The sequence below is a fragment of the Hypanus sabinus genome, chromosome 10, assembly GCF_030144855.1.
Source record: "Hypanus sabinus isolate sHypSab1 chromosome 10, sHypSab1.hap1, whole genome shotgun sequence".
Lineage (NCBI taxonomy): Eukaryota > Metazoa > Chordata > Chondrichthyes > Myliobatiformes > Dasyatidae > Hypanus > Hypanus sabinus.
The window spans coordinates 56,113,875-56,256,680 of NC_082715.1; the positions used below are offsets into that span (position 1 = coordinate 56,113,875).

General features: G+C 41.6%; 1 protein-coding gene across 3 annotated transcripts; it reads right to left on the reverse strand.

The window, feature by feature from the left end:
• Positions 1–30,731: 30,731 nt before the first annotated feature.
• On the reverse strand, positions 30,732–107,129 carry LOC132400663 (phosphatidate phosphatase LPIN1-like). 3 transcript variants are annotated; one of them, XR_009514328.1, is made up of 21 exons: positions 106,999–107,128; positions 104,098–104,298; positions 102,664–102,759; positions 96,438–96,769; positions 90,341–90,451; positions 85,350–85,479; positions 83,571–83,889; positions 82,488–82,581; positions 82,217–82,404; positions 73,254–73,347; positions 72,626–72,695; positions 66,245–66,337; positions 62,296–62,363; positions 61,024–61,165; positions 60,240–60,388; positions 60,069–60,155; positions 55,433–55,585; positions 54,785–54,899; positions 49,620–49,803; positions 45,628–45,731; positions 33,672–33,702 (listed from the first exon to the last, which is right to left on the reverse strand). XR_009514328.1 is itself a non-coding variant. In XM_059981876.1 (20 exons), the coding sequence occupies exons 2-20, from the start codon at positions 104,287–104,289 to the stop codon at positions 33,552–33,554; spliced, it is 2,688 nt and encodes an 895-aa protein (XP_059837859.1). In that variant the 5' UTR covers positions 104,290–104,298; positions 107,001–107,129; the 3' UTR covers positions 30,732–33,551. The 3 variants fall into 3 exon arrangements, 2 of the variants coding, with proteins under 2 accessions (XP_059837859.1, XP_059837860.1); XM_059981876.1 differs by lacking the exon at positions 49,620–49,803 and having other exon boundaries at positions 30,732–33,702; positions 107,001–107,129; XM_059981877.1 differs by lacking the exons at positions 33,672–33,702; positions 49,620–49,803 and having other exon boundaries at positions 45,624–45,731.
• Between the last annotated feature and the right edge of the window lie 35,677 nt (positions 107,130–142,806).

Genomic DNA, 142,806 nt, shown 5'->3' on the forward strand with positions numbered 1-142,806 from the left:
CAGCATATAAAATAACTTCAGCAAAATAATATTAACTAATAATAAAACACATTATGTAGGGTTACAAGTTGACTTCAACTGCAGACAGTTAAATACAAAACAGTATAATGGTACTGGCACTGTCATAAATAATACATACTGGGTGGTAACAGGGTGTTCAAAGTCTCACAGTCTGGGGGAAGCTGTTACCCAGCCTTGTTCTTATACTGCAATACCTTCTGCATGATGGTCAGAGATCAAAGAGATTGTGCGGCAGATGGGAAGAGTTCCTGATAATGTTGAGGGCTCTGCAAACACAATGCCTCTGGTATATGTCCTGGATGTGAGGGGGTGGCACAAACCCAGATGCTTCTCTCACCAGGCCTCACAATCCATTTGCAAGGTCTTGCAGTCAGATGCCCTGAAATTCCAATCCCAATCATTGATATAGCTGGTTCGGACACTTTTGATGGTGCTCCTGTAAAATGTGGTTAGAGTGGGTGTGGGGAGACTCAGTCTCTTTGGGAAAGAGAGGCACTGCTGTGCTTTCTTCACTAAAAGAGGTGGTGTTGAGAGACCAGGTGAGATCGACTGTGAGCGCACTCCATGAAAACAGGCATTCCTGACTCTCTCCAAGGAGGAGCCATTGATGTGCAGTAGGGAGTGGTCATCCTGCAGCATTCTGAAGTCCACAATTTACTCTTTAGTCTTGTCCACGTTGAGACTCAAGTTGTTGTGTTTACACCAGTCAAAAGCCACAATCTTTGTATTGTTTGCAAACTTAGCCACAAAGTCTTCAATTCCATCTTCTAAATCATTGACATATAACCTGAAAAAAAGAGGTCCCAACACCAGCCTCTGCAGAACATCACCAGTCACCAGCACCCAAACAAAAAATAACCCTTTTTGAAAATCCAACCAAACAACATCCACTGGCTCTCCTCTGTTTATCCTGCCTGTTATTTCCTCAAAGAGTGGCAGTGTGGAGGATCAGAGGGATCTTGGGGTCCAAATGCATAGGGCACTCAAAGCTGCAGGTTGACTCTGTGATTAAGAAAGCATACACTGCATTGGCCTTCATCATTCATGGGTTTGAGTTTAGGAGCCGGGAGATAATATAGGACCCTGGTCAGACCCCACTTGGAGTAATGTGCTCAGTTCTGGTCACCTCACTATAGGAAGGATGTGGAAACCATAGAAAGGGTGTAGAGGAGATTTACAAGGATGTTGCCTGGATTGGAGAGTATGCCTTATGAGAATAGGTTGAGTGAACTCGGCTTTTTCTCCTTAGACCAATGAGAGGTGACCTGATAGAGGTGTATAAGATGATGAGAGGCATTGATCATGTGGATAGTCAGAGGCTTTTCCCCATGGCTGAAAAGGCTAGCATGAGAGGGCACAGTTTTAAGGTGCTTGGAAGTAGGTACAGAGATGTCAAGGGTAAGTTTTTTTTTTTACACAGAGAGTGGTGAGTGCATGGAATGGGCTGCCAGCGATGGTGGTGGAAGCGGATACGATAGGGTCTTTTAAGAGATTCACGGACAGGTACATGAAGCTCAGAAAAATAGAGGGTTATGGGTAACCCTAGGTAATATCTCAGGTAAGGACATGTTCGGCACAGCTTTGAGGGCTGAAGGGCCTCTATTGTGCTGTAGGTTTTCTGTGTTTCTATTGTAATCAGCCTCGGCCAGCTTGTGTTCGGCTAGGGGAAAACAACTTCTGGCCCTGCCAGACTGAGAAATCTCAATTGTGTGGATGCGGCATGATGTGTTGCCCGGTTACAAATCCACACCACAAAATATCAGACAGTACACAATATGTAATTAAATGCAACACGAGTGAATCTGCAGATGCTGGAAATAAATAAAAAGCGCAAAATGCTGGCAGAACTCAGCAGGCCAGACAGCATCTATGGGAGGAGGTAATAATGATGTTTCGGGCCGAAACCCTTCATCAGGAGTGAAGTAACATGAGATGGTCGAGGGGGGATAAGAAGTGGGGGGAGGGATGAAGTAGGGAGCTGGGAAGTGATAGGCTGGAGGGAAATGGGCTGGGGGAAGGCGGAGAATTATGGGAAATAAAAGAGAAAGAAAGGTAGGGCTGGGGGGATTATAGATTATAGTGAGGGGGGAAAAAAGAGAGAGAAAGAGAACCAGACTAAAATAATAGATAGGGATGGGTGGCAGGGATATCAACGGAGGTCAGTGAGTTGGATGTTCATGCCGGCAGGAAGAAGGCTACCCAGGTGGAAGATAAGGTATTGCTCCATCGACCTGTGTGTGGCCTCATCTTGACGGTCTGGGGCCTGGGATGGTGGTGAGGGAAGAAGTGTGAGGGCAGGTGTAGCACTTCTTCCGTTTGCAGGGATGAGTGCTTGGAGGGAGGTCCGTGGGGAGGGATGGGGAGGATGAGTGGACAAGGGAGTCGCCTAGGGAGCGATCCCTGCGGAAAGCTGAGAGTGGGGGGGAGGGGAAGATGTGGTTGGTGGTGGGATCACGTAGGAGGTGGTGGAAGTTACGGAGGATTATGCGTTGGATCTGTAGGCTGGTAGGGTATCAACCTCCGTTGGTACCCCTGCCACCACCCTTACCCCCATCCCTATCTATTATTTTAGTCTGGTTCTCTTTCTCCCCCCCCCCCTCACTATAATCTCTACCCCCAGCCCTACCTTTCTTTCTCTTTTATTTCCCATAATTCTCCACCTTCCCCCAGCCCATTTCCCTCCAGCCTATCACTTCCCAGCTCTCTACTTTATCCCTCCCTCCCCCACTTCTTATCCCCCTCAACCATCCCATGTTACTTCACTCCTGATGAATGGTTTCGGCCCAAAACGTCATTATTACTTCCTCCCATAGATGCTGTCTGGCCTGCTGAGTTCTGCCAGCATTTTGTGCTTTTTATGTGATTAAATGATTGATCTATATAATTCTTAATTTGGCTACAGGTTTCCCCCGCTATCCAAAGGTAGAGCATTCCTATGAAGCCATTTGTAAGCCAAAATGTCGTAAAGTGAAGAGGCAATTACCATTAATTTATATGGGAAAAATTTTTGAGCATTCCCAGACACAAAAAATAACCCACCAAATCATACCAAATAACACATAAAACCTAAAATAACATTAACATATAGTAAAAGCAGGAATTACATGATAAATATACAGCCTATATAAAATAGAAATATTGTATTCTCGGTGTAGTTTCACTTATCAAAATTGGGAAGACAGCAAGCCAAAATCGATGTGGAGAAAAAAAGTCGGCACATACACGCCTGCGTACGTACACGCATACGCACATACATGCACGACTGCCTGCACAAGGCTTCACGATCATGGTAGTCTTTCTCGGCATAACACACATATAAAACAGGCGTCTTTTTCTCGTAAAAGTGAAAATCCTCTTTGGTTAGCGAAAACAGGAACTAATGTAGGTCTTTCGTAACAGCAAGCTGTCGTTAAGCGAACATTTGAGAAATGGGGGCCACCTGTATATGGTTAGTAAAGAAACAAAAAAAGAAAAGGGCACATTCTCATGAAACAGTCTATTGCATATCGCTGGAGCTCACTATTCGTTCATTTGTTCCCATCTACCTCCAAGCATAGCCAGCCCTCGGACCCTCACTCCACTCCATCCTGTGGTCTTCCGACTCTCTCCATCTGCACCCTCTCTCTCCATCACTCCCCGACGAAAGACCGCGAAAAACCTGGTTCCCAGACACACAAGAACAACATTTCTTCCATTGGATAGCCTCTGCATTCCAAACCCCATTATCTCCAGCCGTAACCCAAACATTGCTGCTACAGAGAAACCATTACCTTAGCCTTAGCAGTGAAACCTTTCAGCGTGTTACACTATGTTTCTATAGAATTTCAATAGGTACTTCAGGCAAGAATTCCCTCAAGGAAACTATGCTGACTTTGGCCTATTTTATCATGTGCCTCCAAGTAACCTGAAATCTCATCTTTAATGGTGGACTCCAACATCTTACCAATCATTGAAGTCAGGCTAACTGACTTACAATTTCCTGTCTTTGGTCTCCTTCCCTTCATAAAGAGTGAAGTGACATTCACAATTTTCCATTCCTCCAGAACTCTTCCAAAATCTCGTGTTTCTTTCAAGATCAGTACTAATGCCTCCACAAACTCTTCAGCAACCCATTTCAGAATGCTAAGATGCAGTCCATTTTGTCCAAGTGAGTTATCTACCTCAAGGCTTTTCAGTTTCTCCATAACCTTCTCCTTAGTAATAGCAACTACACTGATTTCTTCTCCCCAGTCAATCTTGAATTTCTGGCATACTGTTGGTGTCTTCCACAGTGAAGATTAATGCAAAATACTTATTAAGTTCATTAGGCATTTCTTGTCCCCCTATTGCTATTTTTTCCAGCAACTTTTACCAGTGGTCTAAGATCCACTCTCACCTCTCTTTAACTCTTTATGAATCTGGAAGAATTTTTGGTATCTTCTTTGACCTTATTGGCTAACTTAACGTTATACTTCATCTTTTCTCCCCGTATTGATTTTTTAATTGCCTTCTGTTAGCTTTCTAAAAGCTTCCCAATTCTTTAGCTTCCCACTAACACAACCTATATTGTACACCCTCTCTTTTGCTTATATGCTGTATTTGATTTCTCTTGTCAAACATCATTACCCCAACCTCTTTTTGAAATACCTCTGTCTTTGGCATGTATCTATCCTGTACTTTTCAAGTTGCTCACAGAATCTGTGGCCATTCCTGTTCTGCCATCAACCCAAATTCATATCAGCTTCCAATCAACTTCGGCCAATTCTTCTCGTGTCTCTGTAGTTCTTTTTACCCTATTATAATATTCCCTTTCCTTCTCCTGACTATCACCCAGGGCTCTGGCATTGCCCTACTATGCTATTCAAGTCATGTAATGGATTTAGTGCTGTTGTTCAGTTGGATTGTATCAGAGCTCTTTCTTAACTCTACTAACGTAGAAATGAGCCTTATTTTCTGGAGCCAATGCAGAATAGTAATAAACACTATACTGAGCAAGTTAGGTAGCATCTTTGAGAAAAAAGCAAAACAAGAATAAGACTTTCATTTTGATCACATTTTATCAGTTAGATGATCTTGGTTTAACCCCACTTGGAGTATTGTGTTCCGTTCTGGTCACCTCACTACCGGAAGGACGTGGATACTATAGAAAGAGTGCAGGTTAGATTTACAAGGATGTTACCTGGATTGGGGAGCATGCCTTATGAGAATAGGTTGAGTGAAATTGGCCTTTTCTCCTTGGAGTGATGGAGGCTGAGATGTGGCCTGATAGAGGTGTATAAGATGATGAACGGCATTGATCATATGGATAGTCAGAGGCTTTTTTCCAGGGCTGAAATGGCAAACACAAGGGAGCATAGTTTTAAGGTGTTTGGAAGTAGGTACAAGGGGGATGTCAGAGGTAAGTTTTTCACACAGAGAGTGGTGGGTGCATGGAATGCACTGCCAGCAATGGTGGTGGAGTCAGCTACAATAGGGTCTTTTAAGAGCCTCTTAGATAGGTACATGGAGCTTAGAAAAATAGAGGGTTATGTGGTAGGGAAATTCTAGGCAGTTTCTAGTGTAAGTTCCATAGTTGGCACAACACTGTGGGCCGAAGAGCCTGTAATGTGCTGTAGATTTCTATGTTTTATGATCAACATGAAACACCAGCTCTGTTTCTCTCTCCATACATGCTGTCTGGCCTGCTGTGTACTTCAAACATTTTCTATTGTTATGTCAAATTTTCAGAATCTGCAGGTCTTTGCTTTTCATCTGCTAAATCATGCTATTCTTACCCTCACTGCTGCAGGGCTCAGGCTGCAGTCCAGAGATTACTACATTTGAAGTCCTGCTTTTCAACTACTATGAAACAATAATAGCTGGCTTCAATGGAATCAGTTCAGAAAAACTCTACACCATGCAGTTTCTACAGTATTGCACATTTAGTGCCTGCTAAAAAAGATATATTTCTGCCCCTTTTGATCCACCTTTGCTAAGGCAGACAAAACATCAGTCTTAGTTTTGACATTCTCTGTTGATCTAGCCTCCAGTTGTGGTGTAAAACTGGATTCCTGACACATATGTTAAGGATTGTTCCTGGACATCTTCCTCGAATAACCAAGTTCTATTTTTAAGATTCTTCCAGCTCTATTTAGGGCATGACCACCATCCCTCAGCACCACCATCAAAAATAACTCCTCCCGGCTGAGGAAACAGTTGAAAGACAGCCAAGTGAGAAGCAAGTTTAAGATTGATGCCAGGGAATCTTTTAATACATGAGCGTTATTGAAGGAAGCATCCTAAATAATGTTGAACTGACTGAAGCGCAGTCAAAGACATCTAGATGTAACAGTGCATCATCCTTTCACTCCACCACCTCTACCACCCTCATCTTAAAAATAGACACCCCACAGGGCTGCGTGCTGAGCCCTATGCTCTACACACTCTTCACGCATGACTGCCCCCCCATCTACACTTGCAATTCCATAATTAAATTTGCAGACGATACCACAGTGGTTGGCCTGATCTCGGATGAGGAGGAAACAGCCTACAGGCTCGAGGTGGATCATCTGATGGAGTGGTGTAAGGACAACAACCTGGTCCTTAACACTTCTAAAACAAAAGAGATGATCATTGACATCAGGAGATTAAAGGACAGAGTACACACCCCCCTCTATATACATGGAGGGGTAGTGGAAAGTGTGGAAAGCCTAAAGTTCCTTAGAGTTATGTTGTCAAAACAGCTGACATGGACCACCGACACCTCGCCGACATGGACCACCGACACCTCGCCGACATGGACCACCGACACCTCGCCGACATGGACCACCGACACCTCGCCGACATGGACCACCGACACCTCGCCGATATGGACCACCGACACCTCGCCGACATGGACCAACAACACCTCGCTGTTTGTAAAAAAGTCACGACAAAGACTCTTCCTCCTCAGAAAGCTGGAACAGGCCAAACTCCCACAAAAGCTGTTGCTTAACTTCTACAGAAGCTCAATTGAAAACATTCTGACCAACGTGCCACAGTGTGGTATGCCAGCCGCACAGCCGCTGAGCGACAAGACCTGCATCGCGTGGTGATGGCAGCCCAGTGAATTGTCTGGACACCATCTATTCCAGCAGACTCGGGAGGAGAGCAATCAGCATAACCAGAGACACCACACATCCCGGCCACTCCCTGTTTGACCCACTTCCATCCAGCAAAAGGTTCAGGACATTAAAAGCCAGAAAAAATTGACTGAGGAACAGCTTCTATCCCAGAGCTGTGGCCTCCATCACACCACTCCCACAGAACAAGGAATGAAACTGTGAGCACACACAAGGACTCAAATACTTGACTAATGGCACTTTGTGCATTATTGTGATATTCTGGTGCTGATGCAACTTATTTTCTGCTACTTATCTATTTAATACTGTTTTTCTATTACTCTCGTTTTTATCTACCGCTTTATTTAACTGCCTGAGAGGAAGCCAAACAGAGTTCCATCGTACCTATGTATAATGACAATAAATGACAATAAAGTTCAAAAAATTCAAAAATTCAGAATTCAAAGCTGCCAAGAAGGAAGCATGAAAACAAAATGGTGAGGTAAATGCACGTGTATGTGTGAGGATTTCAGGTTGCATACCATATACATTTTCTGATAGAAAATTGAACCAAGACCATATTTTGGCAAAACAGACCATTTTGCTGTACTCTACCACCTGCATACAGACAGAATCTAAAGAGCAAGGCTCCAGAGATCAAAACAACCAAGAGTCCCAGGAGGCAGAGGAATGGATACAGGATTACCTCGAGTCAGTCGACTGGGCCATGTTCAGGAACTCAACTGAAGACCAGAATGACTACACCAGGATCATAACAGACTTTATTAAAACAGGTGTGGATGAGTCAGTTCCCATAAATTCATTCAGTGTTTTCCCTAATCGGAAGTCCTGGATGAACCATGAAATCTAGAAATTACAAGGAGACAGATAGAGGCATTCAAGTCTGGAGATCAAGAATGTTACAGGAGGTGCACGTGTGATCTCCAGAAAGCCATGTCACAGGTGAAATGGAGATTCTGGACTGGAATCAATAAGAGATGCTTGTCCGTGGTGGCAGCGTTTGAATGCCATAAACTCCCTCAAAGTTAAATCTTGCAACAGAGCTTTACCTCTAGATGGGCTCTATGCTCACTTTGACCCCCAGAACAGGGAGGAACCATCATGCACCCGATGCCTCCATATCTCCATGCACCATGCCTCCCAATGATCCTTTTGTCTCCGTACCTTAAGATGATGTGCAGACTGCCTTCAAGAGAGTGAATCCAAGGAAAGCATCCAGTCTGGACAGAGTATCTGGCTGAGTACTGAAGACCCATGCTGACCAACTGGCTGGTGTATTCACGGATATCTTCAACCTCTCACATCAGTGGTGTGTGGTGCCCAGTTGTTTCAGCGGGCTTCAATTACAGGAGTGTGGTAACCTGCCTCAAGGACTGTTGTCCAGTGATGAAGTGTTCTGAGAGGCTGGTGTTGAAACATATCAGCTCCTGTCTCAGTGGCAACTTGGATCTGCTCCAATTTGCCTACAGAAACAACGGGTCTCCAGCAGATGCCATCTCATTGGCTCTTCTCATAACCCTGGAACACCTGGACAGCAAAGACGCGTACATCAGAATACTCTTTATCAATTACAACTCAGCAATTAATAGAAACATGGAAACATAGAAAATAGGTGCAGGAGTAGGCCATTCGGACCTTCGAGCCTGCACCGCCATTCAGTATGATCATGGCTGATCATCCAACTCAGAACCCTGTACCTGCTTTCTCTCCATGCCCCCGATCCCTTTAACCACAAGGGCCATATCTAACTCCCTCTTAAATATAGCCAATGAACCGGCCTCAACTGTTTCCTGTGGCAGAGAATTCCACAGATTCACCACTCTGTGTGTGAAGAAGTTTCTCCTCATCTTGGTCCTAAAAGGCTTCCCCTTTATCCTTAAACTGTGACCCCTCGTTCTGGACTTCCCCAACATCAGAAACAATCTTTCTGCATCTAGCCTGTCCAATCCCTTTAGAATTTTATACATTTCAATAAGATCACCCCTCAATCTTCTAAATTCTAGTGAGTATAAGCCTAGTCGATCCAGTCTTTCTTCATATGAAAGTCCTGCCATCCCAGGAATCAATCTGGTGAACCTTCCCTGTACTTCCTCTATGGTAAGAATGTCTTTCCTCAGATTAGGGGACCAAAACTGCACACAATATTCTAGGTGTGGTCTCACCAAGGCCTTGTACAACTGCAGTAGAACCTCCCTGCTCCTGTACTCAAATACTTTTGCTATGAATGCCAATATACCATTTGCCTTTTTCAACACCTGCTGTACCTGCAGGCCCACCTTCAATGACTGGTGTACAATGACACCCAGGTCTCGTTGCACTCCCCTTTTCCTAATCGGCCACCGTTCAGATAATAATCTCTTTTCCTGTTCTTGCAACCAAAGTGGATAACCTCATATTTATCCACATTAAATTGCATCTGTCATGAATTTGCCCACTCACCTAACCTATCCAAGTTACCCTGCATCCTCTTAGCATCCTCCTCACAGCTAACACCGCCGTCCAGCTTCGTGTCATCCGCAAACTTGGAGATGCTGCATTTAATTCCCTCGTCTAAATCATTAATATATATTGTAAACAACTGGGGTCCCAGCACTGAGCCTTGTGGTACCCCACTAGTCGCTGCCTGCCATTCTGAAAAGGTCCCGTTTACTCCCACTCTTTGCTTCCTGTCTGCCAACCAGTTCTCTATCCACATCAATACCATACCCCCAATACCATGTGCTTTAAGTTTGCACACTAATCTCCTGTGTGGGACCTTGTCAAAAGCCTTTTGAAAATCTAAATATACCACATCCACTGGCCCTCCCCTATCCACTCTACTAGTTATATCTGCAAAAAATTCTATAAGATCTGTCAGATATGATTTTCCTTTCACAAATCCATTCTGACTTTGTCTGATGATTTCACCTCTTTCCAAATGTGCTGTTATCACATCTTTGATAACCGACTCTAGCATTTTCCCCACCACCGATGTCAGACTAACCGGTCTATAATTCCCCAGTTTCTCTCTCCCTCCTTTTTTAAAAAGTGGGGTTACATTAGCCACCCTCCAATCCTCAGGAACTAAGCCAGAATCTAAGGAGTTTTGAAAAATTATCACTAATGCATCCACTATTTCTTGGGCTACTTCCTTAAGCACTCTGGGATGCAGACCATCTGGCCCTGGGGATTTATCTGCCTTTAAACCCTTCAATTTACCTAACACCACTTCCCTACTAACATGTATTTCCCTCAGTTCCTTCATCTCAGTAGACCCTCGGTCCCTTACTATTTCCAGAAGATTATTTATGTCCTCAATGAAGTCAGAAACAAAGTTCTGTCAATTGGTCTGCCATGCCTTTGTTCCCTATGATCAATTCACCTGTTTCTGACTGTAAGGGACCTACATTTGTCTTAACCAATCTTTTTCTTTTCACGTATCTATAAAAGCTTTTACAGTCAGTTTATATGTTCCCTGCCAGCTTTCTCTCATAATCTTTTTTCCCCTTTCCTAATTAAGCCCTTTGTCCTCCTCTGCTGGTCTCTGAATTTCTCCCAGTCCTCAGGTGTGCCACTTTTTTTTGCTAGTTTATATGTTTCTTCTTTGGACTTGATACTATCCCTAATTTCCCTTGTCAGCCACAGGTGCACTACCTTCCCTGGTTTATTCTTTTGCCAAACTGGGATGAACAATTGTTGCAGTTCATCCATGTGATCTTTAAATGCTTGCCATTGCATATCCACCGTCAACCCTTTAATTATCATTTGCCAGTCTATCTTAGCTAATTCATATCTCATACCTTCAAAGTTACCCTTCTTTAACTTCAGAACCTTTGTTTCTGAGTTAACTATGTCACTCTCCATCTTAATGAAGAATTCCACCATATTATGGTCACTCTTACCCAAGGGGCCTCGCACAACAAGATTGCTAACTAACCCTTCCTTATTGCTCAATACCCAATCTAGAATGGATACTATTATCCCTCAAAACTAATCAATAAACTCGAAGATCTGGGTCTCAGTACTCCCTTGTGCAATTGGATTCTGGATTTCCTCACTTGCAGACCCCAGTTAGTTTGGATTGGCAAAAATATCTCCTCCAGAATCTCCATCAGCACAGGAGCACCACAGGGATGTGTGCTTAGCCCCCTGCTCTATTCACTTTACACCTACGACTGTGTGGCTAAGCCATATCAAAACACTATATACAAGTTTGCTGATCACCACTGTATCAACGAGGGTGATGAATCAACATACAGGAGGGAGATTGAACAGTTGGCTGAGTGGTGTCATAACAAGAACTTCTCACTCAGTGTCAAGAAGCTGACTGTGGACTTCAGGAGAGAAAAATCAGAGGTCCATGAGCCAGTACTCAGAGTATCAAAGGTGCAGAGGGTCAGTAACTTTAAATTCCTGAGTGTCATTATTTCAGAGGACCTGTCCTGGACCCATCATATAAATATAATTGCAAAGAAAGCACAATATTGCTGCTACTTCCTCAGGAGACTGTGGAGATTCAGCATTTCATCACAAACCTTAGCAAATTTCTACAGATGTGTGGTGGAAGGTGTGCTGACTGGCTATATTGTGGCCTGGAATGGGAATACCAATACCTTTGAGTGGAAACTCCTGCAAAAGGTAATGGATTCAGCCCAGATCATCACGGGTAAAACCCTCCCAACCATTCAGCACATCTACATAAAACATGCTGTAGAAAAGCAACATTTATCATCGAGATCCTCAGCACCCAGCCATGCTTTTCCTTGCTGTTGCCAAAAGGTCGAAGGTACAAGTGCCTCAGGACTCACACCACCAGGTTCAAGAACAGTTACTACCCCTCAACCTTCAGACTCATGAACAAAAGGGGATAACTACACTCATTCTATATCTGGTGTCCCCACAATTGATAGTCTCACTTTATGGACTCTTTCTCTTGTTATTTCATGTCCTCATTATTTATTGCTATTTATTTATATTTGCATTTTCACCATATGTTGTTTATTGATCCTGTTTACAGTTCCTGTTCTCTAGATTTCTTAAGTATGCCCACAGGAAAAAGAAATCTCAGTGCTGCATGTGCTGACATATATGTACACTGATAAGAAATTTTACCTTGATCTTTTTAAACTTTGAACTTTATTGAAAGTTTTCCTGCCTAAGCTCAGTTTCTGTTGATGCCGGTCCACTTCCTGATTACCAATTGTAATAATGTTCTTTGCGCACAAGGATACGGCCAGACTCTAGAAATGGAACTGTAACATTATCTTGAATGTAACTACCATCATGTCCATTCACATGGGAGAAGTGGGAAAGTGTAGGCCAATTACTTTCTCACAGCAGTTCCATCATTCCTTACAGATGACTCAGTTGTAACTGCAAACTATTTACCCAGCGGTGAGCAGGAAACAGGAATGTGGCAGAGATCAGCACCAATAACTTGGGCTGACTCTGAGGCTTGGGGACCAAGAGAGACTGTGAACTTGGCCTGGGTGAGCAAAGCCATCGAGGCAGGGCTCTCGGAGAGAACAATAGCCTCTTGAAGTAGTATGCTTTCAGGGGGAAATGGCTAAGTAAAGCTAGATAGTTCTGTGAGTGGATTAGGGTTATCAGATGAATTTTGTGTTGCAACACTGTTTAAGTCGTTTGGGGAGTTTTACACCAGGGATAAACTTCTAATGAGAACCAAAATCTCTGTTGAGAAATAAAACTTCCAGATTTAGGCAATTTCCCAAAATACAAAGTTTTATTTTGGATTGTATGAATGAATATCTAGCCCAGGAATGGCAGAGGCCATGAGGGAGATTTGAAAAGCAGACTTGCAAGATGAAAAGGCTTCTTAACCAGAAGCCATTCTGAAACAACAAACACAGAGGCAATAAGTGCAGACCAGGATAAAGGGGCCCAGATTTTGGATAACCTTGTGAAATGGTGCGAAACAAAATCAAATCAAATCAGGTTTAATTATCATTCAAACCATACGTGGATACAATCAAACAAGGCAGCATTCCTCAAGGGCCCAGGTGCATAAAATACATCCAAAATAGCGAGAGAGAAAAAAAACATACACATTGTTATACAAGAAACACATGTATAGTCCAAGTCCCTGAGCGACACGCAAATTGATATACAGCTCCCGGCTATCCAACCTGTCGATCTGCCTGTCGAACACTGGGGGGCAGCACTGATGGAAGAGGCCAGCTTCCAACCGAGCACAGACTCCATGCTATAGTTTATTGTCCTATACACCAGGGTGCAATGAAATGCTATGTCCTCGTGAAGCTCACAAAGTAAACTGTAATTTTTATGTTGAAACCTTGACAGCTTGACCATTTGAGATCCTCTTCACAGTTCAGGCAGCCCATGAATTTGTTGAGGGGCACTTTAAGTTGCATCTGAAAATGATGTCAACACCAAGCTTGTAGTGAAACAGTTGGTTGATGTAAAAAGAGGCTGTAAATTGAAGCATTAGTCATGAAAATACCCCTTGCAACTTCAGCAATTATTGCTGGCAGAGACTGATAAAAGATAGTCCTTATTTTAATGAAACTTATGAACGCCCAATCTAACACAGACTTGAATCCCTTTACCAAAATGATCCTAAACATGGCTGAAGTTGTTCTTCCAGTTGTTCTACACACTTCATGGTGTTCCCTAGGGAGATCTGTAGTCCTTGAATGTATCCCTGAAAATTGAACCCAAGCGGTCTAAACCCAGGGGAGTACGTTGCAGTAATTAATTCACTGCTAAATATAATGCAATGCACTTCAGAGCTGGCAGGGAAGATAAGATTGAGAAGACTTTGAGATAGATGGAGGAGAAACAGTGAAGAGCATATTTCCAGAGAGTCTCTAGAAATAAAATTCAGTCAGCTACAAATTTATTCTACCAGAACTGGACCAACAATACAGTGTAACTTCAAGCTTGATGAGATTGACATGCTTTTGCATGGTAACGCACATTAGTGTTAAATAAATGTTCCCACTAATTAAAACATTAGGCAGCCTTGCTGCTCTTCAAACCTGAAGGGGTATGAGCAGATGCTTATGTGGATGAGCTACTGCTGAGAAATAAGACACATTAGGTAAGCTGAGACCAATCTCATTGCAATCAGCACTAGATGCATATCCCCGTGCCGTGGCTTCCAGGCAGAAGATATCATTTCAAGACTAATCAAGTTCATGTTGCCAGCATCACTGAATGGACTCTCGAGCTCCCACTTTCCTTCTCATAGTCTATGGTGATATACTGTAGCTCAGCATTGTTCCTATTTGTCCAAATGGAAAGAGAGTTCATGAAATAACCAACACAGAAAGCAGTGTGAAACCGGAGAGAAAGTGAAGGAGAAAAACGTTAACAAAAGTGCACCAGGCTGGGTCTAAATGGACGGTGAGGGAGATGATTGAGCATAAACTGGGAAACGAGTTGAGGTTGACGTCTGAATATGGTTTCACCTCTTGCAAATGGAAGGGTATTGAGGGCAAGTGGTGAGGGAAGCAGTTGTCTAATGCTGCAGTGGTAGCGCTGAAGATGCAGAGCTGAGCAGAAACTGGAAACTGCAAGCATTAGAGCAAGTTCTAAAATAAGATTAGAAAGGGAGCTGGTGTGGAGCATGGAGACACACTAGAAATGGTTGCACAGGAGGATATCTCTTACAAGAGGTGATTAATAAGTTTGTGGCCTAAGGTAGGAGGAGTCAATTTTAGAAAACCTGGCACATTTATTTTTCAACATAGTCCCCTCCTACATTTACACACTTAGTCCAGCAGTCATGGAGCAGGTGGATCTTGGACCTCCAGAAAGTGTCCACAGATGGGTGATTGATAAGTTTGTGGCCTAAGGTAGAAGGAGATGAGTTATACAGCTCTCATTACAGGCACATGCAGGTCAACTCTGAGTGATTATGCGGAAAGTTCTTCTAACTTAGGCCACGAACTTATCAATCACCCCTGCTGTGGACCACTTCTACAAAAAAGGGATCTGTATGCTCCACAACCGCTGGACTAAGTGTGTAAACGTAGGAGGGGACTATGCTGAAAAATAAATGTGCTATGTTTTCTAAAATTGACTCCTTCTACCTTGGGCCACAAACTTATCAATCACCCCTCGTATAACCAGGATCAAATAAATTATTTTACTTGCTTGTGTTGCCATGAAGTTTTGTTTAGTGTCTGTCCATGGTTAGTGAAAGTAAGGATTTTGCTCAAAAAATTTTAAGACAGGAGACAGAGATTTCTTACCCTTGAGGTGACCTCCTCTCCCATTTTGTATTTAAAGCAAGGATATGGCTGTCTAGACAATGTCAGTGTACCCTCAGGCCTGCATGAAAGCACTGAGGATTTGCGTTAACATTTTATTTTATCCAATTAGGTGCACGCTGTGTCTTTTTAATACTTCCTTGACAGATTAACAAAGCACACAAATCATTTAGTGCCTGCATTTCCTATTTGTTTGAAATATTTTTAACTTTCATTTTGTTTTAAAATAAATAAGCTAAATACAATGGGAAATATATGGCAAGGTTTCAAAGGGATAGAATTTTCTCTGTGAACTTTTAAGTATAGGATTATTCTTTAAATTAGAGTGTTTCTGATAAACCAAGGATACAAGATAATGACCTTAATGACAGCATGCAAGAGACCAATAGACCAATAAAGCTGAGAAATCAGATGTAGTCTGGCGGTGCTTTATAAAATATTCCATGACAATTTTGGATAAGCCTGCAGTAGAATTGATTGCACTTTGTGGAGCTGAGCAGGGGAAAGCAATTACTTGCACAGGCTGTCTCTGGCTTTCAGACAAACCAAGTCAAGCTACCCATTTGAAAATAAATACTGGTATTTGTGGTGCCTTCACTACGTTCAGTATTATAGATACCCAGAAACAATTACAAGGCATGGACAGATTTGAATAACAGCAAAAACCACATGAGCAAGATTGGCAGACTGGCATCGGAGCCGCTACTGCAGCCTTGAAATCCGCCCTGCCCCCCCCCCCCCATATTTTCTGTATTTTTAATTTCAAAGTGCCACTCATAAATTCACACGATAGATTTCTGAAGTAAATTAAATTCAATTAAATTGGTAGCAAAAACATAGGCCTTTACTTTAAAAAATACAATATGTTTACCCTTTTTCAGATGATAGTGGTATTGAAGGCAGAACCACTAAGTTTTACTCAGCTGATTATTGTCAAAGTAGAACGTATTCATAACTACACAAAGCATAATGCATTTTTAAAAGCACAAGAACTTGTCACCAGATCAGGGGGAATGCTGGCTTGCCATAGATTACGTTTTGTTTATTTCTTCATGTTTGGGATCTGAGTATCGCTGACATGACCAGCATTGAATGGTGCTCCCACCCCCAGAAGATGGTGAGAAGCCACGTGTTTGAGCTGCCACAATTGTTCTGCTGAATGTCCTTCCACGTGCTCCTGGTTTAGTGTGTTGCCAGGATTTAAAGGCAGTGAAGATAAGGGACCAGTGACATAATTTCCTAAGTGAGAATGATGTACGCCTTGAGGGAACCCTCCAGATGCTGGCATTGCAGTGTGTCGGATCCCCTCCTCGTGGTGGCAGAGGCTGTGTGTGCAGGAGATGCCATTGGAGGTGAGGACTGTGGTGCGTTTTGTTGATGGTACACGTTGTGCCACTGTGTAATGGTGGTGATTATGGAGAGAACTAACACATAGGATGGTTGTTGAGGCACTGTTCAAACGGGCTACTTTGTCCTGGAGGGTTTTCAGGCTGAAGTGATTACATTGAGCAATTATTTTTTCGTGTAGTTTATTCATTGAAGATAGCTGATGTTTTCAATTTAGCTACTTTGGAGTGTATTTGATTTTCAATTGATACTTGATAAGCTGCTGTGTAAATGCATATTAACCCTACCTTTATAATTGTGCTAATACATTTTCCTAAGTAACTTTGGCTCTGTGAAAGGACTCTCCTTGGGCATGGAGGCCAAAACCTTACACACTGCTCAAAGTGTGTTCTTCCAGTTCCCTGTTTAATTGCATTAAGATATCCATTCTTGCAAAGATTACCACCCACCCCCCACCGTCCCTCTCACCAGAAATACAGAGCAATATTTCATTTTCCTTTATCAGTGCTCATTGTCCAATATGTTTATATACAATATAACCAAATCCCTGTACACATCAATGTTTAATATTTTCTCACTATTTTAGAATATATTTTGGGTTTTTCTTCTATACTTCCAAGCAAAGCAAATAACCTCATATTTCACCACAGGGGAAACTCTCTTCTGACCATCCACTCTAATTTTTTTTAGGTCCTTTGCAGCTTCTTCACAGCACAGTTCCCCATTTAGCTATTCATTGACAGCAAACGTATTTAACACCCTGGTTTCCATGGCTGCTTAAGAGTAGGGAAGACAACCTCAGGCCCTGCCAAACTTGTGAGACCAAGGTGCACTCCCACCCCAAAACCCCTGTTTGTGTGGATGCTGCGTAATTCATTACCCTGTTACAAATTAATGCCACAAAGTAACAGACAGTACACTGCATACAATTAAAAGATTATCTTTATGATTCTTAATTTGACTAAAGGGTTGGGAAAGAAAAGAACAACAAAAGAGAAGGGCCCATTTTAATGAAACAGCCTAATGCACACAAGTTGGAGCTCATGGTTTCTGCAAGTCACCGATCCTCAGTCGATATCACCGCGGGCTTCGTTGAATCACGGTCCCGCTCCAGGTCGAGTCCTGCGTCTTCCCTCTTCACCTCCTCTCAAACAACAACCCTAAGCCCAACCTCAGTGTCCCTCACTGGAGAAACCTCCCTTAAATTCAGCCATCCTGTTTGGATGGCACGCATTCCTCCTCATCTCTTATCTTCAGCAATAACCCAAACAAGCTGAAAACAAGCTGCTCTCACAGAACTGCCAAAATGAAACAAATACAGCATAACAGTAAAAATATGAATCAGGGCATTACACATAGATGGATGAAGCTCAGCCTTTTCATCTATGCCACCCATATAGATTTCAGAAAGCCAAGATCCCATCACCTACCATCACCAATTTCTAAGAGCCTCTCAATCTAAAAACATCCCATTTATTTGTCTTCTGTTCCTTTAAACAAAATTTTATCCATGCCACCATATTAGCCTAATCCTTATTTTGATTATATCGAATGCCTTTTGAAAATCCGAACACAATGCATACAATGTCTTCCCTTTATTTATATTCCACTGGCTGCATCTTCAAAGAATTCTGTTAGTTCTAACAAACCTGATTTTCCATTAATTAGAACCATATTGGTTTTCTCTAATTGCTTCCTGTTTATTAGCTGTCCTATTCTGAATTCCTAATAATGGATTTGGTTATCTTCCCAACCAGTGATGTCAAGTTAAGCAATGGCAGTTCTCTGTTTTCTTGGAAAATTCCTACCTACTAGCCTCTGGGATTTTTCCAGAACCTAGAGAATTTAAGAAGATCACAACATTTAAGCAATAAAATAGCTCAAGCACCTTTACAAGTATGCTATCAAACAAACTAAATCAAAAAAGCAATTCTTTGGGCAGCTGAGCAGAAGTATGATCAAAGGTTTAGGCCTAGGCAGGTTCAGCCGCAATCGATGGAGTGATTAAAGTCAGGTACGTGAACCCAGAAGTGCAAGATTGTAGACATCTGATGTGCAGACACCTCAGAGTGTTTGACGGCAGACCAAAGAACAGGCCTGAAGCAAAGAAGGATGGGCAGAAGGCAGGACTGGCCCAGTACCAGCTAAGCAGAGTTACAAAGGGGGCTGAGTGATTCATTACTTAGAACATAATATGTAATAATTTTCATAAGTTTACTCTAAGGACAGAAGTCGGTTTCTAAAATCAATGAGTAACACCATCAACTGACCCCTCAAAAACACTCACCTAATTCTTTTCAAACCTGCCTGGATGAATTTATGTTAGATGGTGAGGATGTTCTTGGACAATAAGAGCATTATTAGGCCAATCAGACAATCGTGTCTGCTGCGCCTTTCAATCATGGCTGTTTTTCTCTCAGCCCCATTTTCCTGCCTTCCCTCCCTAACCCTTAACCTCCTCTCAACCTCTGCATTAATTACACCCAATGAATTGGCCTTCTCAAACCTCTGTGGCAGTGACTTCCACAGATTCGGCACCTTCTGGTGAATAAGTTCAACCTCATCTCAGTTCTAAAGAGACACGCCTTTTTTTTTTACCCCTGAGGATTTTCCCTTGGATCCTAGACTTTCCTACTAATGTCCTTTCCATGTCCATTCTGTTCTGGTCTTTCCATATTCTTAAGGTCTCAATGAGAACTTCCCTTCATCCTTTGAATTTCACTGAGCATAATTCCAAAATCATCAAACATTCCTCAAATTTTAAAGCCTTTCATTCCCAGGATCATTTTTGTGAACCTCTTCTATACATTCCCTAGGGCTGAGGTCACCTTTCCTTAGGCACAGGTCCAACATTGCACACAATATTCTGAATGCAGTCTGACCAATGCCTTTAAAGACTCAGCAGTACATCTTTGCACTTTTGCACATGTAAGTACAATAGACCAAATTGTTCTCACCAAGAGATGAATTAACATTTACTCCAAGACATGAAAAAATGAGATATTGTCCGATGAGGTGGACAATATAGTTGTCAATTGATCATGTAAACAAGAGAAAATCTGCCAATGTTGGAAATCCAAGCAACACACACAAAATGCTGAGGGAACTCAGCAGGTCAGGGAGCAATTATGGAAAACAGTAAACACTCGATGTTTTGGGCCAAGACCCTTCATCAGGACTCACAATGTAAACATAGTATTAGGTTGGATAAGGATACACACTGAAGATTAACATTCTTTATTTTCTGCTGCAGTTTAGATTTTCCCCAGGAGCAAGCGTGGTAGCAATACACGTGCCATTTGGACTAATTACTTCCTGAAACTGACCCAGACTGAAAATTCCCATCAAAGAGTAACATTCCTTCAGAAAGGGCAATTGTATAGTTTTCAAAGGAATGATAGATTGTTATTGGTGTAATTTATAACAGGCTATAAGATAACCATCATTCCTTCGACAAGTTCATCCCCATTTAAATTCAATGGGCATATCAGCATGTTCCGAACTCTTATCCACTTAATCTCTTGACCCTTCTAGAAAGGTTTTCCCTGATTTCCAAATGTTATCAGTCAATGTTCAATTACCCTTCTCGTCTAAGCTCTGGTTTGCTTCTCTTACTGGGCACTTCTACCTGTTCCGGGAAACTACAGTCGTGAGGTCCTGTGCAGCACTTGATTTTATGACTTTAAATTTATTGCTTTAACCTCATCTCACCTCCAATTGTCGTTTTTTTTAAAAAGTCCTTTTGAAAGTAATTCACCTGCTCAGTCTTAACTGCTTTAATGTAATGTCATTTGGTTAATTTGGATGTCTTGCGCTGTATCCTTCATAACACAACGAGTGTGCACAGCTTGTACCCAGAATCTGCCCCACGCTGCAGAGCATGTATCAGGAAAGATTCCTTGCAAGTTTACATACAGAACATAAGAACAAAAAATACATACATTGTGGTATATTAAAGGATTTGATTAAGTACTTTTAACTGAGGTGCCTGAAAATGTTATCTTTTTTCAAAGGGGAAAATAATCAGTACATGCTTTGAGAATCAAGGATTGCCAAAATTATCCTCACGATGATGTCCCTATTAATCATCCTCCCATTATATGATGTCACCTATGATTGTAATTAATCTTGCTTTTTATGCTGTCTTAAAATAAATAACATATCCTGAGCATCTATATAAAAAGAATAAAAGAATGTTTTATTTTCAAAGATGTCAGTACACTTGCAAACTGAGCCACTAGATTTAAATTTAAAACAAAACCACAGTCTCCGGTCTGGGAAACACAGGATGAGTCACAGGAAGAGGCCATGCAGTTGCCGAACTCATTAAAAGTAAATGTTAGACAAAATGGATTTCCTGTGTCAAAAAATAGATTGCTGTTACTGAAGAGGTCAACTGATACACACTTCGGGATTCACTGTTAAAAGAATGAAGACTGAGATGCTGATAAAAAGAAAAAATGTTGCCGCACCGTCTTGCAAACAGAGCATGTAGCTTTAATGTGTGACAGAAAAAGCACCAAATAGTCCACTGGATGGTGTGCTGCTGTGCCTCAGAAATCAGAAACATGCAATTTATTTTCTGTGCCAAATCAAAGAAAAAGGATGTTCTCATCATTAGCGTTGTCTCCCCAGTGCTGTCACTAAAACCAAATTCCAGAATTTTCTGTACAAATCGTTAACTATTAACAATAAATTTTGATTCAAGCTTCAATTTCAGTTCAGTAAAAATGTCTGTTGAAGGGAATTAAGGCCAGCACTGGAAAAAAATATTGCTTTCTTTTTATCTCTGCTTACTTACAGAAATCAGTATCTATTTGTTATTTTGATGAATGTACCACTTCTACCATAATTACTGTGGCTGAATTATCTACAATGAATTAAGCAAAGCTGCAATGCCCGTTAGGCACTAAAGACTGGAGTATCAATTAAACCAATTATCGGGGATGGATTCTACTAGAGTAAACCAAATTGTAAAGCTTTTTTGCATTAAGTGTTTTGTTATTGTGAGGTACATTAGGAATATTGTAGGTGTCCAAAAGTAAAATGCTGCTGATACTGAAATAGAAACAATGATTGCTGAAAATGTTCAGCAGGTCAGGTAGCTTCTACGTGGGTAGACCATTGGGTGTTGCCTGAACTGCTGAGTGTATTTTGTGTTTTCAGCTTTCCTCTGAAACAGGTACATTGCTCCAGATACATGTACATGCCAACAGGCTGTGCTCCTAATTGTAGTCAAAAATATGAATTAAATGCTAACTCTCAGCAAGGCAGTTGTATCCATGGAAAGAGACATTGTCAACCTTTCAAGTTCACAACCCTTCATTGGAGCTGAGAAAGAGAGAAGGCAATTTTGTCACAAACAAGAGAAAATCTGCAGATGCTGGAAATCAAAGCAATACACACAAAACGCTGGAGGAACTCAACAGGCCAAGTTGCATTTGTGGAAAAGAGTCAACATTACAGGCCAAGACCCTTCACCAGGAATTGAAAAAAAAATTTGAGAAGTTGAATTAAAAGATGAAAAGATCATTTTTTCCCTGGTCCTAATGAGGGTCTTGACCCAAAATGTTGACTACTTACTCTTTTAGATGTTGCCTGGCCTGCTGAGTTCCTCCAACATTTTGTGTTCAGTAGCAGAGAAGATGGGAGAGGGCTGGGAAAAGCAAAGAAAATACCTCTGATAGGGTGAGGCAATAGGGGTGTTCAGGGTCCAATTATGCTTTACTTTGTTTAGAATGTTGCTAACAGGAGAACTGTGGAATTTGCCAAGATTTCTAGAGTATGCAGTCTTTATTTATTTTCAAAGATATGAATGTCTTTTTTGTTACACTTGAATTAAATTGACTTTCAAGCTATAGGCATCAATCCAAATGGAATCAAGAATTCCAGCAGTCAATGGGTAGTAGTTGTCCATCCACTGGCAAGTGCAGGAGTTAGAGAACAAGTGAGGTGATCGAATAGGGATGCATCACCACAAACTATAGAAGGGCAAGTTGAAACAGGCAAGTGAGGAAAAGATTGTGGAAAATTAGGACAAAATGCCAGCTGACACGAAGTAGAAATGGAACAGAGAATCCTGGTGTGAACAAGAGGAATGGGAAAAAGAGAAGACCAGCAGCATTTGGAGCTCAGATAGTGCAATAGCAAAAAAAAAACTGAAGCTGGATAAGACGTGTTTGCAACAAAGCAAACAATTGCATTATATATAACATGGAACAGAACACCACAGAACAGGCTCTTCGGCCCACAATGTTTGCTGATTGTTTAACCTACTCCAAGATCAATCTAACCCTTTCCTCCCAATTAGCTCTCCATTTTTAGTTCATCCATGTGCCCATCTAAGTTTCATTACTATTCCAAATACATCTGCCTCTACTACAATCTTTTCAGTGCATTCAATGCAACCACCACTTAGTGTAAAAAGGGCCAATTTCACACTGTATCTCAATAAAATAAATAAAATTGATTCCATCTGCTATTTCTCTGCTCATTTTTCCAGCTAGTCCGGATCCCACTGCAACTTTTGATAGCCTTATTCTCTGTTCACTTTGCCCCTAATCATGATTCTGGACTTTCTAATCAATCACACACACACAGTCAGACTAAGCAAGAACACATTGACTTCCCTGGCCCTGAACTCCTTTACACTCTTTTCACCATGACTGTCCCCCTACCTATGCCACCAACTCCATCATCAAATCTGCAGACAACACCACAGTGACTGGATTAATAACAAAATAGAGAGGAGGTGAAGAAACTGTCTGAATGGTGCAATAACCATAGCCTTTCATTCAACATCACAAAACATAGAAATGATCATTGATTTCAGGAAATCGAGAAGCTATGAACAAGCTCCATGACCCATAAATGGTGAAGCAGTGGAAAGGGTCTCCAGCTTTAAGTTCTTGAGGGTGAACATCACAAAGGAGCTCTCTTGGACCGTAAACACCTCCTTGATAGTAGGGAAGGCTCAGGCAACTCCTATACTATCTTAGGAGTTTAAAGAGAGAAAATCTGCACTAAAAGTTGCTGGTCAAACTTTATCGATGTGTAATTGAGAACATACTGACCTACTGCATGACAGTATGGTACACTAGCTACAACAAAATCAACCAAAAAAAAACATCAACAAGTGATCAAGACTGCACAGAATATCACCAGCACATATCTACCAGATATGGAAACCATCTATAACTCACAATGTCTACATCAGGCTCACAAGGTCACGATGGACTCATCCCTCCCCAATAATCATCAGTTCAATCCCCTACCAACCAGCAGGAGATGCAACAACATCTCTGCATGGACATCCAGACTGAAAAACAGCTTTCTCCCCAGGACGGTCATGCAGCTGAAGAATGCCCACCCCTCACCCACCCATAGTCCATTGGCACTATGGACAATCTCCATGTGCAATATGTGGGCATAATTCTTAATGCTTTTTTATATTTAATATTCTCTTTTATAACACAGGCAAGTGGAACACTTGAATGGAGCAGCCACTGTAACTTTTAATTTTAGAGTTGTTTGTTTTTAATTCAGTTGTAACTCAGATGTTATTTTAAATTTAGGTATTGTGTTTTTTATAATTGAGTTGCCAGTCTGCTGTTTTGCACTGAATAGAATAATGTGGCAATCTCATTGTCCTCAGAAATGACAATAAAGCTCCAGCTTTAACTTTATATATAATCTGTTGGAGATACTTAAAGAAATTAGGAGAGCAAAGAGATGGCACATAATATCACTCATGGGAAAAGACTAAGGAAAGTCCCAGAGCACCCAGGCAAGAGGGTAATCAATGAAAGAGAAAGGACAATTAATGCCAAGGGGAAATCTGTACAAGGAGTCTGAGGATGTAGGTGACATCTTAAATGAACATTTCTCATCTGATAACATCTTCTCCACAACCTCCATCAGCTCAAGTGCAGCACAAGGCTGTGTGCTTGACCTCCTGTGAGGCTAAGCACAGCTCCAGATGCCGTATTGAAGTTTGCTGACGATATCACTGTGGTTGGCCAAGTCAAAGTTGGTGATGAATCAGCAGATAAGAGGTAGATTGAAAATCCGGCTGAGTCGTGCCACAACAACAACCTCTCCGTCAGTGTCAGCAAGACCAGATTTCAGGAGGAAGTTCATGAGCCAGTCCTCATCACACCAGCAGTGGAGAGGGACAACAATTTTAAATACTTTGCTGTTATAATTTCAGAGGATCTGTCCAGGAAGTAAATACAATTACAAAGAAAGCATGGCTGCACCTCTATTCCTTAAAAGTTTGTGAAGGCTTTGCATGGCATTTAAAATTTTGACATACTTCTATAGTTTTGCGGTTGAGACTATATTGACTGGTACGGAAAACCATTGCCCTTGAATGGAAAGTGGATATGACCCAGTCTATCACAGGTATAAGCTGTGAGCACATTTCAGCACTGTCGCAGGAAAGCAGCATCCATTATCAAGGACCCCACCACCCAGGCCATGCTCTCTTCTCATTGCTATCATCAGGATGGTGGGACAGGAGCCTCAGGACCCACACCACCAGGTTCAGGAACAATTATTACCCCATCAGCCTCTTGAACCAGTGGGGATAATTTCACTCAACATCACTTGCCCTATCACTGAACTGTTCCCACACCTATGGACTCACTTTCAAGGGTTTTTCATCTCATGATCTTAATATTCATTGCTATTTATTTGTGAGTTTTTCTTTTGTATTTGCACAACTAGTTGTCTTTTGCACATTTCTTGTTTGTCCTGTTGAGTGCAGTCTTTCATTGATTCTATTACGTTTTTTGGATTTACTGAGGATGCCCACAAGAAAATGAGTCTCAGGGTATATATGGAGACATAAATCTGTTTCGAAAATAAATTCACTTCGAAATTTGATCTTTGAATTTTCAAAGGAAGAGAAGGTTGTGGTTAGAAAATTCAGGGAGGTGAATTGTAAAATTCTATTTCAATGGCTCTTAAATAGGCAAGAGAATGTGCGGAGAATGGAAGTGTATAGGCATTGTGTAGGCAGAGGGGATTGGTTTAGTTAACCTCTGAAATACCAGCTTAATTAATTCAGCACAACATTGCAAGCAAAGGCCCAACCCTATGCTGTGATAGGGGATTCATTAGTTAGGGGAACAGAAGGGAGGTTCTGTGAATGAGAACTAGATTCCCAGATGGTATGTTGGAGGGCCAGGGTCTGGGACATTTCAGATCGAGTCTTCAGCATTCTTAAGTGAAAGGATGAACAACCAGAGGTTGTTCTGGGAGGGAGAATGTTGCGGTTCTGCAAAGGGAGTACAGGGAGTTAGGTGCTATGTTAAAGGGCAGGACCTTCAGGTTTGCAATCTCAGGATTGCTACCCATGCCATGTAGCAATCTGGTCTCATGTGAGACCAGAAATAGGAGGACTATACAGTTTAACACATGGCAAAGGAGTTGGTGTAGGAGGGAAGTGCATACGGTTTTTATTGGGCTCTCTTCCAGGAAAGATGGGACCTGTACGCAAGAGACGGTTTGCACCTGGACTGGATGGGAGAATATTCCAGGAGGAAGGACTGCTAGTGATGCATGGTGGGGTTTAATTGAGTTGCAGTGGGATGGAAACCAGAATGCCAGACTATTTAGTAGAGAGGTTGTAGAGACAGATGTTGGTCAAACCTCAGAAAAAGTCAACAATAAAAGGCATTAAGGGTGGAACTGAGAAATAAGAAAGATATGATCACATTAATGGGGCTATATTACAGACCACCCAACAGTCTGAGGGATTTAGAGGAACAAATTTGTAGAGAGATTGCAGACTGTTACAAGAAACATACAGTTGTTATAGTCAGTGATTTCAACTTTCCACATATTGACTGGGACTCCCATCCTGTAAAAGGGCCTAGATGGGATAGAGTTTGCCAAATATGTTCAGGAAAGTTTTCTTAATCAGTACATAGAAGTCACAACAAGGGAGTGTGCAATACTTGAACTGCTATTAGGGAATGAGACAGGGCAAGTGACAAAAGTTTGTGTAGGAGAACAATTTCCATCTAGTGATCACACTGCCATTAATTTCAAGGTAAATATGCAAATAGTTAAGTCTGATTCATGGGCTGAGATTCTAAATTGGAGAAAGGCCAATTTTGATGGTATCAGAAATGATCTGCCAAGTGTGGATTGGAGCAGGCTGGTTTCTGGCAAAAGTGTGCTTGGTACGTGAGAGGCCTTTGAAAGTGAAATTTTGAGGGTACAAAGCTTATATGTGCCTCTCTGTATAGAAGGTAAAGAGAAAAAGTGCAGGGAACCTTGGTTTTCAAGAGATATTGAGGCCCTGATTAAGTAAAAAAAGTATGCGGGAGGTATAGGCACAGGAACAAATAAGGTGCAAATGCAGTATAACAAATGCAAGAGCACACTTAAAGAAATCAGGAGTTTGGCATAGCAGACAAGGTGAAGGAGAGGGATTCTACAGATAAGAGCACATTTTGATAAAAAGAACACTAATGTAGACTATTAATCTAAATGGGGAGAAAATTCAAACATCAGAAGTGCAGCGGGACTTAGGAATCCGCGTGCAAGACTCCCAGAAGCTGTTTATTTCAAGGGAAATAGAACATAAAAGCGATGAGATACTGCTGAGTCTGCACATAGAATATTATCAACAGATGTTTTGTCATTGGAGAGAGTCCAGATGTTCATGAGGATTCCAAGAATGAAGGAATTGACATGAGGACCAGTTAGCTGCTTTGGGTCTGTACTCACTGGAATTTAGAAAAATCTGGGGGGGCTCTCAATGAAACTTACCAAATGTTGAAAGGATGAGATCAGGCATAAAAGAGAGGATGTTTCCTATGCTGGGGGTATCCAGAGCTAGAGGGCACAGCCTCAAAATTGAGGGGTGACCTTTTAGAACGGAAGTAAGGAGGATTTTTTTTAGCCTAAGAGTAGTGACTCTGTGGAATGCTCCGCCACAGGCTGCAATGGAGGCCAAATCCGTGCGTATATTTAAAGCAGAAGTGGATAGTTCCCTGATTCCTGATTGGTCAGGGCGTCAAAGGATATGGTAGGAAGGCAAGTGTATGGAGTTGAATGAGATCCAGGATCAGCATGATGGAATGGTGGAGTAGATTTGATTGGCTGAATGGCCTAATTCTGTTCCTATGTCTTACAGTCTTATGGATTGCAAGGGACAAAATTGGTCCTCTGGAAGATCAAAGTGGTAATACATTGTGGAGCCAAAAGAGGTGGGGAAGATCTTAGATGTAATTTTTGCATCTGTATTACTCAGGATACTGACACAAAGTCTAGAAATGGGACATAGCAGCTTTGCTGCATCAACTTCATGGACCCTATACAGGTTAAAGAGGAGGAGGTGTTTGCTGTCCTGAGGGAAGTCAGGGTGGATAAATCACCATGGCCTCAAAAGATGTTCTCTCAGAGCCTACAGGAGGCAATTGCAGAAATTGCAAGGCAAAGATATTTAAATCTTCCTATGCGACAGGAGAGGTACCAGAGGATTGGAGGATAGCCAATGTTGTTCGCTGCTTAAAAAGGGCTCCAAACATAGGCCAGGAAGTTGCAGACCACAGACTTTGACATCAGTAGTAGGCAAGTTATTGTAAGTTATCCTAAGGGACCAGATATACAAGTATTTGGATAGACCTGAACTGATTAAGGATAGTCAGCATGGCTTCATGCATGGTAGGTCATATCTAAACAATCCTACAGTTTTTTGAGGAAGTTACCAGAAAATTGGATGAAGTCTACATGGGCTTCAGCAAGGCATTTGACAAGGTCCCACATGAGAGGTTGGTCAAAAAGGTTCAGTCGCTTGACGTTTAAGATGAGGTAGTAAATTGGATTAGCATTGGCTTTGTGGCAGAAATCAGAGAGTGGAGTACCATGTTGCCTCTTAGACAGCAGGCCTGTGACTAGTGGTGTGCCACAGGAATCGGTGTTGATGTGGTTATCTGGATCAGCAAATTTGTGGATGACATCAAGTTTGGCAGTGTAGTGAACAGTGAGAAATGCTATCATAGCTTGCTGGGGGACCTGCAGCAACTGGAAAAATGGCAGATGGAGTTTAATTCAGACAAGAGCAAGGCATTGCTCATTGGTAGGACCACCCAGGGTAGGTCTTACAGAGTAAATGGTAGGGCACTGAGGAGAGTGGTAGAATAAAGGGATCTGGGAATACTGGTCCATAATTCATTGAAAGTGGCATCACGGGTCAATATTAGTCATAAACAAAGCATTTGGCTTTCATAAATCAAAGTACTGATTACAGGAGATGTGATGTTATGTTGAAGTTATATTAGATGTTAGTGAGGCCTAATTTGGAGTAATATGTGCAATTTTAGTCACCTACCTACAGGGAAAATTGTAAATAAGTTTTAAAGAGTACAGAGAAACTTTACAAGGATGTTGCTGGGTCTGGACAAATTGATTTATAAGGAAATATTGAATAGGTTAGGACTTCATTCCTTAGAATGTATAAGATTGAAGAGAGATTTGATAAAATTATGAGAGGTATAAATAGGATAAATGCAAACAGGCTTTTTCCACTGAGGTTGAGAGGGCCTATAAGAGGTCATGGGTTGAGGGTGAAAGGTGAAAAGTTTAAGGGGAACATGAGGGGAAACTTCTTCACACAGAGGGTTCTGCAAGTGTGTAACGACTTGCCAGCACAAGTGGTGCACAGCAAGCTCAATTTCAACACTTAAGTGAAGTTTGGATAGGTACACGGCTGGTAAGGGTACGGAGGGCCATGGTCCCAGTGGAAGGTCAATGGAAATAGGTTCGGCATGGACTAGATGGGCTGAAGGTCCTGTTTCTGTGCTGCACTTTTCTAGGATTCTATACCCTTTGAGTGATCAAAAAATGGGCACTGCTGGCCAAAAGTCCAACAATTACCCCCTGTTGTGATGGAAAATAACTGGTTCTTTGAGTCTCAACTGTAGAGGCCTGGACACACACAGTTTTAATAATAAGGAATTTATTTACAAGGGGAAGTCAACACAAGCAACTACAATATTCTAACAAAAACATATTTAGGGTTAACACATGTGGGGAAGGTTGGGTTGGCTGTACAATACACAGAAAGAGGTGTGGGGACAGGGTAGTTACACATACAAAGAACAAGGGAAAAGCACTACGACAGCTATCCCCCTTGACCTTGGATAGCTGCAGCTCCCTTACCAGGACAAGCGATAAACCTTCCAAACATAAATCAATGCACTTACCTTAAATGAGGTGGTCTGTAAGAAAGAATAAGCCAGGCACAAGTCTCACCTTTTATAGCATTGGGCTGGGTGAGATAATCCAATTAAGGTGACCAATAATTTAGGTGTGCATTGATTAGTTGGGAGGAACCAAATGTTGATTGGCATGTGGTGTGTCCTCCGACCAGCCAGGTGGCAGTGCATCTGTCACGTGGCCGGTTTCTCTGGATACACTCCCAGACAGAGTGGAACAATTCAGGACAGTTAACCTCTCCACTACATGCAGTATTCCAGACACACAACAAGAAGCCAGATTTCTAAGATTGCCAACTGACCTGACAGGGTACAGACTTGCCTCTCCAGGCATTCAATTCAGGCCTCTGAATAGTAGCTCTTAATTCAATTGCTCTGCTAACATACCATGGCCACACTACTGCCTCGGTCAAGCTTTCCTGTACAGAATTTTTAAAACATAGTCCCATCTTTTAAAGATAATGGGAATTAATAATTTTTTAAAAGATAGCAATAGTGTACCTCATGACCCTTCTTTGATATTGAGATATTAACCAGTCTTTAAGTTCTAATCAATTTCTTTCTTACATGATTTGTGTTTCCTTGTGATTGATGCATTTCTAATGCTATGTGCCTGCGATGCTACTGTCAAGCAGCCCTTCTTTGCACCTGTGCACTCAAGAACTAACTCCTCTTTGACTTTGCACTCAGAGAACCATTTTATTTTAGGGAATCTTTGATCCCATTTGGTCATGGGCAAATGATACAAAACAAAGATTGATACTTTGGTAATTTTATTGTCAAGAAAAATAATGCCAGGCAGATACAAAATGGACAAATGGCCTCCACCCATCAATTCTTCATCAAAATTTTGTTTCAGATCTTCATTGATTCATTGTCTTGTTGGAGTCAAAAATGATGAACCACTGATGTGGCCAAGTGTGACATGTATATTGTTTATATTATTACAATATTGATTGAATATTCAGAGTCCATTCATAATAGCTGTTCTGTATGAGTTCTCTTAAGCTGCTTATCGATGTGCATCCCATCTAATTTTACACAAACTTTTTGCTTAAAGAAGAATGTACTTCTCAGAAATTTCAGATAGAATTTGTTACCGAGTTCAGAAAAATGTAGGGCTATGGGTAACCCTACATAATTTCTAAGGTAAGGACATGTTCAGCACAGTTTTGTGGGCCGAAGGGCCTGTACTGTGCTGTAGGTTTTCTATGTTCTTATGAATAATTGTGGTGGATAGAGCTTCGTTCAGGACTAATCTTGATCTTTAATTATCTATAACACAGTAATGAATGAATCAAATTTGTCCTGAATAGCTTTTCAATGGAGTAGGAATATTAGTCTTGAGCCTCTTTCTTTGTTGATCTGTAGAACCCCAATCCCTAAAACTTTCTGGCCTATTTCTCCCAGTTGCTTTCAGAAAAGGATCAAACTACACTCATAATTAGCACGTAGCAACTTTAAGAAACTTACTGGTAGAACTAGCATCTCTCAAGACTCCACTATAGCTATATCAGTGACTCCAGCACTCCACCACACTCGAATTCTCCATTTTTCTTCTACATTTCCAATATCTCTACCTATCCCCAAACCCCTCTGCCTCACCACCTTCTCCTCCTTGGACACACTAAAAACAAATTTAATTTTCTTGGGCTTGCTTTAACATTTTTTCTAAACCTCATAGAAGACCTTGTAACGGAATTGCCCAAGCTGTTCTTAAATATACATATGCTGTTTAAAAAAAATAACAACATACATTTTCATAGTTCTGCATTTATTGACAATTTTACTTACCTACAAAGTATGACAGCGTATCACCAGTAACACTGCAATTCAGTACACAGTCGTTGTGATACTTTTAGTAAACGTAACATAATAGATTTGAAAGCAAAGCTTCATTTACTTATCTTTCATAGAAAGAAAATACCCTTTGCATTGTGCTCTGGGCCCAACTTTTCCCATCTTAAATACAGCCATAAAACCCACATTAGTTAATTTTGCATGCATCATGAATGGCAATTTCCAAATTGTGGCAATACTGGAAACATGAAAGAGCATACAAAATATTCAAATTATTGATATTATTCTTGAACTATGTCAGATGTTATTTTGAACAGTCAATTTATATCTTCACTCCCTTGCAAGTGATTAAGTAGTTCTCCTACACTAAAGAGTTCAAGAGCTTTTAAAATAATGTAGAAAGACATTCAGACCAATCAGAGGGCGAGTTCATCTAAAGATTTTCCCTTTCTAGATAAGAATTTTAATTTCACTTCGTAGACAACAAAATCATTTCCAGATTTCTAAAAAAAAAGTATGTATTTATTGGGTCTATTGCTTCTTCAATAAACAAGATGGTAGTTGATTGAATTTTATCAGCTCCTCCAATGAAGCTCTGTAGTCTACAGGTCCGGGAACAAAACTCTTGATTGTATTTTTCTGAATTACAGGCGGCAACAAAGGCAACAATCCTAATGCACCGTTATAGCCTTACAGGAAAGGGAACATTTGCTTGAAAGACACGCAATGCTGGAAGCGATCAACAGAATAGATCACATCAGTAAAGAGGGAAACTGTAGACTTGTCATGTTATTAATCTTGATATCTGATGGTCGTTGTGTTAATATGTCAACCCTGCTTCTCTCTCCACTAATGCTGCCTGATCTGCTGTTTCTTTTCATTTTATTTCAGATTTGCAACATCTACATGCTCTACTTTTGAAAAAAATAAATCTGCATTGCAACTATTTAGCCATAGTTCACATATAAAAATATTTGCATGATGTGTACCTATAATACATTTAACAATAGAATTATCAGCTAATTGCTATATGTTCTGCAGAAAATTAAGTTCTTTGCATTCATATATATAACTATTTAAACTAAAATGCAAAAAAATCATTTGTTCTTATTTTAATCAAGCAATTATCTATCAGGTTCAATGGATATCCTATGCCAAACTAGGACAAAGCTGACTTCAATTGTTCCTGCACTTGCTTACTGAACATTATTCCTGCCAAAGCGAACTTGTGTGGGGTGGTGGAAGAGAAAATCAGTGCACATGTAAACAGCAGTTTCCAGCCACAGAAATTAGGCCAGCTGGAGTCACTGCCCTCATGAGGAAAAAGAGGTAGATTGTGTGGGGGTGGTGGGAGAAAAACATCTGGTGAAGATAAATGATTAAGTTATTTGAACCTTTGAAAGTGTTTACTGATGCATTATGCAAGCTGGATCTAAAGTAAATGTTTCAGACTAATTATTAAAAGTGCATTCTATAAATAATCACAGTTCTGTACTTGTTGAGGAAAAATAAAATAGAACATTTGACTTAAACACTTGCTTCATAAAATAATTAATACAAAGAGTGATCTTAAAGTAGCTGTGATCTCAACAAAACCAATGGTCAAAAATGTCACTAGCACAAGCAACAGGTTTCTTATGATAAAGAGGCTTAAGATGCAACATACTTTTAACAGACTTCACTCTCCAATGTTCTTAACAGCTGATAGGATAAAATGCTCAGTGACAGGACAGGAACAAATAAAGCCAGAGAAAAGGAAAATTACAACTTCAAACAGTGAGAAAAGGCTGCCTGCCATTACGCTACAAAAATCTATTTCTCATATGCTTATGTTTAATTCAAGTATGAAGGTCCTGGTTCTCCACTGTTGGTAGCTGCTCCCTCCAGTATGTGAATTGACTGTAGGTATCCGAACAAGGGAAGTCAGAAGAATTCTCTCTCTTTAGAAGAGGGAACACATGATCAACTATTTCGCTCAGCCTTACGTAGCTGGAAAAAAACAAGAGTTCTTCATGAGAAACTGAACACATGATTGCATCAGTACTTTTCTATTTACAAGCAGGAGAATGTGAGTGAATGCTCATATGGATATTTGTTCTTAAAATTTAATGTCATATCCCAGCAGATGCCACCAATGGCTCACTAAAACCAACAGGAAGAAAGGTCCTCAATTGCTTATGTAATAAAGACTTAATTTTGTACTTCTCTTCTGAAATACAGCCCCATTGAAGACAATTGAAGGGGACTTCTGAACTGTTTCAGCCACGATATTGGATAATTAGTTGTACTGATTAAGAACACATTTCTAGGCAGATCTCTTTGCTTTAAAGAAAATATGTTTTCTTAATAGGTGGTAGAAGCATGAAGCTCCCAAATGGCAGTGATTGAGAATTGTCCTTATGTTCTGGTGCTTCTGCATTTATCTACCCCTTCTTGTGACAAACAAATGTTGCCTATTTTATTGTGTGGGGTGGTTGAAAAGAAGTGGAAAAGAGGTTACTGATGGGGTCCATTACATATGATGGGAGGAGTGTCAATTACTCATTAGATGGGTATTACTTGCCACTTACCAACCCAGAATGAGGTACATTTCTAAATGCATGTGGGGATCAACTGCTCTACTTCTAAGGTGTTAATATTGAAATTGAATGTTGTACCATCAATAAAGCACATAACCCTACTCTGTGACCTTTTTAGGAAAGGTTATCAATCAATTTAAGTTGATCGGACCAAAGGAGCACAGGATTGTGAAATATTGGAAGGGAGTGTTTTGATTAGCTCTGAGCATCCAGTGCCATTATCTATATTGCCAGGTGTGACTCATCAACAATAGACCCCTGTTCCTCTCAATTTCCTTTGGGTTCAATTTTACTTTGACAGGTCAAATGCTGTCTCAATTTAAAAGTCAGTCACTCACACCTCAGCCACGTCTAGCAAGTGGTTAAGAAAGCAACAGATCTGTTGACCTTTATTGCAGATGGTAGATTTGTTTTGTTATAGTTGTAAAGGATGTTAGTGAGGCCACATTTGGAATACCATGTAGAGTTTTGGCCACCTTACCTAAAAATGGATATGGTAGCATTGGAGGCAGTTCAAAGGAGATTCAACTAAGAAGAATTCCTAGGATGAGAGGGATTTCCTATCAAAAGGCTGGACAGTATTGGTCAGTATTTCCTGGAATTTTGAAGAACGAGTAACCTTATCCAAACATTAAAAAAATAACAAGGGAGTTAATAATAAGGGTTGATGATGAGATGTTTTCGCTCATGGGAAGAGAGTCATAGACAAGAATAAAGCCACAAAATACGAGAGTAGTCATTTAAAACCAAGGTGTACAAAAATATCTTTGCTTATATTGTAGTGAATCTCTGGAATACTCTGTCCAGAAATGTGGTGGAGGCCACGTATTTAAGATGAAGAAAGATGGAATATCTGAAAGATCAAGGAATTGAGGAAACAGTCCAGAAGACAAGTTAAGCTTAGCACAGATCAGTAACAATGGACCATAAAAATAGAGAGCTATGGGTAACCAGAGGTAATTTCTAAGGTAAGGACATGTTTGGCACAGCTTTGTGAGCCGAAGGGCCTATATTGTGCTGTAGGTTTTCTATGTTCCTATAAAACACAGGAGCAGAATTAGGCCATTCAGCACATCAAGGCTGTTCCGCCATTTCATTATGGCTGATTCCAGATCCCAATCAACCCCATACACCTGCCTTCTCACCATATCCCTTGATGCCCCAAATAATTAAGAATCTATGAACTTGCGCTTTAAATATGCCCATGGACTTTGCCTCCACCACTGTCTATGGCAGAGCATTCCACAGATTTACTACTCTCTGGCTAAAAAAAAATCCTTCTTACTTCTGTTCTAAAAGGTCACCCCTCAATTTTGAGGCTGTGCCTGTAGATCAGGATACCACCCCAAGAGGAAGCATCTCCTCCATACCCACCCTATCTAGTCCTTTCAACATTCGTTAGGTTTCAATGAGATCCCCAATAGAGCCACACCACCGCCTATGTCTTCCTGCCTGTGCTTTCAATACAAAGTATATCCTTTGATGTTAAACTCATTAACTATGACCTTCTTTCAGTCACAACTCAGTGATGCCCAGAACATCATACCAACCAATCTCTAACTGCGCCTCTCGAGTTCATCCACCTTATTCCGAATGCTACGCATATTTAAATACAGCACCTTCAGTTCCGCATTCTTTGCCCCTTTGAATTTTGTCTCTGTGGTACATCTTAACTCTTGGCTCTGTCTGCAGATGTACCCAATCATTGGCTTGTCCTTCTTTACATTCATACTAAATATTACATCACCTACTTGTAAACCTGCTGGCTCATACTCAGCTCTATCAAACTGATTCCAATACCCCTGCCATGTTAGCTTAAACCATTCCCAACAGCTCTAGCAAACCTGCCCGCAAGAATATCGGTCTCCCTCAGATTCAAGTGCAACCCCATCTCTTCTGTACAGGTCACCCTACCCTAGAAGAGGTCCCAATGATCCAGGAATCTGAATCCCTGCCCCCTGCTCCAATTCTTCAGCCACGCATTTATCCACCACTCATTCTATTCCTATCCTCGTTGTTGCGTGGCACTGGCAGCAGTTCTGAGATTATTACCCTAAGGATCCTGCTTCTCAAATTCCTTCCCAAATCCCTGTATTATTTTTTCAGACCTCCACCCTTTCTCTACCCATGTCATTGGTACCAATATGTACCATGACTTTGGGTTGCCCACACCACCTTTTTCAAAATATTGTGGACGCGTTCAGAAACCTGATATGCAAACTACCATCTGTGTTTCTTTTTCTCATCCATAGAATCACCTATGGGTCCCCCAAAGTATGGAGTCCCCAATTACTGCTACCATCCTCTTCAGTTTCCTACCCTTCTAAGCCACAGGGCCAGATTCAGTACCAGAGCCAAGGCCACTGTTGCTTTCCCCAGGTAGCCCCCCCCCCCAAAAGAGGGGGGGAACAGCCACAGGGGTGCCTCCACTATCTGGCATTCTTCTTCCCTCTCCTGACAGTCACCCATTTATCTGTCTCCTGTAGCCCTGGGCTGACTACCTCCCCGTAGCTCCTGTCATCACCTCTTCACTTCCCCAAACAAGCTTCAGTTCCCTAAGGAGCTTCATCTCTACACACCCGGTGCAGATGCGGCCAAGTGCATCGTACTGAATGTCGGAACAGTCTCGAAGGACTTGGTGACCTTCTACTTGTATTTCCTTGTCTCCATCTTCTGAATTGACATTAGATTATGGTAGTATTGGGAATGTGAAGGGTTGCTGGGAATGAGTACGTAGGAATAGGAAGGGTCAGGGGCTTCAATTAGGAAGGTTTGTCCTGGGAAAATGGGAGATATGTGAGATGATCCTAGGATTAAAGAACAGTATAAAACAGATGATAGTGTGCAATAAAAATAGAAACAGCTTGCAGGTATAGGAGGGAACAAGAATCCTGACAAATGGCAATGCTCCATAAGGAAGTGGAATTTTAGACTTTGATAGTCATGGAAAAATAGTGCTGGACTGGCAAATGTGATGTTGGAGTAGTGGGAAAACAGTCTTGAAGTGTGATAGCACTGGGGAGATGTTGATCTGAAAACAAAGGGAGCAAGGATCATGTGATCTGGCAGAACTGGGTTAGGTTAAACCAGATGACCAGATGATCCGAATTAGAAAAGCAAACAATATCTGACAAAGGAATAAATAAGGATGGCAATGGGAAATGGAAGAGTAATTAGTTTTATTGGCATAAATTATGGGGATTAAATAGCAATAAAACTAATACACAAGTGGCAAGGAAAGAGTGAAAGATTCTGGTGGTTGGAATAGGGACAACAACATGAACCAGTTATGTTACTGTTTCAATTCATGACCTTGAATAGGTGTTTGTGTGGGCACAGGAAGTGTGATGGACAGATGGCAGAAAAATCAGGGTTACTCAGTGACAGAGGAATGGTGAGAATGGATAGAGTAGGGCCAATAAGGCAGGAGAGAGCAAAGGATAAAGCAGATCTGTAGTCCACTAAGATATTATATTTAGGTATACAACTTGTCTCACTAGAGAAAGATGGTGCTGGACCTAATTTTAGGAAATTAGGACAAAGGACAAAGCTCGGTGGCAGTGTGAAATATGAGGAGGTTGTTAGGAGAATGCAGGGTGATTTGGACAGGTTGGGTGACTGGGCAGATGCATGACAGATGCAGTTTAATGTAGATAAATGTGAGGTGGCAAGAAGAGGAAGGCAGATTACTAACTGAATGGTGTCAAGTTAGGAAAAGGGGAAGTACAACAAGATCTAGGTGTTCTTGGACATCAGTCACTGAAAGTAAGCATGCAGGTACAGCAGGCAGAGAAGAAAGCTAACGGCATGTTGGCCTTCATAACAAGGGGAGTTGAGTATAGGAGCAAAGAAGTCTTTCTACAGTTGTACAGGGCCCTGGTGAGACCACACCTGAAGTATTGTGTTCAGTTTTGGTCTCCAAATTTGAGGAAAGACATTCTTGCTATTAAGGGAGTGCAGCGTAGGTTCACAAGGTTAATTCCCGGAATGGTGAGACTGTCATATGTTGAAAGATTAGAGCTACTGGGCTTGGAGACACTGGAATTTAGAAGGATGAGAGGGGGCCTGATTGAAACATATAAGATTATTAAGGGATTGGACATGCTAGAGGCAGGAAACATGTTCTCAATCTTGTGTGAGTCCAGAACCAGAGACTACAGTTTAAGAATAAGGGGTAGGCCATTTAGAACGGAGTTGAGGAAAAATTTTTTCACCCAGAGAGTTGTGGATCTATGGAACGCTCTGCCTCAGAAGGCAGTGGGGACCATTTCTCTGGATACTTTCAAGAAAGAGTTAGATAGAGCTCTTAAAGAAAGTGGAGAAAAGAGATATGGGGAGAAGGCAGGAACAGGGTACTGAATGTGGATGATCAGCCATGATCACATTGAATGGCAGTGCTGGCTCAAAGGGCGGAATGGCCTACTCTTGCACCTATTGTCTATTGAAATGATGTGATTGATGTGTCAGTGGGACAGGTGATGGGTGAGAGAAGATAGTGACCAAAACACCAAATGTATGGAGAGGGACAAGGATGGTCTGGAAATTTAAGTCCTGAATTGGGAAAGGACAATTTCAAATATAGCATGGCCTGGCAAAAATAAACTTGGAATCATTTAAAACTGAAAGAGAGAGTTTGAAGCTAATGGGTTCTTTAAGGGTGAAAGGCATCCCAAGGAAGCCTGTAGAGCCAGAGATATCCAAAAAATGTATAGATAATGGCAAGAACTGCCCCACTGGAATGGCTTTACCCGCTAAAAACTCTCCCGCACAGGATACCTGTCATCGTTGGATATGATGGACAACTAAAATATAACAGGTATAGAAAAGCATAAAAGTACCCATTAACTTGACCTCCACAGCTGGCAGAGGCAATTAATTCTGCAGATTCGCTACCCACTACCTAAAGAAATTCCTCATCTCTGTTCTAACGGGATGTACTTGTCCTCTGAGGCTCTGCCCTCTTATTCTAGAATCTCCCTAGACACATTGCAGCACAGTGGAACTAAAGGATAATGTGTGGAAATGTCCCTTTAAAGTATTCAGATGAAAAGAATGCCTGCAGAACTTCAGATGAGGATGCCTACAAGTTGACAGCACACCAACCAAGAAGTGACCAAAGCCATCAATTCTGTCATCCACATCATTAACGTGTGATGTGAAAAGTAGCAAACCCAATATCAACACCTGCGGAACTCCACTAGTCACAGGCAGCTGACCAGAAAAGGCCCCCGTTATTCCATTGCTAGTAACTTTCCTGTTGTACAAGTTAACAACATCCACTGACTCAGTTGTCTATCCTGCCTGTAATTTCCTCAAAGAATTCCAACACATTTGTTGGACAAGATTTCCCCTCAAGGAAACCATGCTGATTCCAGACTACTTTAGCATTTGCCTCCATGTATCCTGACACCTCATGGTCAACAATGGACTCACTTCTTTGGCCATCTGCATTCCCCAAGAAAACTGACTATGTAGCTGGATAATTCAGTGAAGGTACTGGTTAAAGTCTGGTGCAAGCCTCCATCAATGGAAGCACTCAATGCTTTGCAGAGCTTAAAGCTGGATAAGTCCTCAGTATCAAATGATAATTATCCCAGGCCACAATGCCACGGAAGGTAAGAGAGTGCTGTAGCTCTGCCTGAGATTTTTACATCTTCATTAGACACAATGACTGCAGGACAGCAAGCATGGTATTGTAGCGGTGTGCTACATGCAGCGCTAAAATTACGACACGGAGTCGGTAACTGCAGTCGAAGGAAAAACTTTATTCGAAATCTTCAGCCTCACTTTTAAGCCTCCCTCAACCTGCACCCCCGTGGCGCAGAGGCTCCAAAGCTCTGTGCTCGCAAACCCCCGTAAGCTATCTAATTGTGAGCCGGTTCGGATGTGCCAGGAAATGGGTCGCCACATAACCCCCACCCCAGAACCGGCGATACACCCCCCAATGTCCACAGTCTGGGCCGGAACCTGCTTGGGAGGTCGGCCTCTGCGCCGAGGTGCCGGAAACTCGGCCGGTTGCGCCAGGTCCACATGGGCCGGTTTGAGGCGGTCCACCGTGAAAACTTCCTCTTTCCCCCCAACGTCCAGCACGAACGTGGACCCGTTGTTCCGGAGCACCATAAACGGCCCCTCGTATGGCCGCTGCAGCGGTGGCCGATGCCGGCCCTTCGTACAAACACAAACTTACAGTTCTGCAGGTCTTTGGGTACGCAGGTCGGGTTCCGCCCGTGCTGTGAAGTGGGTATGGGGGCCAGGTTACCGAGCTTCTCGCGTAGTCTGCCCAGGACTGCTGCAGGATCTTCCTCTTGCCCCCGTGGGGCTGGTAGGAACTCCCCGGGGACGGCCAGGGGCGTGCCGTGTACCAACTCGGCCGACGAGGCGTGCAGGTCGTCCTTGGGCGCTGTGCGGATGCCGAGTAGGACCCAGGGAAGCTCGTCCGCCCAGTTGGCTCCTCGCAGGCGGGCCATGAGGGCCAACTTCAGGTGACGGTGGAAACGCTCCACTAGCCCGTTCGACTGTGGGTGGTAGGCAGTTGAGTGGTGCAGCTGAGTCCCCAAAAGGCTGGCCATAGCTGACCACAGGCTGGAGGTGAACTGGGCGCCTCTGTCGGAGGTAATGTGGGCCGGTACACCAAAGTGAGATATCCAGGTGGTGATCAGGGCTCGGGCGCAAGATTCGGAGGTGGTGTCGGTGAGCGGGACCGCCTCTGGCCATCTTGTGAACCGGTCCACGATAGTCAGGAGGTAATGTGCTCCGCGCGACACTGGCAGGGGGCCCACGATATCCACATGAATGTGGTCGAAACGCCGGTGGGCGGGATGGAACTGCTGCGGTGGGGCTTTGGTGTGCCGCTGCACCTTGGCCGTCTGGCAGTGCATGCACGTTTTGGCCCATTCACTGACCTGTTTGCAGAGTCCGTGCCAAATGAACCTGCTGGAAACCATCCAGACAGTCGTCCGGATGGAGGGATGCGCCAAGTTATGAATGGAGTCGAAAACACAGCGCCACCAGGCTGTCGGGATGACGGGACGGGGCTGGCCGGTGGCGACGTCACAGAGTAGGGCCCTCTCACCCGGGCCCACGGGGAGGTCCTGGAGCTGCAAACCGGAGACTGCGGTTCTGTAACTCGGAATCTCCTCATCTGCCTGCTGTGCCTCTGCCAGTGCCTCAAAGTCTACCCCTTGGGAAAGGGCATGAACGGTAGGGCGAGAGAGCGCATCAGCCACAACATTGTCCTTACCCGAGACGTGCCGGACATCCGTCGTGTATTGAGAGATGTAGGACAGGTGGCGTTGCTGGCGGGACGACCAGAGGTCGGACGCTTTTGTAAACGCAAAGGTAAGCGGTTTGTGGTCCGTGAACGCGGTGAAGTGCCGACCTTCTAGGAAGTACCTGAAATGCCGGATTGCCAGGTAGAGCGCCAACAGTTCCCGGTCGAAAGCACTGTACTTGAGCTCGGGTGGCCGCAGGTGTTTGCTGAAAAATGCCAGGGGTTGCCAGCGACCTGCGATGAGTTGCTCCAGCACCCCACCGACTGCCGTGTTAGATGCGTCCACTGTGAGGGCGGTAGGGGCGTCCACTCTGGGATGTACTAGCATTGCGGCATTCGCCAAAGCTTCCTTCGTTTGAACGAAAGCGGCGGCGGACTCCTCGTCCCAGGTAATGTCCTTGCTCGGACCCGACATCAGGGCGAACAGGGGGCGCATGATCCGGGCAGCTGAAGGGAGGAAGCGGTGGTAGAAATTGACCATACCTACGAATTCCTGAAGGCCTTTGATCATGGTGGGTCGGGGGAAGTGGCAGACCGCATCTACCTGAGCGGGCAGAGGGGTTGCTCCGTCTTTAGTAATCCTGTGGCCCAGGAAGTCAATGGTATCGAGTCCAAACTGGCATTTGGCGGGGTTGATTGTAAGACCGTACTCACTCAGTCAGGCGCAGAGTTGACGGAGGTGGGACAGATGCTCCTGACGACTGCTGCTGGCTATGAGGATGTCGTCCAAATAGATGAACGCGAAGTCCAGGTCCCGTCCCACCGCGTCCATTAGCCGCTGGAACGTCTGTGCGGCATTCTTCAGGCCGAACGGCATGCGGAGGAACTCGAAAAGGCCAAACGGGGTGATGAGAGCCGTTTTGGGGACGTTGTCAGGATGCATCGGGATTTGATGGTACCCTCGGACGAGTTCTACCTTGGAGAAGATCCGTGCGCCGTGCAGGTTTGCTGCAAAGTCCTGAATGTGCGGCACAGGGTAGCGGTCCGGTGTGGTAGCCTCGTTCAGCCTGCGGTAGTCGCCGCACGGTCTCCAGCCTCCCGTCGCTTTGGGCACCATGTGCAGGGGGGAGGCCCATGGGCTGTCGGACCGCCGGATGATCCCCAATTCCTCCAACCTCTGGAACTCCTCCTTCGCCAGTCGGAGCTTGTCCGGGGGAAGCCGCCGAGCGCGGGCGTGGAGGGGTGGTCCCTGGGTCGGGATGTGGTGCTGTACGCCGTGTCGGGGCATGGCCACTGTGAACTGCGGTGCCAGAACCGATGGGAAATCCGCCAGGACCCTGGTGAAGTCGTTATCGGACAGCGTGATGGAGCCGAGGTGAGGGGCTGGCAACTGGGCTGCACCCAGGGAGAATGTCTGAAAGGTCTCGGCGTGTACCAGTCTCTTCCTGGGCAGGTCGACCAGTAGGCTGTGAGCCCGCAAAAAATCCGCACCCAGAAGCGGTTGGGTTACGGCGGCCAGTGTAAAGTCCCACGTGAACTGGCTGGAGCCGAACTGTAGCTGCACCTGACAGGTGCCATAGGTCCTTACTGTGCTGCCGTTCACGGCCCTCAGGGAGGGACCCGGTGCCCTGCTGCGGGTGTCGTAACTCGTCTGAGGTAAAACGCTGATCTCGGCACCAGTATCGACCAAAAACCGGCATCCCGACCTTCTATCCCACACATACAGGAGGCTATCCCGATGGCCAGCCGCCGTAGCCATCAGCGGCGGCTGGCCCTGGCGTTTCCCGGGAACTTGCAGGGCGGGCGACTACGGTGGGCTTCTGCGCCCCACCGCTGGTGGTAGAAGCACCAGTGTTCCTTGGGCCGGGGGTTGGCGGGCTCTGCGGCCGGGCCTGGACTGGTTTGCTGCCAGGAGCGGGGCTGGGAGATCCGTGCGATGGACGCCCCGCTCAACTTTTTGGCGTTCCACAGCAAGTCCGCCCAGGCTGCCACCTTCCGGGGGTCACTGAAATCCGCGTCGGACAGCAGCAGGCATATGTCCTCGGGCAGCTGCTCCAGGAATGCCTGCTCAAACATGAGGGAGGGCTTGTGTCGTCCGGCCAGAGACAACATCTCATTCATTAAAGCCGATGGAGGTCTGTCTCCCAAGCCATCCAGGTGCAGTAAACAGGCAGCCCGCTCGCGCCGTGAGAGTCTGAAAGTCCTGAGGAGCAGGGCTTTGAATTCCGTGTACTTGCCGTCTACCGGGGGCAACTGTACGAACTCCGCGACCTGGGCCGCTGTGTCCTGGTCGAGGGAGCTCACCACGTAGTAGTAGCGGGTGTCTTCTGAGGTGATCTGGTGAACGTGGAATTGGGCTTCAGCTTGCTGGAACCATAGGTTCGGTCGCTGTGTCCAGAAACCCGGCAGTTTCAACGAAACCGCATGAACAGAGGCGGCGTCGGTCATTTCTGGTCCAAAAATCGTTTGGATCGTTGGGGTCACCAATTGTAGCGGTGTGCTACATGCAGCGCTAAAATTACGACACGGAGTCAGTAACTGCAGTCGAAGGAAAAACTTTATTCGAAATCTTCAGCCTCACTTTTAAGCCTCCCTCAACCTGCCCCCCGTGGCGCAGAGGCTCCAAAGCTCTGTGCTCGCAAACCCCCCTAGGCTATCTAATTGTGAGCCGGTTCGGATGTGCCAGGAAATGGGTCACCACAGTACTACTTTTCAAGAAAGCAATTAGGGAAAAATCTGGTAACTGTAGACCTGTCAGCTTAACATCACTGATGGGAAGACTCTTGAAAAACTGCTTGAGGGAGGGAGATCAATGATCAAATAGAAAGGTGGGGACTAATCAGAGACAGTCAATGTGGCTTTATTCATGATAGATCCTGTCTGACCAATGAGTGTGTTCTTTGAAGCTGTAACAAAGTGCATTGATGAAGGTATGGCAGATGATGCAATTTAATGGACTTTAAAGCCTTTTGACAAGGTCCCACATAGAAAACTGCTTCAAAAGGTTAGTGCCCATGCATCCAGTACAAGTTGGCAAACTGAATCCAAAATTGGCTTGGCAATAAGACAGATGTGGTGATGGCAGAGGATTGCTTTTGCGATTGAATTCCTGTGTTCCACAAGGATCAAAGTACACGAGTGATTCCATGTATAAGGCAAGTGAGCAAGTTTGAGACTCATCCCTAACAATCGATTCCAACAACTTCCCAACCACTGATATCAAGCTAACAGGTCTATAGTTTCCTTTCTACTGCCTCCCACCCTTCTTAAATAGCAAAACAACATTTGCAATTTTCCAGTCACCCGGTACAATGTGAGACCCTTATTAATTCTTGAAAGATCCTTGTTAATGCAAGTTTGAACACAAAGAATGATAGTTAATGAAAGCATGGAGGGGAGGCTTAGGCTGCAGAGAGATGGTGATGTGTTATTGAAATGAGCTGAAAAGTAGCAGACGGGAATTTAATTCAGATAAATATGAAGTGATGCATTTTGGGAGCTCTAATGAGGCTAAAATATACAGCATAATTGGTAGGGTCTCACAGAGTATTGAGGAAGGGGATCTTGGAGTACATCCACAGATTCATGAAAGGTGGCAACACAAATAGGTATTGTGATTAAGGCGGCATAAAGGATTCTGGACTTCGCTGGTCAGAGCACCAAACACAGATGTAAAGAGATTCTGCACCCACTTTATAAAACCTCAGTCATTTCTGCTAAAGGAAGCCACAAGTTATCTGAGGAACAAAATTTTTGTCCATCTGGGGTTGACTGGTACTGGAGTGCACTGTCTGAGGGGTGAGTTGACGCAGAGGCTCTCACAATATTTAAGTACTTGTGAATCACCAGGCAGTCAGCTCTAAACCAAGGATGGTAAGTTTGAATAGTATAAATGGGTGATGGATAACCAGCATGGGTTTGTTGGGCTGAAGGTTGTGTTTCTGTGTCATCCGATAATAACATTCAAAACTAGGTTTAGAGATAATATTTCCCAGCATCTGGAAATGTATTAAACTCTATGGGTTCCAGAATAAGCTCTGTATTTAAAACAATTCTTGGAAAAGAAAAGGCATCTATTAAAAGAAAATACTTAATCTGTTAGATTAAGGAATGAAATGTACTCACGATGATACACTGGTCTTTGCATGTTCCTGTATTAGTTCACCTTTAGGATTGACTGTAAAAATTCGGTTTGTTGGGACACCGACTTGTTTATAAGAATAAACATCCTGTAAGATGGGTGGGGAAAAAGAAAATAAAAACATGTTTGCAGTCTCAACTCATTTTTAATGTGGTCATTTGCAATCCAGTTCAAAAGCAGATGAAATGTTTCTAATGAATTATATTACCTTCGGGGAATTTATTCATTTAGAACAATCTGTGATTAGGGTGGAGTACAAAATGATTGTACAAATTAATGTAATAATTAATAGACAACACAGTCATTTGTTTTTTTTTTAAATGGTTCACCTTCATGATCCTTTTGACCAGTTGTAGAGGGATTTTTCAAGGAAGAAGAATGCCCCCAATTGCTTACAGAAATAGAGAGATACTCTCACTCCCACTGGAGCTATATTTCTGCCGTGACATTTGTTCTCAGAGAGGAAGCCAAGGCTGATAGTGACAGGCAGGACTGCCCGGAACACATTCTGCATACAGCCCTACATCTGTCGCACATGATTTAAAACTGGATAGGCAACACCTCACAGTCAGTGATCTCACCCATCATTCTCACATCTTCTGCTTTAAAAAAAAAAGTGGCAATGGCTTATTTTTAGATGCTGGGATTCCCTGAAGAATTGTGGATTTTAAAAGCGGATGAAATGGCTAATTTTATACATTAGAAAATGCTAATTTTTTTCAGAAACTTACAAATGAATTTGCAGAAATGCTGCTGTTGATCTGCAACAGGCATCTTCTGAATGCACCAATCAAAAAATTAAGATGGACATTTAAAATATTAGAAATGGGTAGGTCTAAGTATTCCAGTGAGGCAGACAGCATGCTATAAATTGTCTCTGGAAATTGAATATCATCCCATAAGATATAGGAGCAGAAGTGGGCCATTTGGCCCATCAAGTCTGCTCCGCCATTCAATCATGTGCTGATCCAATTCTTCCAGTCATCCCCACTCCTCTGCCTTCTCACTACACCCTTTGCTGCCCTGGCTAATCAAGAAACTATCTATCTCTGCCTTAAATACACCCAATGACTTGGCCTCCACAGCTGCTCGTGGCAACAAATTGCACAGATTTACCACCCTCTGACTAAAGTAATTTCTCTGCATCTCTGTTCTAAATGGACATCCTTCAATCCTGAATTCGTGCCCTCATGTCCTAGACTCCCCTACCATGGGAAATAACTTTGTCATATCTAAGCTGTTCAGGCCTTTAACATTTGGAATGTCTCTATGAGACCCTCCCCCCTCATTCTCCTGAACTCAGCCCAAGAGCTGCCAGACATTCCTCATATGGTAACCCTTTCATAGCTGGAATTATTCTCGTGAATCTTCTCTGAACCCTCTCCAATATTAGTATATCCTTTCTAGAATAAGGAGCCAAAACTGCACATAATACTCCAAGTGTGGTCTCACGAGTGCCTTATAGAGTCATAACATCACAGCCCTGCTCTTATATTCTATCTCTAGAAATGAATACCAACATTGCATTTGCCTTCTTCACCACTGACTCAACCTGGAGGATAAACTTTAGGGTATCCTGCACAAGGACTCCCAAGTCCCTTTGCATCTCTGCATTTTGATTTATCTCCCCACCTAAATAATAGTCTGCCAGTTTATTTCTTCCACCAAAGTGCATGGCCACAGAATTTCCAACACTGTATTTCATTTGCCACTTCTTTGCCCATTCCCCTAAACAACCTAAGTCTCTCTGCAGGCTCTCTGTCTCCTCAACACTACCCAGTCCTCCACCTATCTTTGTATCATCAGCAAATTTAGCCAAAAATCCATTAATCCCATAGTCCAAATTATTGACATACATCATTAAAAGCAGCGGTCCCAACACCGACCCCCGTGGAACTCCACTGGTAACTGGCAGCCAGCCAGAATAGGATCCCTTTATTCCCACTCTCTGTTTTCTGCTGATCAGCCAATGCTTCACCCACGCTAGTAACTTCCCTGTAATTCCATGGGCTCTCATCTTGCTAAGCAGCCTCATGGGCGGCACCTTGTCAAAGGCCTTCCAAAAATCCAAGTACACCATATCTACTGCATCCCCTTTGTCTACCCTGCTTGTAATTTCCTCAAAATAACTGAAGTAGGCTAATCAGGCAAGATTTTTCCTTTCAGGAAACCATACTGGCTTTCGCCTATCTTGTCATGTTCCTCCAGGTATTCCATAATCTCATCCCTAACAATCGATTCCAACAACTTCCCAACCACTGATGTCAGGCTAAAAGGTCTATAGTTTCCTTTTTGCTGCCTCCCACCCTTCTTGAATAGTGGTGTAACATTTGCAATTTTCCAGTCATCCAGTACAATGCCAGAATCTATTGATTCTTGAAAGATCCTTGTTAATATCTCTCCAGCTACTTCCTTCAGAACCTGAGGGTGCATTCCATCAAGTCTAAAAGATTTATCCACCCTCAGACCATTAAGCTTCCTGAGCACCTTCTCAGATGTAATTTTCACTACACATACTTCACTTCCCTGACACTCCTGAATGTCTGGTATACTGCAAACGTCTCCCACTGTGAGGACTGCTGCAAAATATGCATTCAATTCCTCTGCTCTCTCTGCATCTCTCATTACAATATCTCCAGCATCATTTTTTATTGGTCCTACATCTCCCCTCAACTCTCTTTTCCTTTTTATATACTTAAAAAAGCTTTTCGTATCTTCTTTGATATTAGTCACCAGCTTCCTTTCATAATTCATCTTTTCTTTCCTAATGACCTTCTTAGTTTCCTTCTGCAAGTTTTTAAAAGCTTCCCAATCCTCTATCTTCCCACTAGCTCTGGCTTCTTTGTATGCCCCCACTTTTAGAATTTGGAATATATCAGTCGTACACTTCTCTCATATTTCACAGAAACTTCAGTCACTGCTGCTCTGCTGTCCTTCCTGCTAAGTGTCCCTTTCCAGTCAACTTTGGCAGCCAGTTCCCCTCTCATGTAAATTCCTTTATTCCACTGATATACCGATACACTGGAATTTAGCTTCTCCTCAAATTTCAAAGTGAACTCCATCATATTGTGATCACTGTTCCCTAAGGGTTCCTTAACCATAAGCTCTCTTATCACCTCTGGATCATTGCATAACACCCCACCCAACAGCTGATCCCTAGTGGGCTCAACAACAAGCTATTCTAAAAGGCCATCCCTTAGACATTCTACACATTCTCCCTCAAGGTCCAGTTCTAGCCTGGTTTTCCCAATCCACTTTCATGTCGAAATCCCCAATGATTATCATGACATTGCATTCTCACACCCTTTTCTATCCCCGCTATAATTTGTAATCCACATCCCAGCTGCTGTTGGAGGCCTGTATACAACTGTCATACATCCTTTTATCTTTGCCATTTCTTAACTCAACCCATAGTGACTCGACAACTTCTGATCCCATGTCATCCCTTTCTAATGATTTAATATTATTTCTTAAACACAGGGCTCAAAAACCTTCAGCTGAAATACTCAAAACTAATCACAATGGCAAGTTGTTGATCTAAAACAAAAGCTAAAAGTAAGTTTCTTATAAGGCTATAACTCAGATCATTGGTCAAACTATGCTGGCCATAGCTAGGGCAGTTAGCATCAGCCAAAGTGAAGTCCAACCAGTGCATATGTTTGAGCCCAGGACATGCAAATTCAGGGAATCTGAAGCTGAGTGTCAGAGACTGAAAATCAGGGACAATATTGCAGAAGGTGGTGCTAAGGTTGCCTCTCCACTCTATCACAGTCTGCTCAATTGCAGAACAACAATTAACCTCTGACAACTATTTACATGAAGGAATAAAATACAACTTATTCAAATTTATTTGTGACTCAGTGCTAAGTGAGAATAAAAGCAGCCAGGAATTTACAGAGTCTACAAAAGCGTAGAGGCAGTTTAAAGAAGTGGGCAAGGATACAAAGCATAATTTGAGAAAATGAGTGTTACTCACTTTAGTATTAAAATACTGTTTTTTCAAACCATTTCCAAAATATTTCATTGCTCCCTTGTGGACAAGTTAATGACTAGACATCATTGCCCTAACTAGTTCTCCTTGATGACATGCTTAATCCCACTTCCAAGTTTCCCCACTGGTGTGGAATTAATCCATAGGACAAATGGGAAGTAGCAGGGAACTAAGGAAAAAATAACACAAGAACATTGAAAGCTGGTGGAGACAGAAACATTCACCACATCCAAAAAGAAATATTTATTAAATACTACCTACTCTGACCTCACAAACTCCAAGGCAGATCTATGATGAATCATTCTCAAACTTAACTGTTCAAAGCCTTCTAAAAAGTGGGAATCCCTGGCCCATAACCATTCAAACTAGAGCAGCAAAATTTGAGATGGCACTGAGAACTTGTGTCCCTTTGTCAGAAGCCCAGTAATCTAAAGCAGGTAGAGTTTACCACCTTCCAAACCATACAACTTCTCCCATTGTCAAGCACCTCCTTTCCCTACATGCAGGTTTTATTTTGGCCTTTGCAGCCACTTCAGAATCCAAAGACTTGGATTGGAAGCAAGTTATCCTTAACCCAGAAGTACTGCCCAAGAAGCAAAACAGATAAGAGACAAAAACCCTCACTATATCTATAAGAAGCCTGGATGAACACCAACTCAAAAGTAATGGAACAAAAGCTAGGAAGTAGAATAAGTGCATTTGATTTTATTCAGTCAACAAGCTCATGATTGACCATAAGCCCATAAGATACAAGAGAAGAGTTAGGCCAGTCAGCCTATTGAGTCAGCTCTGCCATTTGATCTTGGCTGATTATGAGCAAAACAACTTCAGCTTTAAATATACCAATGACTTGGCCTCCACAGCTTTCTGCGGCAATGAATACAACAGATTCATGAACCTTGAGCTAAAAAAAATCCTCATCTCTGTTCTAAAGATACATCCTTCAGAGGCTGCGTTCTCTGCTCCTAGACTTGCCCACTACTGGAAACATCCATTCCAAGAACATGCTATCTAGGCCTTTCAATACGTGGTAGGTTTCAATGAGATTCCAACCACTCCCCCCCACCACCCCCCCATTCAGCCAATCTCCAGCATGTAAGGTCCAAAGCCATCAAACGCTCTTCCTATGTTAATCCTTTCAATCCTAGGATTATTCTCATAAACTTGTCTAGACCCTCTCCAACCCAGCATATCCTTTGGATATGGGATCCAGAGGTGCTCACAATACTCCAAATTAGTCTCCCTCTGTGTGTCAATCTACACAGTTCTGTTCGCCTACAGCGGGGGTCGGCAACCTGCGGCTCCCGAGCCATTTGTGGCTCTTTCACCTCTGTGCTGCGGCTCCCTGTGGCTTTGGGAAATAATTGGTCAGTATTTAATTAAAATGTATTTTATGTTAGTTTGTTAGCTTTTGAAATGTAATTATGGTGATCTTGTACAACCTAAGTGTAGCGACACATTTCCTGCCACATCATAAAACGGCTCACAATTAGCCAGCATTCCGGCTAAGGGAGATAGCCTACGGGGGTTTGTGAGTATGCGTCTTTTGCAGCATCTGCGTCCATGGGGGCTGGGTTGAGGGAAGCTGAAAAGCAAGGCTGTTTAGTTCGAATAAAGCTATCTTTGACTGCAGTTTACTGACACCGCTACAACGTGTTTTTATCGCTGGCTGTCCAGACGGAAGGTGCTGAAACGCTTTGTCGCGTGTCTGGAAGAAGTGAAAACTTTCCTGGGCAGCAAAGGGCTCACCTTTCCTGAGCTGGAACAGCCAGAGTGGCTGGAAAAGCTACACTTCATGGTAGACATGACAGCGCACCTGAACACGCTGAACACAGCTCTTCAGGGGAAAGGACGTACAGCCCTGCACATGTTGGAGGATGTTTTGGCATTCGAGCGCAAGTTGACAGTGCTTGCCAGAGATTTACAGAAAGGCACTTTGTCTCACTTCCCCAATTTGAGAGAGTTCAAACAAGGTCACGACATGATAATTTCGGAGTATTTACATTCTGCAATCATCGCAATGCAAACATCGTTTGGGAAACGCTTCTGTGAGTTCAGAGAGGAAAAAAACACATTATCCTTCCCGGTCACTCCCTTAAGCATCGATCCTTCCCTACTGAATACGACTGCATTGGCAGGTGTGAGTCAACCTGATCTTGAGATGGAACTGGCCGACATAGCCGACAAAGACATATGGGTGTCCAAGTTTAGACGCTTGACAGCAGACCTTGAAGATGTTGCCCGTCAGAAGGCCGTTCTTGCTCAGAAACACAAATGGAGTGATATTGAAAACCTCACAGATGACAGCTTGCGATCCTGTGTAAAGATGAAGGTGACATCATACAGCCCTGATGTGCAGACGCTGTGCGCTGAGGTCCAGGAGCAGAAATCCCATTAACCAAGTATGATAAATATTTTAATTGCCTATTATTTTACTTATATTCATATTTTTTCATTGTTCAGTGAAATAGTCCTTTCATTTTTCAGGATGACAGCTGGCTGACGTTATTTTTGGTTTGCTGCTGGCGGAAAATTTAAGTTCGGCGTTTTTCATAAATACAAGAAGGACTCAAATAGACATTGAATATTTTACTTAAAAGTAACTTTCAACCCAACGTCTTTTTTTCGGAGTTCAAAATGTTTTTGTTGCATGCAGAAATGTAATTTCGTTTTCTCTGCAGGAGTTCATCAATTTCATAAATGCAACACATTATAGTTTGTTTATACATAGCATAAAGGCAAAAAAAACGTTGTATGCAGTGTTATTTCATTTTAAATGTCAAACGGGTTTTGCGGCTCCCAGTGTTTTCTTTTCTGTGGGAAACGGGTCCAAGTGGCTCTTTCAGTGGTAAAGGTTGCTGACCCCTGGCCTACAGCTATCAGAATAACTTTGTATATAAAGCACAGGAAACATTTATTAAAAAAATGAGGCATTGCCCTTCATTGCAGGGAGAAAGGAATGTGGAGGATTTCATTGCAGTTGCACAGGGGAAAAGGCACATGGGAGAGTTTAACTCACTCCTGTTATTTTTTTACACTCATATGGCTTCTTAAAACATGGCTAGTAGAATGTATAGAATCAAAGGAGCATCTTAAACTGACGGTACAGAACCATGGCCTTCTGGTTTACACTGCAGTTTCATGTCACCGGTGATTCATCAGTATGTCCCAGATATACTGCATGCCAGACAAATACTGAAAGGAGCTGACAGGGAGGACAGCCATACCATCAGTCACTTAACTTTAATGGCAATGAACAAGCAGTCTTCTGCTCTATTAATTACATAAAGTGTATGGGTGAAAAATAGCCATTCAGCCCATCAAGATATCTGTTTTCATTGTACTACATAGCAACTGCAGATCTATTAGTTCCCATTAATTCATTTTATCTGCCAATTAAAATTAGATAAAACAAGTTTTGAGTTACTTCTTGAGCAGCCAAACCAAATTAGTTAGCAATTCCAGAATATAAATCTTAGATTTTAAACCCTGCATGGAGTTTATGTAAGTATACTGGACAAACAGAGAAAGCCAATAAAATAAACTTTCCCACGTTCTATTTATTTATTGTAAATCAACTGCTCCTCATGATTTGTTCAGAGCAGGAAAGGGCTGCACGTCTAGTATATACTGTGCGCTATATTTTCCCAACCATCCTCACTTGCCACTTGGCAAATTTTCTTAACTACCCTTTCCATGCTTCAGAATCAGTTTATATTTCTGTTGGAGAATTTTGTTTCTGTACTGTCTCAATTACCAAAGCCTGACATATGTCATCACCCATATCATTTAAAGGTCTGTACATACCAGCTGTGCAGTGAAAAAAGCACATCAGCGCCTCATCTCAGATGGTTGAAAAAGTTTGGCATGAGTCCCCAAATCCTAAGGACTTTCTAAGTGGGCACAATTGAGAGCATCCTGACTGGCTGCATCACTGCCTGGTATGGGAACTGTACTTCCATCAATTGCAGGACTCTGCAGAGAATGGTGCGGACAGCCCAGCGCATCCGTAGATGTGAACTTTCAGGACATTTACACAGACAGGTGCATAAAAAGGACCCGAAGAGTCATTGGGGACCCAAGTCATCGCAACCACAAACCAGCTGCTGCCATCCAGGGAAAAGTATTGCAGCATAAAAGCCAGGACCAACAGGCTCCAGGACACCTTCTTCCACCAAGCCATCAGACTGATTAATTCATGCTGATACAATTGTATTTCTATGCTATACTGACTGTCCTATTGTACATACTACTTATTACAAATGTGAAGGATGTAAGAAATAAAATCAATTCAATAATCACACCTGCCTTTCAATCCTACAAAAGACGTGCTCCTGTCTATCCAACCTAAATATGGAACTTGCTTAAAAGTGTTTCCAAGATATCATGATATGACATTGACCCAAGACCTATTTACAGCTGTTGGTCAAACCTGGAATTGCTCCCTTCATTTTCAAATTCTTTTTCAGTGTTTCTTTCTGTGTTTCATATCTATCCATTCATTCATTTATGAACAAGCACGCGAACAAGCCCTTCCAGTCCAAGGAACGCACACCCGCCACCCAAATACACCCACATGATCAATTAACCCACCAAATCAGGATGTGGGAGGAAACAGGAACACCCGGAGGAAAACCACAATCGTGGGGAGAACGTGCAAAACTCCTTAGAGACTGTGGCAGAATTGGACCATGCTTTTGGCGCTGTAATAGCGTTACACTAACCGTTGTGCTGTCTTCTCCAACTCCAATTTACACCTCCAGACAGGATTGGTTATCATGAATAGTATAACGATTTGCTGAAAGAGCTCATTACCATAACTTACTCATCAAATCTATTTACAATCTACCCTATTTCATGAGATTGTGTTTTACATTTAGACTTCAGATCTTTCCCTTTTAAGGAGCTTCACGCTTAACAAATCATTCTCTTGAAGTGAAAGGCCATGGAGCAGTCATGAAGGTAGAAGGGAAATTCAATGCAAAAAGAGAGCTCGAACTTGCATAAAAAGCACCCCACTGAACATTTTCTATAAAATTAATAGGCTTGCTTTTAAAGCACTGCATCTTAAATGTACATGGCAGTCCTGATTGATTACAATTCTGCATTTTGACATAACCATGGTTCTTAGTGGGTAGAGTTTGACTTACATTTGATCGGTTTCCAAAAGCAGCGTAAAAGGGTTCTTTATTTGGATAAAAAAGGTTTCTGATGTCCGTTAGGCAATGAATCTTGAACTTTTCAGGCTTCTTTTCAATTACTTCCCTAAAATATTAAAAAGCAAATACATATGATTACAACTTGGGATGACATTCAAAGGAACTAATTTTGATAACTTTTTTTTGTTTGGAGCTTCCTGAGTGGTTGTGAGGTGGATTCTTGTACAGAAGAGGATGGGTTCCAAAGTGTGTAAAAAAAAAGGAACTAATTTTGATTGATGAAAGTTTGGTTTTATACACAACATCTTTATTAAGAAGTTACATCCATACTTTATTTTAATATTTGAATTCTACAAACTAGCTGTAATTAATGTATGTATTATTTTCAGTTTACTAATATAATTTTGTTCAGAAGAGTTTCTAGAAAATGCTGAAATCTAAAAGAATTTCTTAAATAATGTTAACTGTAAGCACAATGGCAGTGATTTCAATATACAGAGGCTCTTTTGAAACTAATCAAGAAAGGAACTCTACATTGTCTTGACTTTACATAATTGCAGGAGATGCCAAAAAGATCTATTTTCATTAAGAATGGAATTTAATATAACAGAAAATTAAAAGCAACAGAAGTTGGATCACCTGTGCAATGCTGAGAACACACTGCTGGGACATAGCAATAAAGGGCCTTTTGGCAATACCGTTCCTTTTTCGTTAACCCAATGTAAATATCCTCGTGTCATATCAGCCATCCCAATAGCACGTGCTGAACAATAGAGGAACTTGTACCCATTTCTGCAGAGAAATCAAAACAAAATATTCAGCCACTGTATTTTCTTTATTCTCCAGACTATGAACATCCTGCGACTGAATAGACAATGGCGATCATGATCCTTGGCTAGTGTATATATCTTTATGTTTAATTTTGGCGTTGACAACTCTCAGTTCTGTATTTCACACTGCAAGTGCCATATGCTCAGAAAGAACATCATCCTGGTCCTTATCACCGCCAAGACCTTCCAACCAACCTAAGGGTATGAGGTTAGTTGTCCACCTCTGGACCAGGGGTTGGGGGTGGAAAGTGACAAGTAGGCTGGATAAGTAAAAATCAAACTCAATTTTTCCCTTTTTCTCTCAAAGCACTCTATTTTAAGGTTTTAATAATTCCACAAGGTACATGCTCATTAAAATGAACACTTGCAGGTCAGTGTGTAATATTTTCCTAACGTCCAGATGCATTATTTTAACTAAGCCTCTGTTGCTATAATTCCTCCTCCTCTAAAAGGCTACAGTAGGGAAATCTGGATTTATCTGCATGAACAGTTCACTTGATTTATAAAAATATAAATACAGATTATGGGAGGACATCTGAAGACCAAGATCACCATAAACAGAATGAACCAATACTCGTTTATGACTTCCAAATAGTTCTTCCTATATGACATTCAAAAACATTCCAATTTCCCATTCTGATGTTTTGACTAGAGAATTCCTACCTTCAGAGAAAATAATTATTTTCAAGGTTCAGTTATCCACTGTTTCCGGATATTTTTCAGCAGTTTCCTCAAGAGTCTACTCCTCTACTGTGTCCAAGAAACTCAGGCTTCAGTAGGTAATCTTCACTTTTTGAGGTTTGTAGTTCAACAACAGATTTGCAAGCTGCTGTAGCTTCTGTGGTTCTTTGTGTGAGAGCTTCAGAAAATTATCAAGCCTACTGGAGATTCTTCTATAACCTCGACTGAGGTCTTTGCTTAGAAGGAACTGCTAAAGGGGGTGTTAAAGGTCTTTGCTGCTGTAGACCTTGACTGCTAATGCTCGGATTACATGAAAAGGCATGTTAACTGGAGTGGTGAGGACAACTTCTGCTTGTAGAATTCCTTTTTTATAGCTAAAATGCATCTGGACATAGTCTTTTGTAAGATGCATTGGCTGTTGCAACAGTAAAGCATGACTGGTTCCATAATAGACTCAACTGTCCGAGTCAGCTGTTGCTTCACATACGTTTGCCTCTTTTGAGGCAGCTCCAGCTTCACACTCTTACTTGAGCCCACTTAATGTAGCCTCTATACGTGCCCTCTCTCTACCTATACGTGTTTGCTTACCATACAGCACTCTCATTCCTGTCACTTCAGCTTTGGGGCAAGCTTGCGCTGCAGCTATGCTAACTGTGGGTCCACTTGATCACCCTGAAGTCATAGCGATGAATCACAATCTGACCTGACCTATGGGTCTTGGCGATCGACATTTATCAGGATGGAAGCTGACATTATTGCCTACGTGGTTTAGATGTGTGTCCAGTCCAGGGCGATGATTTTGAAGGCAAACTATCTTTTTTCTCTATTGCTTTCACTGTGTGTGTGGACACAGCTGTGCAGTGAGCTAACAACTTCTCAAAAATCACCGGAGACAGAAGCTTTCTTCAGGTTTTTTAATGAGATCTCTTTTCTTTTGGAAAAAGATATTGCTGTTTCAAAGGCAAATAAAGAGTGAATAGAGTTGTGTGTCTTTCCACTGCACGCTTCTCAGAATAAAAACTGCGCAGGAAATGGTATAAAAACCAGCTTACATTTAGGAAGTGATGCTCATGCAAAATGACCTGCATCTCTGGAGACCAGGACAATAAATATATTGGTCTGTGGTGATAATACATCTGCAAGGTATGTGGGGATCTTCTCTCCCTGCAAGAGCAAACATTCCTGGCACAGCAAGTTTATGAAACAAGGAGCTTAACCAAACTGAGCCAGTACTGTCTGGATTTTAGAAGAACAAGAAATAATCTCACTGGGTTTTACAAATTCCTAATGCACATGATAGTATAGATGGAAGAATGTCTGCAACCAGAGCCCACAAGCTCAAGGCACTGAGCATTCCGGACAAGATCATAGAACAGAGAAATCTACAAAACATTACAGGCCCTTCAGCCCACAATGTTGTGCCAACCATGTAACCTACACTAGAGACTGCCTAGAATTGCCCTATTGCATAGCCCTCTATTTTTCTAAATTCCATGTACTTATCCAAGAGTCTCTTAAAAGACCCTATTATATCCACCTCTAGCACTGCTGCTGGCAGTGCATGCCACACACCCACCACTCTGTGTATTACACTCTGTGTAATACCTCTGACATCCCCCCTGTACCTACTTCCAAATGCCTTAAAACTATATCCCCTCATTTTAGCCATTTCAGCCCAGGGAAAAAAGCCTCTGGCTAACCACATGATCAATGCCTCTCATCATCTTATATACCTCTATCAGGTCACTTCTCATTCTCCACCACTCCAAAGAGAAAAGGCCAAGTTTACTCAACTTATTCTCACAAGGAACGCTCTCCGATCTAAGCAACAATCTTGTAAATCTCCTCTGCACTCTCTCTATAGTATCCACGTCCTTCCCGTAGTGAGGTGACCAGAACTGAACACATGATTCCAAGTGGGATCTGACTAAGGTTTACACAGCTGTAACATTACCTCACCACTCTTGAACTCAATCCCATGGTTGATGAAGGTCATCATACCATATGCCTTCTTATTAAACTGTGAATCTGCGCAGCAGCTTTGAGTGTCCTATGGACATAGACCCCAAGATCTTGCTGATCCTCCACACTGCCAAGAGTCTTACCATTATTATATACTGTCTTCAAGGTTGACCTACTGAAATGAAACACTTCACACTTATCTGGGCTGAATTCCATCTGCCTCATCTCAGCCCAGTTCTGCGTCCTATCGATGTCCCGCTGTAACCTCTGACAACTCGCCAAACTATCCACACCACCACCAACTTTTGTGTCATCAGCAAACTTACTCACCCACCCTTTATGTCATGTTCAAATGATTTTTTTTTGCAATTTCCTATTTAGGAAACTGCAGAGGCTCTGGTGCAGTGTACATTCAAAACTGAGCAATAGATGTTTAGATATTAAAAGGACCAAGGAAGCATCAGTGGTAAAGAGTAAACAGTCAATGTTTCCGGCTGAGACCCTTCTTCAGGACATGATGAACTCCTGACGAAGGGTATCAGCCCGAAATGTCAACTGGTCACTCTTTTCCATAGACGTTGCCTGCCTGCTGTGTTCCTCCAGCACTTTGTGTGTTGCTTTGGATTTCCAGCTTTTGCAGACTTTCTCGTGTGTGAAGTTAGCACAAGTAGTTGATATTCTAGTAACAGCTCAGCTGAACAACTTACTCCAACTTCTAATTCTATGCAATAATATTGATAGTCATGAGGAGGAAGATAATGAAATTGGCATGCTCATGTTTATAATTTTGCTACACAATATAATCAGAGGACTTCTATCTTCTCAGTAGCTGTAATTAGATTTTTCACTTCCAGAATGGCATGGAGACAAATTCCGGAGACTCACTAATGGCCCAGACAAATGTGATCAGTTATCTCCATCAACAGAAGTATATCATAGCACCAGTCAGAGTGGTTCCTAGGCAGCCACTGGAGTCAAAAAATGTGAATTTTCCATACAGCCTCCAAATCTAATAATCAATTCAGTACAACCGCACTTTACAATAGAAAAAAACAACCTCCAGCACTGAGTAATGGTAATAAAAAATTGTCTAAGTTCAGTAACTACTTCACAAATTAAGAACTGAATTAACAAACAAAAAACATCATGTAGTGGTTGCTCTTGCACAAGTCTGGAACTCATTGGTATTAGCCCCACTCCATGACTGAAGCACATTATCAGAGCACCATCATCAGACTGACTTACAAGTTCAGCTGCAAATAGAATATCCCATGGTCTTTTAAAAGCCTCATACTAGGAGGAACTCAATAATGTTATGGCCAGCTGTCCTCACTGTGCAAACCTGCTGTTACATTTGCCTTCATAAGTGACAATATATCAAAACACTATTATTCTGCATGGTAGGATATGTTGCAATAAGTGTATTCGCACAGTTTGCTGTCTTTTGCACATTGGCTGCTTGTTGGCCCTGTTGGGTGCAGTCTTTCATTGATGGTTCTTGGATTTATTGAGTATGCCCACAAGAAAATTAACCTCCGGAGTTGTAGCATATTTGTACTTTGATAATAAATTTACTTTAGGGCTTTGAAAGGTCACTGAACAGTACTTTCTATCCACAATGGTTGCCTGACACTGCACATTTCCAGCATATACCGGTTTTATTTCTATTTTGTTTCTGATTTATCTGTGTTGAATTCAGATACTGTCAACTTTCAGTGGCCTTTACGGAGTAACAGAGCACAAAAAAAGAAATATCCAAGATAAAATTAACAAAATGATGTAAGATCTGCTGTGAAACTTACTGGCTAACTTTGTGGTAAAGCTTTGCTATTCCATGATGCGTCCAATCCTTACCGAGTGTGGGTAAGATATGTCCCAAGGCATCAGACCTGCATAAGTACAAGATATTTTATTCACTATTTCACTGGTATTCCGTGCACTCAAATACGAATATACATCTGATTAAAATGCACCTTGTGATTGTTCCATCAATATCAGAAATAATAATTTTGTCATTCCAGTTCCAGAGGTAGATAGTTCCTTCACAACGGCACGTGCCTTGGTATTGTGTGGTGACACTGAACATAACGTCGTTTGGGCCATCCTTTAGTTGAAGGCTTTTCTGCAATTCAAATAAACCAACATGATTTGTATCAGTTAGTTAGATCCTTTTGATCTCTAATAACCAGTTCCTTCACTGTGGATTTAACCTTTTATAATGTAACACACATATTGATTATGTCACTTTAACTACAGAGATCAAGCAATTCAGTTTGAATCCATTAAGCCAAAGGTACACTGCACTGAAAGTAGAACTCACTCCTGGAAGAAACAGAAAATAAGTGTTAATAGATGCTGTTTTTTTAATGTCCGAAGGATGGAGCACTAGAACTTAGAAGTTATACTAGAATCACATGGTCAAAACTGAACTTCTGAAATCAGTTCCAGGCACTATTCATTGGAAAAGCCTTTCTGTCCTTGACACCACAATTTTCCTAGGTTGATCCAGGGTTTCAAGGATTAAATATAAATTTGTTTTCCTGGAACTTGGAACACAAAGGGCAATTTGAAACAAGTTTACAGATACTAAGGGGATTGACAGAGAATTGTTCTGAGCTGCCTGGAATATCCTGCTCTAGATATTATTTAAGAACAAACACATAGTACAGAACTCCTGGGACCCTTAGCACATAGCAGCTTTTATACAGACCTTGCATTTATATCCCAACATCATCCCACCGTGCATTTTGTACTTACGAGCTGGTCGGAGCTGAGTCGAAGGGACTTCACATATGAAACACAGGGTAAAGATGACAGGTTAAGATCTTGCTGGGCCACACTACTATTTTGATTGATCATCCTGACATCTTCATCACTTGATGATGATTCATCCTTTAACCTAACAGAAGTTCAAAGACAAGACTAGCTATAGCAATTCCATTAGCAAAATAACTAATAACCACATCACCATACTATAAAAAAACAAGGGCAACAAAGAGCCCCCTTTAAAACTCAGTTACCAACATCTAATATTTTAATGCTTTTTAATAAATTGAACATTACAGGTTACCATTTAAAATGTGCTTTTTTAAATATAAAATTAAACAGAGTTCCAAATGTCACAAAGACTGCATTGTTTCATGAGAAAGTGGAATTTCCCTGCTTATATCCATTGGACAAACACAACGTGCACTATTTTATAATTCTGCTCTGGAACATAACGTTAATGAAGCATGTATATTCCACCTTTGTATAAATGGTCTTGGCTGTGTGGCAAATGTGCGTCAGCAAACTGATTTCATTTTTGTAAGTTATGGTTTCAGCTCCATGGTGCAAAACATACTATGTTTTGGATGGTAGGACAGGAATTTAAGCCTGCTGTTTCCCATGTGGAAACTTCTAATCTCAGCCATGACACAGGAGTGATGCACAAGGCAGAGGCCAGATGTTTCCTCACAGCGGAGGAAAGGGGCAACGGAGGGGAATGAGAAGCCAGTGAATTTAAGACTGTTCTTTCACAGCTTCTGGTGGGCATTACCGAGACCATAAGAAGCTTACAATTCTGTGCTTTTCTGCTCATCCTATGTTAGGATTTGGCACAGGTGGTCAAGAACCAGGAAGCCTGACAAGAATTATTGATACAATATTAAAATATGGAACCTGATAGATCTGCCGTGCCAGACTTGCAGGTTTCCTATTTCAAACAACTGTGATAATTTAATCTTCTGTGTAAATTGTTGAGTTTCATAAATTGGTGTGTTTGAATGTTTAATAGATTTCTATCAGAGCATTTTAAAATATTCACAGCAATAATTTGCATTAAGTCCTTCAGGTATTACATTATTAGTATCTGTATAACTTGGAAGCTGGAGAGAACAGTTAGTCTCAGAGGTTTCCATAAGACATTGATATGTTTGCTCACGTCCCTTAAAGCCAACAATATTGACAGTCCTTCAACAGTGACACGAGGACAAAATTAACAAAAGCTGTTAAAAGCAAGAGTCAATCAGGTTTGCAGCAACTTAATACCTGCTTCCAGGGAATGCAGACAGCTCTCCCACATTCTGCTCACTTTGGATCTTTTCAATTTCTGGTTCCTGTAATAGATAACTTTGACATATGTTTCCTCTCTCAAAAGAAAAATCACATGCAAAAATTACATCTCTAGCATAACAATTCCTCAAGATTACGCCTCAAAATTTATAAAGTATTGGACCACTGTATCATTGTTCATTTCCAAAATGTCATTAAATAACAAAAATCCAAGATACCCTGATGAAAAACTCAGCTGAAAAAGGCTTTAAAAATGAATAATAGATAATTCTAACCTGTTTTCCTAAATAGCACATACTATTCAATGCCAACTGTATACTATTATACAGTGAAGAGATACAAGCATCTATCATCAAGCTAAGCAAGGAATCATAACTAGTTCTGCATTCAAACTGCTTACATTCATGGCTAGCGCAATTAGGGTTAAGTGCAATTGAAAACAAGGAATACTTAGCTGAAATCTATGAGTATTAAGATGAACTTTATGGTTTTGTGCTAAGTACAAATAAATCATTTCAAAAGGCATTAGATATTCCATATAAAATTTACTAATATGCTCATTTATCCATTTATACTCTAATATTGCCCTGTTTTGCATATGCTGAGAGTCAGAAAATAAAGAAAATTATTCTATTATGAGTTATAACATCAAGAAATAGCCTCCTGTAGCTTTATAGCAAACTCAATCTCACAGGAGCTTATAACAGATGTTTGTTGCAAGATTTTGCAACTGTGTGCTTAACGCCACAAAGGCAGTAAGCTTATGCAAATTATAGTCATATAGTGCTTTGTCTGTGCACTCTCTTACATCAAATCATTTTGCTAGTAAATACCCAGTTGCAGTTTGCTTCCAGCAATATCTCATCATTTTCTAACCTATTTCAAGGTGAGCTGGGACAGAAGTTCAAAATAGTATTAATGTTTAAAACAAAGTAGTTGCAACTCCCATCATCTCAAAATAAATGACTACCAAAGCTCAAACACGAGGAAATCTGCAGATGCTGGAAATTCAAACAACACACACAAAATGCTGGTGGAACACAGCAGGCCAGGGAGCATCTATAAAGAGAAGCACTGTCGATGTTTCGGTCTGGAATCCAAACCAATTCCCCTCTACCACCACTCTCCTTCGTCTAGTGGAATTAGTTCTTACTCTCAATAATTTCTCCTTTGGCTCCTCCCACTTCCTCCAAACCAAGGGTGTAGCCATGGGCACCCGCATGGGTCCCAGTTATGTCTGCCTTTTTGTTGGCTTTGTGGAACAATCCATGTTCCAACTCTATACAGGTATCCGTCCCCCTCTTTTCCTTCGCTACATCGACGACTGCATTAGCGCTGCCTCCTGCAAGCATGCTGAGCTCGTTGACTTCATTAACTTTGCCTCCAACTTTCACCCTGCCCTCAAATTTACCTGGTCCATTTCCGACACCTCCCTCCCCTTTCTTGATCTTTCTGTCTCCATCTCTGAAGACGGCTTATCAACTGATATCTACTATAAGCCTACAGACTCTCACAGCTACCTGGACTATTCCTCTTCCCACCCTGTCTCTTGCAAAAATGCCATCCCCTTCTCACAATTCCTCCATCTCCGCCGCATCTACTCTCGGGATGAGGCTTTTCGTTCTAGGATGAAGGAGATGTCTTCCTTTTTTAAACAAAGGGGTTTCCCTTCTTCCACCATCAACTCTGCTCTCAAACGCACCTCTCCCATTTCCCGCACATCTGCCCTCACCCCACTCGGGATAGGGTCCCCCTTGTCCTCACCTACCACCTGACCAGCCTCGAGGTCCAACATATAATTCTTCGTAACTTCCGCCACCTCCAGTGGGATCCCACTACCAAGCACATCTTTCCTTCCCCCCCTTTTTGCTTTCCGCAGGGATCGCTCCCTACACGACTCCCTTGTCCATTCGTTCCCCCCCCCCCCCCCCATCCCTTCCCACCGATCTCCCTCCTGGCACTTATCCTTGTAAGCAGAACAAGAGCTACACCTGCCCTTACACTTCCTCCCTCACCACCATTCAGGGCCCCAGACAGTCCTTCCAGGTGAGGCGACACTTCACCTGTGAGTCGGCTGGTGTGGTATACTGCATCCGGTGCTCCCGGTGTGGCCTTTTACATATTGGTGAGACCCGACGCAGACTGGGAGACCGTTTCACTGAACACCTATGCTCGGTCCACCAGAGAAAGCAGGATTTCCCAGCAGCCACACATTTTAATTCCACGTCCCATTCCCATTCTGATATGCCTATCCATGGCCTCCTCTACTGTCAAGATGAAGCCACACTCAGGTTGGAGGAACAACACCTTATGTACCAGCTGGGTAGCCTCCAACTTGATGGCATGAACATTGACTTCTCTAACTTCCGTTAATGCCCCTCCTCCCCTTCTTACCCCATCCCTAACAATATTTAGTTGTTTGTTTTTTTTCTCTCTCTCTCTGCCCATCACTCTGCCTGTTTTCCATCTCCCTCTGGTGCTCCCCCTCCCCCTTTCTTTCTCCCGAGTCCTCCCATCCCATGGTCCTTTCCCTTCTCTAGCTCTTTATCACTTTCGCCAATCACCTTTCTAGCTCTTAGCTTCATCCCACCCCCTCCGGTCTTTTCCTATCATTTCGCCCTCCCCCCACTACTTTCAAATCTCTTAGTATCTGTCTCTTCAGTTAGTCCTGACGAAGGGTCTCAGCCCGAAACATCGACAGTGTTTCTCCTTATGGATGCTGCCTGGCCTGCTGTGTTCCACCAGCATTTTGTGTATGTTGTTTGGATTACCAAAGCTTCTTTTTAACAGATCAATAATTAATACTTAAGTATAGTTTGATATCAGAGCAATATTCAAGAGTAAATTAACAAGAATGATGAGCTAATTAAGTGCTTTCATTTATGCTTGATATCCAATTTGATATTTTTCTGATCACTGCCATTAGTCAGTATTTCCATTATAAAAATAGAAATGAAAAATCCAGATTTAAAATCTTCATTTTGTCTCATTGATGTCACAATGCCACTTGAGAGAGATTACTCTGAAGAAATTGGGTGATGCATTTTTAACATCACAGTAGTGACTACACTTTGGAAAGTATGGCTTGGTTGTAATATGCTTTGCAACATCCTAGAGTTGTAAAGTGTGCTCCATAAAAAAATCTTGCTTTAAAAGGTATCTTACAGCAGCTCTCTTCCTCCATCTGGTGGTCATGAGTCACAAAACACTTTTATTTTCCTATGGTCAGTATGTCAAATTTTTAACCCCAATCCATTTTAACTTAAACCGATGTGTAATTCATGTGCAGAATGTCAGCCCAATTCATAACTTACAAATTTGTGTGTGTGTTCTATTCATAAAAATCTATTACATGAATTATATTTCTCTAAAATGAATGCCTCCATAATTGCTGGAATAGGTTGGCAGCTGCTGGAATCCAGCAGATTATGCAAAGAACTACAGCATACAAGGGTAAACTGAACATTCTACAATGAATTATTTGAACATAGATCCCATGAGAATCCATAGTCTGGCTTCCTAAAGCTTGATTCTCCTGCAGGGAAGGCTCCAACTTTCTACTGGGAAAGTGGTATAATAGCCTAACTCTTCATGACCTCCAGCTACTGCAAGGACGAGAGATGATAAAAGGGAATTATGCACTGTTACCACTTAAAACTGCAGGACCCAGATTTAAAAATCAAAATTTAGCCCTTTAATGCCATAGTCAGAAATTAAATAGGACATTTCATAAAATAAAACCCTATAGCAAGCACAAGCAAGAGAAAATCTGCAGATGCTGGAAATCCAAGTAACACACACAAAATGCTGGAGGAACTCAGCAGGTCAGGCAGCATCTACAGAAAAGAGTAAACAGTCTGTGATTTGGGCTGAGTCCCTTCATTTACACAACAAATTAAGACTTGGGTATAGCAGGAAAACATACCACTTTTACACTGGTTTTTCTTCCACGCCACGAAAACCACCATCTGCTACTTTTCTTGGGCATCTTTTCTTTAAATAGTTTTTCCATTGTTGCCTGTTTTAAATGTACAAAATTAACTAATAGAATAAAAAGATGAACATAAATGTCATACAAAATAACAAAATGCTGCTCTCCCGAGTCAATGAAATAATAATAAACATACTGTGGCCACAAAACTAATCTCTGCAACACAAAATACTGCGTGCTTGAGTAAGAAACAAAGGTAACTGAGGCATGAGTGCTTAAATGATTTGTAAAACAAATTTAAAAATCATGACAACAAGGAAAAAGAGAAAAAGAGAAAACGTTACTTTTGAAGGATATAAACATAGAAGATTAAAATTGGGTTTCAATCAGAAGCAGAAATTTTAGTGACCACATATGAAGATAGTTCAAATTCTAACTACAGAAAGCCCCAATTACAGAATTATAGGTAATAGTCTGTTACTGAATTTCCTTAAGAAAATACTTCAAAAACAAATGCTGAGATCTTGGGATATGAACACCCAAGTAGAGTGCAAGCTCTACATTGAGGTTAGGCTCCATACAAATTCACCAACACATTTCTTGGACATGCTCGTATTTATCGTGTGTTCTAGATTTAAGTAATGGGTTAATGATCTGATCTAAGTCATTCCACTGGAAGTCCAAGTGGTGAAGAACTACCACCGTGGACAAGTGTAGATGTAGCTACATTGAACTTCTGGTCAAGCTGGCAACACGAAGCTGCTATCGATAAGAGAAAAAAAGATAAGGAACAGGAGGCGGTCACTCATGTCAGCTTAGCCATTCACTGGGATCATGGATGATGCATTCATAAACTCAACTCTACATTCCAGTCTACCTCAAGTAATCTTCCAAACCGACTCATCAACCTCTGCCTTAAGAGCACTTAAAGTCCCACAATCTTTCAAGAATGAATAATAACTTATGTCTGCCTTAAATGAAAGATCTTTTATTTTTAAATGGGGACCCTTATTTCCAAATTCTCCAATGAGGAAATCCTCTATGCACCCACCCTGTCAAGAACCAGAGACAGCAAAAGCAAGCAACAGGTTCCCGATATTTAAGGAGCTTTGCTCAGACCTGATATTAAACCTATCACCTTCTCCGTTAAAGTGGGAACTGAAAGCCCTATCTGAAAAAAAAAAATGAATGTTATGCAGGTTTCTGGCTGCAGAAGAGCTCTAACGCAGTCTTCAGTGCTACATGTCTATCACTGACAAAGCAGGACTTCATGACAGCGGTAAGGCCCTTGGATTTTAGATGTCAAATCCCTTATTCAATGGAAAGTCAGTGGAAAGTTAAAGTTATGACAAGGGGCTAAGTTATTACTTCTAAATGTTGACAATGCAAGTATTCAAGTTATTTTAGATTAAGTATCCAAAGCAGAACTTTGCATTCAGGCAACTGCACAGAACAACAAGTATTTTGCCTGAAATAAGCTTCCCAAAAATAAAGCAAAAGGCATTGCCTGAGGACCACTCAGAGAGGCGATGGACTGCACTTCTGAAAGCCTGGGCTCACGGGCTTGGCAAAGAAAATGAATAGAGCTGCCATATGTATTACTGCTAAATTGGTATGCAGCAAAGAAATTAATAAAACAATATGTAACATATCGACATCACTAATTCAGATGGCATAAGAAAACAACTGTGTATAATTTCATGTTCTTACAAATGATAGCTGAATTCATTTTGTTTCTTTGCACAACTTTAGTTGTATGAGGAATTAGTCTGGTTCACCATGTGGACATTTTGCTGGGTTTATAGAGGGATTATCTAATAAGTAGAGCTACAGGCCAGGAAGAGAATTTACAGCCTAACTGTAAACTAGCTCTTAACACTGTATGTCAGTACATGACTTTACATCTTGTGAAACTTAAGTTCAACAGAGAGTCCAGGCCTGAGATCTGGGCTAGACTACAAGACTTCCATCAACTTAAAACATCTTCAGCAATCTAATACTGGAGTACAAAGGGCTATCAACAAGTTTGCCTTTGCTTTAGTTCCTCCTGTTTTCTTCCCTAATCCACCATCCTCTCCAGAAAAGTCAGCAAAGTTTAGCTCAGTCTCACACCAAGTAGCATTTATACACAGAACCCTCCTGAAAAAGGAATAAAGCCACTGGACAGGTAATCACCACAACCTGAATGTTATCTAATGTTGGTCAAGTTACTAGAAATCCCATTTTGTGGAAATGATGCACCCACTGAACACAGAGAAGTCCAGATTCCTATCAGTTGCAAATGTTTAAGCCTCTTAAACAATACTGTCAGATCTGCTTCTACCACGTCCCATGGCAGCATGCTCCAGGCATCTACCACTCTCTTTGCAAAACAAAAATACTCGCACATCTGCTTTAAACCTCAGTTAATTTTCTGTCAAGTTGCTCCTCTGCCTGTGGCCTTCCAGAGAAAGCAACCAAGTTTGTTCAAACTCTCCTTACAGCTAAAATCCTGGTGAACCTATTCTGCACCCTTTCCAAAGCCTTTACATTCTTCCAAGAGCATGGCAAGCATAACTACAGAGAGTATTCCAAATGTAACCTCACCATGGCTTGATACAGCTGCAACTTAAGTTGCCAGTTCTTATATAGAAACACAGAAACATAGAAAACCTACAGCACAATACAGGCCCTTCGGCCCACAAACTTGTGCCGAACATGTCCCCACCTTAGAAATTACTAGGCTTACCCAAAGCCCTTTATTTTACTAAGCTCCATGTACCTATCTAAAAGTCTCTTAAAAGACTCTATCGTATCCGCCTCCACCACCGTTGCCAGCAGCCCGTTCCGCGCACTCACCACTCTCTGAGGAACAATCTTACCCCTGACATCTCCTCTGTACCTATTCCCTAGCACCTTAAAACTGTGTCCTCTTGTGGCAACCATTTCAGCCCTGGGAAAAAGTCTCTGACTATCCACACGATTAATGCCTCTCATTATCTTATACAGCTCTATCAGGTCATCTCTCATCCTCCGTCACTCCAAGGAGAAACAGACAAGTTCACTCAACCTATAAGGCATGCTCCCCAATCCAGCCAACATCCTTGTAAATCTCCACTGCACCCTTTCTGTGGCTTCCACATCCTTCCTGTAATGAGGTGACCAGAAACACCTCTGTACCCCAAGTGGGGTCTGACCAAGGTCCTATATAGCTGCAACATTACCTCTTGGCTCCTAAGTTCAATTCCACCATTGATGAAGGCCAAAACACCGTATGCCTTCTTAACCACAGAGTCAACCTGCGCAGCTACTTTGAGCGTCCTATGGGCTCGGACCCCAAGATCCCTTTGATCCTCCACACTACCAAGAGTGTTATCATTAATGCTATATTCTGCCATCACATTTTACCTACCAAAATGAACCACTTCATACTTACCTTGGTTGAACTCCATCTGCCAAGTTTTGCATCCTATCAATGTCCCACTGTAACCTCTGATAGCCCTCCACACTACCCACAACACCTCCCACCTTTGTGCCATCAGCAAACTTACTAACCCATCCCTCCACTTCCTCATTCAGGTCATTTGTAAGAATCACAAAAGTAAGTATCCCAGAACAGATCCCCGAGGCATACCACTGGTGACTGATCTCCATGCAGAATATGACACCTCTACAACCACTCTTTGCCTTCTGTGGGCAAGGCAGTTCTGGATCCACAAAGCAATGTCCCCTTGGATCCCATGCCTCCTTACATTCTCAATAAGCCTTGTATGGAGTACCTTATCAAATGCTTTGCTGAAATCGGTATACGCTACATCTACTGCTCTTCCTTCATCAATGTGTTTAGCCACATCCTCAAAAAATTCAATCAGGCTCATAAGGCATGACCTGCCCTTGACAAAGCCATGCTGACTATTCCTAATCATATTCTACCTCTCCAAACGCTCATGAATCCTGCCTCTCAGGATCTTCTCCATCAATTTACCAACCACTTAATTAAGACTCACTGGTCTATAATTTCCTGGGATATCTCTACTCCCTTTCTTGAATAAGGGAACAACATCCGCAACTCTCCAATCCTCTGGAACCTCTCCCATCCCCATTGATGATGCAAAGATCATTGCCAGAGGCTCAGAAATCTCCTCCCTCACCTCCCACAGTACCCTGGAGTACATCTCATCCGGTCCTGGCAACTTATCCAACTTGAAGCTTTCCAAAAACTCTAGCACATCCTCTTTCTTAATATGTACATGCTTAAGTTTTTCAGTCTGCTCCAAGTCATCACTACAATCACCAAAGATCCTTTTTCATAGTGAATACTGAAGTATCATTAAGTATCTCTGCTAATTCCTCCAGTTCTATACACACTTTCCCACTGTCACATTTGATAGGTCCTATTCTTTCACGTCTTATCCTCTTGCTCTTCACATACTTGTAGAATGCCTTGGGTTTTTCCTTAATCCTGCCTGCCAAGGCCTTCTCATGGCCCCTTCTGGCTCTCCTAATTTCCTTCTTAAGCTCCTTCCTAGTAGCCTTATAATCTTCTAGATCTCTAACATTACCTAGCTCTCTGAATCTTTCATAAGGTTTTCTTTTCTTCTTGACTAGACTTGTACACCACTGTTCCTGTACCGTAACATAATTTGCCTGTGTCATTGGAATGTACCAATGCAGAACTCCACACAAATATCCCCAGAACATTTGCCGCATTTCTTCCATACTTTTCCGAGAACATCTGTTCCCAATGTAAACTTCCAATTTCCTGCCTGATAGCCTCATAATTCTCCTTACTCCAATTAAATGCCTTTCTAACTTGTCTGTTCCTCTCTCTCTCTCCAATGCTGTTGTAAAGGAGACAGAATTACGATCACTATCTCCAAAATGCTCTCCCACTGACAGACATAGAAACATAGAAAATAGGTGCAGGAGTAGGCCATTCGGCCCTTCAAGCCTGCACCGCCATTCAGTATGATCATGGCTGATCATCCAACTCAGAACCCTGTACCTGCTTTCTCACCATACCCGCTGATTCCTTTAGCCACAAGGGCCATATCTAACTTCCTCTTAAATATAGCCAATGAACCGGCCTCAACTGTTTCCTGTGGCACAGAATTCCACAGATTCACCACTCTCTGTGTGAAGAAGTTTTTCCTCATCTCGGTCCTAAAAGACTTCCCCTTTATCCTTAAACTGTGAGCCCTCATTCTGGACTTCCCCAACATCGGGAACAATCTTCCTGCATCTAGCCTGTCCAATCCCTTTAGAATTTAATACATTTCAATAAGATTCCCCCTCAATCTTCTAAATTCCAGTGAGTATAACCCTAGTCGATCCAGTCTTTCTTCATATGAAAGTCCTGCCATCCCAGGAATCAATCTGGTGAACCATCTTTGTACTCCCTCTATGGCAAGAATGTCTTTCCTCAGATTAGGGGACCAAAACTGCACACAATACTCTAGGTGCGGTCTCACCAAGGCCTTGTACAACTGCAGTAGAACCTCCCTGCTCCTGTACTCAAATCCTTTTGCTATGAATGCCAACAAACCATTTGCCTTTTTCACCCGACCAGGTTCATTTCCCAATACCATTATATGCAATGAAGACCAAAGAAACTGCAGATGCTACATTACGGAGCAACAAAGAAGATGCTGGAGGAATTCAGGGAGTGGAGCAGTACTGCTGGAGAGAAACAGATAGTCAGTGATTCAGGCTAAACCCTTCTCTGGACTGATGACTTGACTGATATGCATGCCATACCATTTCCTTACTACTACCCCATCCACTTGCGCTGATACTTGCAGGATGCTATGGACTTGACTCCCAGATACCACCGTACAGCAGTGCTTCCACACATCCTGCCATTTAGTCTATGTTTTCTTCTTGCATTTGACCTCTCAAAATGTATCACCCCACGTTTGTGTTGACTGCACTCTGTCTGTGCAACCTTTCTCCTCAAATTTCCACTAGTGGGAGACACTGACATTCTACTGGCTTCCTATCATGGAAATGTGGGGGTGGCGGGGGGAGGGGGGTGAGGGGCAGAAAAGTGCAGGAATAATAAATTGCACATACCTATAATGTTCAGATAAAAATATATCAGAATTAGAAATTCAGTTAAGCTTGATAATGCCACAAATGGCTTTCAGTCCATCACCTTGGGGAATTAATTAAAAAGATACATAGTATTTATACAACAATAATTCCCTGGTTATGAAATTAGAACATAATGTATTGTACATAATCTCATTATTTCTTGAACATGATCAACCCTAAAACTGTAAAATAATCATAAATTGTTGATGAACAATTATTAACTGTTTACTAAACAATTAAATCCTCCAGTTATTGACTTCTTGGGACCCTTTTGCAAGAGATAGCTTTTAATTGTTAACTCACCTTTGGCAATGGTTTCTGGAATGTCTGCATAGCAAGAAGCACAGGAGCAGCAGTTGCCCAGTTATAATACCTAGTTTTCATCAGCAGATGAAGACAGCATTAATATCACTCAAAATGTAAAAGGTTAATTAAGCTTATATAATTTAAATGTGGCATACAAAACTCATTTTCCCACAAAGTAGCACTATACAAATGAACAGCTCTTTATAAATGAAGAGCACTACATAAATATTATTTGACTTATCTTAATTCTTCTGATTATGTAACAGTAATAAATCAGCCAGATGCAGCAGTATGAAATTAACTTGTCTGTCTTACCACCATAAATTTTACAAACTAGACAACAAGAATATAGTTAAAATAAACAAACAATTAAATAAGCTGTCTATTGAACAAAATTGCCAATTCATTCCTCTAATATTTTTGTGCATTTGCTGATGTCCCTTTGTCTCATGTGAAACACTTGACAAGATGCAGTGGAGGGTCAAAGCAATTATTAACCATGGAAGTCTGCTTCTAATTCTTCACAGATCTTCAAACTACCACAGATTCTAAGTTCAAATCATAATGCACTCTGAGCAGTTGTCACAATTTTTTTTACATTTTTTCCCTTGTCTGTTTCACTTACTTGCTGCCAATCTTCACAACCAGATTGGGATCATCAATGATTCCTGGATTCTCTGCAAATTCTTGATATGATACAGAACGCCCCATAAACTGTTCTGTAAGAACAAAATCATTTGTATTCTTAGCCTTCCATACCATTTTGCAGTAAATTAGCCTTTTCTTTGTTCCAATTATGTTCTTTCTTGTAAAAATAGTGTATAATTTATGTTTCATGTTTTTTTATGAATGTTTATATGCTACATGCCTGTAATGCTGCTGCAAGTTTTTCATTACATTTGTGCATACATATACTTGTGCATATGATGATAAATTTGACTTTAACCAATAATACTACGACAAAATCATAAGACATGAATGCAACTTCATCCATCTATCCAAAAAATTCAAGGTTTCCTATGGCAACCTCATTTCTTAAAATATTATGGCTCTCCCGTAGTCATTCCACATTTTGAGTGACCAGCATTCTGAGATGTTCTACAATTACCATGTTAATGTGAACGCATGCTTATTTCTGTGCATCCACTTTAAGATTTAAACTAACTTTCAAAATCTGCCATTACATACTACTTCCAATCTTGCCCAGCTTCAAGACCAGCTCTTAGATGTTCTTTTCCAATTTTTTTGACTCCAGCAGTTAGTCTCACAATATTTTGAGTCTACTCATCTTGTAAGTTTGATACCACAACACTCAACATGTAAGCTCACCAAATTTGAATGCTGCTTGCTCTAAATGTGTAGAGCCATTCCAGTTTTATTGGCTCTGTTCATTGTTTACAGACTTTACCTAAAGATGTTGAACATCCATTCTGCTAGAGATTCCAAAGTTTCATTCAATCTCTTGCAAAACCATTCATGAATTATGCTGCCATTATTCTTACACCCAGAACTTTCCACTTGTCATTACTAACTTTCTTTGCTCTATCTACTAACCAGAATGGAAAATTACAGTGTTCTGTTGATTCTGGAATCTGGAGCAAATACCGACAGTTGGAGGAACTCAACAAAAAGTGCTGGAGGAGCTCAACCCTTACTCAAAATTGTTCCATCTGCTCTTCATCTCTCACGGATAGTTCCAAATATCCCCTTCCTTACACAGAGTCGAGTACTTGTGACATTTGTGTCTCCACTTATCACACACCAGTTTCTATCTCAACTTCCACCCATCACAGCTCCATCTGCCAATTTTTCTCCTTGTCTGCTTCCACCACCCCCGCCACCATCTCCCAACTCAACCCCTCCCCCGACCCAAACCTACTCCCTCATTGATCCACCTATCACAAAACAGTCCCCCATGTCACCCTTCCCTCCCGACTCTCAATCCTGACCCTAGATGGGGACAACTTATCTCTTTCTTACCACCCCCTGCCACCTCTGTTGTTTCTCCAGCCATTTGTTTTTTTTTGCTGGACATTTACTGCATGTTTGTATTTCAGAGAAACCTTCTCCAAAGTCTCCAATTTTAGCTTCAAAATCATAATGCCACTGACACAGATGGGTATCGGTAATAGTAAGAAAAATCATGGGATCCAATTTAGCATGTTCCCAATCCTGTTCCATGTTTTCAACTGACAAGCAATTGAATGAAACAGTATTTAAATGACAATAATAAAGTAACCAAATATTATTTTTAAAAATACAAAGGAAGATATTACATTGACAAAACCTGATACTAAAAAAATGTTTAAAATAGTCTGCAGCATAAATGTTCGATTTTATTGAAGAACAATGAATTTTTACTCTGCAATAAGACATTTTGTCTTTTTTTAGAAAGCTTCATTATCAGTCATATAATTTATCCAATTTTTATCATAAAGCAAGCTTGCTTATTTCTTATGATCTTGCATGAGTGTGCTATATTTGCCAACACATCAGCCACCTCTCAGTCTTTGACAGTTTTCTACCATTTATTTTGAAGATTAAGCAGAGCGACAGTGTGGATTTAAGCCCTACCGGGAACTGGGTTGAACGTACTGAACTCACTGAAATAAAACTCTGCTCTCACAACAGGAAATAAAGCCTCAGTTTCAACAAAATGAAGTAGTATTATTTGACTGATCACATATGTTTTCACCACAAACCCAATATAATCTATCATAAACTGTGCCCACTACATTAATTACATGAGGGACCTGAACAATGACAGGTAAAACCTACAAAACAAATCTCTGAAATTTCCTCCTTATCCCCCAAAGCAATTAGTGAAAATCTAAATCCAATAGCACAAACTATGCTCCACAAGCCTGAACAGCTGCACTCCCCAGATGATTCTGTAATCTCAACAGCACAGGATCCCACATTGGATCATTAATAGCTATGTATATCATTATAATCTTAAGTATGTTAAGCACATATCGTTCTGACTCATTCTAAAAGACATTAAAGATAATGTAGCCTTAACTAATTTTGATGGGACTCTCTTCTACACATCTCACATGAAGTGTTCCTCCAATTATAGTTCAAAGTAAACTTATTATCAAAGTGTGTATACCATACACAACCTTGAGATTCATTTTCTTGCAGACACTCACAGGAACATAAATAAATACAATAGAATCCATGAAAAACCATACACAAGTCACTGTTTATTGTCATTTTGGCCATAACTGCTGGTTCAGTACACAGTAAAAATAAGACAACATTTTTCAGGGCTATGGTGCTGCATGAAAGCAATACAAAAACTACACTGAACTACGTAAAAACAACACAGAAAAAATTACACTGGACTATAGACCAACCCAGGACTGCGTAAAATGCACAGAACAGTGCAGGCATTACAATAAATAATAAACAACACAATAGGCACAGTAGAGGGCAGTAAGTTGGTGTTAGTACAGATTCTGGGTACTGAGGAGTCTAATGGTTTGGGGGAAGAAACTGTTACATAGTCTGGTCGTGAGAGCCTGAATGCTTCGGTGCCTTTTCCCAGACGGCAGGAGGGAGAAGGGTCTGTATGAGGGGTGTGTGGGGTCCTTCAAAATGCTGCTTGCTTTGCGGATGCAGCGTGTAGTGTAAATGTCTGTAATGGTAGGAACAGAGACCCCGATGATCTTCTCAGCTGACCTCATTATCCGCTGCAGGGTCTTGTGATCCGAGATGGTGCAATTTCTGAACCAGGCAGTGATGCAGCTGCTCAAGATGCTCTGTACCTCTGTAGAATGTGGTAAGGATGGGGGGGGGGGGGGGTGGGAGATGGACTTCCTTCAGCCTTTGCAGAAAGTAGAGATGCTGCTGGGCTTTCTTTGCTATGGAGCTGGTGTTGAGGGACCAGCTGAGATCCTCCGCGAGTTGAGCATCAAGAAATTTGGTGCTCTTAACAATCTCGACCAAGGAGCTGTCAATGTTCAGCAGAGAGTGGTCGCACCATGCCCTCCTGAAGTCAACAACCATCTCTTTTGTTTTGTTCACATTCAGAGACAGGTTGTTGGCTCTGCACCAGTCCGTTAGCTGCTCTCTCTGTATACTGATTCATTGTTCTTACTGATGAGATCCACCACAGTCGTGTCATCAGCGAACTTGATGATATGGTTCGAGATGTGTGTTGCAGCACAGTCATGGGTCAGCAGAGTGAACAACAGTGGACTGAGCACACAGTCCTGGGGCGCCCCCCTGCTCAGTGTGATGGTGTTGGAGATGCGGTTTCTGATCTGGACTGACTGAGGTCTCCCAGTCAGTAAGTCTAGAATTCAGTTGCAGAGGGAGGTGTTCAGGCCCAGTAGACTCAGCTTTCCAATCAGTATTTGAGGAATGATTGTGTTGAATGCTGAACTAAAGTCTATGAACAGCATTCGAAAGTACGTGTCTTTTTTGTCCAGGCGGGTTAGGGCCAGGTGGAGAGTGATGCCAATGGCATCGTCTGTTGAACAGTTGGGATGGTACACGAACTGCAGGGGGTCCAGTAAGGGGGGCAGCAGGGTCTTTATGTGCCTCATGATGAGCCTCTCGAAACACTTCATGATGATGGATGTGAGTGCAACGGGATGGTAATCATTGAGGCAGGACAGTGAAGACTTCTTCAGCACAGGGATGATGCTGGCGGCCTTGAAGCATGTTGGAACGACGGCGCTGCTCAGGGAGATGTTGAAGATGTCAGTGAGAACATCTGCTAGCTGGTCTGCACATCCTCTGAGCACTCTGCCAGGAATGTTGTCTGGTCCAGCAGCCTTCTGTGGGTTGACCCTGCACAGGGTTCTCCTCACTTTGGCCACTGTGAGACACAGCACCTGGTCATGTGGAAGAGGGATGGTCTTCCTTGCCACCACTTCATTTTCCACCTCAAACCGGGCGTAGAAGTTATTCAGCGCATCTGGCAGGGAGGTATCACCTGCACAGTCAGGTGATGTTGTCCTGTAGTTGGTGATGTCCTGAATGTCCCTCCACATGCGCTGCGTGTCACCGCTGTCCTGGAAGTGGCTGTGGATTCACTGGGCATGCGCACGCTTTGCCCCTCTGATGGCCCAGGACAGTTTGGCCCTCGCTGTTGTTAGGGCTGCCTTGTCGCCTGCTCTGAAGGCAGAGTCACGGGTCCTCAGCAGCGCACACACCTCCGCGGTCATCCATGGCTTCTGGTTAGCGCGTGTAGTGATGGTCTTGAACAAAGTAACATCATCGATGCACTTGCTGATGTAGCTGGTCACTGATGCTGTGTACTCCTCTAAGTTGGTAGAGTCGCCATCGGTTGCAGCCTCCCTGAGCATGTGCCAGTCAGTGTGCTCAAAGCAGTCTTGAAGAGCAGAGATGGCTCCTGCTGGCCAGGTTTTCACCTGCTTCTGGACTGGTCTGGAGCGCCTGACGAGCGGTCTGTGTTCTGGGATTAGCATAACAGAGGTGTGGTCTGAGTAAACGAGGTGGGGGTGGGGATCCGCCCAGTATGTGTGGTGAACTACATATACCTGTCTGGACACACCCCCTGCTGACTGCTCCTGTGGCTCTTCCCACAGACCCCTGTATAAAGGCAATCAAGGCCTGAGCCCGGCCTCTCAGTCTCCAGGATGTAGTATGGTGGTCACTCACTGCTTGTTCCTTCTCCCAGTCAATAAAAGCCGATATCTCGCCATTACGTCTCAGAGTGAGTTATTGATAGTGCATCAGTATGTGTCGGGGATGTTTGTGTAAGCAAGATCCAACGCGTTCTCCCCTCTTGTTGCAAAGTCCACATGCTGATAGAATTTAGAGAGCACTGACTTGAGGTTTGCGTGGTTAAAATCTCTGGCGACAATAAACAGTTCATCAGGGTGTGCGTTCTGCAATTCACTAATAGCCCCATACAGTTCACAGAGTGCCTCCTTAGCATTAGCTCTGGGAGGAATATAGACACCGACTATAAGGACAGTGGTGAATTCCCGTGATAAATAAAATGGTCTGCATCTAACAAAGGCGAAGTCCCTGAAAGTGTGTCTACAGACTGTGTCGTCAAGTTCAGCATGGAGGCGAAAGAACCATCCATGCTGATCCAGGAGCTCAAAAGTTGTGGCATTTGACCCAAGATTCCTGCACCTCCCGCCTGATGGTAGTAGTGAAAAGAGGGGCAGACAGGTCAAATGCAGGAAGAGAGGATGAACAGATGACAGATCTTAGCTGGCAGAGAGTAGTGGGGCTGACCACTGGGTCTTTTTCTGCTCTCGGGTCTCAACTTTTAATCTGGCTTGAAGTCCGTCTCGGCAATGAATGATTTTCATCCGCTTGAAGATGCTGCAACAGTATCCCTGAGTCAAGTTCACTGAATCAGAGTTCATGTATTCGGTACAGAAGTATATTTCTTAAAGGGAAGTTGCAGGCTACAGATTGCAGTGATTGTAGTTCAGAAGAAGTACACCTAGTGGTTTTGTAAGCTGCCTGCAAAATGGCGTCGTATATCAAAGTGCCATCTTGGTTCAAGAAAACCAGAACAGCACAGCATAGGAACAGGGCCTCTACCCACAATGGCTGTGCCAAATATGATACTGAATTAAACTCTCTTCTACCTGTACAGAATTCATATCCTTTACCTTGTACTCAACAAAACAAAATTGCCCCGTACATGTTTAAACATCCCCCCCCCCCCCCCACTTTAAATACATCCCCTCTAATAGTTGATATTTCGTCCTTAGGAAATACACTCTGACCATCTAGCCTATCTAGTATGTCTCTCATAATTTTGTAAACTTCAGTCAGGTCTATGGTTATATGGTAGGTCTTTGCTCAAGTTCTGCTGCTTCACAGAAAACAACATGCATCCTTCCCCAATTCAACTTTGATAGATTTTTCAGATATGATTTTTACCTTGAATCCTTGTCAGAAGGGATTAGTGGCTCTTATTTATAATATGATTATGAAGATACAACCAGAAATATCAGGTAGAATTAAACAAGAATGGGAAAAAGAACTTCAATATAATATATCAACAGAAAAATGGGAAAACATTTTACAAATGGTTAATTCTTCTTCTATATGTGCTAAACATGCTTTAATACAATTTAAGGTTGTACATAGAGCCCATATGTCTAAAGATAAGCTTGCTCGATTCTATTCTCATATTAACCCTCAACGTGACAGATGTCATTTAGATGTGGCCTCATTGACCCACGTTTTGGTTATGTCCCACTTTACATAACTATTGGAAGGACATATTTGCTACCATTTCCTCAATTTGGAATATTGATTTACAACCTCATTTTATCACTGCAATTTTTGGTATACCAAATGAGGATGGTAGTCGACTTTCCCCTTCAATTAGACGAATGATCGCCTTTGTAACATTAATGGCCAGAAGGTCTATATTACAAAATTGGAAAGAAGTAAATCCTCCTACCACGTTTCAGTGGTTCTCTCAAACTATTTCTTATTTGAGCTCAGAAAAAATTAGAAGCACTATTTTTGACTCATCAATTAAATTTGAAGAAACTTGGGGACCGTTCATTTGACACTTTCATATGAATTAATTTGGCCTCTTCCAGACCTTTTCTCTTTTTATTCTTGTTCTGGTATGGAGTTCCGGAGTTTTTGACGCTATCATATACATATAAACTGTTATTACTGTCCATGTTAGTTTAGTTTAGGTTTAATTTTTTTTCAATATATATTTTTTTTTCTTTTGATGATTATTCTTACTCTTTTTCATGTATAATTATTATAGGCTTGATTGATTAATGTACTTTTTTTGCTGATATTTTAATAAGATATTGTTATCTTACTACTAATTCAACTTCAAGTCTAGTGCACTTATAACCTATTCAATATTATGATATGTCTTTTTTATATATGAAATTCAATAAAAAGATTGAAAAAGAAAAAGAAAGAAAACAACATAACCTCTCTTTCGAGCCAATCCATGTCCCTTTGATGGCCTCCACATCTGTGCAGTAATAGGATGACCAAAACTGCATGCAACAGTCCATGTGCAATCTAACCAACGTTTTGTATAATTACAACACAACTTGCTTACTCTTATACCCAGTGCCCTGACCAATTAGACCAAACATACCATACATTTTCTTTACCACCATATCTATTGGGTGGCCACTTTCAGGAAGCAATGGACTATGAGCCAGACCCCATGATTCCTTGCTGCTTCAAAACTGTTAAAGCTCCTGTCATGAATGGCATACTTCCCGTTTACACCAACTTCTCAAAGTGCAACACCTCACACTGGCTCAGTCTGTCATCTCACCACATGTACTGATCTGTATTCTGCTGTATCCCTTGACAGCGCTCTTACATTGTCCACAAATCCCATCTTTGTCATCCACAAACTGACTAACTAACCTATCTACATTTTCATCAACATTTATATATATCACGAGCAATGATCCCACCATTGATCCTCAAAGAACAACGCAGAGACAGTCAGAATAACATCTTTCCATCATGACTGTCTTCTCTGGGCAAGCCAATTCCAAATCCAAACCAAAGATCCGACGTATCTTAATCTCATCAAAGACCATGGCCTCTTTCGGCCCTTTTAATCTCCTGCTTGACTTCTTTCCTGTTTCCTTCGCACTTCTGAAGCCCTATCTGATTTTAGCATCCTGAACTTATTTTCCCTTTTTCTTTTTCACTAAATTCATCATCTTTCTTGTCACCCAAGCTTCTCTTACCAGCTTTGTTCTTCCTTACTGGAACATGTCAGTGCTCAGCAGGTACTTAAACAATTCCCCCAAGTCATACATGGCATTGTCCTAATTTACTCCCCCCAGTTTCTCTCTAATAATTTCATAACTTGACTGAACCTAGTACTCCCCTGCAAGGGCCAGACTGATCCTTATTCAAAAGTATCTTAAAATTGAGTGTGAGCACTTATCCCAAAATTGTCTCCTAGTAAAATATCTTTAAACCTGCCTGGCTCAATTCCCAAAAGAAATTCCAGTATGGTCCCTTCCCTACACTTTTGGTCCCTTTCCAAACACTGGATCAAGAAAACCTCTTTAATGACCCTTGGAAATTCTGCCCCAACTAAGGCTTTTGCAATATATTGTGCAGTGCACAAGTCAGAAATATCTATTGTGAGCATCTAAATTAAAATAATAAAAATACCAAATTAAATTTGGAGCTCTGGTATATTAAATTTGAATTGTTAAAACCTTCCAAGAGAATAAAATGCAAGGAGTGGTGAAGCTGCCCATAAACCAACAAATAACAAATAGCATGTCATTTTATTTGCTGTTGTCTCCAAGGGGAGGAAAAAATGGCCTCATCTGTTTTGGCCCATATGTATCTTCAGTCCCATCAATGTCACAAGCTAGTAAGAAGAATTGACCTAAAGCTCATTTTTGACCAACAAAGAAATGGACTTAAACAACTCCCACAGGTCACAACATGCTGTTGAAGTTGACGGTTCACAGGCATGTGTATGAAACTGACGTGTTTTAAATCAAGTCTCAACTGTAGATTATACTGGTTCAATTGGCAAGCCTGAAAATATCACATTTAGCAGAACGAGCCTGCATTATTTCTGTGACAAACAAAGATTTGGGCCCATAAAAATTTTACCGTTTGTTATTTCTTTGTAGTCATTTAGCCCGCCACAGAGTGAAATGGCAATGGTTGGCAAGTCCCCAATAGTGTCAGAGAAACTGTCAACACCGCTGTCCATTCCAGGGCTTCCTACTGACTGCGGTGACTGGCTTTCTGAGTGCACTCCATGTTCAGAGCCGTTTCGACCAGCTGTGTTGTTATCACTACAGACAAAACAATTATAGTATTTTAGAATTCACATCATGACTGAACTTCGAAAGAAATTTTACACGTTCATGGGAATTACCATTTTGGAAAATAAAGTGCTGCAACTTCAGGATTCATGTCAGTGATATCATCCAGGTAGACACCATCCAGACCCAGGTGACGACTGCGTTTATCTGGGGAAAAATAAGAACAAAGAATCTGTAGAATAATTGTGGGCTTAAGTTTCCCTAAAATTTAATCAAAGTAAGACATCAGCTTTAATCTTATCAATTCCCACAAAGTCCAGTTTATTTTTTTTTAAATAAGCAGATTACTTTCCCCATTTTCATCAACAGGTACAGTGAAAAAGATATCTTGACAGATGAAAACACATTTCATTAAGATAAGATGTTTTCAGCCGTCAGACACTAATCCAATTGAACAGTTAATCAAGCTAAGTCAATGCACTTTTCCTATTACCAACCTATTATCGTCAGACAAACATACATTTAGAAAATATAGCTTACTGAGTAGTGGAAAAACAAAGGACATTAGAGAGGAAAGAAACTGCTCTTTTGGACAGGAAATATATTCATTCTGCTGTGGGTGCTGTATAAGAATCCAAAATTTTTCAATGCAGTCCAAAAATAATTACTAGGGCGAGACCTTGCCTGTAAAGCTGCCATACAGGAAGCAGACTTTTAAGTAAATGTACAGCTTCAAATTTTTCGCTGCAGATGTGTAGGAGCCTCATTTTCTTGTTGCTTATCGCAAGCTTAGCATGGACTGGATTCTGTGACTAAACACCTACACTTCCAACAAAACACTTCATTTACATTTCAAATATCTGGGCAGCTTATCTGACATTTCATCTGCACTGCTTATGTGTTCTTATAGATTCTCAACTGCCAAGCGGAAGCATTTTTGAAATGGACGATACTTTTCACATTCAGAATTGAATATGACAGTTGCTAAACTTGATGCAAATAACTCAGATCTTCAAACTATCCTAAATTTTCCAAGTGCTTCTGATACCTGAATATGAACTAAACTGTTCATTTCCAGTAGTGGGAAGTCACAACACATGTATCTTAATTTTAAAAATAATTGGGGCTATTATGAGGCAGCTTATCGTACAACAGAAAACGCTATGAAATAGCTGATCCAAAGGTGACATTCTTACCTTTCTTCTTGGAAGGTGAATCAGTTTTATTGACTTGCTTGTTCTGATTCTGAGTATTGTTCAACTCCCCATTTTCTGGAACCAAAGGAGCAACTGCAGTAGAGGGTTCATAATGCTCTGGACCACACGTGAAATTGTCCACAGATTGAGGCACCATTCCACCTGCAGTTACAGGCTCAGGTTTCACTAATGGAGGAGGAGTTGATGAACTGTCATGAGAATTTACCAATGGATCACTGTTGATTACCCTGAAGTGAGTGTTTCCTGATGGAGTTATGTTTACCCTGTTAAGATCTTCCAACTTCTGATGAGGAATAAGCTGAAAAAGTATTAATAATTTGTACATTTATCTATTTACATTTATTAACAAATATTGTCTAGTAAATGACAGATGTAGTTTTACAAATAGTACATCTACTGGTCATAAATATGTGTGTAAAGTCATTTGGCAGAATTTATGAAGAACAAATTCTATGGGAGAGAGAAACACAATAAAGAGAAAACAAAGTACAAGAGGGAAATTAAATCAATGTCACTTTTCTCAATTTTCCTCCAACCTATATGCGGCCACATTCAGCTCTCAAACAAAATTGTAAAGTACACAGTTTGGTATAACCAATTCCCAATGGAAGTACAATTTAACCTCCCTTGAGTGTACAGGTGCTAGCAGGTGTAGTAAAAATAAATTTGAGAAAAAATAACTTGCAGAAAAATTCAAAGGGATGTTATGGTACTGCATAAATCTTGGGCTGGCTCAGAGAGTTAATGAAGCTGGCTAAATTTTCTTTCCATAAAAAACCATCTGTGCTTGCCAGTGACTAAAGGGCACAAGCAAAGGAATAAATTCCTACAAGGTGTTGGTCCAATTCTCTGTGCCTTCTTCCATCAACAAACCCTGCCTGAAAAATACAGGTGACAGCCACATTTTCTGGTTTAGTTGCCTGCCAAACCTATCAACATATTTTTTAAAGTTAGAAACATCAGAAGATATTCCTTTCAACAACTTTTTGGAAGAATTAAAAACTATAACATTTAAAAACACTTAAAATTAATACAATAAAATGTCATGCTTCCTTTTTCCTTACAGCCATTCCACTCCATTCAAATGAATAGTGTCACAGCCCTGGCACCAGATTTAACCTAAAGTGTGTCAAGTGGATTCCCATAGTCAAAACCACGAATCTATGACAACATTGAGTTCTGCTGCTGCTGCCGACAAGAGGTCAGCCACCAATACTGCAAATGAACTGTTGTTAAGTTTGGAACTATGTGCACAAGGATTTCTGGAGCAAACCAGTGGAGCAATTGCTGTAGAGGTTTCAAAGAGTTCTGGCATTGATTGGTATTTCCCTGGAAAATTTGTCAACAGTTCCACAAATCTGCAAATGAGAAAAAAGTAAACCAACTGAAAGGGTTTTTTTGACGTGATTTATAATGAGAATACAACAATGGAAGATTGTTGAAACAGAGTGACACAAGACATTTGAGAGGAAAGTAGATAAACATTTTAAAGATTTTTACTTTCAGGCTATATGGAATTAAGGCAGAATAGACAACAGCAATGAAGAAATCAGGTGGTCAAAGCAGCAGGTATGGAAGTGGTCAGATGGAACAAATAGCTTGCACTTACACTGGGATTTCTGTGACTCCACATCAATGAACAGAAATGGGTAACAGAACAAAATAAATCAAATGGCCTTTTCTCATTTTTGTATTCTTAAGAGCAGCATTATGAATACGCTTTCACAATTACGTAATCTCAAACTCTTTCCCTGGTACCTTGGCAGTTTGAGGTAGTTCTCCCCAAGCCCAGTGCATTTGCGTATTTATATTCTGCATCCCTCGTTCTGATGGCTTGCTGACCAACTCGGAGTCACTGTTAGGCGTAGGAGGGCGAAGCCTTGAATGACTGAAAAATAATTAAGCAAATCTTCAATGGAAACTTTTATAAAAATGAAAAATAAACAGCCACTATGCACTATCACAGGTTAAAGACTTGAACAATATAAATTTACATTTACATATTTTAGAATGGGATAGATGGAAGAATCGGCTCACAACTTTTTAAAAGGATATCTTTCTTTGTTACTTTTAATTAACCCAATCCTGCATTTCTCTATTAATTCAACTGGATACTTACACTATGCCACACTGGGAATTTTACTTGGTTTAAAATGAACATTGACATTCTCTATGTCATGTGACAGAGATGATTTCCCATCATTTTTATGCTTATTGACTGAAATATTTTGCATTCATTTCATGAGTAAAAAAAATTGCAGTTAGAATATATTAAGTACACTAATTATCTATTAAACATGATGAATTAGTAGTTAGTGTCTACTAATCAAATAAAATTGCACAAAGGTGATAAGAGACTCGTTAACCTGCTCTTTAAATAAGTAATCATTTACATAGATTAGAAGCTCTATTAACTGTATGAAGATACCTTTTAACCAACATTTCACTTTCAAGAATAGTTTGGGAGATGGGGTATGCTTACAGGGCAGAGATATTGATAGATTCAAGTACAATGAACAAATCAAAGAGAAACGCACCATGCGTAAGTAGCGTGCTATTGTAGCTGATCTTATAAATTATGAAACTTTTCATGCAATAGTTATTTATTCTAGTTCCCTGTACTTGCTGGGTTAAGATTCAATGAACTTAACATCTGTTGGATTTATGTTGATGGGAACAAAAGTAGTTTTCCTCAAAGGGGATTATTCCTTTTCTTAAATGGAGATATCCCAACCTAATCAAATTCCTTCTCTCTGTGATGAATCCGTATTAAACAAATCTGCCATCCTTTAAAGGTGATTAAATAAAGGGGGTCAGCATTCATCAACAGCAACTGTAGCTGTAGAAATATTTATGCTTTTTTTTAAATCAAACTACATAAATATGTTGCAAGTACATTCAGAAACTGATGCCTTGTGGGAATAAGAATGTTAGTAAAATATTGAATTTCTGTTTTCTGTTCCAGTGTTTAACCTAAACCTTTGCAGTGCTGCAAGGCAGATTTGTCATCTAACACACACAAAATGCTGGTGGAACACAGCAGGCCAGACAGCATCTATAGGAAGAAACGCTGTCGATGCCAAGACCCTTTGTCAGGACTAACCGAAAGAAAAGATAATAAGAGATTTGAAAGTAGGAGGGGGAGGGGGAAATGCGAAATGATAGGAGAGGACCGGAGGGGGTGGGGTGAAGCTAAGAGCTTGAAAGGTGTTTGGCAAAAGGGACACAGAGCTGGAGAAGGGAAAGGATCATGGGATGGGAGGCCTAGGGAGAAAGCAAGGGGGAGGGAGGCACCAGAGGGAGATGGAGAACAGGCAGAGTGATGGGCAGAGAGAGAGAAAAAAACAAACAACTGAATATTGTCAGGGATGGGGTAAGAAGGGGAGGAGGGGCAGTAACAGAAGTTAGAGAAATCAATGTTCATGCCATCAGGTTGGAGGCTACCCAGACGGAATATAAGGTGTTGTTCCTCCAACCTGAGTGTGGCTTTATCTTGACGGTAGAGGAAGCCATGGATAGACATAACAGAATGGGAATGGGATGTGGAATTAAAATGTGTGGCCACTGGGAGATCCTGCTTTCAGAGCGTAGGTGTTCAGTGAAACGGTCTCCCAGTCTGCGTCGGGTCTCAACGGGAGCACCGGACGCAAGTGCTACACCTGTCCTTACACTTCCTCCCTCACCACCATTCAGGGCCCCAGACAGTCCTTCCAGGTGAGGCGACACTTCACCTGTGAGTCGGCTGGTGTGGTATACTGCATCCCCACCCCTTCCTTTTTTTTTCCTCTCTCTGCCCATCACCCTTTGCCTGTTCTCCATCTCCCTCTGGTGCTCCCCTCCCTCTTTCTTTCTCCCCGTCCCATGATCCTTTCCCTTCTCTAGCTCTGTATCCCTTTTGCCAATCACCTTTCCAGCTCTTAGCTTCACACCACCCCCTCCTGTCTTCTCCTATCATTTCGCATTTCCCCTCCCCCTCATACTTTCAAATCTCTTACTATCTTTTCTTTCAGTTAGTCCAAAACGTCAACAGTGCTTCTTCCTATAGATGCTGCCTGGCCTGCTGCGTTCCACCGGCATTTTGTGTGTGTTGCTTGAATTTCCAGCATCTGCAGATTTCCTCGTGTTTGCATTTTTAGATTTGTCATCTCTCGTGTTTCATGTTGATGTACATCTCATATTTCTGCTGACAAAGACAACAGCCATTTGGCCCACTGAGCCTAGACTAGATCTCACGGTAATCCCAAACAATCCTTATTTATATGCCCATCAACTCCAACACAATTCTCCTAACACCCAAGTACACTTGGGATCACTTACAGTGGCCATTTAACCAGCATGTCTATGCAATGTGGGAGAAATCTACAACACCCAGAAGAAACCCATGCATGTTCCTCCTTTGACTGCAAACACCACACAGACAGCACTGGATATCAGGACTGAACCAAACTGCAGTATCTGTAGCTGCTGAGTCACGGAGTCTCCCTGATAGAGGTTTCCTTAATCTAATCCTAATCTTGAGTTCAACATTGTCCTTATTTCCTTCAATATCATACTCAGTACAATCTCACTTGCGATCCAAAACCTTGGTGTATTACAAACATTAAATCTTCTGTCTACCAATGAGTTAATTCAAAATAGGGTTGAGCATTACAATACACTCATCACCTCATTCATCTTCTTGGCAAATGCTGAATGATGCTGTAAAATAAAATTTATAAAGCTTCACTATTTTTTGTTTCACTCACTAAACAGTTCTAGCATTCAGTCTGAAACTTTAAATAAAAGCTAATGGCATGAAATTATGTGAAAGGCAGCATCACCATACAAGAGTAAAAGGAGTGTTAGTTTACAGGAACACCCATTGCCTTTCACAAACCACAAAACCAATAAAACAATAGTTTCCTGATGTATTTGACTAGTTAAATGCAAATTTAATCTTCAGATGTATAAACACCTCTCAGGTAAATATATTTGACATAGCTATCACAAGGTCCTGCAATGCCTATTTAAAAAGGGATTACGTATGTGTTGTAAGCTTAGGAACTGAATTTAAACTTCATTTAAAATGTTTATGAAAAAAGAAAATTTTAATTAAAAGTCACATTCACAAACACCATTATTGCAAACTGATGAATGCATTAGTAGCGTCACAAAGGCATGCCTGCTGGGATGTGCAGTAGTAATCTTATACCTGAGCATAGATGGATAAAGAAGCTCTGGTTGTGGACAAGAGCTAGACAAGCCTCCAGCAACGGTAACCGAAAGGTGTGATGTCAATTGCTTGCTTTCTGCAGGCAGACTGGAGTTTTGCAGTGCAGCATAAAAAGCAGAATTATTTACGTTGCCTGGATCTTGCCGAAATATCTGAATGCAGAGTGTACAAATGACAAGGACAACAATGCAACCAGCTGTGACACCATCCCTGCATTACACTTGCTGTACCAGCAATTCAGAACATGAGCTGAAGTATTCAGAGCTGGGCAAATACAGCACTGTACCCCTTTAAAACTGTAATAATATTTTAAAGCAAAGCTGAGTTTAGCAGAATTAATCATATAAAGTATGATAAACTTACCTCATTCACAAATAAATATTTATTTCGCTAATAATCAAAATCCATTAATAGATGTACTCTAGCAACTATCACAAAATATCAATGATTTATCGAGTTTTGAAATCTTTCTATGAATTTCCAGATATGAATAAATATAAGATTCTTCAGAAGCTGCAAATCCAGAGTAACACAAAATGCTGAGGAACTCAGCAGGTCAGGCAGCATCAGTGGAAAGGAATAAACAGTCAATGTTTCAGACTGAGACCATACCGAAACGGAATTGATTACCACACAACTATTGAGGGAGGTAGGGCTAAAAAGACTACTTTCTGATGTTGGTTCAGTGAAATCCACAATTCCTAGATTGCATTTTTCAGGTGGTTTTGGTTAAATTCATTTAATTGCTGTGTTTTCTCATTGACTATTATTTGAGAAGTATTCAGTGATGAATTCAGCAAACATAATTAACTTTGAAAAAGTCTTTGTCTTTCATTGAAGGATTAATTATTAATTTATCAACCAAGACATCTTTTGCTATCAGAATGACTTATCTTTTGATTTCTAACATGCCATTAATATCTTGACTGAATTAACCATTGCAACTGCTGTCCCACTAACTGTTCTGATATTAAGTAATATTACAAACCATCTTTAAAAGCGCTGTGATTTAAGATTAATAGTTTTCTGAAAATTCTGTTATCTGAGTAGAAACATCCAAGCTTAAGAAATTGGCACATTTCTTTAAATGGGCCATCTTAGCAATAAAAGTAATGCACATTATCCTACGCAAAGGCAACATAAGTTTGCTCATTTCAAACAAACACCTTTCACAATCCTCCAGCTTTGATAATTTAAGCATATTTTAGCCATGTTTGTTTTTTCTTTGAGCTTCTTTCATCAACAAACAGCAATATTAATGCGGCTGCCTCCATTTTAGGATTATTCACCATCACCTATATTGTGCCGGTGAAAAAGAGTACCAAGATTAAGCGGTGCAAGGGATTAACTTTCCTAAATAGTGGCTAAATAAGAACTCATCACCTTTGCAACCTCATCTTTAACAAACTGAAGAAACTTTTGTTGTTTGCCATCAGAAGTATAAAAGTTGTTTGCTGCAGAAAAATTAAGAGGACAGCAATTACAGCTAGTGCAGGAATGAGTCAGAAGCATTGAACAACTCAGTAAAGACCAATACCTGTGCCTGGATGAACATTCTGTATCTGAATAAGGATGCACTTGAGACTGAGTTATGTTAACCAAGGTGCGGTTCTGTACTTGTAGGTCACTCTGCATATAAGTTGAATTCCTGGAAAAGGAAAAGCAAAGCACCAATTAGCAGGAAACTACCAAAGACAGTTTATAAACTGTTCTGAGAGGAGGAATGATTTAAAGAATAAATTTCCACTTAAATCAACAGACAAGTTACGTGGCCTTCAGGTAGCTCGACTCCTTCAGTCTTAATGAGTTTGCCCCTTTTTACTACCATCCGGCTGCATTTTTCCAGTCCAAATGACATCCCGATGTCTCTGCTGTACACCGTTGTCAGGTGAATTAGTGTGTCAATGTCTCTTACATCTCTGGCAGACAGCTTGATGTTATCCATGTACAGGAGGTGGCTGATGGTCACTCCACTCTTGATCCTGTAGCCATATCCACTCTTTGAGACAATCTAGTTGAAGGGGTTCAAGCCTATGCAGAAAAGCAGTGGTGATAGTGCATCACCCTGGTATATTCCACATCTGATGGCCACTTGTGCTATTAGCTTTGAGTTAACTTCTAGCAATGTCCTCCAATAGACCGTTTGAGTTCTTGATGAAGGTGCTTAGTGTCTTGTTCACCTTGTATAGAGACAGACATTCCAGGATCCATGCGTGGGGCATTGAGTCATATGCTTTCTGGTTGTCAATCCAGCTATGCTTAGGGGGTTTGCCTGGTCTTGGAGTCTCACACGACTGCTTTGCAGACATCCCACCCTGCAGAAACTCATTTCAGGGAGGCAGCACCATCAATTTGCGGGAGACTCCCAGGAGAGGTGGGACGTCTGCAATAGAACAGCTCCTTAGCAGCTAGCCAGCTAGTTTAAATAATGTTAGATATGCTAATGCACGAATGACACCTGTTAAACTCACCTCAACAAGTCTTTTACATTTTAACCCTCCATGGGCAATAGAAAAGTCACTATTGCAAACAGTGCAGTGAGCAACACTGTCATTATTTTTGACCCTTATTAGTTAGGCAGACTAAGTGATAAAATTCCATCAGACCATGAGGCTCCAGCAGCTTCTGCTTCTCTCCCTTCAATGACTAGACCTCTATCACTGTCCGTTATTCAATTTTCTTTGTTCTATTAATGCTTAATAAAATGATAAGTGAAAAAACAAGTTCTGCACCTCTTTCCTGACTTCCAAAAGAAGAACCTTGTATTAACACATCAACAGCCAAGAGGTTCCACTATGATGGATGCCGCCTTTTTGAAGCATGTCCTTTTGAAAATGCCCTCGATGGTCAGGAAGCTAGTGGCCGTGATAGAAGGGCTCTGGCTCTGCAGCTTTTGATGATCCCTGCATCGACCCCCACCCCCCCTCCCACCCCCATACCAGGCAGTGATGCAACCGGTTAGAATTTTCTCCAACGTACATCTGTAGAGATAATTTTTGAGAAAGGTACTGAAAATGGAGCAGACCAGCCTGGTTATATGATAATCTGGTTCAGAAAAGCTTGTTTTCTCATAACCAGAAATAGATAAAGTGAAATTCAAATTCACACTCAACGATTCAGAAACCGCTCATTCATCTCTGCCATCCCATTTCTGAATTAACACTGACCCCATGAGCACTACCTCACTTTACCTATTTTATGCACTGCTTAATTATATATATATATATACACACACACACACACACACACTTATACACTTACTGTAATTCACTTTTCTTTTTTCTCTCGATAAATCATGTATTGCATTGCTGCCGCAAAGTAAACAAATTTCACAACATATGATATTAAGCCTGACTCTGATTTGATATTTTGATCTTATAAACAGTACAACACTGATGAAGATTTCCATATGATTTAACTTTAAAGTCATAAAGATATCAACTGTATGTTGCTCTGTTCATAATCTGTAACACCTACACATGCACTGAAAGTCACCAGACACGTTTGCAATCTATTTAGCATCAGTGAGGGAGGAATATTTTAAGTTGACCAGATCTTTCCGCAGTGAGGTGTTCTAAGCACTAAGTGGCGCCGTGCTAAAGTGTTTTCATAATTTCATCTGCGTATAAAAATGAAAATTTAAAAAAAACGACAGATGCAGAGAGTCCGAAACAGAAGCAGAAAGTTCTGGAAATACTCTGAAGGTCAGGCAGTGTGTAGAGAAAGAAACAATTGATCTTTCAGGTCATCAGAATTAAAACCTTTCCAACTATATATACATCAATGTCAGGCAAGCAGAAGAAACAAGGAATTCTACTTGTAATTATCATAATATTATCTTTTCAATTTTTTTTCTTTCACATTAAATCTGATGTCAGTAATCATGTACACACAAAGAATCTTACATCAATGCAGAAGTCTGCCTGCTCAGTCCACTGAACAATCAGATGCTTCAGTTCTTCCAGTTACGTCTTTATTACTAATAAAGAATATAACTGTGTAGATCTATTGCTGCCCCGGCATCAGGGGGTCTCTCTCTCTCCCCCTCCCCCTCTCTCCCTCTCTCTCTCCCTCTCCCTCTCCCCCTCCCCCCCACCTCTCTCTCTCTCTCTCTCCCTCCCTCCCCCCCCCCCCCCCCCCCTATCATACAGCTACTTGTTGGCTGGCCTTGGACAGCATTCCCCTCGGAAGTTGGGCTCCCAGCACGTCTGCACTTCCCACCGAGCAGAGTGTTGCCTCCCTGCATGCAGCCCACTGTACTGACCGAATGGCTTTGACAAATGCCGAGATCATCCCCCACTCCCCTCCCGCATCTATCTGGAGCAACTGGATGTTTGTAAGTGTCCTTCACATGGAATCATTTCGTCACAGCTAGATCATATCAAAAAGCTTATAAACTAGTTCTGTTACATTAAAAAAAACATTCCAAAAACCATTTTGAATTACTACGCCAACTCAAATAGTGGAAATGACCAGAGTCCTATTCTCCCAGCAGCCTATTTCCCCACTGAGCTGGGATCATTGAGTTTATGTCAAACTCAGCTAGGTGTAGGCTTCCCATCTCGCACACTCTGTCCCATAAGATAACGTGTGGAGTCTATCAGTGCCAGACAGCAACGGGGCAGAAGAAGTTACTGCTGCTGCAACTGTGGGCTCAAGCTAATGCCAATGCTAACAAAAGGATATTCCCAAGGAAAACCTGAGGTAAATCAAGCTGTAAGCACTGTAACCAGGTGGAAGATCTGCGACAGTTCCATACTCAATTGATTCAAAGTTCTTCTCAAACCATCAGACCATCAAAAAGGAAACCCACGAGGACTGTTAAAGCTTCAAATATATACGTGACATATGAAGTTGAAAGGTGACGCCACATGATTGCTGCTTGATCCTCAGGACATTCAGTACACAAGCGATGATCAACAAAACAAATACCAAATCTAATTTGGATTCAGCTTGCTTCTAAAATTAATCACTGGCACCCTGAAGAATGAAATGTTCCCACATGCTCCACCACACTAAGGGCAAAAATCAGCTGTCGTGGAATCGTAGAATAGCATAGCAGTGGAGATAACCACGCAACCTGCTTCAGACCTTTTTAAGCAGCTGCTCTAAAGGCAAAATGCTGGGAGAAGGAACTCACACACCGGCTGTATTAGCATATAGCCAAAGTCGCAGATTGTAGAATCGTTGATCCATAATGTTAAGTCATTTCTCTCACCGCAGATGTTGCCTCACCTGATGAGTCTTTGCAGCATTTTCTGTCTTTGTAACATGGCATAAGATCTGTTTCAATGTCGAGAGCTATTGCTTTTAAACGGGATCGTCTATTAACTTTGCATAGACAATAAAACCAACTGTTCTTTACCACACTGCCGTTACATTGTCAGGATGAATCACTGTCCCAGGAAATCTGTATATACCCATTGCCAGTGAAAATGAGTCCTGTCAACAAGCTGTCATAAAACCACTGGAATAACCAATAAGGAAGGCCTTCACTCTTGTTACTTAGGGTCCTGTTGCTCCTCACATGAAAGCACTATGGCAACAATGCAAAACACCAAAGACTATTACAAAAATATTGTTTGGCAAGGATCAGCTTGATACAGTACAATGTTTAGTTCATCCCCTTGATTCAGTTCATCTTTCAGAAAGGAAAGCATGCCAACCTAGCATGGCAGGAGCAACCAGTCACTCCAGACCCGGCAGTGCGTGTGCGATTGACATGGTTTGACTAACCAGTCACTCCAGACCCGGCAGTGCGTGTGCGATTGACATGGTTTGACTAACCAGTCACTCCAGACCCGGCAGTGCGTGTGCGATTGACATGGTTTGACTAACCAGTCACTCCAGACCCGGCAGTGCGTGTGCGATTGACATGGTTTGACTAACCAGTCACTCCAGACCCGGCAGTGCGTGTGCGATTGACATGGTTTGACTAACCAGTCACTCCAGACCCGGCAGTGCGTGTGCGATTGACATGGTTTGACTAACCAGTCACTCCAGACCCGGCAGTGCGTGTGCGATTGACATGGTTTGACTAACCAGTCACTCCAGACCCGGCAGTGCGTGTGCGATTGATATGGTTTGACTAACCAGTCACTCCAGACCCGGCAGTGCGTGTGCGATTGACATGGTTTGACTAACCAGTCACTCCAGACCCGGCAGTGCGTGTGCGATTGACATGGTTTGACTAACCAGTCACTCCAGACCCGGCAGTGCATGTGCGATTGACATGGTTTGACTAACCAGTCACTCCAGACTAAGAAACACAGGTGCTGTTAACTATCTCACGAGGCAATTCAGGGAACTATTGGTGAAACCAGTGTTGGAATTTCATTTTTAGAAATAACTGACAGTGCCTTTGAACTGAAATATTAACCCCATTTCCTTTTCACTATACGAGACCTAACCTATTGAGTGCTCGGAGTTTTTGTTTTCATTTCAGATTTCCCGCATCCGCATTTTGTTTATTTAATGGTGGTTAACTTGTCTCCCGAGAGTGAATAAATAAAATTCACAATGTCCTCGAATGCATTATTTAGTTTCTATAAAGCATTTCCAATAAAATAATTTTGCTAACAATCTCCAATTATCTCAGCACAACACAAGTCAGTCAAATCCATCAACATCTGACTGTTGGAGATCACTGGCTATTTTTTGCTACTCATTTCACACCATGACTCTTACTAAAACACAGGCCTATCTTCCCTCCCATATTTCTTACAGCAATGATTAGGCATTCCATCTCTCCTTATTTGCTCGTCATTCTAATCAAACTGATAACTGCTGGCCAAGGAATTTAAATTCCACATTAAGTTTGGAAAATTAATTGGCCTTAATGTTAGCTGTCATGTGGCTTCATCATAATTTTACACACTTTGGTTAAAGGACAGGTCAAGGCATTCACATACACTGGTAGCAAAAATAAACTGCTGCAGGTCAAACTGCATTGTGGAGGGAAGGAAATCATCAGCATTTTGGGGTGAGACCCTGCAAGAGCATTTCAACCCAAAACATCAATATTTCCTTCAATAGATACTGCTTAGCCTGCTAAATTCCCCCAGCAGTTTGGGTTTGTTCTAGATCACAGCATCTGCATTCTCTGGTGTCTCCAATTTCTAGCAGCCATACAAACGGCCAACAAGTTTGCCTATTGGCTGAGAAAATACTTTTGGATTTTTCTGATGTATCTGCTTTTGTTCTTGATGTATTCAAATCACTTACCATAAAGTTCCAGAAGAGCATAAAGCAGAGGAAGACATGATTTAAGGAGAACAGTGCAAGTTAAGACTAGGCAATTTTCAAAAAAGCTCTGGAAGGGTTTAGTGGTATGTTTCAGTTAAATAGTGCCTACTCCACTCTGTATTCAGACCAACTACCACCTCAGTATGATAAAGTAATACAAGCATGTAAGCAAGAAAGAGAAAAGGCTCTTCAAAACATGCCATCTTTAGGTTATATACAACAGTGAAGTACCGAGCTGAGAAAAGTCAGTCAAAATTGATTAAGGCAAATTGTCCATAATAAAATTTTATCATAATTAAACCTATAAATAACTAAGTACAAACCCTATGAATTACAATACTAATTGCTACGGCAGTTTTTCTATTGCCAAGAATCATTTAGGTATGTACCTTGGAGCCTCAGTGAATTCCACCTCTTCTTCAGAGCTGATTTCAATAGGAAACATGTTTTCATTCTCTGAAGTATCACCAACATCATCTCTTCTCACGCTATCCAATCTCAATTTGCGTCTCCTTTTTCTTCTTTTCTTCACAGAGCTGCCGCTCAATTGGCTTTCTGGAGAACACGGTGTACCATGAATAGACGTAGGTGCTTGTGATGTTACAATAGATTCTGGGTTTCTCTGCTTGTCAACCAAGCTTCTCCCCACTGTGGTCTCCATCAGTACAGCACCTTCAGAAGTGATTATAGGTGAGGTGGCCAGGTGTGAAGGAACATTTACCTAGTAGGCAATAAATGAATATTTCAATTTAAGCAGAATTATAAGTCTTTTACCTTCAGTATCACCAAATCCGGATCCATTCAACTTTAAGCTTTGTTCCAGGAAACTGAAAGATAAATGCTACAACCTATGGAAAACAAGACCAAAAAAAACCCAAAAACAAACAAACAGCTGGTAGAACTCAAAAAATCAAATATGAAATTAGTTATATATTTTAGGCACAGGGCAATTAAACTGTTCTACAGTATAATTTGATCTAGTATAATTAAGTGGGAGGCTTCGGGGTTCTAACATTTTTACTGTCACTCATTCTTTGGGGGTACTCTTCTGTTTTTAAGAATGTCAAGCTGTTTATGGAATACAGTCTGATATTAAATGGAACTACTGAACAGCAAATGTTTGCCCTATCGGGACCATCTACTTCCATTGCATAGTATTGCCCTCATCTACTCCTGCTAATCTAGTGCTAATGCCTTTGTTACCTTTATGAAATCAAATTCAAAAGGAAACAGTCAAGTTTATTGTCAGATGCATAAGAGCAAGCACACGAGCAATGAAAACTGCAGTTACAGCAGTTTCAGCTTCAGAGTGGCCAAACTAATCAGTGCTAATGAATATTCCCATATGCTATTATATGATAATATAAGCAGAATTCACAAAAATAAACTAGATACAAATTAGGCACAATTTTTATTCAGAGCAAAAAAAACATTTATTTTCATACGAAGTGATCACGGCGTTGCTTTACTGCAGTGATCAGGGTTATGCAGGTTGGTTCAAAAGCCAGATGGTTGAAGGGAAATAGCTGTTCTCAAATCTGATGGTGTGGGACTTCAGGTTTCTGTCCCTTCTGCTTGATAGTAGCTGTGAGAAAATTATATGGCCCGATTTGTGGGGATGCTTCTTTCTTGAGGCAGTGCATGTTGTACATACTACTGGTAGTGGGGAGGTACAGTATGTACCCATGATGTATAGGACTGAAACCACCACTCTCGTTTTTAATGTTCATATGTATTTGAATTGCCGTACTAACCCACGATGCAACAAGTTAGGATACTTTCAACAGTGCATCTGAAACCAAAGAAACTGGTAAGCTGATTAAATGCAGGTGTGTGCATAAGACCTGCATTAAAAAAAAGAGACTGGGTACTTGTCGGCCTGAATATAAGAAGGGAATTGAAAATGCAATACAAATCTGAACCGAGACTTTGCTGGACCCAGAACTAATCAAGCTCTGATAATTCGGTAATCAAATGTGTGAAGAGCATCAGTATCTGGAAAACCATGCTCTGGATGAACTCCAGTATATACAGTAGGTGACAGAGGGAAGCACTAGAGTGGTTAACATGACAATCTATCTAGCAATCACAAGGAAAGCACACCAATGTCTTTACTTCTTTCAAAGAGGTGAAGAAAAGAGGGTTGTCAGGTATCCCATGTTGAAAGACAAGGAAGTCCTAGCCTTTTACTTGGCTGAAAAGTTAAATGAAATTTTATTCTGAGGGTATTTTTAATGACTTAAGCAAAATGTAACTGATAAGAATCAGGTTTATTATCACCAGCATATGTCGCAAAATTTGTTAACTTAATCTTTTCCCCTCAAAAACTGATGATAGGAAGGGCTGATATTGATAACAATAGATTGGTTCATAACATAAAGAGAAGTGCTCTTATGTAATTCAAACTTGAATTTTATTTCCTCTTTTGTACAATTTTATAGTATGGTGTCAATATCATAGATCAGAGGCATCAGTCTGAAAAAAAATGCATTCCATTCACTTTAGTTGAAAACAAATTACCAAATGAAGGATTTTTCTTTAACAACCATCACTCCACAATAATGATGCAATACTGGTACCTTCCTTCTCAGATCAAACAGGAGCTTATTTGATCATTCTCATACTCGCTTTTGGGAGGGGTTGGGTGGGAAAATCAGGGGCTACTCCACCTTACCAAGTTTGGTCATAATCCACATTTGTACAACAGCACTCTTCTACACATATGAAAATAGGGAATAGCACCTTCATCCAATTCACAAAGTTAACAGTAACAAATCAATCAAGTGCAAATGATCAGCCGTTCCTGACATCATTAACACTTCACGACCAGCCTATCTTCTGACAGTATCATGGCCAAACTTCATCATTCGATACGCACCATCATATCTCCAGCTTGGATTATTCAGATTTCATCCTTACATACCTTCTGGAGCTACTTCTGCTACAGTCCTTAAACCCAGCCCTTTATCTCCATGTAGCCCAAACAACAACTAGCATGCCCCTGGAGTATTTCTAGGAAAGGGCAATGTGGCAAGTTTTTCTCTGCTTGCTATTTTTCACATGCCAATTTAAGATGAGCTCTCATGTGAGACAAGATGCTTCATTTAATTTATTGGTTGTTTAGAGCATTGTTATCAAGAGGAACACTATTCTGCTCTGTCAATAGCCTGGTGGCCCTGCCTTGGCTGAAGCTGCAGCTCTGCTTCATGATCTGCCCAGAATATGCACCTGTCACTCATGGTGCAATGTATGAGCCACTTTCCCTGTCTTAAACCAGTAAGCTGCTGCCTACTTTTATAGAATTGTTACTGAACCACCAAATACACAATTCATCCAATGCCTAATGAGATTCAGCAGGTGCATGCTTATTGTATGTTCACAGGTGCTAATTTCTCTATTGCCTACTACCCTATATAAACTGAATTTCCATTTCAATGACAAGGAATTACATCAGAGAAAGCAGCAAACAAGAATAAATGCTCTCATGCTGATCAATTCAAGAAATCTATCTTCCAACTTTCATTTATGCTGGGCTCAATATTTTGTTTTAAACTGCCAATAGAAAAAATTGTCATGACAAATCTAAAGACTTAGATAGATACTTAATTAATCCCAAAGAAAATTAGTGTCACAGTACACAGATATAAATATTAGTAGAAAGAATAAAAAAATAAGTTACCCCAGCCTAACAGGAGGGGGTCATCACTTCCCTGGCTATAGGTTGACTCATTATAGAGCCTAATGGCCAAGGGTAAGAATGACTTTGGAGCATTCTGGAGAGCACAGTTGTCGTAGTCTATTACTAAAAGTGCTCCTCTGTTCAGCCAAGGTGGCATGCAGAGGGTGAGAAACGTTGTCCAGGATTGCCCGGTTTTTCCACAGGGTGCTTTGTTCTCCCGTGTATCCAGTCTGACTCCTATAACAGAGCCAGTAAACACAAAGTACACTGCAGATGCTGGGGTCAACGCTGCACTGCTGGCAATGTTGCATTTATTGCCAATGCTTGCTGACACTGAAAAGATAGAAATGAACCACCTTTTTTGAACTGTAGTTCTTCTTATGAAATCCCTGGCATGATGCTGTTGAGTAAGAGGAAGTCTGGTGCAAGAACAGGATAAAAGTGCAGAAATATGCAATTCAGGCCCTTGGGTCTGTTGCACTGTAGCACAGCTAGCTTGCTCTAGACCTCACTACCTGATGCCCCTATGATTATGAACACAAGACTCTGCAGACATTGGAAATCCAAAGCAACACACACTGTCATAGCCTTAACTACATAACATTTATTAACTTCTCCTCCACAGATTGCTGAGTAGAATTCTAAAGACTTTCAACTTTCTGGAGAGAAAAAAAATCTTCCTTATTTACATCTTAAATTGGCAACCGCTTATTCTGACACTACATCTTCAATTCACTTCCTACCAAAGGGGAAGTATCCTCTCAGAATCAAGCTGTAAACTTCCTTCAGCAACTTTCATATTCAACAAGACTCTGTTAAATTGTTATGTGTATACGCCTCAATCTGCTCAACCATTCTTCAGCTTCTTCACCCCAGGAAAACCTGGTATATCTTTACTGAATTGTCTCCAATGCCAGCCAAGTCCCAAGAAACCAGTTCCTACATCTGGGGAAATACTGAAGGCAGATTTACAATGAAACTCACAATCGCTTTCAATACATCGTGATGTTTGATCAAGTATGAAAAAAGGTGTTTGAGGATAGTTATCAGAATCAGCATAAGCAGTCTACTGGGCAGCAGTAATCCACTGGAGAGTTACTAACAATGTCGCTTATTAAATCCTCTACACTTTTTTTATGCCATGGACACTGAGGGGTTCCTGGACCGCAGGTTGGGAGCCCCTGCTCTAAATCAACTGGAAGAATAAGCAAATTACTGTCAGCAACTAAGGCCAAGTTCCCAATTCTCACTGCTGTCTGTAAGGAGTTTCTATGTTCTCACTGTGAGTGCGTGGGTTTACTCCAGATGCTCTGGTTTCCTCCCACAATCCAAAGACGTACCAGTTGATAGGTTAATTGATCTTTGTAAATTGTTCTGTGATTAGGGTAGAGTTAAATCAGGGGATTGCTGGGTGGCACAGTTCGAAGGGCCAGAAGATCCCATTCCACACAGTATCTCAATAAATAAATACTCATCCCTTTAATAGAGGCCACATCAATCACAGGCCTGATACCATTCTTCTGAAACAGACACCATTCTGAGCACCTTAAAAAAATGTGGCATCCCCACTGATTCTTCATAATCCCCTGTCCATGATCATTCAATGTCAGGAAAGGACTGAAAATCACGAGTCCATATGTCGTAAGCCCAGTGTCAATTTCAGAGTGCACCACCTCACAAACAACCTGCCCTCACCAAAATTTTCATTTTTCACTGTAACAGAAGTTAAAAGGCTATGAGTGGTTTTATTTTGTTACAAGAATCACCCCTTGTAATAATGATCAGGGACACACAGAGAGAATCTGTAATTACCAGTAAGTACCTTCATTGTCTCAACAGAAGCAGACCTGAGCTTACACACCAAGTTTTCCTGACCTTCCATGGACAGTCAAAGAACAGGAAGTAACACCAGTTAAAAAAGAATTTTTGCTGCTGGCTATACGTTTCTCACAGTCCCATTTCGAATCACCAAGTTTATAGGGCACGTCACATCCACAAATAGTAAATCTCCTAGAGAGTCATCACTACTACATATCTGGAGGTCCTGACTCTTATGATGTTCCTCAGCTGATACATCTCCATCCCATTGGCTCAAGGTCACCTGTCCTACATGGGTCACCACCTTACTGGCTCTAGTCCAGGGCTACAATAAACATTGTTCTAAGGTTTCTGCCCCACAGTCTTGTATCTTCGTTCCTTTCAACAATGTGTACCACATAACCTGAGTAGAAACCAGAGGATCCCTTCTTAAATAAGGAGACTACATACAGTATTCCAGGATAATTTCACTATCATGCTGCACAGTTCCAGTAATGCTTTTATACTCTAGCCACTCTGCAATGTTCCAATTCTCTTCCCAATTGCATGCCCCATCTACATGATAATATTTGTGCATCATGTACAAGGTCACCTTGATCCTCAAGCAAAGTCTTTCTCGGGCAAAGTGGAATTACTTCACCTTTTCCCACGTGAAACTCCAAATCCAAACAAAAAGATCCACTTCCTTCTGCACATTCTTCCCAACCACTTCACACTGCTTTTTCCATCTACTTTTCTAAGTGATATATAATGATGGAGAAAATCTAAATGAGAAAGAAGTTGCAAGGTTGTGGGGACGTAGAAGAAATTCTTTGGTGAAATGATGGCATTTTTGGTCTGTTATCTACAAAACATTTTTAATATATTTCAGTCATGCAAGCATACATTTCAGAAATTCAATACAGTCAACTGGGAAAAGGGGAAAAATAGCATAGCTATCAAATTTGTAAAAAATCAAAATATATATACTATGCAGCCAATATTTCTTAGTTTATTATAAAGGAAATACATATACAGAAGTCAATACTATCGAAGAGATAAATAATACTGCTGATGGAATAAACTCATTTCTCAGTTATCAATTATCTAAGTTTGATTTGGAAACAATGCAATATTACCTTATTATTTGTTGTCTCTTGAACAAAAAAGGCCTCCCCATTATCGCCGAGCTTCATTTGCAGCTCTACAGGTTCTCCATTTATTTCTATATCCACCTAAAAAATGTTAAGTTAGAACATATTTCAATTTTGAATTGTATACTAATGACCAAGGATGAAAAAGCAAACACTCCAAAAGAATTAATTGTCGATTTTGTTTCAGTGTACACATTATTTTACCCAAATCATTTCAATCTACATGCAGCCAAATGGCTATAACTGTAGGTTTTGCCACACATAATGCTCTTAATCACAAGTCACCTTTCAGTTTACCTGACTGCCTGCAGTATTAGGACACATTTCAAATTAGTGTCCTCTTTCATTTATACAAAGTTGGCTTTTTTAATTTACTAATGAAAATACAATTTTTCTTATTGCAGAAAGAATCAATAGCTGCACGAAAGCAAAATCTTATTCTATTTAATATTTGCATATTTGAGTGAGATTACGACTGTTCTTTCCAGTACTAACACCACATTACTTTCTTGATATCCAACAAGAGCATTAATACTATTAAGAGTATTTATAGTATTCATGGTAAGACTCTTGGTAGTGTGCAGGATCAGAGGGATCTTGAGGTCTGGGTCCATAAGACACTCAAAGCTGCTGTGCAGATTGACGCTGAGGTTAAGAAAGCATACAGTGCATTGGCCTTCATCAATCGTGGGATTGAGTTTAGGAGCCGAGAGGTAACGTTGCAGCTGTATAGGACCCTGGACAGACCCCACTTGGAGAACTGTGCTCAGTTCTGGTCGCCCCACTACAGGAAGGATGTGGAAACCATAGAAATGGTGCAGAGGAGATTTACAAAGATGTTGCCTAGATTGGGGAGCATGCCTTATGAGAATAGGTAGAGTGAACTTGGCCTTTTCTCCTTGGAGTGACAGAGGTTGAGACGTGACCTGACAGAGGTGTATAAGATGATGAGAAGCATTGATTGTATGAATAGTCAGAGGCTTTTTCCCAGGGCTAAAATGGCTAGCATGAGAGGGCACAGTTTTAAGGTGCTTGGAAGTAGGTACAGAGGAGACATCAGCGGTTAAGTCTTTTTTTTTTACACAGATTGGTAATTGTATGGAATGGGCTGCTGGCAACGGTGGTGGATGCGGATACGATAGGACACAGAGTACACAGAGCTCAGAAAAATAGAGGGCTATGGGTAACCCTAGGTAATTTCTACTGTAAGGACATGTTTGGCATAGCTTTGTGGGCCGAAGGGCCTGTATTATGCTGTAGATTTTCTATGTTTCTATATTTCTTAGAGGCGCAAACCAGGCTCAAGACATGTTTTTACTGTTTAATATATTGAATCACTCCAACATAAAATGACCTAACTAGTTATTGTTGTATGTAAAAGAACACATCCCAATAACTAAAAGGCCATTGCTGACTTACCACTTTTTCTCTAGATCGGAGCACTCCTAGTTTCCCAAAGCGAACGTGGAATGGGGAGCACTGGAGGCTGCCATCTGGCTGTTGGACAACAATGATATCGATGCAGCCAGATAATGTGGCAGGATTTAATCCCTTGTAAAGTTCTTTCACCGTCACAAACACTTGGCCAGCCAGTTGTCCAACGTAATTCATGGTCTGTGCCTTTGAAACAAAACAAGTATTTACTTATAAAGCAGCCCCATTTGCTTCTTTTAAAAGTACACAAGAAATATGCCTTAATAATACTAAATGGATAAAGATAGCACAGGATAGCACAGTTTTTTTTAATGGAAATTTGCTGAATGCTTTAATATTAGAGCTACAATCTCAAATCAGAAATTTCACAATTAAACTCTGAGAGGTACCTTGAAGTTGTCAGTGTATCGCCAACTGCAAGTTGGAATTGGAATATTGCTGCCAAATGCACCAAGGTACAGTGTAAAGCTTGTCTTGTGTACTGCTCATACAGTATATTATACAGTGCAATGAGATAGTATAAGGCAAACAATAACACAATTTACAATAAAGTATAACAGTTACAGAAAAAGTGCAAAAAGGGACAAGATCATAACAAGGAAGACTGTGAGGTCAAGTGCTCATCTTATCCTGCTAGGGAACATTCAACAGCCTTACAGCAGTCGGACAGAAGCTATCATGCTTTCAGGTCTTCCTATTTAAGGCCTGACAGGAGAGAGGAGAAAAGAAAATGTCTGCAGTAGGCGGGATCTGTGATTGTTTATACTTCTCACCTCAGTAAAGCAGCCAACACAAAGTCCACGGAGGGGAGACTGCTTCTCGTAATATGCTGAATGCCACAGTTCTCTAAAGTTTCTTTTGGGGCAGAGTAGCTGCCATATCAAGCCACAATGCATCCTGATGGGATGCTCTCTAAAGTGCATTGAGTAAAACTGATAAGGATTCAAAGGGGACATGCCAAATTTCTTTAGCCTCACCAAATTCTAATCCAAAAGAGTACAGGACATCAGGAGACTTTTGTTAGACTAAAAGAATGGTGCAAACAAACAGTAGGTCAAACAAATGATTCAATTCAGATGACAAACTCAAGTATGAAGTAAAACCACACAACTATTATCTGTCTCTGTAAGTAAATTTAAAGATGTTCATAAAACAACAAAAACTATACAGTGAATAAAGCCATTAATGCAACCCTGAAATGTTTTGTTTCATCAGAAAATCCACACAAATCATGAAGCATTAATTTTCCTGGGTCTTTCCTTTCCCTATTGCATCATCATCTCCTCTTCAACTTCTTGTTCCAATTCCCAAACCAAATTATTTGACCCATAATTAAGTATCTCAATTATCAAAAGGTCTAAAATGATTAAGCCCATTGGGAGGATGCCCTTTTGTGAATACTTCTCAAAAAAAGCCTAGTTTCCAACTAAAGAACCTTACCACTTCAGTTTTATTTGCTCTTACTGTTGTAGATTCCTGTTTTTCTGCTTAAAGTTTGACTTGCACATGCGCAATTGGATGCATTTTATTACACTTCTAACCGTCTCCTTTTTACCTCCGGTTTTGATTTCCCAATCACTCACCCCACACACCCTTCACTTCAAAGTTTTTCTATAAGCGAAGACTTCAAAGCAATTTTACAATGGATTATTATAAGGTATGTAAAATGCATCTACATTAAGATATTTATTCAAGTTTCTATAGGTGTCAGGATAGTTCTCAAGTCATCTGTATGACAGATTACAACCTGCTTGTAATCAACAAAATGTACAGTATTTGAAAACTTCAGCTCACCTTGAAAAAAAAACTAATCCAAAACCTAGATACAAGTAAAAACTTATCCCAAGTCAAAAAATCCGTTTGATGATTCAACTCAAGATTAGTACTTTGCTTTTGATTCAATGATTTAACACTTGCAAGCACGGTGTACCACAATTTTTCTTCCCTGATTTTTTCCCTCTTATTATGGATTCATAACTACAACAGTTTGTAGATCAGCAGTACAACGACTGAGCACTCCTACCTCACAGCTGTAAGGGCCTGTGTTCAATACTGACACTGGCAAACATCCGAGTTAAATCTGCAGGTTCTCCAATCAGTTTCCAATGAGCACACTGGTTACCTCCAGCATCCTGAAGATGTACTGGTAAATTAACTGACCATTCTACATTACCCATATGACTGGGAATATGTTGCAGGATTTTAGAGAAATACAGAGGGGGAATGGGAGCAATGTGATAGCTTTGTCCAGATTGACAAGTACCCATTAGGCTGAACAGCCTCTTATACCATACGTGAGAGGATAAATATCGGGGTTAGTAAACTAAGCAGACCGCTTAACCTTGAAATGCTGGAAATTGCACTCATATATGTCCATCACACTATTGACTTCAACGTTGTAGATGGTGGAAAAGCCTTGAAGCATCATCTGGTAAATCAATTGCCAGAGGACATCTAGCATTTTGCCTGTTCTGGTGCCCAGAGGAAGTACCGTTGATCCAGTGGAGTCCTGGTCAACGGTGACATGCAGGATATTGAGAGTGCAGATCTCACAGATGGTAATGCCGGTGGATATCAGTGGTAGGTGGGTGGTCAGATTCTGCCTTTGGGCTGGTCACTTACTTGCCTAAATAAACATTGTCCGAGATGATGCAGACAGGATGAACTACTGATTTACGGAGAGATTGTTCAATTCCTTCCACAACAGGAACCATTAAGGTTTGTGATCAAATAACCGAAAATGATAGATCAGCTACGGAACTCTTTGAGGATAACACCTGTTCCAACTCCTCGCCCACCTCACTCCTACCGCAAAACCCCTCCATCACCCTCTCATCCCGACCCCACACGTACCCCCACCATCATCAACAACAACAACATACTCACACCTGCCCCCTCACTTCACCAGCACCCCACTGCCTCAGCTTCACTGCACAGCCGGCAAACACAACCCCAGGGAGGGCTCGAGTTCCACGAAGCTCCGAGCAGCCCCTCGACCGAACGCCGTCCCGCCGCGCTGCGCAGACCGCTCCGGGCTGCTCTGACGTCAGCGGCGCCCGAGGACGGCGCTCCAATGGCGGGGCGGCAACGGCGGCGAGGAGGCGGTGCCTCGCCGCACAGCGCCGCCCACTTCAGCCTGCCCAGCTCCCGCAAAGTTCTGCTGCTGCCGTCTGACTTCCTCTCCGTGACAGACACATCGACAAAAACACCTCCATTTGACAACACATTCCACCTTCCTATGCTTTTTCTCCCGCAGGGGAACTGTCGAAAGCTTAGCTAGGCATCTAATGAGACATTAGGACAGAAGACAGAATATGCAGCGTCTTGAAGCCGGGAAGTTGAGGGCAATTCTGGTGTTTTGACGTTTGAAAGGACGGGAGGGAGGATGTGAATATTAACATCGGGGCATAGTTTAAGCAATGCAGAACTATTTGATAAACATAAGATATCGGGATCTTAAGGCTTCTTGTGTTTTTTCATTATTTAAAAATATATATTAGTTATAAAAGTATCCAGGGGTAATCTCTGCCGTCCGAGGAGACAGAGCTGTTTCTGAGAATTCTATCTTTGCTATGTCCTGTGTACAGTCATTAGCCTGTAATATGATGAGTGATGCATCAGGCGTTGGGCTCAACCTGAGGTGATCTGCTCAGCCAATCAGGCGACCGTCGGTACATCAGTACTTCTACGATATATGCTTAGCTGATTTTATTTGCATAAGAGGAATAAGGTAATCGTTTCAAGGAAACTTTCACTGATTTGCCAATCAGTTTTTGTTTCGTTTAGATCCATCTGCGAAATTTTTAACATGTACTTGACGTTCTTGGCTAGTGGTTTTAAAACGAAAATTCTGAACATTGAAAGAAAGATATATAATATCTTACTGACTCTGTTTACATCTCTTAACTTTTCATAAGGAGAAAACAAACTATTTTCTGATTTGTCCTAAAAGACTTTTTTTTAAACAGTTGCATGACTGGAGCTGTTTATTGAATTCAGTATTTGATATCAATAGTAATTTATTTTAATGTTGATTCTATTTTTGTTTAAACGAAAAATACTGGTTACAGCCTCAGCTAGTGACCCCAGTGGGTAGGGAGGTCGGGAATTAACTTGTTACTTACTGTGGCATTAGTACTAAGTGAAAGACCGGGCAGCTGTGATTACTTGCCACAGCTGCTACACTTCAGAGCTACTCTGGAAGTTTTGGGCAGTCCAGAGGGGTGAGATTTAACAGCTTGTTGAGAGTGAGGGCATTCAATTCGAGCCACAAACATGAGAAAATCTGCAGATGCTGGAAATCCAGAGCGACACACACAAAATGCTGGAGGAACTCAGCAAGTCAAGCAGCATCTATGAAAAAGAGTCAACAGTTGACGCTTCGGTCCGAGACCCTTAATCCGTACTGGGACACTGGGAGAGGGGAGGGGTGTAGAAGGGGGAAACCTGACAGGAGAGGGTAGAAACCAAGGAAGAAAGAGAAGGGGAGGGAGGTGATGGGCAGGTAAGGAGATGAGGTGAAAGAGGGAAATGGGAATGGTGAAGGGTGAAGGGGGGCAGTTACTGGAAGTTCAAGAAATCGATGTTCATACCGCCAGATTGGAAGCTTCCCAGACGGAATATAAGGTGGAGGGTTTCAGACAGAAACATCAACTGTTTACTCTTTTTCATAGATGCTGCCTGGCCAACTGAACTCCTCCAGCATTTGTTGTGTGTTTCTCAGAATATAAGATGTTGCTCCTCCAACCTGAGTGTAGCCTCATTGCAGCTGTGGAGGAGGCCAGGACTGATATATCGGAATGGGAAGTAGAATTGAAATTGGTGACCATCGGGAGATCCCACTTTTTCGGGTGGATGAAGCGTAGCTGCTCGATGAAGCGTAGCTGCTCGGCGAAGCAGTCTCCCAATCTATGTCAGATCTCACCGATATACAGGAGGCCACACCGGGAGCATCAGTCACAGTATATGACTCCAACAGACTCACAGGTGAAGAACTGTTTGGAGACCTGAATGATAGTGAGGGAGGAGGTGTAGGGGCAGGTGTGGTACTTGTTCCACTAGCAAGGGTAGCAATCTTCAATTGGAGACCTATCAGGGACTGAGAAACAAGCTTTTCTGCCAATGTTATCACAAATGATTTCACTGTTCCATCCCAGACCTTCTGATTCTTCCCCCATTATTTCTGCAAGCTTTTCTATCTACTGATCACCTTTCCTCACTGAGCTCCAGATCTTCTCAGGTGTATGCTATTGGGTAGTTAAGAAAGCTTATGGAGTGTTAGCTTTCATAAGTCGAGGGATAGAGTTTAAGAGTCACGACGTAATAATGCAGCTCTATAAAACTCTGGTTAGGCCACACTTGGAGTACTGTGTCCAGTTCTGGTCGCCTCACTATAGGAAGGATGTTGAAGCACTGGAAAGGGTACAGAGGAGATTTACCAGGATGCTGCCTGTTTTAGAAAGTATGGATTATGATCAGAGATTAAGGGAGCTAGGGCTTTACTCTTTGGAGAGAAGGAGGATGAGAGGAGACATGATAGAGGGGTACAAGATATTAAGAGGAATAGATAGAGTGGATAGCCAGTGCCTCTTCCCCAGGGCACCACTGCTCAGTACAAGAGGACATGGCTTTAAGCTAAGGGGAGGGAAGTTCAAGGGGGATATTAGAGGAAGGTTTTTTGCTCAGAGAGTGGTTGGTGCGTGGAATGCACTGCCTGGGTCAGTGGTGGAGGCAGATACACTAGTGAAGCTTAAGAGACTACTTGACAGGTATATGGAGGATTTTAAGGTGGGGGGTTATATGGGACGCAGCGTTTGAGGGTCGGCACAACATTATGGGCTGAAGGGCCTGTAATGTGCTGTACTATTCTAATCTATTCTATTCTATTGGCATGACCTCCTGCATCTTTTGAAATAAAATTTATCTTATTTTCCCCTAACATCATGTCAAAGAATTAGAGCCCCTGTGCACTATTCCTGTAGAAAGGAATTGTCCCATTGGCTCGTGCCCCCTCTCAGAATGGCAGCATACCCTGCTGGATTACGTGGCATTTTAATTCAGCTGATGCAAAGCACACTCTGATACTGCACTCAGAATCCGGACAGTCTAGTCCCAGCACTGCTCAAGTTTGTCCTCGAAGCCATCTGACAATCTCAGCCAAAGTCCGTCTCTCAACACTTGGCCATTGGGAAAGACCAGTTGTAGAAACAAGGAGAAAAAGAAATAAGTATATGATTCAGAAATAAGTATATGACCCAATGTAATTGGGTCCTTTTTTTACTGTTGATGTTGTTGTGATAGTCTGGATGAAGTGTCTTGGCCCGTAATATCGACTGTTTACTCTTTTCCATAGATGCTCCCTGGCCTTCTGAGTTCCTCCAGCATTTATTGTGTGTTCTGCATTGTGACCATTGCGGTTTTGTTATGAATTTGGAGCTAGGACTTGGCATTGCAGTGAAATGAAGTAGGAAACATAGGTCAGATGCCTTTTCTCATTGTTATGTGATGTTGGAAGCCTTTTCTACAGCTGTACTTAGACTCCTGACTCTTCCACGATCCACTTCCAGATAGAATCAGCCAGGCTGTAACCTGTTGACCTGGTATCACAGGATTAAAAAAAAGTCATATTTGCTTCAAAATGTACTGGGCACAAAGCTGTATTATATAATTGATGTAACTACCACCTCCACAATCTCCATCAGCACAGGTTGCACGACAAGGCTGTTTGCTTAAGCCCCTGCTTTACTCACTTCATACTTATAACTGCGTAGCTAAACAAAGCATTAATGTCATATTCAAGTTTGCTGATGACACCTCTATCGTACGCCAAGTCAAAGGTGGTAACAAATCAGCTGATATGAGGGAGATTGAAATTATGGCTCAGTGGTGCCAGAACAACAATGTCTAACACAATGTTAGTAAGACCAAGGAACTGATTAAAGATTTCAAGAGGTGGAAACCAGCAGTCTATCACTGGAGGATCAGAGGTGGAGAGGGTCAGCAACTTTAAATTCCTTGGTGTTATCACTTCAGAAGACCTGTCCTAGTGCCAGCACATAGGAGCAATTACAAAGAAAGCACAGCAACGCCTCCATTTCCTTGAAGATACAGCATGACATCTAAAACATTGACAAACATCTGTAGATATGTGGTGGAGACGCTATCGACTGGTGCAGCACAGCCTGGTATGGAAACAACAAAGCTTTTGAATGAAAAATCCTATAATAGTGGATATGGCCCAGTCCATCATGGGTAAAGCCCTCCCCACCACTAAGCCCATCTACATGGAGTGTTGTTGCAGAAAAGCAGCGTCCATCATCAGGAACCCCCACCACCCAGATCATGCTCTCTTCTTGCTGCTGCCATCAGAAAGAAAGTACAGCCGAGGGCTCACACAACCAGGTTTATTACCCCTCAATCATCAGGCTCCTGGACCAGAGGCGATACCTCGTTCAATTTCACTCGCCAAATCACTGAAATGTTCCCATGGACTCACTTCCAAGGACTCTTCATTTTCATGTTCTCGATAGTTATTGCTTATTTGCTTATTATTTGTATTATTACTTCTTGCTTTAAATATTTGCATAGTTTGTTGCTTTTTGCACATTGACTGTACACCCAAATCTTTCATTGGTTCTATTGTGGTTATTTGATTTACTGAGAAAGCCTGGAAGAAAATAATTCTCAGAGTTGCATATAATGATGTATATGTACTTCGATAATAAATTTACTTTGAACTTTGAACTAAACGGAGTCCCTTTGACTGGTCAATAAGCTCAGCTGCTGATAGAGCGCACACAAGATAAAGTTTAGGCATTTAATGGCACCCAACACAGAGGGGAGGATGTCATGTAATATTTTAGACCATAAGACAAAGGAGCAGAAGTCGGCTATTTGGCCCATCGAGTCTGCTCCACCATTTCATCATGAGCTGATCCAATCTCCCCTTTAGTCCCATTCCCTCGCCTTCTCACCATAACCTTTGATGCCCTGACTAGTCAGGGACAGTCTAGTCCCAGCACTGCTCAAGGTTGTCCTCAAAGCCATCTGACAATCTCAGCCAAAGTCCGTCTCTCAACACTTGGCCATTGGGAAAGACCAGTTGTAGAAACAAAGAGAAAAAGGAATAAGTATATGATTCAGGTATCAATGTAATTGGGTCCTTTTTTTACTGTTGATGTTGTCAATCTCAGCCTTAAATACACCCAATGACTTGACCTCCACTGCTGCCCGTGGCAACAAATTCCACAGATTCACCACCCTCTGGCTAAAAAAAATTTTTCGCATCCCTGTTCTGAATGGGCGCCCTGCAATCCTCAAGTCATGTCCTCTCATACTAGACTCCCCCACCATGGGAAACAACTTTGCCAAATCCACTCTGTCCATGCCTTTCAACATTAGAAATGTTTCTATGAGATCCACCCCCCCCCCCCCATTCTTCTAAACTCCAAGGAGTACAGTCCAAGAGCGGTCAAATGTTCCTCATATGTTAACCCTTGCATTCCTGGAATCATTCTAGTGAATCTTCTCTGAACCCTCTCCAATGTCAGTGCATCCTTTCTTAAATAAGGAGCCCAAAACTGCACACAGTATTCCAAGTGAGGTCTTACCAGTGCCTTATCATCACATCCCTGCTCCTATACTCTATTCCTCTAGAAATGAATGCCAATATTGCATTCGCCTTCTTCATCACCGACTCAACCTGGAGGTTAACCTTACAGGTATCCTGCACGAAGACTCCCAAGTCCCGTTGCATCTCAGAACTTTGAATTCTCTCCCCATTTAAATAATAGTCTGCCCCTTTATTTCTTCTACCAAAGTGCATAACCATACATTTTCTGACATTTTAATTCATTTGCCACTTCTTTGCCCATTCCCCCAATCTATCCAAGTCTGTCTGCAGACTCTCTGTTTCCTCAGCACTACCGGCCCCTCCACCTATTTTTGTATCATCAGCAAACTTAGGCACAAAGCCATCTATTCCATAATCCAAATCATTGATATACAATGTAAAAAGAAGCGGCCCCAACACAGATCCCTGTGGAACACCACTGGTAACCGGCAGCCAACCAGAATGGGATCCCTTTATTCCCAATCTCTGTTTCCTGCCAATCAACCAACCCTCTATCCACATATGTAACTTTCCCGTAATTCCACGGGCTCTTATCTTGTTTAGCAGCCTCATGTGCGGCACCTTGTCAAAGGCCTTCTGAAAATCCAAATACACAACATCCACTGCATCTCCCTTGTCTAGCCTACTTGTAATTTCCTCAAAGAATTGCACTAGGTTTGTCAAGCAGGATTTTCTTTTAAGGAAACCATGATGTGTTCTGCATATCTTGTCATATGCCTCCAGGTACTCCGTAGCCTCATCCTTGACAATTGACTCCAACAACTTCCCAACCACCAATGTCAAGCTGAAAGGTCTATAATTTCCTTTTCACTTCCTTTACCCTATCTTAAATAGTGGAGTGATATTTGTAATCTTCCAGTCCTCTGGAACCAGGCCAGAATCTGTAGACTTTTGAAAGATCATCGCTAATGCCTCCGCAATCTCCACTGCTACTTCCTTCAGAACACGAGGGTGCATTCCATCTGGTCCAGGAGATTTATCTACCCTTAGACTATTCAGCTTCCTGAGTACTTTCTCTGTCGTAATTGTGACTGTGCATATTTCTCTTCCCTGACACGCTTGAATGTCTGGTATATTGTTGATGTCTTCCTCAGTGAAGACTGATGCAAAATATTCGTTCAGTTCCTACACCATCTCCTTATCTCCCATTCCAATTTCTCCAGCATCATTTTCTATCGGTCCTATATCTACTCTCACTACTCTATGTCTGTGTGACAAAGTCCTCACATGTACAGCTTCGCTCTGCAAAAAGCAGAAGTAATTTGAGTGCTTCTTTTGATTTTCAGAGATTTGGTGACTTCCTTAATTTAGCAAAGAGCTGAGGGAAGTTGCTGACATCACTCTCTGGCAGACAGCAGGTTGCATAGAAAATGTGGTTGACAAAGACTTTACCAGCCATTGAGAATGTTGTACACAGACTACTTTAAAGCATGAATTGTTGCTGCGACAGGTGACAGAGCTCAATAGCTGCTTCCCTGCTGAAGCAAAGATCTTTATTTGCGTCATACAAAGCAGAAACAGGCTCTTCAGCTCAACTAGTCTATGCCAAAATCATATTGCTCCTTAGCAAAGGTGATGGAGCACAAAATACTCTTTGTGCCTCAGGCCTTCTGTTCAATACCCTCTTCCTTGTAGCAGATTCCCCAGCTTTATCTTGACATCACCGCTGTTCCCATCTATCCTCTGTGCTCATAAGCAGCCCCATGACCCCACTCATGATGCACCACCCAGGTTAGATGCAAGGAGAGCACATCTCTGCCGACTAAGCAAACTTTGCAAACTGATCCAATGAACCAAAGAAATGCCTGGAAAGTAGTCAAACAGCAGACATAGCAAAACATTAGCTCATGTATAAATTGGTCCTCTCTCATTCAATGAGTCACATCTATGTGTTAAGTTTACATCCTTTATAGAATCCAAAAGAATCCCAAAATGAGGAAGTTGAAAGTCTCATACGAAGTGCAGTGTTTCATTCGTGCATAGCAATGTGGCAGTGACAATGTTAGCTGATGACAAATATTGACCAGAGTACTGAGGGGAATTCGCTGATCTTAATTATGGGATCTTCTGCACCTCAGTCAGGTGATCCATTTACCATCTGTTTGGATTCTGCCTCCACCACCGTAGCTGGCAGCCCATTTCATGCACTCACCACTCTCTGAGTAAAAAACTTACTCCTGAAATCTCCTCTGTACCTACTCCCCAGCACCTTAAACCTGTGTCCTCTTGTGGCAACCATTTCAGCCCTGGGAAAAAACCTCTGACTATCCACACAATCAATGCCTCTCATCATCTTGTACATCTTTATCAGATCACCTCTCATCCTCCTTTGCTCCAAGAAGAAAAGGCCGAGTTCACTCCACCTATTCTCATAAGGCTTGCTCCCCAATCCAGGCAACATCCTTGTAAATCTCCTCTGCACCCTTTCTATGGCTTCCACATCCTTCCTGTAGTGAGGCGACCAGAACTGAGCACAGTACACCAAGTGGGGTCTGACCAAGGTCCGATATAGCTGCAATATAACCTCTCGGCTCCTAAACTCAATTCCATGATTGATGAAGGCCAATGCACCATATGCCTTCTTATCCACAGAGTCAAACTGCGCAGCTGCTTTGAGCATCCTATGGACTCAGAACCCAAGATCCCTCTGATCCTCCACACTGCCAAGAGTCTTACCATTAATACTATATTCTGCCATCATATTTGACCTACCAAAATGAACTACTTCACACTATCTGGCTTGAACTCCATCTGCCACTTCTCAGCCCAGTTTTGCATCCTATCAATGTCCTGCTGTAACCTCTGACAGCTCTCCACACTATCCACAACACCTCCAACCTTTGCGTCATCAGCAAACTTACTAACCCATCCCTCCACTTCCTCATCCAGGTCATTTATAAAAATCACAAACAGTAAGGGTCCCAGAAAAGATCCCTGAGGCACTCCACTGGTGACCAACCTCCATCTACAACCACTCTTTGCCTTCTATGGGCAACAAATTCTGATTCCACAAAGCGATGTCCCCTTGGATCCCAAGCCTCCTTACTTTCTCAGTAAGCCTTTCATGGGGTACCTTGTCAAATGCCTTGCTGAAATCCATATACACTACATCTACTGCTCTTCCTTCATCAATGTGTTTAGTCACATCCTCAAAAAATTCAATCATGCTCGTAAGGCACAACCTGCCCTTGACAAAGCCATGCTGACTATTCCTAATCATATTCTACTTCACCAAATGTTCATAAATTGTGCCTCTCAGGATCTTCTCCATCAACATACCAACCACTGAGGTAAGACTCACTGCTCTATATTTTCCTGGGCTATCTCTACTCCCTTTCTTGAATAAGGGAACAACAACTGCAACCTTTCAATCCTCCAGAACCTCTCCCGTCCCCATTGATGATGCAAAGATCATTGCCAGAGGCTCAGCAATCTCCTCCCTCACCTCCCACTGTAGCCTAGGGTACATTTCATCCAGTCCTGGAGACCTATCCAACTTGATGCTTTTCAAAAGCTCCAGCACATCCTCTTTCTTAATATCTACACGCTCAAGCTTTTCAGTCTACTGCAAGTCATCACTACAATCACTAAGATCCTTTTCCATAGTGAATTCTGGAGTAAAGTATTCATTAAGTACCTCTGCTATTTCCTCGGATTCCATACACACTTTCCCAATGTCACACTTGATAAGTCCTATTCTTTCACATCTTATTTTCTTGCTCTTCACATACTTGTAGATTACTTTGGGGTTTTCCTTAATTCTGTCTGCCAAGGCCTTCTCATGGCCCCTTCTGGCTCTCCTAATTTCATTCTTAAGCTCTTTCCTAGTAGCCTTATAACCATCTGGATCTCTAACATTACCTAGCTCTCTGAACCTTTTGTAAGCTTTTCTTTTCTTCTTGACTAGATTTATTACAGCCTTTGTACACCACAGTTCCAGTACCCTACCATAAGTCTCATTGGAACATATATAGAATATACAGAAGTCTACACAAATATCCCCTGAATATTTGCCACATTTCTTCTGTACATTTCCCTGAGAACATCTGTTTCCAATTTAAGCCTCCAGTTTCCTGCCTGATAGCCTCATAATTCCCCTTACTACTATTAAACGCTTTTCTCACTTGTCTGTTCCTATCTCTGATCACTATCTCCAAAATGCTCTCCCACTGAGAGATCTGACACTTGACCAGGTTCACTTCCCAATACCAGATCAAGTACAGCCTCTCCTCTTGTAGACTTATCTACATATTGTGTCAAGAAACCTTCCTGAACACACCTAACAAACTCCACCCCGTCTAAACCCCTCACTCTAGGGAGATGCCAATTGATATTTGGGAAATTAAAGTCTCTCATCACGACAACTCTGTTATTATTACACCTTTCCAGGATCTGTTTCCCTATCTGCTCCTTGATATCCCTGTTACTATTGGGCGGCCTATAAAAAAATACCCAGTAAAGTTGTTGACCCCTTCCTGTTCCTAAGCTCCACTGACAGAGACTCTATAGACAATCCCTCAATGGCGTCCACCTTTTCTGCAGCCGTGACACTATCTCTGATCAACAGGGCCACACCCCACCTCTTTTGCCTCCGTCCTTGTTCTTTCTGAAACATCTAAAACCTAGCACTTGAAATAACCAGTCCTGTCCCTGAACTATCCAAGTCTCTGTAAAGGCCACCACATCATAGCTCCAAGTACTGATCCACTCTCTAAGCTCATCCGCTTTATTCACAACACTCCTTGCATTAAAATAGACACATCTCAAGCCTTCGGTCTGAGCGTGTCCCTTCTCTATCACCTGCCTATCCTCCCTCTCACACTGTCTCCAAGCTTTCTCTATTTGTGAGCCAAACTCCTCTTCCCCAGTTTCTTCAGTTCAGTTCCCACCCCCCAACAATTCTAGTTTAAACTCTTCTCAGTAGCCTTCGCAAACCTCCCCGCCAGGAGATCGGTCCCCCTGGGATTCAAGTGCAACCCATCCTTTTCATACAGGTCATATCTGCCCCAAAAGAGGTCCCAATGATCCAGAAATCTGAATCCTTGTCCCCTGCTCCAATCCCTCAGCCACACATTTATCCTCCACCTCATTCTATTCCTATTCTCATTGTCATGTGGCACAGGCCTGAGATTACTACCATTGCGGTCCTGCTCCTCAACTTCCTTCCTAACTCCTGTAGTCTTTTTTCAGGACCTCTTCCTTTTTGCTACCTATGTCATTGGTACCAGTATGTACCATGACCTCCGGCTGTTCTCCCTCCCACTGCAGGATATCTTGGACGCGATCTGAAACATCCTGGATCCTGGCAACTGGGAGGCAAACTACCATCGGAGTTTCTTCCCTGCGTCCACAGAATTGCCTGTCTGACCCCCTCAACTGGCGGACATCACACGCCTGCGCAATCTCGCCTCTCTTTAACTCGAGTAGTAAAAAACTCCCTTCGCTCTGAAAAATCAGCAGTTGCCTCGCAGCCTTCTTGCTCTGAATTGTTGAAGTGATTGGTCATACAAAGCACTGGTTAAACTCGGTGGGGGGTGGTGTCAGGAGTAATGTATTTGGTTCTGGACACTATGCATCAGGAAGGATAAATCAGGCCAGATCACTCTCATCCCAGTCCACTCCTCTCTTAACTCCATGACACCAATCCCCCACCACCACACCATTTCTCTCTTAGAATGTGCACAAGGCCACACTGACCTTAACCCCTATGCAGCCCTATGAAGTCCCACTTGGTTTCAGTGCTGTAGCCTTTCTGCGCACTGGGAGGACCACGAACATTGACAACCAGTGATCTTTTATCAGGCCAGTCATTCTGACATCTCCTGCAGATGTGCCGTACAAGGCTTTTACATTAATGATTAGAGACTTTAGAAACTGATGAAACTTCGTCCCAATTTGTCTCTGTAAGGACATTATCCTTTTTCTCTCAATTTCTCCCAGCTCCGCTTCACCTGTCCTTGAGATGATGTTCCACAATATTTGAAATGTCCTCATTTTTCAGGAAAGATGTGTTCCTCACTCCTTCACTTCCCTCACTATTGCTCTCACTGCACCTCGCCTAGAACAGAGATATAGTTCCTTTGGTCCCTACCATTATCCTATCAGCCTCCAAATCCAGCACTCTTTTCATGACTCCCTGATTGGTTACCTCCACACCCACTCACTCACTCAATCTCCCATCACTTTCCTTGCAACCATAGGAGGTGTAACACCTATCCTTATACATCCTCCCTCATCACATCCAGGGACACAAACAAATGAGGCAGAGATTCACATGCATCTTCTATACAAAGCATCATCTAAGCAATCATTTTGACAAACATTTGCACTCTGTCCTCATGGCCCTTCTGTACTGAAGATCATGGTCTCTGATTGGGGCTTTGCTATTGCTTGCTTGGTGGGTGGTGGGTGCTGATGCTTTTTGCTAAATTAAATGGGGAGGGGGAGAGTTGATGCTTGTGCATGGGAGGGGAAGAAGGGGGTCTTTGGAGTTCTAATGTTTTTACTGTCATCCTGTTCTCCCTGGGTAGTCAATAATGCTCTGATACAAAGACTGAATTTCCTAGTTTCAGGTATCTGCACCCTCTATTTGTTTTTTTCTGTCTTTCTGATCCACAGAGATCCTTTCCAACCCCACACTCTCCCATTACTTGGTTTCCCCATCTGACTTCATGTGTCTATCATCTACTTGCCTAATCCATTGTGTTTCCATCTCCTTCCCCTCCCTCGCATGGTAGAGGATTACAAGTACCTGGGGATACGAATGGACAATAAACTGGACTGGTCAAAGAACACTGAGGCTGTCTACAAGAAGGGTCAGAACTGTCTCTAGTTCCTGAGGAGACTGAGGTCCTTTAACATCTGCCGGATGATGCTGAGGATGTTCTACGAGTCTGTGGTGGCCAGGGCTATCATGTTTGCTGTTGTGTGATGGGGCAGCAGGCTGAGGGTAGCAGACACCAACAGAATCAACAAACTCATTCGTCAGGCCAATGATGTTGTGGGGGTGGAACTGGACTCTCTGACAGTGGTGTCTGAAAAGAGGATGCTGTCCAAGTTGCATGCCATCTTGGACAATGTCTCCCATCCACTCCATAATGTACTGGTTAAGCACAGGAGTACGTTCAGCCAGAGACTCATTCCACTGAGATGTAACACTGAGGGTCATAGGAAGTCATTCCTGCCTGTGGCCATCAAACTTTACAACTCCTCCCTCGGAGTGTCAGGCATCCTGAGCCAATAGGCTGGTCCTGGACTTATTTCCACTTGGCGTAATTTACCTATTATTGTTTAATTATTTATGGTTTTATATTGCTATATTTCTATACTATTTTTGGTTGGTGCGACTGTAATGAAATCCAATTTCCCTTGGGATCAATAGAGTATGTCTGTCTGTCTGTCTGCTTCCATCTGCCTTTCATAGTTCCTTTATGTGGTTTCACATCTCCTTTTCTCCCAAAACCCATAGCCCTAAATTGGCTCCCCTTACTACCTTCCAGCCTCTGTCTCTCTCCACCCTGCCCTCCTCCTACCTGATCCACCTGCCAATCATCTCACTCATCAATTAGTTCCACCTATTACCTGCCAGCCCCAGCCTCACCTCTTCTTCTCATCTGCCCTCTACACTCAGGGTTTTGGCCTGAAACATCAACTATTTGTTTGCCTCTACAGATGCAGCTTGACCCAATGAGATTCTCCAGCAGTTTGCTTTTTACAAACAAAACATAGCCTCTCTCATCTCTTTTTCAGAAGGTCTGTGATTCAATTCACATGAATAGCATCACAATAGGTGTGCCAGTAACAGCTGACGTAAAGCTGGGTCTGGATATGAAGTGTAACCAGCCTTTATCTTCTGCACGTTACTGAGTTTGTTTAGCCCAGTGTATAGTAAAGCAAGCAAGACTTCAAAGATTTAAAAACAGAAATTACTTCTTCACACGAAGTATAATCAAACTCTAATGCCTACACTGAAAAAGCTGTTGAGGGCAGCATAATAGAAAATGCTAACATTGATCAATTTTTGTCAAGCAAACACATACAGGATCGGGAATTGAGATAGGTGCATGGAGAGAAGGGAGAATGAAGACTATGGTTGAGTGAAGAAGTTCCCATGTTTGTATATTATCTTTTCACTAAACATAGAAATTTACAACTGTGACACTTTGTGAAAATAGCAAATTCTATTTCATTAACAAAACATGCAAAGTCTTCATCTCACAATACAAATCCATGCATTTACTTTGCACAGCTACTAGCTGAGATAAATCTGTGAATAATCAGAGAATTATAGAATGATTAGATATAGATACTGACCAACTTGTTGCTCCATCTTTGGAAAAAAACAATGTTAGCTGGAGTCATCTGATATTTCACCGAGTATTTTAACTGGGGAATAATTCCCATGGTGTCTTCTTTCTTTCCACATTTGAGCTAGTTTCTTATTATTGACAAAAGCATGAACATACAAAACCATACTACTGCTGTGAGCCTGGTGTACATTCTAATTGTGGTCAGCTTTTGACATACAAGCTTATGTATGCTAGCACAGGATTGTGGTTGTCTGGTCTATTCAATGAGAGCTTTGCACTATGCAAATTCTAGTAACTGCACTGTCAAAGCTCTTCCAGCTTCACTGACTTTAACCAGAAGTTTCAAATAAATTGTAAGCCAAACAATTCTGCACTGACAGATTATACCAATCCCTTGTTTTATAAATACTAGGCTACAGGATCGGCTTTGCTACTTGAAATTAAATCTGTTATTACAACTCAACAGTACTTTTGGACGTCAAGTGTTTTGCCTATCACTGAGTCCAAAGCTGTTATTTAAAAATCCAAGCACTGGTCTTGAGTCAGGTTGGACCAAGTAATCTGGGAATGAGCCTCAACAATGTCAATGTTTATGAGCAGAATAGTGCTTTTGCTAATCGGCATTTCGCTTTCTCCTTTACTGCTGAGTTACAGTTTCAACAAGTATTTTGCATGTTTATCCACTGTGCCTCTCATTATACAAGATTACTCCAGTTTGTGAAGAGATGACATTGAACACAGGAGTCACAATGCAGCTCCCGTGAACACAGCCAGGCAACTGCCAGGAGTCAGAGTAGTTGCACTAGACATCCATTAATCCTTGATTTTAGAAAACAAGGCTGTGGGGGATGGTGGCACTGCAGCTATGATGTTTGCACAAGCTCTGGAGCTGATCTGCTGATGGGACCAAGCCATGGCTGGTCAGGCTCTACCTTGTGCTGGCTTGTTCGATACATTTCTGGTCATTTGCCCAGTGGTGATGCAGCATGGAGCCCAACATCACAGTCCCACCTCTGCAGTTACTGATTGCAACTGAGACATGGGGCAGCCCACGAAAAGTAAGGTACATGACTCCTGCAGGTGACCTGAGCAAATATTCCTGCTTCACCTGGATCAGAGTTCTGCCTTAGGTAAATCATGGATCTAAAATCTCCTGTCTTGTACATGTTATTGCACAGATGGAGGTCACTTGGTTGTTTTGATCCAGGGATGAAATCTCATTTGGCCCATTCCACCTCTCCTTATTTCCCTGAACCCCTGCAGCTTATTTTCTCTCATGAGTGCCCAACAACTCCCATTTTATTCTTTCTTAACTAACACATAGTGTCACGGTCTGGTTCGTTAAATACTCATTTCAGTTAATTTCCTTTTCCTCGTGTTCCACCTGGCTCGTTGATTAGGTCACCTGATCATCATTCGAACCAGCAGCATAAAAACTCCGGCTTACATCTACTCGCTACTGGTTCGTCGCCTTAGCAGTGCAGCTATGTTCGTTCCGAGCCGTCAAGAATAAGCGAGGTCTTCATGAGTTTCTCCATGTCAAGATCCCTCTTGTTTGTTTTTGTCGTCTTGTGTCCCGCTGAGTATTGCTGGTCGTTTGCCGCTGCTCCAAGCCGTGATACGAATTGTCTGTCACTGTTTGTTTTTGTTGTTTCATGTCCAGCTGAGTGTTGCCATCCGTTTTGCTGCTGCTCTGAGCCGGGATGCGTGTGGTCTGTCGTTCTTTTGTTTTGTCGAGTCTGAGTCCCAGTCCTAGTCAAGGCTCCGAGTCCAGTCAAGGTTTCGTGTCCAGTCAAGGCTCTGTGTCCAAGTCAAGTCCGAATCCAGGCTCTGCATCCAAGTCATGTCCAAGTCCGTCTCTGTGTCGAGTCTCCATGCCTGTATCCTGCACCTGGGTCTGCTCGAGCCGCTCATTGCAACACATAGAGGTAATTCACAATAACTTCCCAGCACATCTTTAGGATGTAAAGGGAAACCAGAGAACCAGCAGAAAATCCACACAGTCAAGGAAAGAATGCAAGGTCAGCATCAAACCTGGGTCCCTGGAACGGTGAAGCCAGAGGAACAGAATTTCAGGGACAAGCTATCAAGCACATTTAATACTGCCAGCTGAGAATGAGTTTTCAGATGTACAACTAGGGACTTGTTTGCCCTGCAATCCTTTACCAGCAGATTTGGCCTAAAAAGGTAACCTTTCCTCTTACCGTGATCAAGTTTCTTGCAGAGTGAAGCCTCGGGCATTTAATAATCACATACTGAAAGAAGAATCACCTGGTCTTTCTGTCCAAGTGCTCGAAGAGTATTCTATCTGCCAGAAACATCAAGCAGGTGCCAGAATGAATCAGCTAAACACTAGAGGGCAGCACAATAGCATAGCAGTCAGTGTAACATTTTGCAACGCCAGTGATTGGAAGCTCAGAGTTCAATTCCTGCCACTGTCTGATCACCCCTATTAGGTTGGCATATCAGCATATTGGTTAGTGTAACGCATTACAGCACCAGCTGTAAGATCAGGGGTCAGTTCAGGTCCTAGTGCTGTCCATTTGGACGTTCCCCCATTACCGCGGGGGTTTCCATCAGGGTGTCCCACAGTCCAAACACATACGGGTTAGGGTTAGTAAATTGTGGCCATGCTACGTTGTCACCAGAAGTATGGCAAAACTTGCAGGCTGCCCCCAGCACATCGTCAGACTATGTTGGTCATTGATACTGTATGTTTCAATGCACTAGTAATAAATAACACTGATCTCTAATCTCTCTGTACCCTGTAGCTAGAGCACGGCTGTACGGTCCATTCACCCGTGGAACTTGACACTCGATACTATCACAGATGGACCAATGGGGGGGTTATCTACTTATTTATTGAGATACATCGTGGAATAGGCCCTTTGGCCCATCACCCTGATTTAATCCATGGGACAATTTACAATGACCAATTAACCTACCAACCGGTAGAGCTTTAGACTACAGGATGAAACTGGAGGACCTGGAAGATTTATGTGATTTACTTATCAGCTCTCTCACATTTGATATCAAGCTCACTTCTTTTTGCCATCTCAGATTATTTAAAGTATCATGTAAGAGTCTCATGTAGATAGGGTGGTGAAGAAGGCTTTTGGAACGCTGGCCTTTATAAATCAAAGCATTGAGTACAGAAGTTGGAATGTAATGTTAAAATTGTACAAGGCATTGGTAAGGCCAAATTTGGAATATTGTGTGCAGTTCTGGTCACCGAATTATAGGAAAGATATCAATAAATTAGAGAGGGTGAAGAGACGATTTACTAGGATGTTACCTGGGTTTCAGCACTTAAGTTACAGAGAAAGGTTGAACAAGTTAGGTCTCTATTCATTGGAGCATAGAAGGTTGAGGGGGGATTTGATCGAGGTATTTAAAATTTTGAGAGGGATAGATAGAGTTGACGTGAATAGGCCGTTTCCATTGAGAGTAGGGGAGATTCAAACGAGAGGACATGATTTGAGAGTTAGGGGGCAAAAGTTTAAGGGAAACACGAAGGGGTATTTCTTTACTCAGAGAGCGATAGCAGTGTGGAATGAGCTTCCTGTAGAAGTAGTAGAGGCCAGTTCAGTTGTGTCATTTAAGGTAAAATTGGATTGGAGTGGAGGGTTATGGGCTGATTGCGCGTAGATGGGACTAGGTGAGATTAAGAGTTCAGCACGGACTAGGAGGGCCGAGATGGCCTGTTTCCGTGCTGTGATTGTTATATGTTATATGGAAGAAGCCCATGCGGTCACAGGGAAATGTACAAAATCCTTACAGGCATTAGCAGGGATTGAACCCAGGTCATCTGTATTGTAAGGCGTTGTGTTAACTACTACACTACCGTGCCCCCCCCCCCCCCATGGTAGCATAGTGGTTCTGGTTCACAATACAGTGAGAAACATGGTTAAAATTGATCACTTATTGTATGTGACTCCCATTAATCTGAATTGACTTTTCCTTTAAAAGTCCTTATATTCCCACATATTGACCTACTGATGGGGGGAAGTAGACTTGGACTGAGAATGAATGACTTGCAAAGTGACATGAAGATACTTGGAAAAAGTGTCCAGCAAAATGTTAAGTGTAGATTTACTACTGAGGTGAAAACTTTAAATAATCTGAGATGGCAAAAAGAAGTGAGCCTGATATCAAATGTGAGAGAGCTGATAAGTAAATCACATAAATCTCAAAATATATTTAATTCCAATCTGCCAAATTTCTGAAAAGATTAACGCAGAAGCCAGTTTTCAATTAGCATCCATCTGCATGGAGGTTAGATTAACCAGCACAATACACAGCTCAGAAATGACCTCATTAAGATCTTGTTGGACGAGATTAACTCTATAGTCATCTGCCTCACTAAATGCAGACACCATGAATTCAAAAAAATGGTTCCATCGGTATGGATAAGAAACAATGGCCAGAATCATATATTTTCTTCATGATGCCATGACTTGAATCAGCTCCAGTTATCCCACTGTCACAACAGGTCAATAGCAGATCCACTTCATTGTCTCTTCACTTAACCCCAGAACACCCAGACAGCGAAGGTGCATACATCAAGATGTTCTTTATTGATCACAGCTCAGTATTCAATATCATCATTCCCTAAAAACTAGTCAATAAGTTTCAAGACCTTGGCCTCAATACCTGATTATGTAACTAGGACCTCAGTTTTCACACTGCAGACCCCAGTCAGTTTGGATTGGCAACAAGATCACTCTCCTCCACAATCTCCCTCAGCAGAGGTGCATCACAAGTCTATGTGTTTACCCCCCATCTCTACTTGCTTCATACTTATGGCTGTGAAGCTAAGTACAGCTCCAATGCCATATTTATATTTGCTGATGATAGCACTGCCATTGATCAGATCAGAGGTGGTGATGAACCAGCATCTAGGAGGGAGGTGAAAATTTGGCTGAGTGGTGCACAATAACAAACTCTTAATCAATGTCAGCAAAATCAAGCAGCTGATTATTGACTTATGGAGAAGGGAACCAGAGGTCCATGAGCCAGTCTCATTGGGGGATCAGAGGAGGAGAGGGTCAGCAAAATTAACTTCCTTAAATTCCTCTGAATTATCATTTCAGAGGATCTGTCCTGAGTCCAGCATCTCTTAGAAGTTAGAAAATTCTTAGAAGTTTGTGAAAATTTGGCATGTCACCTAAAAGTTTGACGAACTTCTATAGATATGTGGTGGAGAATATATTGACTAGTTGCATCCCGGCCAGGAATGGAAGCACCCTTGAATGGAAAAGCCAACAAAAGGTAATGGATATGGCCCAGTCCATCACGGGTAAAGCCCTCCCCACCACTGAGCACATGTACACAGAGCGCTGCTGTAGATTCATCATCAAGGAGCCCCACCATATTCAGGAACAGTTATTACCCTTCAACCATCAGGCTCGTGAACCAGAGGGGATAACTGCACTCAACTTCACCTGCCTCATTACAGAACTGTTTCTATGACCTATGGACTCATTTTCAAGAACTTTTCCTCTCATGTTCTCAATATTTATTCCTTATTTATTATTATTGTTATTATTATTACATTAATTTTGTATTTGAACAGTTTGTTATCCTTTGCACATTCTTCATTTGTACATCCTGTTGAGGGTAGTCTTTCATTCATTCTGTGGTGTTTCTTGTATTTACTATGAATGCCTGCAAGAAAATGAATCTCAGGGTTGTATATGGAGACATATATGTACTTTGATAATAAATTTACTTTGAACTATGAACTTGGATTCAGTTGATGTATATGGTTTTGTGTGAAGTAAAATTGCCTTCAGAGTTTCAGAGTTCAGCAGTTGTTTTATGCCGGAAGAAAAACCTGCAGAAACTCAAAACAACCACAGAACCTCACCAGTACAAGTATCTCTTAACGAAATCTACATCTGCTATCTCAGCTGGGCCTAAAACATTCCATGATGCTGTTTTGGGAAAAAAATGATAGTTGCATCTGGTGTCCCATTGACATTTAGTCATTGGAAAATAAATCACAAAAATAAATACCAAACTGCTGTTCTGAGAGGTTGCTTTGTGCGAATTGACGGTGGTGTTCTCATCACAACTGTGACTAGACTTCAGCAGTGTCTCATTGACAACATCACACTCCTGTCAAGAAAAGCAACCTCAGATGATTTGGGGACATGGAGTTCTTAAACAGTCCCTCAGAATGGGGATGACTTGTTTACATTCTATTACTGGGGTGTCTGCTGAAACCTCTATGAGAGTTGCTGTTTCTCCCACAGATCAGCCTGTCAGGCACCATGGAGTAATCAGAAAGGGGCAGCTTATACTTGATTTTCATGAAGGCTATACATGACAGATCTAGGCTTTGAAGGAGAGAACCCAATGGATTAAGTTATAAAGTAAACCTATTTCAATGGCCAAAATAATTGCCTCTGCAAACAGTTCCTGATCTTCTTTTTCTCAAGAAGTGACTTGCTCTGCCTTCCTTCCTTTGGCATGGATGTGGGGGAGAGTAAACTCATAATGAATTCTTGGCTCTCTAGTGCAGTAGGGATTGAAGATTAAAGATTAGCTTTATTTGTCACATGTACATTGAAACGTTAAAACATACATTGAAATGCATTGTTTTGCATCAACAACCAACACAGTCCAAGATGTGCTGGGACCAGCCCACAAGTATTACCAAAATTTACTAACCCTAACTTGTATGTGTCTGGAATATGGATGGGGGTGGGGTGGAGCTGGAACACCTGACCGAAAGCCACAGAGTCATGGGGAGAACATCCAAACTCCATGTGGACAGCAACAGGAACTGAACTGAACGCTAATCCTACAGCTGATGCTGTAAAGCATTACACTAACTAATATGCTACTGTGCCAATCTAATGGGGTGGTCATCTAGCAGAGAAATAAAGGGGGAATCTACAGAGCAGAGGAAGTCTGTAATAGGCTCAAAATGCCCCAAGCCACAAAATGTAGGCTAGAGTGCACGAGAGTAAATGTATGCCTGTTTTTCAGCCTAACAACAATTCCATAAACTACAGGATGGAAGCTTGTCATTATACATATGAGACAAAGGCAGAATTGCACACCGCTCACTCAGCATAGGCACTGATGACTGACAGTACCAAGGGCTTACCTCAATTTATGAGCATACAGGACAGAAATAGTGTTTGGGGGTGGGAAAAGTAGAAAATAAATAGTATAAGGATAATGAGAACTCTGAATTAGAGAGCATTTGTTCCAGGATGAATGATTCCCTGTTGATGTCAGCTTGTAGTAAGGAGAAAGCTTATTCTGAAAGAAAGCTAAGTACTCTGTGCAAATTCATTCCATCTACAATTGCCACTGTGAGCCAGGTCCACTGGAATGGGGACTAATGGAGCATCGCCACTCCAACAATCTGTTAAGTTGCTTTCTGGTAACCAACAAGAATCTTTCACTTTGACAGAGAGAAGTCCAGACAACCAAAGGAACAAGTAGGGGCATGTTGCGAACCATAACAAAATAAAATGGCAAGTCCGTGGTATGATTCGGATCCAGGAAGGTGGGAGAACCAGAAGGTTATAAACAGAAGAAAGAACTGGCAATCTGAATGGTATGGACCTACTTGTGGGGTAGGAAGATCTGTACAGAGATTTAAACTACAGAGAGATTGCCACTGATAATGTTGATAAACTTAGAAAAAAGTGATTAAAATAGTATTAACAGGCTGAAACGAAAATTCACAATGCAAGATAAAGATTGTAGAAAGAGGACAGAAGAAATAATTGTTCTATGCCTTGATAGAGGGTTAAAAGGCAGAAATGGAAACAGCAGTGTTAACTCCCAGGTGAGAAGTTCCCCAGTATAAGAATATTCTGTGAGTCAGAGAGGAAGATAGAGGCCAGGCCATTGGGCAAGTTAAGGCAGAGGTTGATAGATTCTTGATTAGTCAGGGCATGAAGGTTATACATAGAGAAGGCAGACTGGAGCTGAGAGGGAAATGGGTCAGCCATGATGAAATGGTGGAGCAGACTTGATAGGCCAAATGGCCTAATTTTGCTCCTTCATCTTACGGTCTTATATTGGAAGTCATAGGAAGAATGTGGAAGCTTTAAAGAGGTTGCAGAGGAGATTTACCAGCATGCTGTCTGGATAAGAGAGTATGAAGATAGTCTGAGTGAGCAAGGGCTTTTCTCCTTGGAGTGAAGGAGGCTGAAATGTGACTTTATAGAGATGGTTAAGATTATAAGAGGTAAAGATAAAATGGACAGACAGTACCTTTATGCCAGGGTAGCAATGGGCAAAGCTAGACGGCATCCTTTGAAAATGAGAGGAGGAAAAATATAAGAGACTCTTAGATAGACACATGGATAAAAGAAAAAATGGAGGTTTGTGGACTGTTTAAGAGAGAAGGGTTAGGATGAGTGAGAAGCCAATTAAAAGGTTGGCACAACATTGTGAGCCAAAGGGCCTGTACTGTGCTGTACTGTTCTATGTTACAAGAGTCATTTAAATAATAGGAAAAGCTGTTTAAGACACACAGCATCATGAACTGTTACAGAAAATGAATAAGGTTTTATGGGTTAAGGACAAAACTTGCACAGTTCTGGCAGAGTAACCACCAAAGAGCCAAAAGACAAATTATACTGCAGTCTTGATGAGATAGGCTTCAAGAGAACACTCTGCTAGTTAGTTACTGAGAGGAGAGAGGGAGAGAGAAAGAAAGAAAAAGAAAGAAAGAATGAAGAATTAATTTGGTAGCGAGAGAAAGACTGGATTCCACAACAGTCACATGGAATCCAGGTTAAGGGATAAGAAATCTAAGTGTCTGAATTCTGGATGAGGTTTCCACATTTCACAGAGAAGTTGCAATTTGGGGAAATTGGTGAGTAGTATATACTTATGTAAATAGGAAATTTCACAATTGATAATTTGGTAGGTCAATTGGAGCATTTTGGGGAGTCATCTTTAATGTTGCTTTTTATAAAACAATGTTTTCCAGAAGGTTACAAAAAGTTGTTCAAGTGTTTAGTCATTTGGAGTTTTAGATTTCCTTTGAAAGACTTCTTTTTGAAATGAATCTGCATCCCTCATAAAATGCAAATAAGATTTTGGTTAAAATTGTGGATTGGACCAGTGATAGTTTAGCATTTTACTTATCTCATCAGCCTAAACCCCTCACCAACAAAACAGAGCACACAGCTATGCAGCTGCTTTTGAATAGTCCAGTTGAAATGATTTGATCAGTAAGCCCCATCTCTCTGGATCCTCAGGGTTATTGTAAAATGTATTAAAATTCTTACCTCCCTTAATGACACACTGCAGAAGCATACACTGAGCGGTTACTGTTAGAAAACCAGGGGTAAGTCTGAGGAGAGTCCAGAGCAAACGTAGACATGGAAATGCATGTGTGTGGGCCCAGAGGATATTATGACAGCTTTTCCAAGGCGAGGAGTCCGATAGTAAATGGAAGAGGCTATATCCTAGATTAGGGAGTATTATCTAGAATTGGCTATCTCGAATTTCCATCTCTAGGGTCGTGTGAGTGATCCTTAAATAAGCTTTGAAATTGGCACAGACTGAAGAGTCAATATTTACAAAACAGCTTTTTGTGTTTGGAGTAGAACTTGTCTATATGTAATATGGAATAGAGGGGAATTAATGCATACTAGTGGGGGCAGAGGAGAAGTACGGAGATAAGATACAACAAATTTTCCAGAACCAAGAACATCCAGGAAGTGACTATCATAAAAGTTAAAGTGCTTGTTGGGAAAAAGAACAAGATGATGCACACACATTTGAGAAAAACTCTGCAAATCTGGCCATGAAGGAGGAGGCCATAGATCCATCATTAATCTTTGCAGACAGAAATAGTTAGGGCCTTAGAAGTTAAAAGACATTTATCAGGGTACGAAGGGAGGAGTGTGGAAGAATAGCACAAGGGCTTTCATGGTGCTTGGATGCTTAATACAACAGCTTCTAAATCTGTATTGTGGGCTTACCCACACAGGCCAAGACAAAATGCTATATCTACTGAAACAATGTTGGTTGTGGCAGGTGATGGCCAAAAGTGGTCAGTTATTGACAGAAATTCATTATCCGTGCAAAGAGCAGTGAGAGTAAGAAGTGTAGATCCAGATAGACCATCAATACAGCCACTAGGACCCTGGGAAAATGTCCAGTTTGACTTCACTGGACACCGCAATCCTGAGAGAGGCAAGGAGTTTTGTTCAGTTATTATTAAGCAATTTACGAAGCAGATAGAGGCTTTTGTGATCTGGGAATGTTCTGTGAACAGAATTGCAAAAACGCCACTGGGGGGAGCGATGCCCGGGTGCAGGCTGACTCTGACAATGGAAGATATTTCACTGGTAAAATCATGAAAGAAACATTGTCAATGATATCAAGCTTAGACACAGGAGTAATGAGGCACCTTGGAACCTTAACCATAGTGAGCTAGGTAGATCAGGTTGTCAAGGTTCCCAAGGGGATAAATACTGCAAATCCATCATGAGCAGCAAAATAAAATCTTTGCCCAATGCTGAGTTCATAACATTAGACAATATAAGTATGCAAGGCCCCAAATCACACTATAATAACTGATTGGAAACCCAGAGAATGTGAGATCTCATTTGCACCATCAACAACGAGCCCTCTGGGCTTGTTCAGAGGGAGTAATCAACATAGTAGAATCCAGTTGTGGACGTACCCATCACAATGATTATCAACTCACGCTTAATATTAAGACTAATTCTTCTCATCTCAGTGTTGCAAACTCCCTGGGAAATAATTATGTAGCATCATCAGCTGCATGGTACACAAAAGGCAGAATGAACTGTAACTATAAACTATACTGTGGCATAGTTTAATAATGCAAGGACTGGCACACCCAGTCTCAGTCGGACAGAGGACACTGACAGTTCCAAGGACAGGAACGTCTGAGGTGATTGGAAGGAGTGGCAAGGTTCTGAGACAGTTTGTGGCTACAGAATTTCCATCCCTCCATGCTACTTGCCGAGATCCTGATCAACTGGAAGGAGGAATATACACCAGTGGCTATTGCGACTATATTAGCTCATTTACAGTTTTAAAATGGTAGGAGGTCACAGGAGATTGTAAAATAGTGAATTCTAGGTTTTGTAGCTCAGAAGAGATAGATGAGATTATCATGTAGCAGAGAGATAAAGGGGGGGCTCTGTAGGGTTCATACCAGACACTGAAAGTCTGTCGTAGGCTCAAACCAGCCACAATCACTGGCTAAAGTGAACTGGGGTAAACTTGTGCCTGTTTATTAGCCTAACCCCATAATCTCCAGAATGAAAGAGACATTTTACATCAGAGATAAAAGCGGAATTGCACACACCCCACGTAGCACGTAGACACTGAAGTTTAACACTGCAAAAGGTTTACCTCACATGCGAGATAGAAATAGTGGGAGAGAGAGCAGAAAAGAAATAGTGAAGAATAATGATAACTCTGGATAAGAGAGCATTTGTTCCAGGACGAGTGACTCCCTGTTGATGTCAGCTTGTAATAAAAGGCTAATCCGAAACTCTGTGTTAATTCTTTCTATCTACAATAAGCTTGAGAACTTGCCAAGGTTAGTGGCTTCATAGGGTCTGAGCCATGGTAAATTACCCTTAAGTGAAGCCCAAGCTCTCCTTTGGAACTCTAAGTGTTTCATGAATTACAAGGGCTTACAGTTTACTCCTTTCACATGTCTGTCATTGGAATCATGAAAGGAATGTTCTAATGGTCAGTGGTATGTGTCCGGGATAATCACATGACTCCTCACTTGGCAAGCATCCAGTTTTCTGTGGATTTTCATGGACAGCACTGCTGTGAGAGTGATGAGCTACACCCTTCTATCGTGGTTTCTAAAATTAATATGTCTCTTATCGATACCTACTGTATCCCTATAATGAAAGCTAAGGCACCCCCAGGAATGAAATGAGAAAACCAATCATCCATCCTGGGAAGAGACCCTCATTCTGCGGGTACGCCACAATATATCCTGTAAATCTGCATATTATGACAATGACCTGATTCATCCTGTACAACAGCAATCAGGAGACCACAGCAAAAGGAGCAGAAGGATGAGGAGGAAACTGGTCCCAAAGTGAAAATGGACCAGGAACTATAAGAAGAGGACAATGTGGGCCTTGCAGATTTCGACAGGAGGGAGGCTATAACATACAGTCAGAGACTGCTAAAGAGTCGGAAGATTTCCATGAGCATGCCTTGCCACTCGGAACACTTTCTGAGAGGTTTCCCATTGGACCTTCATATGGTTGCACAGTTCATTTCAGCAAATGACTTTCAATGGACAAATTGCAAAGCTACAGCAAATATAAGAACTGACTACTGTTCCCCTTACAAACATCCACAGGAGATGAAAGAATGCTTTCTTGCAGCAAACTGGAGGAATTAGGATATTCCACAAAAAGCAGCAAAACCTCAGTCACACAACAATATGGTTTCCATCAACCCCTGCAGAGTATCGCCATAACTAAAGCTGTGATACCCCCAGGGGATGAGTGGAAATGCCCAGTAGCAGATCCCACAAAAATCCCATGGATACTTTTAGTTTGAATTAGCATATCAGAAACTTCAAAGAACTTCATTTTGTAAATGCTTGTCCAAAAAGGTAAAAAAAACTATTAGGGGAGCATCATAGTTGATCACAACAGCTGGATCCCTGGCAACATACATCTATGAAAGCATACTAGTTAATTAGGGAAGTGTGTGGCTGACAAAGGATCTTAACTAATTCCATCAAATAAGCAATGAGAGTGTTTTTGCTAAAAGAAATAGTTGCCTTTTTATAATTATAGATCAAGGTGAGTCATTGGAATCACTTGAAGGAATTGATGCAATTAACGACAGGTTAGAGCAGGATGAGCAACAATTGAGATACAAGAAGATACAGGTGTTGGAATCTGGAGCGAAAACCTAATTGCTGGAGGAATTCAATGGATCAGGTAGCATCTGTGAAGGGGAATGGACAGTCAAATAATTAAGATCTTTCATTTGGACTGTGTAAAAAAAATGAGGGAAGATGGCCAGCACAATCAGCAACATCTGATCTTGTTTTAAGATTAATTCTCAGGCAATGATCATTCCTTTCTCTCTAATTGAATGCATATCCAAGTTACACAATGTTCCTTGGAAAACTAAACCCATGTTATGAGAATATTGAACTCAGCTGCAGAGGGTTGTGGACTCAGCCAGTGCCACCACAGTCACAAGCCTCCCCACCACTGAGGATATCATTAAGAGGAGCTGCCTCAAAAAGGAGGTATCTACCAATAAGGACCCTCGCCATCTTTGACCTTCCCACTTCTCATTACTGCCATTGGGGAGGAGGTGCAGGAGCATGAAGAAACACTATCAATATTTTAGGAACAGCCTTTTCTCCTCTGTTAAAGGATATCTGAACAGTCCATGAACCCTACCTTGTTATTCCTCTTCTATACTATTTATTCATTTCTGTGATTTGTAGTTATGTTTTTGTGTACTGCACTGCATGGCTGCCACAAAACAACAAATTTCATGACATGCGCCTTTGCTTAATAAACCTGCTTCTGATTCTGGCTCATTGCAGAGTTCCATTCACAGTTCATGTCTGAGCTAAGCTAAGGGAAGAAATGATAAAATTAATTGAGCTTGTCACTGCAAATGGCCTCTTTAAAAAATACATTGTTATTGCATAGTCCTCAGTGCTTTGAGGCCTACAACATTTTTGTAGCAGTCTACGTGATGGATGAGAATATTACAAAGTCATAAATCTCAGGTACTTCAATGTTTCTTATGTCTGTTGAAAGGTATACTCTATTTTGTGGTTGCATTCCTTTGGGGGTCACAAACTTGTTATTACCTGAAACTTTGGCAGAGTAACCTCTCATTAGTCAAACTGCTGATCAATGCATTGCATTAGTTAAGTAAGCACTAAATAAATCTCAGTCTGCATCACCTGTATCTGAGTTCTTATCACTGGCATATGGCATGAAATTAGCTGCTTGGCAGCGGCATTACAGTGCAAAGACATATGTATAAAAAATCTATAAATTACAAAAATAAATTGTGTAAAATAAAAAGAACTAGCAAGGTCATGTTCACGGACCGCTCAAAAATTAGATGATGGAGGGAAGGAAGCTGTTTCATCTAAAAATACCCAAGCAATGAGAGGGAAGCTATGACTGTGTCACAGCGGAATCATTTTCCATTAACAGCTGACACCATAGTGAGCATGATATGATCTCAGAAGCTGTGTGGGACAAGACCAGTTGAAGTCCATTAACACCTCTACATTTCTTGGATGAAGTTCTTGTAGTTGATCTCTGCTGCACTGTGTTTTTTCACTTAACTCGTGAGTGTCATCGGGTGTATTGTAGATATTTAGTGTTGTTGCTGAAGTTATCACTTATAAAGTAGAATGTATCAACTTCACAGAAAGCTGCAAGCCCAGTGTCACTTGACATCATTTTTGAGCAATGCATTCATAGCTATGGCACTGCAGAATAAACAGTTGTGATAAATTACCAAGTTACACTAATGCAACTATTTATAGGTTCGAAGGGTATATGTAATTATATTTTAAGTACCTTGCTATTTGCCTTTTCACATGGTCATGCAACCTCTTTTATGCTCATAACAGTTCAAGAAAGTAGAGTAGGCCATTCACCTCTCCAGCCTGCTCCACCATTCAGTATGATCCCGGCTGATGTATTCACTCACCTCTTCTTCAGAGCCATAGACCTCAATTCCTTGAATATTTATTTCCAAATAAAATATCTGCTTCCTCTTTAAATTATCTAGTCCTGCCATTGGATTGATGGATGGACATTGAACCCATGAACACTTCCTCACTACTTTTTTGTACTACTTATGTAATTCAACTATTTAATATATATACTTACTGTATCTTTTCCCTCTATTATTAAGTATTGCATTGTGCTGCTGCCACAAAGACAACAAATTTTACAACATATGCCAGATTCTGATTTTCTTCACCCAGAGAACTGCAACTACTTGGAATACACTACTTGAGAAAGCGGTTGAAGCAGGATCATTTGACAGAATTTCAGGATCAGAATCAGAATCAGGTTTATTATCACCGGCATATGTCATGAAATTTGTTAACTGAGTAGCAGCAGTTCAATGCAATATATAATATAGAAGAAGAAGAAGAAGAAGAAGAAAAAAAATAATAAATAAGTAAATCAATTACAGTATATATATATATTGAATAGATTAAAAATCATGCAAAAATCAGAAATAATACATATTTTAAAAGTGAGGTAGTGTTCACCAGTTAAGGAATCGGATGGCAGAGGAGAAGAAGCTGTTCCTGAATCACTCTGTGTGTGCCTTCAGGCTTCTGTACCTCCTACCTGATGGTAACAGTGAGAAAAGGGCATGCCCTGGATGCTGGAGGTCCTTAATAATAGACGGTGCCTTTCTGAGAGACCGCTCCTTTAAGATGTCCTGGGTAATTTGTAGGTGAGTACCCAAGGTGGAGCCAACTAAAATATAACCCTCTGCAGCTTCTTTTGGTCCTGTGCAGTAGCTACCCCACCCCATACCAGGCAGTGATGCAGCCTGTCAGAGTGCTCTCCACAATACATCTGTAGAAGATTTTGAGTGTATTTAATGACATACCAAATCTTTTCAAACTCCTCATGAAACATAGTCGCTGTCTTACCTTCTTTCTAACTGCATCGATATGTTGGGACCAGGTTAGGTCCTCAGAGATCTTGACACCCAGGAAATTGAAACTGCTCACTCTCTCCACTTCTGATCCCTCTATGAGGATTGGTATGGGTTCCTTCATCTAACCCTTCCTGAAGTCCACAGTCAGCTCTTTTGTCTTACAGACGCCGGGTGAAAGGTTGTTAACTGCGACAACTCTCCACTAGTTGGTATATCTCGCTCTTGTATGCCCTCTCATCTCCAGCTCAGATTCTACCAAGAATGATTGTATCATCAGCCAATTTATAGATGGTATTTGAGCTATGCCTAGCCACCCAGTCATGGGTATAGAGAGAGTAGAGCAGTGGGCTAAGCACACACCCGAGGTGCACCAGTGTTGATTTGTTAGGATATGCAAGGAGGATATGTTATCACCAAACCACACAGATTGTGGTCTTCTGGTTAGGAAGTCGAGGATCCAACTGCAGAAGGAGGTACAGAAGCCTAGGGTCTGCAACTTTTCAATCAGGATTGTGGGAATGATGGTGTTAAATGCTGAGCTATAGTCGATGAACAGCACACTGACATAGGTGTTTGTGTTGTCCAGGTGGTCTAAAGCCATGTGAAGAGCCATTGAGATTGCATCTGCTGTTGACCTATTGTGGCAATAGGCAAATTGCAATGGGTCCAAGTCCTTGCTGAATGTCCAGATGAACACCTGAATTGGCTAGGCATAGAGAGCTGTGGACAAAGCAGTATGAGATGGGTCTAATATAGAAGGGTGCCCACTGGTTGGCATGGATTAGTTGGACTGAATGGCTTGTTTCTTACCTGTATGATTGTATGACTGTAAGACTTGAAAAACATATCAGGACTATATTAATACAACTAATTTTCCAATGGCCATTTACTTCAGAGAATTCATAAAGGTTACATATGTTGAATGGACAACATAGGAGCTATAACCAAAGATTCCATCTCCTATTCCTGTTCATGGGTAAAAATAATTGTCACTGATCACATTTTTCAGTTCCTACTCAATCAAGAGAGCCACACAAAATGAAGAAGAAAACAAAAATATCTTTGAAAGCAAAATGACTGAAGCAATTAGAGAGTTTGTCACAAAATTCAGTTTCTTTTTTACTGCTGAACTTCAGTACAACACGTGCATTATCCTGAGTCACACAACAATGAGTTATGTTTTGTTCAGAAATCACCACATTGTTTTTATACATGGGAGAAAATTCTACCAATTAGCTAACAATATGTGACAGAAGCACTCTTATTCTGTCAGGAAAATTGGTATTTTCATATATTGTAGAACTTGGCAGCTATCTTAGGCAGAGCAAGCCTGGTAATTTAGCTGCCCTCAAAAGGAAAAGTTCCAGCTTATTTTACAACATCAGAAACAGCAAAGATTTTTCTACATGGTTATGTGTTTTGTTGAAGTTAATTTCAAACTCCTAAGTAAAACAAGTATTATTTGAAAAGATACAATGAATGGTGCTTTGAAGAACTGTTGAAATGTCACAGTACATCTTCAAAGATGATCATGAAGCCATTGTAGCAATTCAAGTAATTGGTGCCTGTATGGATGTTAATAGATTTTGTGCATCGTAATTATTAATGCTCTAATAATTTTCATTCTTGGGGGCCCACCTGCTTTTGCGCAATGCCTTATTTCACTATAAACACAGCAGTAGCAATTTCTAATCCAAAAGACTGTTGCCATTCTGAAAGGGCAATGTCTCAGTAGATTGGGTATTGTATCCGAGTATAATTCTGCATACGGATAAGGAAAGTCATTTATACAAATTCCAGAGCTGCTATATGCCTACTTCCCAGTTCTAAGTGAAACTCTTGCAGGCTGGTAAGGAAGAAAAGTGATTTGGCAGGACTGCAGTAACAGGCGACCAATTCATAACAATCTATTTTGTACATTTGCCCCAGAATAGTTTCATTCCAGAATTGGTTTCTTGACAAGCTTGCAACACTGGCACCAGGACCAATTTCCAAAATGCCTATTCGAAATGAGTTTTTAAATTGCTTCTTTTTGGAGGTCAGCATGCATAATCATCCCTAATGTAAAGGGATGACCATGTATATCTTTATCTAATGTGTGAGGTTATACAATTTTAACAACTCCCATGGTTTGGCATGTTTTGAATCAATTAACTAATTCTGTTGATGATCTAAAATTAACTCAGATCTGTGTTAGTCTGTTGTTAATTAACCTATCTGTGTAACTTTTGGAATTGCAGCTGATAGTGTTTCTGATTTACAGAAATTTGGGGTTACAGACAAGTCTAAGAACCCTTGTGTGATCCAGCATGGGTCTATACTTTAAAGAGCTCTCCTGCTCAGAGGAAGGTGTTCGGATGCAATTTATGTGGTCCACTATCATTCAGGTTCCAGGGTCAGCAGACAGAGAGGTCCAATTTGTGTTGGAAAGGAGGCTGCTATCCATTTCTCCTCTTTTGTTTGTTTCGTCTAATCACTAATTGCCTTTGAACAATCAGCACTCACACAGACACAGCAGTTTAACAGTGGTGTTCTCCAAATAAACAATAGCACCATGATATTAGCAGTCTGCTGAGGAATTGTCCCTGATGCACCATCAATAACTCTCCGAGACAAGATTGGCTTTTATTGACTGGAAGAAAGAACAAGCAGTAATTGACCACCATACTACATCCTGGAGACTGAGGGCTGGGCTCAGGCCTTAATCGCCTTTATATCGGGGTCTGTGGGAGGAGCCACAGGAGCAGTCAGCAGGGGGGCGAGTCCAGATAGATATATGTAGTTCACCACAGTCCCCCTGACCAATAGTTTTTACAACAGCACTTGGCTGCCTGTTCCTTCCAGATATGGGTATGTAAACATGGGCCGGCAGGAATGTGGAAACTCCTAGACGTATTGTCTTTTTGATCTACCACATCAAGTATCCTACAATGATTTAAATGTGTATAAAGATTTTAAGACAGTAAAACAAATCTCGATTATCCATGTGAATTTTATCAAGCAAATTTGGTACGGCTACATAGATGATATAAGGGCACTCTGGAAAAGTTTTGGAGATATTGGATATAGGCAAAGGACTGGCATCCCACAGAGGTCACATCTAGCCATCAAGCAACCATCGTCACTCTCCTTTGAATCTTTACACATGTTCTTCAACAGCATTCAGATTCCACCACCACCATTACACTCGTCCACACCCTTGAGGCAATATGCAATATCCATTTAAACTATCGACCCATGTGTGGGAGCAAACTAGAGTTTTCAAGAGGAAATCTTCCCAGTCCCAACATCACAGGAGGTCAGGATTAAACCTGGCTCAGTGGAGCCCTACCTACTGTGCCACTGTGCTCTAAGGAGAGTCTTAAAAGAGATTGGTGTTGAAAGGCCATGGAGGAGTGGTAGGAAATTCAGAACATCCAGCTGCTGCCATTGGTGCTGATGGTGTGTTTATAGATGGGGGAGCTCAAGGGGTACAACTTGAAGAGTAGTCCTCAGAGGATTGTTAGGGTGGATGGTCTTATGGAGATGAAAAGGATTCAAACAAGTATGCAAAATAATTTTAAAATGGAGCATTCCTCCAACTGGTTACCAGGAGCCCAAAAGTAATATTGGACAAAAAACTGAGGTGGGAAATAGCAGCAAAACTTTGGATGTTATATTCTCTGAAAAATGGAAAGAGAGAGATTTGTTTTATAATTGTATGTCTGTATTTTACAAGGATGGGCAAGGGTTTCAGCAGCAGATAAGCTAAATCCCAAATACTATTGGGAACTCTTTTTTAACAAAGTGGAATTAAGTTCTCAGAGTTAAAGGACAGATGCATGGTCAGAGGGTGGTCTTGGCATCCTGTTTGAAATGTTTTTGTAGCCTGTGGTTCACTTATAGACCATTGCCATGGAGACGGAGGATGTCTAGGTCACTGTTTAGTCAAAGGAGCAGAATTAAACCATTCAGCCCATCGACTCTGCTCTGCCATTCCACCATGGCTGATCCCAGATCCCACTCAACCATGTACATCTGCCTTCTCGCCATATCCTTTGATGAAACAGAGAAACATAGAAAAACCTACAACACAATAAAGGCACTTCAGCCCACAATGCTGTGCCAAACATGTAATAACTTTAGAAATTACCTCGGGTTACACATAACCCTCTATTTTCCTGAGCTCCATGTACCTATCCAGGAGTCTCATAAAAGACCCTATACATCCACCTCCACCACTGCTGCCAGCAGTGCATTCCACACACTCACCACTCTGTGTGTACACAACCTACTCCTGACATCTACTCTGTACCTACTTCCAAGCACCTTAAAACGGTGTCCTCTCATGTTAGTCATTTCAGCCCTGAGAAAAAGTCTCTGACTATCCACACAATCAATGCCTCTCATCATCTTACACACCTCTATCAGGTCACCTCTCATCCTCCATTGCTCCAAGGAGAAAAAGCCAAGTTCACTCAATCTATTCTCATAAGGCATGCCCGCCATTCCAGGCAACATCCTTGTAAATCTCCTCTGAACCCTTTCTATAGTTTCCACATCCTTCCTGTAGTGAGGTGGCCAAAAATGAGCACAGTACTCCAAGTGGGGTCTGACCACGGTCCTATAAAGCTGTAACATTACCTCTCTACTCTTGAACTCAATCCCACAATTGATGAAGGCCAATATGCCATATGCCTTCTTAACCATATAGTCAACCTGCACAGCAGCTTTGAATGTCCTGCGGACTCAGACCCCAAGATTTATTGGATTTATTCATGAAATCTAGAGGATTCAAGAGGCTGTGATATACAACTGGACATTTTTGCTGTACTGATCGAGCTTTTTTACAGAAAGGCATTGATGGGAGCAGATTGATGTTGACAAGTATGATTCTGGAGGGGAGAGGGCCACTAATTATATCAGTTAATAAAGGGTCTAGGAAGGATAATTAGTAATCAATAATCAGTGTTAATAGGGAAAAAGGGAGGGGTACTGGCAGTGGATTTGTTTCAACTAATTAGTAAATTACCATCTAACATTATTGTAATAGATATTTACAATCAATACAGAAGACGAGCACTTTTGAAGATTATTTAAATTGAATATGCTCAGTGGTTCAATGGCTCAACTTATTATCAGAGAATGTATACAGTATATAACCTGAAATCCTTTCTCTTCACATGAAACAGAAAGAAAAAAACCCAAAGAATGAATGACACAAAAATTTTAGAACCCCAAAGTCACCCATCCCCTTACCATGCACAAGCAGTGGCAAAGCATCAACCCCTCCCTCCTCCCCTCCTTGCTTCAGCAGAAGGCATTAGAACCCTACCCCCCACCCCCCAACCACCCACCTTGCAAGCAATAGCAAGCTCCTGGAGACGATGATCTATAGTCCATTAAAAACTACAGTTCATCACAACACCTCAACCTCCTGCGGGTCCTCTCTCTCAGTAACGAGGGAGAGGAGAATATTGCTCTTGCCACAGCCCATTGTTTCAATGATACAATCTGCAGCATCGCCAAAGTTGAGATTCCCCAGTTTGAGAGTCAGCAGCAAACTCTCTCTCACCATAGAGAGAGCAATATGTATTCATTCTAATAATCTTGATCTTCATGTGTCTTTAATGTAGCATTATTGAGCTATACCATCCAGCCCAGTGTCCTCTGCAACCACTCCATGTAAAGCAGGAAGATTTTTTTTCCCAGTACTTTAGTCTGCACTAATCCCTAAGCATGTCTGATGATTTATCTTCTTGTTTGACAGATTCTTGTCCTGCACAGATTTACTGTCAAGTTTGTCTACAACAATAACAACATTTAACTTAGCATTTTATTGACTCTTCAGGATGTACTGGGTGTTTAATAAATACATTTATTTTTAGTTCAGTAAAATTGCAGTTCCAGCCTCTGTTTAAGGAATATTAGAATAAATATTTGGGATTACTGTCCAATTTTTAAAGACTTCAAACTGCAATCATAATTTAGCTTTTTTGGAGTTCCAACAGATTGTTCAAAGCTGAACAACCTGTTCTCAAAATCTGTGGCAGCATAACCACAGTGTATTACATGCTTGCACTTCTGTCAGTTTTACTT

Bases quoted from the DNA above. Each gene is read 5' to 3' on its own strand.
- LOC132400663 (XM_059981876.1), bottom strand. From the start codon at position 104,289: ATGAATTACGTTGGACAACTGGCTGGCCAAGTGTTTGTGACGGTGAAA. The intron at 83,890-85,349 runs GTACCAGGGAAA...ATACTTTTTCAG, and splicing joins AACTACCTCAAACTGCCAAG to CTTATTCCTCATCAGAAGTT. The intron at 60,389-61,023 runs GTAAGTACAAAA...TTTGAATTGCAG, and splicing joins GACTCAGCTCCGACCAGCTC to AAAAGCCTTCAACTAAAGGA.